Source organism: Microtus pennsylvanicus, chromosome 16, assembly GCF_037038515.1.
Source record: "Microtus pennsylvanicus isolate mMicPen1 chromosome 16, mMicPen1.hap1, whole genome shotgun sequence".
NCBI lineage: Eukaryota > Metazoa > Chordata > Mammalia > Rodentia > Cricetidae > Microtus > Microtus pennsylvanicus.
This window is the reverse complement of record NC_134594.1, coordinates 27,111,659-27,255,837: the sequence shown is the minus strand read 5'-3', so window position 1 is coordinate 27,255,837 and position 144,179 is coordinate 27,111,659. Positions and strand designations below refer to the sequence as shown.

The window sequence follows — 144,179 nt, the reverse complement described above, 5'->3', positions numbered from 1 at the left end:
TTCAAATAAACTATCCACAGCCTGAGCATTGAGTTGAGGACCCTTGAGTGCCACTGTGCCAATATACAAGTCTTTCTGGGACAAACCCTACTCAAAATATTTTATAATCTTAAACACTGGAACTCCAACACAAATCCCAGGTGGATTGTCAGGCCTTGCCTGACTTCCTAGCCATGCAGAGGTTTGAAAAGGAAGATCAAAAGTTGCTTTCTTTGTTTTGCTTCACAATCAAATCAGGACACATTTAGCTGCTTACATATTGAAACCATTGACAGACACAATAGGACCGGTACAAATGCTGCCCTCAAATGTGCAGTGAAAATCTTGCCTCTGCTGTCACTTAAAGTGTAGAATCTTAGACTAGAGAAGTTCTCCCTTTGGGGTGGTTATAGCCATTCTCTGAGTACCATGGGCACATGTATATGTGTAACTATGTACACACAGTGTACACACACACACACACACACACACACGTCTGCACGTATTTCCAGGGAAATGTTGTGTGACCACCATCAGGATTACAGAAATACCTGTAATGTCACTTCGACACTTTTGATTATTCTTGTACTATTTTGGTTCTGAGGTTACTGGGTAAAGAGATCTTAGTAAACACAAAGACAAACATCCCATTTGACAGACAGCCTGGCTAGGTATTGTCCTGTGGAGGTGAAGTTATATTCTTTTCTCCTGGAATAGATTCAAGGACTTTAGACAGGCAAACCACGTGAGTCAAATTCGCTCGCCTCTGCAGGCGTCCTCCCCGGCCACATGATTCTTTCTCCCTGTGGTAACTGGATAATTACCAGCAAGACTCAAAGATGGAAAATAGGTGTCACCACTACACACTGTACAAGCTGAGATGAGTTTGCCTTGTTGAGAAAGTTCAGAGAGACTAGAGAACAGGAATATGAATAAAGAAATGGAGTCTGTTGGAAACCTGGCTTCTTCTTTTGTTCAGCAATTTACTCTCCCTAGAGAAGACACTTCACCTGAGAGTTCTAAGTATGTTTATAGTTACATATTAGCCATGTGCTAAATGCCTATGGGGACGGGAGAGATGGCTCAGTGGATAAAAGGGGTTTGCTGCTTTTCCATAGAACCAGAATTCAAGTCCCAGCACCAGTGTTGTGTGGATCACAACCACCCGTAACTCCAGCTCCAGGAGATTCAGTGCCCTCCTCTGGCCTCAGTCACACACACACACACACACACACACACACACACACACTGCACAGACGAACATTTTATTTAGTGTATCTATGGGATTTATGGACATGTTTATAGGCATATCACCCCTGCTTTTCTCTAAAGGAGGATAAACAATGTTTGACCTAGTGCCGTTCTCTCCTCCTCAGTCCCTCTTGGCAGTGGGGGAGTCTCAGATTGGCCTATTGAGAAGAATCATTTCACAGGAATACATGGAAATTCTATAAGTTCCTAACAAATCAAGCATCTAAAAATCACAGAAGGCCCCAGGTGCAGAGGAGGAGGAAGAGGAGGAGGAGGAGGAGGAGAAAAGGAGGAGGAGGAAAGTGTCCCTCTTCTCCACACGTCCCTGGAGTAAGGCAGTACATAGGGCTCACATACACTTGGGAAGAGAACTTTCCTCTCGGGCACTGCCCACCTGACATCAGTGTCTCCAATTTGAACAGTGACCCCTGCCACCCACTCACAGACCCACTTCAGCCTCCTCTTCTGCTGGAGTGTGGAGTCCAGGCCCTTCCTAAGCATGGGAGGATGCTACTACCGTGATGGGTTTGGAGGAAAAGACAGGTGAGCAAGATCCTATCTCTCTCATCAAATCCCTTTGTTTCTACAACTCTACGTTCACGAAATGAAGCATGTGTAGCAGGCTAGAGGATTGAAGGATTTATATGATGAGGGAAAAAATGTACATTGTATACCAAGACACTCCCACATCCTAAAGGAGAATCACAAAATGACCGGACAGTCAAATCTTCAAAGACAGACCCCAGGTTCGTTGATGCCCTGCCTTGTCACCAATACCAGGTCCCACCTTCCCATTCTCCATTACAATGTCCCTCAGGGATGTATCTCCATCAGTGCACAGCTCCTCATCCTTTAGCTAAGCTGTGTATCCAAGAGAGATTGGTCCATGTTGTTTGTCGAAAGACTAAGGGTAAGACACCACCTCAATTCTTAAAGTCGTCTCAGCTCAATTTAACCCAGCCTTCCATGGCAAACAGAATGTTACTTCCCCCTCATGTATCCTTCCATCTCAAAACCATGCCCAAGTCATTAATACTTTATGAAATGCTCCCTGTTCGTACTGATTTTGATTGTGACTCTGACCATTCTTCTGACAGCAGAGACCACAACAAACCATCCCGAATGTAGGTTTTCCTCTTCTTAGCTGGAGTCCACAGTCTGAAGGAAGTATGCCATCCTGAACACTATAAGAAATGGTTAGCTAGTATTTGCAAAATAGATGAATGCATCCTTTGGTACTGAATAGAACAGACAGATATAGTTCTTGCTCTCCTGAAACATACAATCTAGTGAAGGAAGGACTCAGAAGAATATGAAAAAGAAATATATACAGTTGTAGTGTCCTTGAGTGCAACTGAGAAAAAGCAGTTGTGAAGTGACAGACCCCAAGGGCAATTCACTTAGGAAAATGCTTGAGAGGTGTCAGAAAGAGTGTTCTCTGGAAAGGGAAGAGAATACACAAAATCACGGTAGTAGGAAGAGCCCTGGCTCTTGCAAGCAGAACCGTTAGTGCTGGAGTCTGAGATGTGATGTGGGGAGGTGGGCGGTCCAGATCCAGCAGGGGCTTGTAAGTTTCATGGCTGAAATTTCTTTGTGGGAAAGCGACTAAAGATGGACAAAAAGCGCTAGTCAGATGCATGCTGGGTGGGATACGAGAGTGGGAGGAGCGTTCTGTCTGATACAAATACCTGCTCATCTTCTAGCCATGGAGACAGCCTGAGCTGAGAGGGAGCTTCTCACACAGCCCATTCCGCCCACACTAATTGTTTCCAATCCTACCACCCCCTCTCTCACACAGATAAACACACACACGTGCGTGCACCCACACACATGCACACACGCGCGTACACACGCATGCACACATGCATGCACGCACACACGCGCGCACACACCTTCTTATACTCCCCCCTCCTCTCCTAACTTGTCCCCATTTGGCCCTTATTTAAAGTCTTTCAATCATTTTCAGCGCACACTGGGACTCACTCTTACTCCAGTATTTTTAACATATTGTATGACTAACGCTCTAACAAAACTCTAATGCCACAGTAAAGTTGCAGCATTAAAAGTCTTGCAAAAATCCCATTTCTAAACAAGTTATTGTCCCTTGTACCCTAGAAAGCCCACCCCTTATGATTCCCACCTCCTGTAGCTAGATGATATTTTGAGATGTGCTCTCCTTGGCTATTTAATTACTGCCTGTTAATTACTGCTAACCTTCTTAGAATGTGGGATCAATCTATACAGGTGTTTAAGCCCCTAAGCTCCAGGTGTTCCCTCTGTGACCTCATAAAACATGTTCTGAGGCCCCAGGTCTTGATAAAAATGAAGAAGCAATAATGTCTTTAAATGCTGTGCGGATTCAGAGACAGCCATATGTGAACTAGTACCCCCACTGTTTAGTACATGGTAATATATGCATGTGTGAAGCCAACATCACTTTGAACATTTGGCTTTGGGGGTTCGAATCTTCCCACTGGTTTCTTCTTACCGCCAACTCTCTCTGGTTTTCTCCACCTAATTCCTCTCCCCTTCTTCCTTGGCAACCCTAAACTAACCTTTCACACGCTGAGCCTCCTGCCCTGCTGACATCTTCTGGCTTAGCCTATCACTAGTCTGCGGCCCCAGCATAGGTTTATGGGGAAATACAGGGGGCTTTCTGAAGTCCTTTCTCCCAAGGGATCCGCCCACTTATTCAGCCTATCCCTTCCCACGGACCATAGGTGATATTCATGGGTCTCATGCCAGCAGAATTGGCGAGAAAATATCCAAACTCAGACGTCTGTTGATTGCCCTGCGGTTCAGAAAGCATCACCAATGTGCTGGGCAAGTGGGGGTTGCAACGAACTGGCACTGACTCAGGGAAGGTCATGTGAGGTAAGGTGCTATGCTCTTCAAAATTTTTGTCAGAGAAGCTTGTTTTTGCAGTGGGCAGGGGTTAATGCATACTCAGAACTGCCAAAGCACAAGGAGTCAGTGACCGAATGTTTAGCCCTAATAGATCATTTGTATCAGGCCCCTGCCAAGGCTCAGGCAACACTGTAGGCGAGGAGGCAAGAAGAATGTAAGAGTCATGGGATAGAGAGGAGTGCAGTAAAATGCTGTCTACGTGACATGACCATTGCACTAGTAAACCCATAGAAGTTGTGGTTACCTGTACGAGACCTGTGCAAGATCAAGCCAGCCAAAACTTCTGCATGAGTAAGGGAGGGATTCAGAGGCTCCACACCTGGATGAGGACCTATTGGCAGTTAATGGGTGCTGGGGGTTGGAGAGTCATTTTCTCTTGGGGATATGGCCCCTGGTAGGTTGTCATTCTCCATATGGGTAACATAACTAGACTCAGTAGGTTATAAAAAGTGAATGTTAAGTTGTGAGGTACCCATGTTGGGGGAGTTTTAGAAGGAATTAGAAGAGGGATATATATTTATATATAAACATAAAAAATTTTCAAATAGTAAATGGAATGGTATCTTTAAGTTAGTAGAGGAATGATGATAAACTAAACAATAAGATTTATATTAGATCTAAGACTAGTGTCAGTATATACTTGCTGTAAAATGTTAGGCATTCTTACCCAAATGTGGGTATAGTTCCTGTGAGCCTCCCTACTCACTGACATGCTAGAGGCAAAACTATGCAACGCCCAGTAAGGACTCGTGCTTCTGCCGTGTGCATACTAAACCATCTCAGCCCCCTGGACAACCCAAGGAACACGCCTTTACCAGGTCTTTTCTTTTGGGCCACGATCCAGCCAAATCAGCACATGTTAGCTCTCATGTTCTTTCTGCTGGAAGGAAGCGTCGGGCACGGCACACACGGGGAGAAATCTGTGCTCAAGTTGAGGAGACTTGAGCCAACTGCTGGCCACACGTCTGGTACTGAGGGGAGGTAGTCTGAGACAACACCAAGTTCTCTCAGAAATGCAAGACGGTCAGAGAAGATGCAGTCTGTGCAAGGGTGCTGGGCATTTCCCTGTTGTTAGCCACAGCACTAATGCCATCAGCAGAATGCCCGCAGCCTTCATAGCTAGGACAACATCTAACTCCTTGTGCCTCTGACTCCTGGACACTGATAACTAGACACTCATGCAGCTCGATGACAGTGCAAGGACCTTAGTTCAAGACTGAGGGCAAGTAGCGCTGCACAGGGAGGTTGATCCATCTCACCTCATCCATGTGCCTCTTCCTCTGAGGATCTAAGAAGACCCCAGAATGAATTATAGTTAGCGCTCTTTCAGTAAATAGTGAAGAATGGGCTCAACCAATGAGAACTTCACAGAACAGGCCCGGATGCTGCAATAGATCTGGGTGTCATCCTGTAACTAAGGGAGCTATGGAACCTTCACATGCAATGGAAGCAATGACATATAGAGAAGTGATTTTGCAAACTTTAAAGTCCTGGGGACCCACGCTGGTGCTTAGGATGACTTAGTAACATTCAAAGAATGAACGAGGGATTAAAGGACAAATGTACATTTAGATACACATTCCCTCCACTCCCAGAAGGAAAGCAGCTGGACCACGAGGTGACCTGACTCCCACCACTTCCACTGGCACCTTCATGGAGATCCTTTCTGTTGCACTGAGGTTGCTTCAGAGAATAGTTTGCTTGGACAGGGGAGTGGGCAGAAGTCATCCGGAAGCCAAGAGGTGCCTGGATTACTGGCTTTGGGAGATTTAACTGCTTCAATGATAAAGCAAGGCGGGGTACATGTCCTAAGAATATCCCCCAAAGCTCCAGGGACACAAGAATAAGCTCCAAGAGCAAGTAACACCACTGAAGAGGAAGGGGACCTTTAGTCCTGGAACCGGGCCTTTCTGAGACTTTAACCCTCCTTTGCTGACTCTGGAAATTAAGGTTTTAATCATCTGTTCTGTGTAAATATCACCATATTTCAGGCTCATTTGCACCTTTTGCTTCAGTGACCCTGTAGAAAATTGACCCTGAGCTGTTAGCTAGGTCAAATGAGATCCATGGAGCAGCCTGAATAATTCTCCCCCTTTAGGGGTCCTTTCTTCCCTGTAATTGGCAAAGGTGATCTGGTTCACAACTCTCTCCTCACTTCTGATGCTCTCCTCTGGTAACCCCAAGACTCTTCTTCAGGGTTTCTATGGGCTCCTCAACATTCTTCAGAGCAATCATTTTGTACATTTTTAACTCACCTATACTTTCAAGAAAGCATTTATAATGATCATATGTTCTTCGGTGGCAACATTACCCTTGCTCTACAATCTAAATAAACTGTGTAGCAATCACTCTCTGTGCTCTCTGGAGAATTAACTTTCTTCTTACATGAATGATACATTTGTTACCTCCGTGTGTGTGTGTGTGTGTGTGTGTGTGTGTGTGTGTGTGTGTGTGTGTCAGTACTAGGCTAGAACTCTTGTATTCTTACATGTAAGGTAAGCACTTAACCACTCAACTCTACCCTGAGCCCTGATACCTCATATATGACACAATTTGATCAAAAATTTTTTATGAAGGTTAATATTCATATTCTTATCACACTTGGATGCCACTCTCCTGATTTCACTTATGCTATTATGATGAAAAACAGTCTGACGAAAAGCAGTTTAGAGGAGAAGGGGCTTCTTCAGCTTACAGTTCCAGATTAGAGTCCACCATTGCAGAGAAACTGAGGCAAGAACTGGAGAAGTTAATCACACCATGTGTACAGGAAAGAGCTGAGAGAAACTGATGCACGCTTGCCAGTGCTACCCGACCTTCTGCTTTTCATTCAACCCAGGGCCCAGCACAGGAAATAGTCCTGAGTGTCCAGCTGTCCAGAGTGGGCTGGGGCTTCCCACATCAATCAATGTAATAATTTTTTTAAAAAGTCCCCCATGGACATGCCCACAGGCCAAACTAATCTACATTTACCCTTACAAACTGCCATTTTCCTATGTGCCACATCGGTCTCCTCTCTGTCCAGAGGCAGAACTTTGTCCCTCTGTGACAAAAACCCTTTCCCCCTTTCTCTTGTCGCCTGTCTCCTTTACCACTGCATCCTAGCCCGTTCTAACACAGTCATCCCCTTCTCCTCCTCCTCTTAAAAATTACACCTGCAAGGTGATTTGCTCCTGTTTTTCCGCCCCAGTCAGAAAACAGCCATTTTAACTTTTCTTCCCCCACAAAGTAAAGGATCTCTGTGAAAATAGGCGTTTATGAGTGGTTTGTGCCTAATCCAGGGTCTGGAAGGGACCCCCATTGTGCGGGCAGGAAGGGGAGTCCTCCTGTACTTTCTGATTAGGGTTGTCTCCACCCCACCACTTGCCCTTATTCTACTTCTCCACCAATGGGAAGGCCTTCTTCCCCTTTCAGGTACTCCTAACAGTTTCATCTGTTAAACCTGAGAAACAGAAGAGAAAGACCAGTTCCACAGTTTTTGAGCCAAATTTGAAGTAAGGTTTAACTAAATACTGACCAGGATGACAGACTCTAGCTAGGACCATTCCCAGGTCCCCAGATAATGGTGACAAGGTGCATTTTGCTTAGGCTTATAAAAGCAAACCCCTAAGGCCAACATGTTTCAAGTCAGGCCCAATCAAGGGCAAGCATACATCCTGACATTTCCTTCCCACGTAATTCCCGCCCACATGTGATCAAGCACATCCGGTGCAGGTGAGTCAAACAAACTTTAAACATGTGGTTTGTTATCTTCTATAAACAACAGCCTCCAGCATTTCAAAAAAAATCAGTCCTAGAGTAAGGATTCTTACAGGTTAGAGCCATTTTTGTTTCTTGGATCTCTTAGGCAGTTAAACTAAAAGTCATTAAAACTTAAAACATACCTTTAATCCCAGTACTCAGGCAGAGGCAGGGCAGATCTCTGTGAGTTCAAGGCCAGCCTGATCTACAAGAGCTAGTTCCAGGACAGCTAGGGCTGTTACACAGAGAAACCCTGTCATAAATAAATAAATACCCACAATTTTGGTTCTTACACATCCTATGGATGAAACTTCCCTTTCCAAGGAAGTGTCCAAATCTTTCAGCCTCTGTCAGCCCCTCTCTTTCTGCTTATTGACCATCAACGTTAGATGATAAATCAGTAACTTACTGTCCTGTGAACAAGGGCACTAAATGGAAGAATTCAAATGCTCCCAAAACACAGAAAATATAAATTTTTAAGGAGATGAACATGCTACTTGCCATAATTTTATTACACATCTTATACATGCATTAAATCATCCCATTAATACGTACAAAGTATATGTGGCAATTAAACTAAAGGCCAGCTAGATCATTTGGAGACAAGGGTCTGTGACTTTGCTGTTTTTTATTAAATCTCTCTTGGGAAGGTGTCTTACGTCAATGTCAGTATTCTTCACGCCGTAGTGGAGATGACACTGAAGTCTCCATGGCTGCAGAGTGGCTCCTGAAGTCTCGTGTTCCTCTGGTGACCATCAGATCAAAGTCACATTCCCATTCTCCCCACACCTGTTCTTCACAGCACACCCTCAGCAAATGCAAATCTACACTGTTGCTCCACAAAAAGCCTTCTTCAAACTTGTTCAGTGTTACCCAGAATTTAATATCTGCCTCTGGCAGATTTTCACTACTTTCTCAGATTTGTGCAATTGATTTGTGATCCATGGCCTATTGAAAGTGTGATGAGCTGAAGAGAAGAGTTGATTGATGGGGACAGGTGCTTATGGCTATAGAAGCTTTGAGATTTGGTCATTCCCAGATTCTTTAGGTCCACAGCTAGCCTGAACTAAATTCATGTGCTTGCTTGGCCTGAAAGACCCGCTGTGACATCAGGGGGCATCACGGCAGAACTACGAGCTCTACTGATCATTTGAGGAGAAGCACTACTGAAGTAAACAGAAAGTTGGGGTTCTTGGTTTAACTCTTGAGGCCCCACTCCTCAAAGGCTCGAGGAAAGTTCAGGCCTTTCTTCGATGCTCTGGAGTCTTTCTTCAATCATTCCCAACATTAGAATTAGCTTCTCCCTTGATTTTTATTCTAAATGTTAATTATACATTAACTGAGGAACCAGAAATAAACGGCATTTTTATTTTTGGTTTTCTGTGATTATTTAGGTCTCTTTCTTCAGAATGAAATCATTTCCTTCCTGCCTCATCAGAATATGGCTGTAGACCTCAGCTAGATCTCAAAAGAGAGGCACCACTTCACAGCTGACTGTGTGCTCCCGTTGCTTTTACCCCCACTTCTTCGTGGAGTGCTGTCCCTGGGATTCTTGGAAACCATGTGCCCATTCTTTAAAAGCAAGTTCAACTATCCTTCTCTCTGGTAAGCCTTCCCAAGCACTCCAAGCTTAGTGCCTCCTCTTCCGCTAACAGCACTTGCACGGTTCTTTGAAGTCACAAATATTTATTGAACACCTACTTTTCATAGTAACTATAATGGTAAAAATAAAGTCAAATGTTATGGTAAAAATAAAATGGTGCCATTCCCTGAGGGGCTTGAGGGGCCCCATGGGCCATAGGAACAGTAGGTCCCAGGCAGGGAACCGCACAGCAGGAAAGAGACCTTGGTAGGTCAGCCTATCCCATTGTAAGAGACAGAGATGGATAGGCACACCATGCAGAGAAAGTGGGTATTTATTTAGTGGGTTATAGAGGGAAAAGGGAAAGGGGGAGGGAGGGAGAAGGGGGAAAAGAGAGAGAGGCACAGAAAGAGGGAGAGAGAGAAGAGAAGGGATCGGAGAGAGAAAAGGGAAGCTATCTCTTCAGAGGAGAGAGGGAAAGGAGAGAGCTCAGGCTGGAAGTGGAAGGAAGATCTGCTTGCCTTGCTTGCCTCAGTGGACTTGGGGGGGGAGGGAAGGGTGGGACTTGTCTCTTAAAGGAACAGGACAGACCACTACAGTAACTTCATGCCCTTGACATAATGCAACATGTGGACATCATCCTTTTAACTTCCTGTCTTTCTCAGCTTTAATGTGCCCCTGTTCCATGTCCATCACAGAGTGGGGGCCCAGTAGAATGAGTGACCATCACAGAAAGTTTGCAATTGCTAAGCAATTACTTGAGGGGCAGATTGATTCTGTGCCCATGGTTTTAAAGCAGAAATTCATTTAAGCTTCTAGCCCCTGGCAATTGGAAAAATGAAACTCATGGGAAGATGGGTTAGTGGTCCAGAGTCCAAAGTTTGAACTGAAATAATCTGTGTGACTTCTGCCTGACTTCTCTCCCTTCCCTGTTGTCACTGGCTCATATGATCCACATTTCTTCCTGATAGCATCTAAGTTCGTCTCCCTGACTTTATTATTCAGTCCTTTCTAGCCTACTCTGGTCTGTCTTTAACAGAACCTCCAGCTTGACCTTTCTCTGAGCTTAAAATTTTCCAGTGATCTCTCTCTGTGTCTCTCTGCCCCCCCCCCTCTCTGTCTCCCTGTATGACACACATACAGGGTCCAGCTAAGATTTGCTATAGCAGGCAAAAATCTGGCTAATTGGATATGAGGGTAAACAGAATAAGTCAACTTGTATATGCTACCTCTACATGTTCTTTATTCCTTTGGGCAAAGAAGCAACAAGAATAAGGGGGAAAGGGGGATGATCTCTACCATGTTTTTAGTTTTTACAAACTTGGCTAAAAAAATTCCATGGGCAAAACAACGACAACATGTACATTTTAGAATCACAAAACGGGCAGGTAGAACCTGACAAGGCAGTATTCCAAAACAGGTGACACTACCCAGGAAGGAGCCAGCATCCAAGAGGGAATACCTGACATTCCAAGCCCTTCACCCACACCCAGACCTATCTGTCTGGTAAGGGCCGAGTCTTCCTATCCTTTTGAAATTCCTATGTGGTCTGTTAGCAGGTAATTTTGGAGGACTGACTTTGTAAATTTGACTGTTAAAACAAAGTGAATGTTTTCCCTCTAAGGCCTCTTGGAGTGTGGGAATGTGGAAAGGTCATTCCATTGCCCCTGCAGGAGAAGTTATACTGCTGAGGTATTTGGGGAATGAATCCCATTTTGAGGGAAGAATCATGGCCTCACAAGGTTTTTACAGATTTGACAGTGACTTTTCCAAAAGACAAGTGTTCCACAGCTCTGCTGAATGGGTTACTCTGTGTGGATGTGTACCTATGCACATCCCTTGGATCTGCCCATTGGTCTGTTAGCTGTACATTTACTGTATAGTCTTGTGGGCTCCAACACAGCCCTTCCTTTACCTGTCACTGCCACCCTCTCTCCAGCCATGCCCACCATGGAAGCCCCCTAAATGCTCCACTCCACCGGAGTGTTGTGTCTTGGTGTATGGTGCTCCTTTTACCCACTACAAATGTGTCCGTGCCCTTGGCTTTAAGTTGGTCAGCTTTCCATCACTACAACAAAACACCTGAAATAAACCATTGTACTAATTACTCTTCTTATTGCTATAGCCAAAACACCTGACAAGAAGCAACTCTTTTGGGCTCACAGCTTTAATACAAGTCCAACCAGTCCACTGTGTCAGGGAAGACAGGGCGGCAGGAATGTGGGAAGCAGAAAGAGAGGAATGCTAGGTAAAATTACCTGATGTGAGTGAAAAGGAAACACAGAACATGCAACAAACACATTTAGGAGTTTATTAGAGGGGCCATGCACAGGCCTGGGAAATCAGTATGCAGAGAAAGAGAGGAATGTTGGGGCTCAACTCAACTCCTCCTTTTTCTTCAGTCCAGGATCCCAGTGCATAGATAGAGCTCCCCACATTCAGGAAGATTGCTGCTCTTTGGTTAGAGTTTTTGTCAAACATACCCGGTTTTCCTAATATAATTTACTTGTGGTACATTTTCCCACATTAATGCGTTTCTGTGGTGATTCTAAATCTAATCAACATTACAATGAAAGTTAACCATTTTGCTCACTTGGCTTCAAATATTTTGTCCCTTGGCTGGTTGGCTCCATTGCTTTTGTGCCTGTGGTGAGGCAGTCCATGATTGGGGAAGCACATGGCAGGTACTGCTTACCTAATATGTCTGGGAAGCAGATGAGATGGAGAGAGGGAGGAGTCAAGGTTCTGATATCCAGTTGAAGGCCAGCAAGAAATGTAGTAAGAGCTGCTTGTTGGTTCCCAGTCGCCCAGCTAGCTTAGACAGAAACTGTATTATTTAAGTCACTGCTTGGCCCATTAGCTCTAGCTTTTTATTGGCTAACTCTTACATCTTAATTTAACCCATCTCCATTAATCTGTGTATCGCCACGTGGCAGTGGCTTACCAGCAAAGTTTCAGCATGTCTGACTCTGGCGGCGGCTCCATTGCATCTCTCTGACTCCACCTTTCCTTTTCCCAGCATTCAGTCTAGCTTCCCCTGCCTACTTAAGTTCTGCCTTGCTATAGGTCCAAGGCAGTTTCTTTATTCATTAATGGTAATCACAGCACACAGAGGGGACTCCCACATCAAAGAAAAATCCCTTCTCTGGTCAATACAGAGGCTCAATGAAAAAAAATTGTAATTGTGAGAGAGGTTCTTATCACCCTGTCATAAAGTGCAACCTCACTAAGGCGATGACATCCACCAACTTTTCCAGACACCATTGGATAGAACTCAGTGGGGTTCACTGTGGGGTGTGCTTGGACTGGCACACAGAGCTTTCCATGGGAACCAAGACTGACAGACACAACTCTAATGCATTCTGCTTTGTTTCTTTTCCACTGAAAATAGGACGTATTTGAAAATTTGATACTTACTTTTCCTCCTTTCCACTCAATTTTAAATGCCACTGAAGATAAAACAGAAAAGAAAATTACCACCCTTTCTAGTGGTAAAATTGTCAGTGTTCAACCATCATCGACTATAAGAATAGTACTTTTGCATAATTTAACCCAAAATAGTTCTTTCATGATAAACCATGAGAGGCTTATCACATGCCACAGTCTACTGCCAACTAGTGACCTGTTGTGGTGACTTCATCTAGGAAGCAGAATGAAAATGAACTTCTGCAAAACTGGAAGTACAGAAATTCTACTGCAACTCTATCTCTGCTACAGACACAACAGTTAAATGGTTTTTCAGTTTGATGTGTTGACAGGGATAACACACTGTGAGTTGATGCTACATGAGCAGAAAGTAGAATAATTGGTGAAAAGAAGTTTCTCTATGGTTGGAACAGAAAACATGGAATTAGACAAAGCATTTTCATCAGTGAAGTACTGGGCCACAGCCATTATGAGGGTTCCTCCAGGTTAGGTCAGCTCTCTCATCCCAGGCAAGTCCTGGGTCTGCGCATGGGAAGTCACCCTTGGGGAAGCCAAATTGGAAAATGGTGACTCTGATTTACTTACATGGCAGTGTGCCTGGAGATTTCTATTTAAAGTAATCACCCAGATTCTCTCCCAGGAGAAATGAAAGACGGCTAATTTGATGCTCTTTGGCCTGATTGGAAACTCAGAATCAATGGGGATGTCATGAATTTAACTGGAGAGAGGAGAGGCCCAATTTTGGAAATGTGAATATTTTAGGGTATCATGATGGAGATCTATGGCTGTTTCGCTTGCCTGTTAAAATGAGTAACTTCCTAGTAACAGATTCCAGACTGGTCTACAATGTTCTCACAGAAGGAAACCTGACCTTTGAAAAGTTATGTCACCCGTGTGGCAGAACTGTCTGCACCATGGAAAGTTCTAGTTCTCTCTGCAGAGGTTCTCACTCCTCAGAACACCCTGCACATTTCTTAAACCCACAAGTTCCCTATCACACCACATCCTATCCCCTAACTACATGCAACCTTACTATACCATCCTGGGCACCTAAACTGGAACTAGTCTAAATTGAGGTGTACCAGAAATTTAAGATACACCCCAGATTTCTAAACCCTAATACCAAAATATTTCAATAATAATTTTTATATCAGTTGTATGTTTCATGATAATATTCTGCCATCTGATGATATATTTGGGTTGAACAGCATACAGGGCTAAAGTTAGTTCATCTACTTCTCTTTCAGTGGTCTCTAGAAAATGCAAAAATACATGTGCCCCCAGTCTAGTGCTGCAAGCCAGTGTTCCTCTGGATATGAGAAGTCTGCCCCCCTCTTCCTCTCTTCAGGGGTGGCAGCTTTGAAAGCTTGGGCTAAAATTTGAGGCTCTAGATGCAGAGATAAAAGGTCATTCATAGAAGGATTTCCAGTGCCCCAAACTTGATGACCCATCAATGTTTGCAGTAAACTGGTACCCCATACAGGAATACGTTCTGCACAGACAGCGCTGCCTACGGTACTGAAGGAGAAATTTGGTCTTCAATGTTGGATGCTGTCTTAGCTTATGCTGCTATAACAGGAGAAAACCTTCTCCCACGGTCTTAGAGGCTGGACATCTGAAGTCAGTGTGCCAGCATGCCCAGATTCTGGTAGTGCTCTTTGTCTGTTTCAGACAAGCAACTCCTTCCTGTATCCTTGTGTAGTAGAACAAGTCCTGCCAGCTCTCTCTTTTTCTGATAAGGACAGGGGTGCCATTCAGAACGCCCATCTGAACCTAATTATTTCCCATGTGCGCCATCTACAAATTTATTAGAGGCTGGAGTTTATGGTAGTTGGGGGGATTAAATTTCAATTCATAGTAAATGAGAAAGAACTATGCTTATTCTATTTGCTCAGCAGGGACCAGAGTACTTGACAGTAGCTAATAAAAACACCTGCTTTTGCCTAAAGGGAGCAGTGAGCACCAAGCTGAGTCTGAAATCTGAAGAGTAAGATCTCCTGGGAGAAGAAGGGCCACAAGCATGGGTCACGGGTCACACTGCACAAAGCAAGTGAAGGACCTTCGTCTCCACCTTCCCCATTTGAAGATGAAGTCAGTGACAGGCATTTCTAAGCTTTGGCGGCAAATGAGCTTGAAAAATTGATGTCCAACAAATGTACCTTTGTGTTTGTGGTGCTGAATGTATTTGCAGAGCCTGGAGCGATTTGATAAGCATGGCACGGTTGGCTTTTAACCTCACCTGGAACTTTTATAATTTGTTCCCGGATGAAGGAGATCAAGTGCTCACAGATGGAAACTGGCTGTGTTTTTCAGACTGCAAGTAAATGCTGAACGCTTGTGCCCTCATTAAAGGGGAAATGGGATAGCTGAACTGCACTGGGAAATCTTTAGTGTTTCTTTAATAAGTAATTTCACATTTAGGAAGTTAGGAAGGGATTTAGGGATGCCTCTGTTCTGTTGCTGTTTATTTAATTCTCTGAAGCAATAGACAATGGGAAGTATGTGTTGAATTCTCCAAGTTAACCCTTTAGAAACTTTCCTGTAAAAATTATAAATTATGAAATGACATGTAGATTAAATGGCTTTTCTTCTTCTAACTCGATCAGTTAAACTATATTTTAGTATTCTGTCTTAGAATAATCCTGCCCATTTGTTTATGGCACTGTTCCCTTAGGGGTTACAATCAATGAAGAGACTCACTTTAACTTGATCTTGTGGGTGAGAGGAGGGAGTGTGTGGGCTTCACTGCAGCCCGTGATTCTGCAGAGCACACCTGGGCTGTGTCTCCTGACCAGCTGCGGAGAAGGAAGCCTTTTGACTCTGTCCAGGCTGCCAGTTTTGCAACCGAGAACACATTCTCCCCCTGGTGGTAGAATGTGTAAGCACAGACTATTCGGCCGGCCCTGTTTAGGTAGGTGGAAGAAACGGCTACTGTTTCCCTTCTCTGCAAGGTGAGATTTCACCATCAACATCTCTCTGCCTCTGGGGACTTCTGGGCATTAGCATGCATCTGAAAGTCATGGCAGCTCTCTGAATAACTATCAGGAGCACCAGCACGGGGCTAAGGATTGGATAAGAATGAAGGATATTCTTGCAAGCACTCAGCTACAGCTCGCATTTACTTTGAGGGGACCTTCAGTCACATTGCTAAACTTTAAACAAACCAGTGTCTAAACTAGCTAAAGTTTCCATCTCCACTTTGTCAAACACTCTCCCTTCCTTCTTTAGAGAAACACACGTGCGCGCGCACACACACACCTAGTATTTTGTTTCATACCACAGTCTTCGTTCATTAAATATTTTGCCACTTAACTCATAAGACCATGATTTCCAGAACTATCATGATGAAACATGTTAGTATTCTAGGAGCATGCCCCTCCCCACCATCATTTGACCTCAACTTTTGCTTCTATTCTGTGTAGTAACCCAACCTCATTCCCACTGTGAGCTGCTATATTCTCAAGCTGGGAGACACAGGCTCAAAAATAATTGGTAATTGAAGCCCTCAATACTCCAACTTTCACCCCACTGGGCTCTCTAAACCCTCAAGTGTCCATCCTTCCTTCACCTTCTTCCTTTCCCTTCCCTGGCTGGAGATAGAGGAACAAATCTCCAGAGACCTTCCTGCTGAGCCTTAACCCCCCCCCCAACCCAGTGCTGCCTGAATGGCAAACCCTTATCTTCATTAAGGCAAGTGAAGATAATTTTCCCCCTTTATTAGTGCTGAGTGTTTGAGGGGAGGCCACTGCATACAGTTGGTCCCAGCTAACTCAGACAGGAGGAATTGCTATTAGGGAATGTAATGAGATGTTGCTTTACTAGTAAGGTTTAATGTGTAGTTTGTTCAGTTCTATGAAGTCACTGAATAATAATTCAGAAAAATATAAGCATCGATGATAAGAGGCATTGACACGAGTCCACAGTCACTTACGGGAGTATCCACTCGGGAACTGCCCAGATCAGGTTGGTCTACTGACAATTTATTTCCTTGATTGCTAATTGATACGGGAGGCACAGGCCACTGTGGGCAGTACCAGCCTACACAGGGGGTCTTGAGCTACCAAGGAAGCAAGTTAAGCAAGCCAGTCAGAGAAAATCTAGAGGGACTGCTCCTGTATGGTTCCTGCCATGATGACCCTTAGTGTGGACTGCGACGTTGACCTGTAAATCAAACACATCCTTTCTCCCAGAAGGTGCTTTTGTTCATGGCATTTATTATAGCAATAGAAAGTCAATGAAAACAAATATCCAAATACACAAATTCAGAGATAATTACTAAGAAAGAGCATGGTTGTGTTCACATTCCTCTCAATAAGAGGCGGTTTTTAATGAGAGCAAGGATATCCTTCCCGTCTCCTCCAAAAATCACACTGACTGACATTTTACTAATGCATTATGCCTGAAAAAAAATCAAATTTTGTTTGGTTTAAGCTTCCAGTAGCAATTAAACTTGTTTTGGCCAGGATATCTGTTTTTAACGACTGGTGAGGATGTTCCTTCTACGTCACTTCTCACTCTCTTTCTGATGGTAAAACAAAACTTTCTGCAACACAAACCTGCTAACTTACAAACTGGGAAAAAAAGTCAACTAAGTTTTAAACACTCAAACAGACAGTGTCTGGATACAAAATAACCATGTAAAACACTAGCCGTTAGCGGGCCTTATTTCCTCATCAAATCCATAAGTAAGTATAATATACTCATCAGAAAACTCATCATCTCTGTTTTGAGAGAGAGACTATGGAAGAAGCAGAATTTATGCCCTTTGATTCTCAAAAGCATCACTTAACTTACCCAGATAATAATTAGGTTGATATTGATATATAAGCAAGTAATGACCAGGGATGATCAAGGCTAGAGAGATAATTCCAGAGACATTAAGAGAGAGGTAGAGAATGAGCTGATCTAATCTCACCCCAGTCCTTAGAGCTTGTCCCGTGACCCTGTTTCCTGAGACCTTTCGGTACTTTGCGTTTCTTTTCTTTTTAATATCAGATCCTGGTTCTAACTTTTCCCACTTAGCAATCCCAGAGGGCATTATTCCTGTAGCCTCCACATTGTTCTGAAGACACTGGTCCACAGTCTCTCCTGGCTTCCTCTTTTGATATTCTGTTATCCAGCTCTCTCGACGACATCTTTTGGAAAATAAGATTCAAATACAGGGGTCCCATTTTCCACTTTTATTCAACATAGCCGACCAGAGCTACAGATACACCCCTGCGAGGCTGTCACAGGGACTTGTGGTCCTTGCCCATTTCAAGCACTTCTTTCTCTCCTCCCTTCACTTGCCTGTGTCCTCAGTCCTCTTCCGGTTCGGTGTATGTTTGAACTGCATTGTCCCTGTGCTGAAGAGCTCTGCCTTCCAGTCTTGTCTGTCGGGCTCTAACTCTGATGTCAGTCTGCCTATGCATCCCACACAGGCTCCGGCAACACCAGAGACAGCAACTCCTCAGCGTCTTTTCACATCCTTTTCAACAACGACTTTGTCTATCGCTTATCTATTTGAGTAGAAACTCATTAAAGCCAAGAACAAGACATACAGATCTCTAGTCCCTTTAAAGGCTTCCAATGAGAATTATTCTCTAAGTTCCCTTGACAGACTGCTAAAACACACTACAGAGAAGTAAAGGAAAAAATGACAGTTTTATTCCTTAAGATAAAAAAGCTCTGTAATTTAATATTTTTCAAAAGACTCATTGTACAGAAAATCATTTCTATGGAAGAATATGAAGTATGTTTGATGGGTTCTTAAAAGATAAGTCAGGCTGAGAGGAGCCTATCTTAGCTGGATCATTTAAGATGTAAATCAGAAAGAGAGGGGGGGTGCTATATGAATGCAATGACTGTTTCTAGGCTACTTGTGTTCATAATCATTTACGCTATGGGGGTTGTATGACTAGATTTCAAAAACTTGAGTCACCTTCTTCTATTATAGACTTACTTGAATTATTTTTTTCAGTTTTGTCTTTTAGACAAGAGGTTTTTTGTTATTGTCTGCTTTTTTTGTTTTTTTTTTTTTTTGCACGAAATGTTCTAATCAGAAGAAACATTTCTGACAAACACTTTCAAACATGAACAAAAACCATGTATTCTGGATCCTGGCTTCTCTCTGACTAATGTCTTTTTCCTCTAGTTAAAAGTAGACGGCGAAGGTCTGCTTTAGAGATCTGATTTCACGAAAGGAAGCTCGGCAATTAAGGCGACAATGGGAAGAGAAGTAGAAGTGGAAACTGATCAGAGTGAGTAATAATTCTTCATTTCCTTTGAAAAGAAACTCAGGGGCACTCAGTTTATATAAATTACCCCGGATGCTACCGCTTAATTGCTTTCCAAATAGCCTGATCTCCAGAGAAGGAAATGTGAGCTACATTATTTTGGTTCTGTAAGAAAAACAGGGTTCAGAAGTCCATGAAGCGGGAGTGGGCACAGCAAGGAAGGATGTCTTTATGGCCAAATATCAAAACCTTCCTGGCCCCTCCCATAATGGCCTCTTCCAGAGAGTCTTCCAGGTAGACAAGTCAGGGACTACACGTTCGTCTGAGATTTCTGTACCTTCAATGTTCATCTGTCCCTCTGCCTCTCCAACCCAGCGAGGAACTTCTGTGGCTGAAAGAGGTCCTGCAAGCCTTGACCGCGAGGCCTCACAGGTCACTAACCTCAAGTGAGGATGTCCTCTGTCCACCCTTATGCTGTGGCAGTCGGTATGTCGAATGCCATGGTGGTTTAGCACAGAACACAGAACCTCATCCACCCCTCCCCCCCAAAACTCAAAATTTCATGGAAACCTGCTTCTGCATGAGAGGAGAGTTTTTGTTTTCTCTTTTTCTCATTTCCAATTATAATTGACAAACTTACACCAATGGAAGTGATTCCTTATCTCACAAGTCACTCAGAAAATTTTAACATCTATTTGAAAGGAATATGGAAAAGTTCAGGGAAAATCAAACAAACCCTACAACCAATAATTGCCATTATCAGTTGGCGGGGTTTCATCTCTAATCTAACCTGATCCCTAAACTATGTTTAATAAATAAATCGAAGTACTAGGACACCAATCTGCATAGGTTAAGTGTCAAAACTTGTGAAAAATTTAGAGGCAATAAAGAACTATTGCCAGAAGTCACCGTGGGAGAGTTAAGGGGATGGGGTGCACTGATGTGGTGTGCACTGCAGGTGGGTTCAAAATGTCACGGGGTTAGATGTCTTTGAAGATGTTTAATCTTTTTGCTGCTCTTGACTGCTATATCAAGGACCATGTTTGTGTTATTTCTATTACCTCTTTTCTGGTTGGATAGTTTTGAGTCATATACCAAGCATGGCCATCTTCAAAGTGGTTTTTGTATAGTGTTATAGAAGGTTGCACCAAAAAAAAAACTCTGTCTATTCACAGATTCAAATGGTCCATCTGAGGAGTGTTGGCCAGCATTCAGAACTCTCGCTGTTAAAGAGGATAGTTGACCAAAGCCATCATTTCCGGTGTGGAGGGAGTTTAATCAACGCTAAGCAAAGCAAACCATGAGGGGCAATTTGTACATGTTACAGCCATGATGTCTTTTCTTTGACTTGTTTCTTTACATTCTGCTCCTGCTTTACCTGTTACGGTCTCTTTATAACAGTTTCTATTTGCCTCAGAGATAGAATAAAATTGATTTTATCTTATGTGTGCATTCACTATAAATGCACCGAATGACCTTGCTCATGTTTCAAAAATTATGTCATTTTATGTAAATAATCATTGCCTATGATTCATTAAAGATTTGTTCTTCCTTTATTTTGTCTTCTGTGTTTTTTTAATCTGGATGTCCCTGGCCACTGTCTCATCAAATCTGGCCTTCTCTGCCTATCCTCTGACGACTCTAAAATGTCTATTCCACACATTTTTATTTCCTCATCCTATATTTCTGCTTTAGTTCATTGCAAGACAAGTGTATGTTATGCATCCCAGGTTGGTCTTGAAATTACTAAGCAGCCCAGGTTAGCTTCAAACCCACCACAATTTCGCCTCCATAGCTTCCCCCTGAGTCCCAGAATTATAAGCATATGACATCCTACCCAGATCCCCTTCCTAACATTTTTAATATAGATCAATGTGTAGTAATCTCATTACTATTGTCTTACAGAGAAAAAATAATGTAATATGAATTATGTAATTGGCCATGCCTACAGAAATTTAAGTCAACAAGTATCTACCCCAAAAATGACAGCTAATCAGGAAATTGGGAGAGAACGCTGTACTAACCTACAGCCGTCAGTGCACTGAAGCCTTTCTTTAAACACATCAAAGACAACTGTGCAATGGATCCACTGAGACCCTTTGCAACATGTTCATTTACAGAAAAGTTGCCGTGTGCCGTATTTTCTACCAATATGTGGTAATTTATTTTTTAAATGCCTGTCACGAAAGACATAGATGAGCTGAAAGCATTCTGAAAACCTTTCCCCGACTTTACAATTCTGCCATGTGTTAATCATTGTGCTCATAGACAACCTCCACGACCCAAATCTGTTGCCTGATATTTCAGGGACCTTTCACTGAATTTTGTGATCCAATTATCTTCACAGAAAAAGAAAATGTTAATAAGTTTAGAAAACCGGAAAGATGGGTGCATCAGAATTCTTCAGCGTCGGAGCAGAAACACAATCAGATCCACAACCTCACGGGGAGCATGCTTTTCTGAAGAGGCTGATGGATGAACGAGAAGTCTAAAACGAGTGTTATGAAAGTTAGTGCTTTTAAGACTAATTATCTGTAATGACAATATGTCTGTGCTCTGTGTAAATAAGAACTCAGAATGAGAAGCATCTGTCACGATGAAGTTGACACGGGGGAGCTGAGACTTACAGGGAGACTTACAAGATTTCCTTACAGGGAGTTTTCAGATAAACTTTTTGTCTGGCTAATAAAATATTCAGGTGTTTAAAATGCCTGCACTCCGAGTTGTATGGAAATAAAATCCGACGGTTGCAGATACTTTTTATGGATGAGTTATGCAGATTTAGCCTGATGAGTCTGTACAGCAGGCTCTGCGTGCTTATCTGAGCCCGGCTTTCTTGTTACTCGTGAATCTTGTGAGACCCTCTGGGAGCTGAGTCTAACATCAATATCTTGATTTATTCACACGGAAAAGGAAATTTAAAGAATGCCTCTGCCCTTGCTGCGATGTCCAAACCTAGTGGGCTATGGAGTCCTGTTGCTTGCGGCTGACACCTAGTATCGCTAGATGTCACCTGGAGACATCCAGCTTCTCTTCCTGCTCAGACTCAGACAGAGCAGATGCCACTCTCTCTACACCATGGAATCTAGCTTTCCAGAATGCGTTGGGTGATGTGGTCCAGAAGTATGAAGAAGTCAGCACCTCTGCATAAATTTTGTTCGGTGGTAGATTAAAGAAGGAAGTGGTAGCAGATGAACTCTTTCTCCCTCTACGCTCTGATGTCCTGGACAGCCTTTGGAGATGTCCCACCATGGCTGGAATCAGGCCGCATTTCCCATGAAATGATGGAAAGGTTCAGAAGGTTAGGCCTTAAGTTACCTCCTCACTCCCTTCTACCCGCTCAGCACTCTGAGACTACTGTCCTGGGGTAGGAATCACAGTTGCTTTTTTTCCTTGAAATCTTTTGGCTAAGGTCCACTGTATCTCTGCCTGTCCAAAGATCCACTTGATGTTTCTTCCAGTTCCTGCTGGCAATTCCAGTCCTATCACCCCAAGGTTGTCCGTAATCATCTTATGTTCTACAGAGTTTTGTTTCCTTTGAGATATGGTCTCACTTTGCAGCCCTAGCCGGCCTCAAACCTGCAATCCTCGGTGTTCACAAAATTCATCACAGTAATGAAAATATTATAAAGCCTCTTTGGAGGTCTTTTTAACACTGAAAGATGAAAAAGACAGTCAGACATGATTGGGTACCTGGTAAATACTTACTCTTCCAATAGTGGTGAGGGAAAAAAAAACTATTGAAATTCAAATAAATCAACATGGAGATAAGCTAAATGATCATATATCACCAACTGTAATTAAAAATTCTCTGAAAACACAGTTGAAGCCATACAGAGTGTGAAGAACAGGAACGCTTCCTGCACCAACAAGAGGAAGGGGTAGCCAGCAGGGCCAGGAACAATCCTGCTCTAGCTGGGCTCTAGGAAGTAAAAAATAATTCATTTTGGGCACAACTAAAAGAAAACACACCAAACAAGATATTTCCTCTATGACAGCTTTAAAAAAGTGAGCTTTTTTTTTTTATAATATTCTTAATTTAAAGGCTACTTTAAATGTCATAAAACACATTCTGAGGCAAAATCAAAGAGACTGCTCCACAAATAAACTCTATTTTACATCATTCACAGTCAACATGTTCCGGGAAGGTGCTAAGTGCCAGAAATGGTTTTGAAAAATGTTGCTACTTTCCACAAAAAACAAGAATTCTGGAATATAATGGGCTCTTTTACAACTCTGCAATAGCATGGGACTAGCTCTAGATTTTGAATGACACAGAGGGCTATTTTGACAAAATACCTAGAAAACTTACTTAAAAGGCATTATACCTTTTTATTATACAAAACATTTCCAAATTTGCCGTCTGTCTTTGATGACAAAAATCTGTCAGGATATGAAGATGACTCAAAAAAGCAAATACTTTAATTCTTTCCTTCAGAATAAAGCTGCCGTATTAATAATGAATACAAGATTGTCACTTCTTTATTTTTATTTCATCATTTATTTATGTATTTATTTTTGGTTTTGTGAGACAGGGTTTCTCTGTGCTGCTTTGGAACCTGTCCTGGAACTAGCTCTTATAGGCCAGGCTGACCTCAAACTCACAGAGATCGCTTGCCTCTGCCTCCAGAGTGTTGGGAGTAAAGGGGTACGCCACTGCCTGGCTGAGATTGTCACCTCTTAAAGGAAATGTATATTTGGTATTAACTCCAGCATTATACAAACATGAAGTTGAAACTGATGTATGGCACCTGTGGTGACCCTTCTGTTCACAATTTAAAGTTGAAAAATAAAAATTTCAAATCTATTTTTAAGATTTTTAACTGGTGAAACTTCAGTAAGTTTGGACCAATCTGTAAAAAATTTATAAAATGTAGAGCATTTTGATGACTTAGCACAAATAACGACTGACTGACAGCCATGAGAGACAATGGACTTCTGCAAGTAATTTTCACTAAAAACATTTGCATAATGCATTTAAAGTGGAAATTAAAGACCAGAGTAACCTGTAATAGGCACAACCTAAGATTCATACAGACCAGGAAATAGCACATCCTTGACATGGAAATTAGAACCTTTGCACTGTATGTAAGCATCTTTTCATTGGACACAGGCAACTTCATGTGGGGAAGATGCATCCTTGCACCGGGTACCATTTTCTTTTTATTGGGCATATGCATGCTTGAACTAAACATAGACATCTTCACTCCAGGCATGTCCACCCATCCTTGCTTTAGACTTGAGCTTCCTTGGATTGGATGTAATTATTGCTGAAAGATGACCACCATGGGCAAAATAAAACTATGCAAAGAAACAAAATTTAGAACCAGAACTTAAAACCTAGAAATTTTAAACCAACATAGTTTGCTCAATCAAATAAGTAAAATATCATAATACTTCCTTATTCTTTTAAAATTTGAATTTATTTATATTTAGCATATAATTCAAGTTTATAATTTAGAATATATATGTCAATCATCATACAGAGCTGTTTGACAGCGACTTACCGAATATTACACAGACACCTAAAGAAAATACAGATAAATTGGACTTCATTAGAACTATGAACATTTTGCACTATTAACAGCATGAAAAAGCAGCACACAGAATGATAGAGGACTCTGGCGAGTCAGACAGAGTAAGGGGTTAATAAAATTTAAAACTCCCTATGATTTACAATACAACAGAAGACAGAGCTTCAGCTGAAATATATACCGAGTATTGAATGCTTCTCTAAAGATGTCAATAACTCAGGAAATGATGTTTGATGTTATTACTAGTTGTGGAAACACAAAGCAAAACTACACTGAGATGCTACTTCATACAAATAAGGATGACTATTAGTTAAAAGATATAAACTGATAATGAAAGGTGTGTGTGAAGATGGAGGGAACCAGACCCCTCGTGCATTGCTAGTAGAAACAAAACACTGTGAAGTCACAATGGGCAAGAAAACGTGTGATCTTGAGCACCAGCCCTTGTTCCCTAAAACATTTCCCGTAACACTGAAAATGAAACAGCTTCGTATTAACGGAGCTCTCATGTATGAGAAGGGAATTAAGTAGTAGTAAAAGGACGTACTTGTAAGGAATGAGTCACCAGCTGGAGGAAGGATAATGTGTGTAGGTTTTCAGAGTGAAGGGTGTTTATATGTCTAATAGAGTTAAAAATAAATGTGCAGATTTCTCCTTGCCACAAATGGGTGTGGTTTTGGTCTGTTCCTTGGAGACTCAAATGGGTTGCTAACTGATCTCATAGGGTCTCTGCCCCAGCCCCATTGAATTTATTTGGTGAAAATTCATTCATTCATTCATTCATTCATTCATTTCTTCCATTTATACAGTACTTACAGTGCAGGAAATGCATGAGGGATGGAAGTTTGCAGGCAGGAGGACAGCTGTGGTGGAACACAGACAACAAGAACTGAAACGAATCAGAACGGGCAAGTCCATGAGGCAGAGGATTGAGAGGAAGCTAACCTGGCCCTTCTGACTGACCAGAAAGGCCTTCGCAGGGACATGCAGGCATGTTCTACAGGTTTTAAATGGAAAGAAGACAGACTGGCAACAAGTCTCCTTGCACAGGTTCGTCCGTGGACCTTGTTCAACAGTGGACTGCACGTCTCCTGGTGCAGCTGGAGCAGGAAGGAGCATGGTGGAAAAGCATCTGAGCTTTAGCCTCTTACACCATTCATGCTTTGTAATTGCAGATTTTGTTAGTAGCATCTATTAACATTTTTATAATTCCCTTTGAATCTATGTGTGATTAACACCTTAACTAGGCGCGGCAATACACTTTAGTGTGATACCCCAGGATGCTCATCGATCACTTCCAGCCTCCCTTCATCCAGGTTCCTCCCCACTTACTTCTTCAACCTCTAGTAATTGTTACTCCATGGTTTGGGTTACTTTTTATTTTTAAAACACACACACACACAATCAGTGCTTTTCTCTCTCTATCTGACATATCTTATTTAATCTAATGTCCTCTAGTTAAGTCCATTCATATGACAAGGTTTCATCCTTCTTTTTTTTTTTTTTTTTGATTTTTCGAGACAGGGTTTCTCCGTAGCTTTTGGTTCCTGTCCTGGAACTAGCTCTTGTAGACCAGGCTGGCCTCGAACTCACAGAGATCCGCCTGCCTCTGCCTCCCGAGTGCTGGGATTAAAGGCGTGTGCCACCACCGCCCGGCCGTTTCATCCTTCTTGTGGCTGAGTAATATTCAACTGCATATAGGCCCCACATTTTATCATTCACCCATAACTGGGCACCTACATGGATTCCAGATCTTAACTATTATAAACAGCGTCACACAAAACGGACGCTCAAGTATCTCTTTGATATACCAATTTCATATCTTTAGCATAAGCCCAGAAATGGTATCTGTAGTGTATATACCATATATGATGTGGTACATCTAATCTTAGTTTGTGGAAGAGCCTCCATATGTTTTTTTTCTATAATAACTACTAATTTATATTCCTAGCAGCAGTGTATAGGAATTCCTTCTTCCTCATCATCATTTAACATTCACTCTAATTCCTGAGGGGTAGAATCTGATTACAATTGGCTAGCATCTCTGCCTCTCCTGTAGAAAGAGTACAAGCCATCTGTCACAGTCAAGGAAAGTGCCAGCGTTTGTAGATGTGGGGATGGTGCTTCATTTTCGTCTGAGCAATGATCCAGAATTACTCCGGGAATAACTCAATTTTCACATGAAACCCACCCACCACTAATAAAAATGACAAACTGCAGCCTAAATAGCCTGTGGGAGAGCTCCGGACCCTCCCTGGGGAGGGCTTAGCGCTTGGCAGGCTTCCCTGGAGGTGGAGTCCGGATCAAGGCAACTCACAGGGGGAGGGGCTTAAGATGGAGCTTTCTGCTCCATTGGCGCTCCATTGGCGCCCCAAGGATGAATGCCAGGGCCTGGGATGCCGCCTCCACTGAGCCATCTCTCCAGCCCCATAATGACTTTCTACCGTATGTACTACCAATGCTGAGGGGATGATCTCTTTTTTAAGAAAACAATTGCTTGGACACTAATAAGAAGTTCCCATTTTCTTTAGGATAGAAACACTGTGTGTTCTTATTTGACCTGTTGTCTCTTTTTTCCATGCCTTTGAATAAAATAGAAATTTCTATTTTTTCCCAGCAAACAAAAATTGTTTTGTCTTTTTGAGAAGTGAAATATAACTACATTTTCTTTTGAGAAAGTACATAATTATATTAAAAAACGTAATTATCATTGTCCCTCTGTATCCATCCAAGGATCTCTAAGAAAATTAAAATCAGTAGTAGCTAAAGACTTTTGCCAAAGTGGAGCAATATTCCTTATAATTCCTATAGTTCAGTTATTTCTTCTTACGATATAGTGTAAGGGCTATCTCTATGATAGTTACTATTAAATTTAGAAATAATGAGAAGGTAAATGTCTGTATACATACAGACATGATCTTTTTCAAAATTTCTACATGAGATTGGCCAGATCTGCAAATATTCATGGAGCCCCAGTAACACAGAGGACTGTATGTAGGATATTCTTTGGGGGTTGGTATTTAGCATTGCATCTACTTTGAGCTCAATATTATGATACATGTTTGATATAAAAAGTAGTTCTCGGGTTTTGTTCAGCTTCTGACTTAGTACTAAAGAGAATTGGGAGCTGGCACTAAAAATGAGTACAGAAAACAAATTCTGAGGCAATGGAGCAAGTTGTGAAACCATGGTAAAAGCTTAGGAGACACAGTTGGGTCTCCCTCATGCCTCCCTTCTTTCCTCTTCCAGAAAAATCTGAGTCACCTTTTTAAGACTCAGTGAGTTAAAAATTTTGACACATTCAACTCCAGTTAATTCCACCTGTTTTGGAGAAACTTTTAAATATTGAGAAAATATAACAGGGTGTTTTCCATAGAACACAAGGCTGCTTTCAAGTCCTTCTAGTTTTCTCTTAGTCTGCATGGATATAAAAAGGCCAGAGACAAGACACACTAATGTACAGTTATAATCCCAAATACTGTGGAGAGCAGGGATGGGGACAATTTGGGCTAAGTAGTTATGACATTATCTCTAAACCCATTCAAAACAGGACTAAGTAGCCCTGACAAATAGAAATACAGCCAGGTCGTTGTGGGACATCTCCAGGGTAGGAGAAGGCCGGGGAAGAAGAAACAGCAGGTTTCTGAACACTTGGAGACAGCACTCTCTGCATAAAGTAGGAAGCAATATGTTTTAGAATTTTTTCTCCCAAAGGTCACTGATGTTGTCGCAACAAAACGTAATAAGCATCAGTTAAAACACCTGAGTTAAGTATTCAGATATTCCTGGCTTAGGTAGTTATGACCTTAGTGAAACTATGATTCCAGAAACAGGAAGTCAGTTTCCTGTCATTAGACTGGAGAGGTGACTGAGTGGGTGAAGTGCTTGCTTTGCAAGCATGAAAATCTAAGGTTGGAACTCTAGAACCCACACATAAACCAAGAATACTCAGAAGAATTTTTAAAGAAACTGAAGATCCCATCACAACATCAGAAGAAAGCCGGAATGGTCAGTGTGGATTGCTCAGCCATGAGGAAAAGCTGTCATCTCAGAAATGAATGGGTATTTCCCCTGTATGTACGAACTGGGTGCAAGTGCCCACAAAGCCAGAAGAGGGCTCTGGATTCCCTGAAACTGAAGTGCTCCCACAGTGACACACTTGCTCCAATACCTTCTAACAGTGCCACTCCCTACGGGCCAAGCACTCAAACACATGAGTTTATGGGGGACATTCCTATTCAAGACACCATAGTAGGCTTTACTATATAAAAATTGCAAGTCATTTTCCAAGTGCCTGTGCCACCTTGAGGCCCATTGTTGATTAGTGGATATTCGAGTTGCTTCAGGTCCTCATCAGCACTACTGTTGACCTCCTTAAAACTGATGCCATCGTGATGGACAATATCCCTCAGGTTTTTAATTTGCCTTTTCTGGTGATAAGTGGTGTTGAGCACATGTGCCCGAGTCAATGCATATGTTATACAAGGTGTCTGGTCGAATATTTTGATCACTTTTAATTGCATTGTTAAATCTTATTGCTCAGCTAACATTTCTTCATAAATTCTTTACAAATGTCCTCGGTTAAGTTCTGTGACAATATGTCTGTTGCTTACTGTTATACCCTTAATGCCTACCACAGAGCTGGGCATACTACATATTCCCATATTTGTTCATAAATGAGTTCGTGAATGAATTCCTAAGGACGCCCAGTATCCTACAGATGAACATCAAAGCTAGACACAAGAATAGCAAGAACACACTTGGGGTTATCTCTGCTCTAGAATAAGGTGCTTTTCCTGCCCAGAGGAATGTGCAACAAGCATCCACAGAATATCCAAGCAGACTTTCAGCCCCAAACTCATCTCTTTCGTTTGCTTGTGACCAAGCTGAGGAGCAAGGGACTAACGTGCCTAGCTGTCTCCTGTCTCAGGGCTCCGTCCTGAGTTGGGCTGCCTCAGGAAAAGTGGTGCAGATTACTGGCTCTCAAACCTGGGTATTTATAGCAATTCCCTAGGGAACTCATTAAAACCTACATTGCACGGTCCCCCTCCTGACGCTATTCATTAATTCTACAGAGACTTTGCAGCCTTGGCAGGTTCCCAGGTGATGTAGCTGCTGTTCCCAGGAATCACACTTCAGAAACCATTGCTGAATGTGAATGGATATCACGTAAAACAGAGAACCGCGGCTCTCAGCCTTCCTGATGCTGCCACCCTTTGATACAGTTCATCATGTGTGGTGACCCCAACCAGAGAGTATTTTCACTGCTACTTCATAGATATAATTTTGCTACTGTTTTGAATGGTAGTGTAAATACCTGAGATACAGGATCTCTGATGTGCAACCCTTGCAGGGTCTTAACCCACAGGTTGAGAACCACTGCTCTAGAATGTTCTCCATATGGCGTTCTGGTACAAGGCTACAGACTGTCTCATTTTTTCTTTAAGGAGTTGGGGCTTTAGCTGTGTGTTGGAAGATAGCATGTACAAGCTATGGGTTAGATCTATAGTACAATACTGGAAATGATGTTAAATACAAGTTATTAGGTGAAAAGTATTTCATTAACATTTATGGAGAAAATTATGATGTATACTCCCAACCCAAGATAGCCAAAAGATTAAATTATATTATCTCCACTCAGTAAATTAACTGATCAGTGGAAACATATATCCTTATATCAATAAAGTATATGAACTAAATTATACTTTAAAGTAAAAAATAGTTTATTCATAAACACAAAGGACATTGACTGCTTTTGCTAATGAGAGACTTAATCAAAAGAATGGTGGTAGTGATTAGAGGTGGTCAACAAAGTCACAGTTGAGTCAGTTCTGTCCCATGCTACAGTTTTGCATTTAAAGTTGTTTATATGACATTCTTAGATTGAGTTAAAAAACAAATATGTTTGGTCTAAAGCAGAAATATAAAATATGGTATCTTACATCTATTTAGTGTGCTATTGCAGGAAATAAACATTATAAGAGAGAAAAAAAGAAGCAAAATGGTAAAATTCCTGAAGACTTGTTAAGAGAGGAGTTGTAAATGTCATTATAAGAGGTAGGTGTGTGTTTAAGGGGTGGTGACGTCACTATCCCCTTACATTTGACAGACTACTCTGACTAAAAGCAACTTGTGGAGGAAAAGTTTTATTTAGCTTGCACCAAGTCACACTCCATCGCTGAGGGAAATCAGATGCAGAAACCATGGAGTCACTGCTTACTGCTCTCTCTCTAGCTGCCTCACAGACTCCTCCTGAGCTAGCTTGCTTATACAACCCTTAGGGGACCTCCTCAGGGGACCGTGATGCCCCCAGTGAGCTGGACACTCCTAAATCAATCAATAATCAAGACAATCCCCCACAGGCCAATCTGATCCAGACAATTCTTCAGTGGAGGTTTGCCTCTCAGAGGACTATAGGGCTGTGTCAAGTTGACAGTGTTAACTAGGACTTCTGCAGAGTTAACAGAAGATTAAAACAACAACAACAATAACCCTTAGGTTTAGAAAGCACAATGGTTCTTGGTCAAGAAAATCTGAGACAATTTATATCCATACATTTCATGGGGAAGCCACAGCTCTCCAAAGACAACTTTGGACAAAGTGAGAAAAAAGATGCTTACTCACTAAAGAATAAGCAGATTGACAACGGGGTTCCCAATACCAAGAGCAGAATCCAAATAAAGAGTGAAATCATACCTTCAGTGTTCTGAAAGACACTAACTGGTGATCTAAGATAGACACCTTTGCTCCCAACAAAGTACCAACATCTGTGGATAGCATTTGTTAGGCACAAAATGAAACAAAGATGCTTTTCAGAGAATTAACAAAGGAAAAAGGCAATTCTCAAGGGAATCCTTCAAAAAGAGATGTGAACAGAGCTAACGGGGTGGTAAACATTTGGAGCTTTAATTCACTTTCTATCTCTTCCAGCATGCTCGTGTATATTTGAACTAAGACAAGATTTGTCACCCTTCTTCCCAGTTAGCTGTACACAACACGCTCTCATCTTCCACTTGTTTACTGACTCCTGTTTCCCTCACATTCTAGCCTGGCAGTATGTTCCCGGCAGCGTGAAAAGCTAATGTCACCAGCACTGCTCCAGTCTACAATTGTGCCACATCTGCTACTAGACAGAGTCGCACGCCCAGTGCCAAAACCCACACCAGAGGAGACTGTAGGAGGGAAATAGGACCCGCCGGAATTTGCTGCCGGGCGGGGGGACCCCAGGGATATTTTTTTTTTAAGAACAAGAGGAACAAATGGAGGGTCGTTGCCATAACACTCAAATCATTCATGCAACTCAAATCCTACAGTGTTGTCTCAGTTACACAGGGTTCTGGGAGGTTTAGAGCAAGTCTGTTCTCATAGCTGCCTCTTCTCTCTGTCTCCTTCTAAAGGCAGAGCTATCTCAGCAGTAAGGAAAGCACTGGATCTCCCAATATCAACACCACCATTCTCATCTCAGATTTACCAAGTGGGTGGACTGTGTTGAGCTCTTTAAGCCCTTGGAGTGCTACAGACTGGGCCACACCTTTTAGTAGCAGTTCACAGTTACAGTGGTGATGATGGCAGAGTGAGTCACCTAAAGAGGACCCTAGGGTATGGAGCCCTTTGAAGACAGGAGAGTGGTCAGTGGCTGGAGAACTGACTCAGAAGTTAAGAGCACTTACTTCTTGCAGAGGACCTGGATTTGGTTCCCAGGATGCCCTCCTCAACACACACTGCACAAATGTAATTTAAAAAAATACTTAAAGGTGATAATTTTAAAATACCATTTCTAGGGAACATGCCTTTTCAAAATACCACGGAAACCCTGGAGTGTTTTTGAAAAACATATCAATGTTAATGTCAGAACACAAGCAGAAGCATACTGATAATAAAGAGGCAGAATTAAGCTAGATAACTGTTGATTTTCATAGGACTGAGGTTAAATCTTGGGAAACATACTCAAATTAAATGAAATTAAGAATGCAAAGCCCTTAGACATAACAGGCACAAGAGAATTTTTTTAAAATCTAACTCATTAGTAGGGGGTTTGAATGTTTTGCGTTTAGATGTTACAAGACCAGAAGTGGAGAATCAAGAAATTTCATAATTATTCTAGATTTGGACAGGAAAAAGAGCAGTACATTAAAATAGTGCTCTAGAAGGGCTCAGGTCCAGGGAACCATTAAATAGTGCATTATTCGGGGCATTGTCTAGACTTCCATCCTGAGCCCCTATAATCCACTCCTTTTGTCAAAACTGCTGTGGTATAGGGATTGCTCGTGCTAGGTGAAGAGTCCAAGAATAAGAATACAGAAATGTAGATTCCAAAAATAAGAATGTCTAAATAAGGACAAAATTATAAGCCTAGAAGAATGAGACCAGGCTGTCGGCAGCTTTCTCAGAAGCTTAAGGATTAACTATTAACAGTAGGTTACTTTGCTTTACAACCCATCTATCTGTCTACAAGACCGAAGCATCCCTCTGCAAACTGAGGGTCAGCTCTGCAAACTGAGAATTAGCCCTAAGATACTACCGCAGCCCCCATGATCAACAATGGACAAGAGCTGAGTTAACCTTTAGAGGGTGGGGTGTACCTGACTTTTCTGTTATGCATTGTCCTTGCTAGGTGACACTGGCGGCAACAGGGGAGGGCAGAGCTTAGGTAAACACCATCAGGGAGTTCCAGGGTAAACAAAGACCTAAAATACAAACATTGGCCTAATTAAAAACTCTGTTAATGAAAATTGCAAAGAAGGGCAATTGGTATCTGAGTTTTATCTTGAGATTGTAAAACTTCTTTAATATGGGCTAATGCTTGTTCCTTTTTGCTATAAAAAGGAGTTCAGAAACTGGCCTTTGCCACAGCCTTACAAGCCCATCTCTGGCTGTGGTCTCAGCTAGCTGATAAGCTTTTTGTGCCCCATGGAAATTTATTTTTTACATTTTTAAAATTTTTTTCCTGGAATAAAGTTTGCTTCTGGTTTACTAAACTTTGGGGGTCTGTCCCCATCTTTGTGGCATTTAAGCTACATCTCCAGTCCTTAATTCATTCATTTCTACAACTCAAATCTTGATGTGGTGGTTCCTTATTCAGAAACACACACATACATCATATACGTACACATAGAGAAACACATGTGTATACATACACGTGCATATACACATGTATACACACTCACACCCAATTTCCCAAACCCAGTTTTCCTGTGTAGAGTTTTTAATCTGAGAGGTATCCCGAAGGCAACACCACCTATCAGAGGCTCCATCTTGGGAGGATCCAAACTCATTTGAAGGACAAAAGCCTCAGTAGAGGGTTTCCCAGCTCCTCAAAGGCAACTGCCTTGGAGAATGTGTTCCCAAGCTCAACACACAGAAATGGACACCACTGTGAGCCATATCTCAAGTGGACAGCTGAGCTTCCCAGTACCATCCAAAAGGGACTGGTTTTATATGCATGAAAGCTGCAAAACTGATGGAATAAAGAAAGCAGCTAAGGCCATGGAGTGTGTGTGTCGGCACTGAAGTTCCTGCAAGGAGATGTAAAAGTGAACCTCAAGCTGCAGTGGAGACCTCAGCCTATTAGAGATGATAGACTTATGGGTCTGCTACAGAGGAAAGTTGCAGGCCGGAGTAGAACTGAAATAAAGACTACATGGACTTCAGGTGGCAGACTGGGGAAGCAAGGGATGCTCTGCCTTGGAGGCCAATCACTTCATCACAAGCTTCAGATGCTGGACTCAGAACTGCAGGATTTGGTGTTTCACTGGCTGGATTTAGTCTTAGGTCCAAAAATTTCTTGCTGCACCCAGTCCTTCCATTTTGGAACAAAAGGTGTTGGTTCTCTAACTATTTCATGTTGGAAGTATATAACTTGATTTTTATTTTACAGGTGTCCACAGCTAAGATCCAGCCTTGTATCTCAGATTAATCACAAGGACTTTGAAACTGTTGGAATTGGTAACGACTATGAGGACTTTTGAAACTGGATTGTGTTCTACATTGTAAGAATGCGACACCTTGGGGAGAAGAGACAGAACATTGTGGCTTAAATGGATGTATTTGGATGTCAGGTTGACAATGGACAGAGCTGTGATGGTTAATCTGAAGTGTCAACTCAGTGATATCTCGAGTCAGCTGGGAGATGGCCTCTGGATGTGCCTATCAGAGATCACCTTGATTATGTTATATGTTAACTGGGGCGGGAAGTCCCCCCCTCCCCCGCTCACTGTGAGTGGCACCATTCCCTAGGCCAGTATCCTGGACTGTATGAAAAGTAGCCTGAGCACAAACATTTATTTCTTTTAAAATTTATTTTAAATTTTATTATTCAAAAATGTTGCAGGGGCTAGAGAGATGGCTCAGCAGTTAGGAGCACTGGTTACCCTTCAGAGGACCCAAGTCTGGTTCCCCTCATCTACATAGTGGCTCACAATCGTGTTACTCCAGTCTCAGGGACTCTGGCGCCCTCTTCTGACCTCTATGAATACCAGGCATGTACAAGGTGCACAGACATAACATTCAGCCAAACACTCATGCACATAAAATTAAAAAATAAATCGTTAAGATTAAATAAATAGAAAAGAATTTGGTTTACACTATGAACTTGTATGCTTTTTAAAAATGTAATCAATGAAAAAGAATCAAATTTTAAATATTTAAAGACAATAAAAATATATCTTTCAAGAATAATTGACTAAGTCCTCCTCTTTACATAGTTGTAATTATTTTAATATATGCCTTTATTAATACACATATTTTCAAATGCATTCAAATGTTTTTAAAAACATGGCAATGAGTACCCATACGCCTTGATTCAACATTTGTAAATTCTGTATCGTAACTGCTTGTATGTGTGTGTATGCATTCTTGCATTCTTGTGTGTGTGTTCATGTGTGTGTGTGCATGTGAGCTGAAGCATCTCAGTCAAATGTAGTTATTACATAAACACATCCTCAAGTTGTCAATCATGAGTCTTATAAATTTAAGAACAATTTCTTCCCTAACCAAATATGATTAATACACCTTTGAAAATTCAGGATAATGATCTAATACCATCTGTCATTTATTATTTCCACATATGGGATTTTTTTCTAATTGCTCCCACATCCTGTGGTTTTAATACTTTACTCCCGGTGTCTCTGTAAACAGGAAATGAGTTCTATAGAATTAATGGAATTCATGCTACCGTTTTTGGCACACATCATCATGTATAATGCCCCACTTTGTAAAATTTCACATTTCTCAGTTGGAGTCTGCGTTCTCTCCTCCTGTTAAGGCTATAACGAGGGAGGAGGTAACAGCCCTCCCTCTCCTTTGGAAAAGCACGCTTACTCTGTTTGCATTTAAGGAGACGGGGGTCAATCATACTACAGTAAAAGAAAAATTCATAGCTTTACAAGTGTAATGTTTTAAAAGTAACTTTGTTACCCTGTTTAGGCTGCCATGAGAGAATACCACCGTATAGAGATGGTATAAGTAGGTAATAACCATGTGTTCCTCACAGTTCTAGAGGCTGGCAAGTCTCAGATTAAGCTCCAAGTAGATTATCTACTAGAAGCCTCTTCCCTAGCACATAAAGGGCTGCCTTCCTATTAGATCCACAAGACAGAAGGAGCAAGGAATGTTTCTAGAATCTGTGTCTGTGCATGTTATATGTGTGGGTGGCGTATGTATGTGTGGTGTATGTGCATGCATGTAGCCAGAGGTCTATCACTGAACCTGGAATTCATCAATTCAGCGAGGGAAGCTGACCAATTAAACTCCAGGAATCCATCTGTCTCTGTAGCCCAAGCACTGAGGTGACAGACACACGTCAAACGCAGCTTTTAACAGGAGTGCTGAGGATATGAGCTCAGTCACACATGCAAGTATTGCAAGCCCTTCACCAACTGAGCCATTTCCTCAGGCCCTGGAATATCTTTTCTTAGGACATTAGCCGTGGCCATGAAAACTCCGCCCTTATTTCCTGATCATCACCTATAGGTCTAACTCTTAATACTGTCAGCTTGAAGAGGAGGACATTAAGAATGCTATGAACTGTAGGGGGAAATGCTTGTTCCCAAGTACCTTCAGATTTTTCAGTTTCGTAGCATAATCTAGCTAGCATCTAATAGAAAGCTAGACTGAGCAAAACTGTGGCAGAAGTATACTGCCCCCGTTTGGATGCTACGGTGAACAGTCGACACTAACTGGTGTTGAACAAATGTGAGACAGGCTGGCCAGCATTCTCAACAGAAGCTAATTAAGTCTAAAAAGTTAATTAATCCTGGAAAGAATACTGAGGGGAAAGAAAAATTAATCAGTTTAATTAAGAAGATCTGAGACCCAGCTAAGCTTGTCCCACGCACTTCTTTGACAAAGAGTTCCATGCCACCAGCATCTCTTGACACAAACAGACAAGAACGGACTCTGTGTGTTACTGCCAATGTCATGGAGCACTCCAATGACAAAAATGACTTTTAAACTAATTTTAAAAGTCTTGGTAGCTGAATATTAAATCACCAACACTAAGAAACAGACATCTTACTGAACTTCAAGGAGCTTGTATTTCAATTTATGTGTTATAGAGAACATGCATTATAAAATTTCTGTTTTACAACTGTGTGTTTGTTTTTGGTGACGTATTCTTGTCGTATTTAATTAAGCTATTCACAGTTTGCAGAGGTCTAGCTAAATCTCCTCATAGCCTCTTACCTATGTATCTCCCCAAACTATTCCTTCACTGCCACTTATCCAGAAGTAGTCTTCATGTGCATTTAAGTTATAGAAATATGTATGAATCAATAGTTGTGGGATTTTTAGGAGGATATGTAACTTGAGATATTCTTTTCTGTTGTTCTTTGAGGGGTATATTTTCCTATTTTTTGTTTTGAGGCAAGGGGTTCAGGATGGCCTTGAACTTACCATTTCTTGTTCCACTCCCACATACCATCCGACCCAGCTCCAAGATCCTCTTATCAGAACACTGTGTCATAATTAACCAAAAATGTTATCATTCTTTACATTGTTTCTTTCTCTGTTGCAAAGTTCATGACTGGCACCTCTATAACAAAGCAAAGATTAACAAATTTAAAGAATGTAAGCTATGCTTGACATAGGGAACTTCAGAAATAAAGTTTCAAAGATCCAGGGAAAAACATTTTCTTGAACTGTTTTTTTCACTTTTGTATCATCACAAATTTAAAAACCCTTAAGGCAAACCATTGTGAGTTTGGGATATTCTATTTATATTTAAATCTTAGCTTAGAGGCAATTTAAGCCAACTTTATCAACATATTTTTTCTTTATAATGCAAATTTACAATGAATGAACTTTATGGCCGTGGAAATGAAACTTTAAAAACAACAGGTTGAAACAATAATGACAACTAAGACTGAGTTGGAAAAAATAAGATTTAAAATAGGAGATGAGAGAAGAAGCATTAGAAATGGCATCTCAGAACTACACAGGACTATTATAGAATATTATAAACACCTGCCAATGAACTGATAACCTAGGAGATAACAAATGGACCAATTTCTAGACATATACATCTTCTGAAGATTGAATCATGAAAAACTGGAATATCTATAGAGCAATAAAAAGTGATGAGATTGGCCAGCAACAACAAAATAATTGAATAATAGTGAATACCATAGCCAGGCAGTGGTGGCGCACGCCTTTAATCCCAGCACTTGGGAGGCGGAGGTGGGTGGATCTCTGTGAGTTCGAGGCCAACCTGGTCTACAAGAGCTAGTTCCAGGACAGACTCCAAAGCTACAGAGAAACCCCGTCTCGAAAAACAAACAAAAAAAAATAGTGAATACTGATTATTCTTAAAAATTGAATGACTTAAGACTAGAATTACTCAGATATCAAATCCAAATGAAAATGTTGTGATGTATTGTGATGTTGTGATGTATTCACCACATTCGGACATGGGTTTAAGCCAATAAAATGTCTTTATTAGCCAGCTGGCAAATATGATAGGTGTTTGGAATCCCAGTGCAGCGCTGAGCCTTTCTCAGGGTGGACTTTGAAGCACAGAAGACATATTCTGGGTCCACAGAGTTCCATCAACAAGAAGAGTTAGCCAGAAGCAGAACTACAGAAGCTAAAGAGCAGGTGTGTGTAAAAATATATATGTAACTCATCCCAGTGGGAAGAGTGGTTATTATTAGAGACAAGATCAGCAGCAGAAGTGAGGATGTGGAGAGAAGGGACCCCTCGCACACGGCCGGTGTGCACCCCAATCTGGGCACCCACCATGAAGTCAGCGTGGAGCTTGTGGGAAAAGAAAACTAGAACTGTCACGTGATCCAGCGAGCCCACCACTGGAAATGTGCCAGCAAAGACAGAGGGGTCAGGACCGGATAGGAAGCTGGCTGAACGTGAGCCTGGGAGCAAACTTTCCTCCACGTTCCGAATTTGATTTCAGGACGGGGCTTGACTGGGATGCGTGAACCAAACCGCTTTCTCCTCCAGTTGTTCCCCAACTCCTCTTGGGGTCCCTCGGGAACCTTCTTGATTTACCCGGGGGCGTTCCACTAGAGAAGATCTTTGAGCCCCTTAGCGATAGTGGCTTGGCAGGAAGAGTCTCCCGGCGCCGCCCGGGTACCGGGGGCAGCGCGGCCTTAATCTCCCGCTCCCCAAGCTAGGGGTAGCCCCGGAGGCCAGCTGTCGGCAGCTGCGCAGGCGCCGTCGGTGCTTCTGGCGTCCGCTCAGCCCTGCCTGGCAGCCTAGCGCCCTCTAGCGGACGACCACGCGCAGGCGCAGTCGGTGCCCACCGAGCCACTTAACCCAGCCACCCGAGTACTACGGGTCTCGAGAGGACGCCCTGCGCAGGCGCGATCGGTGTTGTCCGGCAGCTGCTCAGCCCCGCCCACGGAGCCCAGAAGCTCCGGCTCGCTGACTCTCCCCGCGCAGGCGCAGTGGGTTGCCGGAGGTTCCCGGTTCCGGACGTCTCGCCGGTGGCTGGGGAGACACGGTTGTGTTCTTCAAGTGCTGACGGGCCGCGGCGGCGGACCCGGGGCTCTGGCGGCATCACGGAGGCGCAGGCTGTGTCCGAGGGTACGGGGCCGGGCGCCCCCGGTCCCGGGACGGCCCCTCCGGTGACGGTACTAGTGATGCGGCAGGACGAGGCCGCGGCGGATGGCGCGCTAAGGCCGGGCCCGACGGGGATCGAGGCGGCGGTGGATGCCGAGGACGAGGCGGGGGACGACGACGCCGACCTGCTGGACACTTCGGACCCTGCGGGCGGCGGCGAGAGTGCGGCCAGTCCCGAGGAGCTGGAGGACGAGGGTGCCGAGGGCGGCGGCGGCGGGGCGCGCAGGCGGGGCTCCAAGACCTGCACCTACGAGGGCTGCCGCGAGACCACCAGCCAGGTAGCCAAGCAGCGCAAGCCCTGGATGTGCAAGAAGCACCGCAACAAGATGTACAAGGACAAATACAAGAAGAAGAAGAGCGAAGAGGCCCAGGGCTCCGGCGGCGCCTCGGCGGCCAGCGCAGGCAATGTCAAGCTGGAGGTATGCGCCTCGGGTCCCGGGCCAGGGCAGGTGGGTGCAACTCCACTCTCTTCACAAATGCAGGGACTCCCCCACCTGCTCCCAAGGGGGCTAGGCTCATCTTCCACTCCCGGGAGGTAAGGGAGCAGACAGCGAGAACCCCAGCTGATGATGGCACTTTGGAGGTGATCTGCCCCTCTCGTCATTAACCCATTCCTACTCTCTACCGTGTGGCATCCTGCCTTACCCCGTCCTTGGTTGTCAGTAACTTCAGTGCCCCTATCCTTTTCTTAGCCCCGCCCCACCCCCGAAAAGTTGGATTGTTAGGGGGGTGGTAGGTCACGAAACACTTTGGGGTTGCTTGATCTGACTCGCTTGGGAGAGTAAAAGCAAGTGTACACTCAATTGGGGTTCTGCTGCTAGCGGTATGGACTTGGGCCCGTTATTCACCTCGCTCAAGTTTTGGCTATTTTGTTTGTTGGCCTTAAAACAATGCCCAATCAGTGTTTCTTCAGATTTTATTTGGGGTAGGTGAAAATTCTAATTGGCGTGCATTTCAGCTCATACTCGGCAAAATCCACCTAAATGTTTGAGCTATTTAAAACAGACAGACAAACAAAAGAATCCCTAAAAGGTAGGAACACCCCTTATCACAAACATCCCTTTTGAAAGGGGAATTCTACCACTTGTGGAAGCTGGGCCTAGATGAATCAAAAGTATTTCTTCTACAAGCGTCTTTGATTTTGTGGTATTAACATCCTAAACCTACCTACAGCATGCACTTGACTGGGGTCAAGTCAGTCAGTTCATTCTAGCATGTACTGTGCACATAAGCCGAACAGTCCTGTAAATAAGGGTAACTGGAGAGAGTTAGAGGAAGAAGTTGTCTTTGCTCTCTGTGATATTAGAATCCTCTTTTATAGTTTTATGTAAAGCATGTATGTATGTATGGAAGATTTTTATAACCGAAGTTTGCTAAATATCTCATAATGAAGGGGGAAAGGGATATTTTAATAAGGAGCCAGTAGATAAGAGGGCAAGACCAAAACAAAAACAAAATCCCAAATAAAGATAACACTGCTAAATTCATGTTATGTCTGGTCTCGTGGAAAGCATTTTGTTTAAGTACAGCAAGTTCTTCGCATGTGCAAGGCCCTAGGTCCAACTCCTAGCCCATGTCCCCCACTCTTCATTGTCATAGTGTGGTTTTATCAGGGGCAGAGCGGTTCACGTAACTTCAGCAACATTCTCTTACGCAAGGAAAAGCTAAGTATTTAGATTCTTTCATATTGGGAGTAAACAATGCTTGTTTTTTCTGGGATTTGAGGGCTCAGGTAAGGTTGCTGTTGCAGCTTGCCTGTTTACTCCGCACTGGTGGCTTCACACCTGTGATTTCCAGCTCTTTCTAGCTTTACTCAGAAAGCTGTATTGTCTGCTTCTGTAAGCAGTATTCTACTGTCTCCTTCACACCTGAGGGGTGTGAATCAGGTGTGACTCCAGCATCTCCTTAGCAGTAGATTGCCTAACTCATTTATTTTATCCAAAAACAGGCAGACTGTTTTGACTTAGATTGTTCTGTAGAGAGAATTTGGTTTCGCTTGGCATTCTTCTGTTATATTGAAAACAGCTGGCAGGTAAGACCCTCTGCCCAAAATCTTCAATTTGAGACTTCACAGGAGACTACAGAACCCTGTCTGGAAAGCCTTCAGGGAGGGGTTTTTCTCTGAATTAATGGCCAGCACCCTGCCTGTGACTTACCAAGAGGCTTTCTAAAGTTTCACAGAAACTGAACAAAAGGAAGAAAATCAAAGATGTGTTCATTATCACTGCAAGGCCTGCTGTTGTAGATTATAATACCATGTTAAATGTTCTTCATTAACCCCAGGAAAGTGCAGACAACATACTCTCCATTGTCAAGCAAAGAACAGGATCTTTCGGGGATCGCCCTGCAAGGCCTACTCTGTTAGAACAAGTGTTAAATCAGAAAAGACTGGTAAGTGTTTTCTTGTAAAGCAGATGCAGATCTGTTCTCAGTGGAGCTGTTTTCCCTTTCTAAGACGGAAGTGGTTCACTGCCATCAGAAGGCATAGTGCTGTGCCTCTGGACACGCTGGCCATGCCCCTTCCCCAGGACTGTAGCGGAAGGAACACCCTGGGCCCTGTTTCTTCACTGACTAATGTTTGAGCGAGATGAAATTCTAAAACACTCTAAATATATGGAATCATACTGTAATGAAATTGAGATATAATTACTAGAATTTAATAAGGGTCTCTGATGTAAAACTGATAGGAATGATCAGAAGTCATTCAGGAAAGAAGCGACTGTTTGATAAATACTGGAATATTTGGATAGTAATTTTGAAAGAAAGAATTTAACTCATACTACATAAATTTTTTGGTAGACTATTAGAAATTTTTTTAAAAATTGAATTCGGATTTCATCTCAAAATTCCACAATGAGGTGTTATAATATTGAAGAATCGTGAAGCAAAGATTTGAACTTGACAATATAAAAATGTAGACAAAGGCAGTGCTGAAAATTAACACTGCAAAGTGACATAGGAAAAATAGAGGCAATAGATATAAAAGGCTGGTCAGTATGTTTGATATTATTATAACATCCCAGCACTTGAAAGACTCAGGCCAGGGGTGTTGCCTTGAGTTCAAAGCCAGCCTGGCTATGATGTGAGACCTGATCTCAACCAACAAAAATATGCTAATTCTATTAATAATCTCTTTTCCTTATTTTCTCTTTAAGTCATTACTAAGAAGTCCAGAAGTTGTCCAGTTTTTACAGAAACAGCAGCAGCTATTAAATCAACAGGTTTTGGAGCAAAGACAGCAGCAGTTTCCAGGAGCACCAGTGTGAGTGGCTCACAAACTCTGATTTCTCTTACTATAATGGATGGATGGACTTTCATTCTAAAGGTGATATCCTGATAGTCAGGCATTGGTGGTGCACACCTGCAATCCCTGTACTTTGGAGACTGAGCCAAGAGGATCCCAAGTTTGAGCCAGCCTGAGCTACATAGCAAGCTTCTTTCTCAAAAAGAAAAAAAAAAGAGGTAGAGAGAGGCTGTTAGCAAAAATATTTTCCTGTAAATGTGCGTGTGCATTTGGGGATAGATAAGTATTGCATTTTTGCATCTAATCCTTCCAGATTGCTATGGGTTTGAAAAAAAATCACCTTTACAGTTTTTAATGTTTTTCTTCAGTTGTGCGTACTGGAGCTAATGAGGCAGTTACTTTCTGTGGAAGTTATAGTTCAGAGTAATATCAATTCATCCGGCACCATGATTCTCTCTGGAGGCATGGAACGGAGTGTTTTGGGTTGTCGTAGAGACATTAAATATAGCTAGGCTGGGGTGAGGGGCCAGGAATACTGAATGTTTTCAGGGTCTGTGATGTTCCCTTGCCATTAATGCACCTCAGCTGCAGCGATAACGAGGTCAGAGTGCCAAGGTCAGGTTCTCGTAATAACTGTTCTTTACAGTTCAGACAGGCTCTGTGAGAGCTGAGCGTGCTCACACCTGTGAAGAGAGTGGTCGTGTAAACTACAGAGCGCACAAAGCTGGCACCTTGACTGTTGTGTCTCTCTCCTCCAAGGCAGACCATCTCTTGAATTTGTCAACAGTTTAGACATCTCAGCCCACCAAGGCCAGGGCAGAGTTGGTTTTCTTATATTCATTCATTCTTACGTTCTTCATAAAGGAGATCCTGAAAATAGAGGAACACTCCACATTTTGTCAGTGGTTTTCAGAACTACTTTAACTCTTATTCCTAAGTACTATTTATTAAAAGATTCATGAATTATTTTTTTCTTTTACTTGCTCCTAAGAAAACTTTAAAAAGGCAAAACTACCATGAGATGAAGACTCAGATGTCAAGAGTATATCCAGGAGTAGGTTAATAAATGTGTCACAGGCTGAACTCTGCAGAAGTGTGTGGTTGGTTCCTAAGCTCTGAAATGTACATGATGCTCTAAGCTTACAGCTATTATAGTAAGTACTCAAGGGCTGGGGATGAGCTTAGCCTTAGAGCACTTGCCTAGCCTGTGCAAAGGCCCTCGATTCAATTCCCTGCATCACCACAACAAACAAATAGAGGGAAAAGGATGTTTTTCTCCATTTTGTGCTGTACACTTGTGTACCTGAAAAAGACCATTTTGCCAAATTCATTAAAGTCCTGTTGTTGACCTTTGACTTGTCTCTTGTACTTATTTCTTTAGCTTCACACTGGCTATAGAGGAACTCGTTGACTGTCTGGTACTGTTCTTAAGTAAATGGAGCGTTATTGTTCGGTTCAGACAGGCTCTGTGAGAGGACTTGCAGGCCTTGCACTCAGCAAGCCCATGGGCCACACGTCCTAGGGCAGCTGTGACTCTGCCCAGCACATTGTAGTGACTGTGTCATGTCGCAGTGCCGAAAGGGTGAATATCCCTGACAGAACTTGTTAACTTTTGTAGCAAAATAGCCCAGCTTATACTTCAGTTATAAAAATGTGACATCAATAGAGAAAACAAATAGATCCATGTTTTAAAAATCTGGAGGTGGCTTAAATACTTGTTAAGCCCTAGAGTAGAGATCATCAAGGGCTTCAGAGTCTTTCTCTAGGGTGTTAAGAATAAAGTAGATACCCATTCGTGAATTTAGGTAGGAATTAGGATAATTTCCAATACAGCTTAATTATTACCTGTCATATTGGAAATTTTTATCCCTTAAAAAATCCATAAGGATCTTGCTTTAGAGTAGATGCTCTGCAGTTTATCCACACTCCCCCATTCTATATACTCATGAGTTCTTCTGTAGAAGAAAAAGAACTTCTTCGCCAACAGGCTTTTCTTTACCTGTCCCTTAGTTCAGGAAATAATGGCGTGCCAGCCTTAAGATAACCTCTGAGCATTTTGAACATTCACACTTATATATTTAGACTCCCACCTAGTTACCATAGTAACAAGCCCTAGCCTGAACAGTGAGTCTATGGTCTAATCTCTGTTATACTGTCTGATAACCTGACACATGTCACCACTGAGGCTATGTGACATAAGCTATCCATCCCTTGTGAGGTAAGTCTGATGCCAGCCTAAGCCTAAGGTGTACAAACGACCCTGTAGGCCTGTCAGTGCTGAACAGTTACTGAGGGGTTGGGATTGAAGGCCAGAGTTTGGGTGGGGTGGTCAAGTCAATATCTATGCTAGTGAGTAACTGATACACTTAGCTGTTAGGGTTATTTTTCACCGGATAACAAATTTTAAAATTGGTGAACTTCATCTGAGAAGACAGTGAAGACTACATAGTAAGCTCTTACCCTGCAGGAAGTAGATGTGATGGTGGATGGATGGAAGACACTGGAGGTTTCAAGAAAAGGGAAATGTGCCCAGCCTCCATGATTTAAAAATAATGCAATTTCCTCCAGCATCTCCAGAATCAGCCCTGCCAGCACCTTGGCATTGGCACACAGGGACTGATTTCAGACTTGTGGTTTTCAGAATTCTGAAATAATACTGTCTTGTGGTACTTTTTTTTTTTTATCAGCAGCAAGAAGGGAGGGCTTAATTCATTAGGCTCCATGAACAGCTTACCTGGAAATGCTAGGTTTGGGTTTTTTTGTTTCTGAGAGGATATTAGCTTGCATACCAAGCCACTAAACCCACAAGTGAAGATACTTTTAGCTGGAACAGTGTGGATTACCGAGTTTAAAAGGCACCCCAGTGTTCTAAGACAGTACTGATTGTACATTGTGCAGCCTCTGCCCCTTACCAAGGCTTTCTGAACCCCAACCAGCTGACAGTGGTACAACTTAGAACCAATAGGACAATTTGGGCAGGGGAAACAAAAGCAGCTCACAAACGCTTCAAGTCATCCACAATTGTACAAGCTTCTCTTAGAAAACATTTTAATCAATTAGACATATTTCACGGCATATGAAAAATAAATGATTCTGAGTGACAGTTTTCCTTACACGTCCAGGTGTTTGACGCATCACCTGCTAATGCTCTTACTATATACACGTTCCTTGACTAACATGCACGATGCTGAGTCGCTAAGGTAGGATGCTCAACTGACGATGTGTATTAGGTTCACGTTTTACTTCCAATAGTTCATCATGCAAAGGTTTATTTAGTTGTGGCCTGGCGCTAAGCTGGGGAGAGGCAGATTTCTGCAAAGTATCCTTAAAATTACACATAAAATGCTGTTACTTCAAGATTTTAAAAAAAAAAGTGCCGCCAATGTTTTTACAGCATGAAGTCTTAAAATCCCATTCTCCTAGTAGGATAGCTTATGAATAAGCATCTTAAGGAACCACGGATCACATACATAGAATTGTTATCTAAAATCGTAAAGAAAAAAAAAATGAGCCCAAGATGTATTTACAGCATTGTCTACCATGAACCACCACATGTGTATAGCATTTTCAGGACAGAAAGCGAGGCTGCTGGATCAAAGGCATCTCTTGGTGGTCTGTTGTATACTCATTTGAACTTACGTTTAACATATGTGAGGGTTACCCACCCTTGTACAGTTCAGCTGCTGAACCCGAGCAGCTAAGAAGATGTGGAATGTATGGAATATTTTGCTTTACTAAATATATACATGAAATATCTGGAACACATTCAGAATTAAGCAGGAGCTTGACATCCAGTAGGCAATGTTTATAAAATGCTTTTGCTACTGTGCCTTCTGTTGTCATGGGGATAACTCGATCCTTAGAAGACAATGAAAAGAGGATTCTAAATGCTAGTGAGGTTGCCACCTTTGCTGGCTATGCAACAGAATACCCAAATTGTTGCTAAAAAGGCAGCTGTTAACATTATCACCTGGCTGAAACAAACTAACCATGTCTTATTTTTGTTAAGGCTCACACAAATACTGACAAATCACTGAACAGGGTGATAAGCATCCATCCTCTTGTGGGCAGACCAGACTGATGCAGTTCTCCATTGCATGACCCTGCCCAGGACAACTGGACCCAGGTTTGCAGTGGGTAGAGACCTGGCCTGCCCACTGTCCTCTTTATCCTGTAAGACAACACTGCGCAGCATATTTTTGCTTGACTGCGTGTCAAATGGTCAAAGGAGTCTGAAGTCAAGTATTTTACATTATGATATTTTAGATCCCTTAGCAGCCAAAGGAGGGGGGAAATCTATTAAAATGTGACCTTGTTACATAAGCAGAGGGCTAACATCTCTTTAATGCTAAATTCTCTGATGGTACATATGCACCTATGTCACGATTCCTTTCTCAAAGAAATCAGGCACACTTAGATATTTTGTCTGCTTTCTTAATACTGCAAGGAAAACAAGTGGTTTGTTTCATCTTTTAAATTTTGTTTTTAAGCTTCTACTTTTGAGACAGACTGTCCCAAAACCCATTGTGTGGTCCAGGCTGCATTGAATTCACAGAGATCCACCTGCCTCTGCCTCCCCAGTGTGCCTCCACCACATCTGGAAGCTTCTACCTCTGAACAGTGCAGTAAAGCTACATTATCGCCAGAGGATGTTTAACCTCTGCGGAAGGGAGCAGAAGGACTGCTGGAAATCTGGGACAAACACTTTGCGGCCTTGCGTGGCTACTCAGAGAAGATCTGCCATAGCAATGATTTTTCCAAAAAAGAAGCTGGGAGAACTATCAGAAATATAGGGAGGCCAGGAGATGGGGTGGCGAAGACGAAGAGTGGCACTTCCGCAAAGATAAATGACGTAATTGTTGTGAAAAGACATAAAATTCCAATAGAGTAATCATTAAGAACTTGATTACATTTTTTTTTCCAAGTCCAAGAAAATTTGCATGTGTGGGTTTTAAAAGTTCTGAGACCCAGTGCCTGGGCAAATGACTCACTGTTAGATTTGTGGCTCCCTGGAGGCGGGGCCTGCCTCTGATGTACATTTGATTCCGCAGCACCTGACACTGTACCTGATACACACAAATGCACGAGGCAGACTGAATGAATCAATGAGCTTGGGTCTTTCTACACTCTAAGTGGGCTCCCAGGCTATAATGCGAGACATAAATGATATGTATATATCATACGTATTTATGATATATATATATATATATATATGATAGGTTTTATAGATACAGTTAGGCATTGTGAGTATAACTTGTCACATCCTATCTATCTTAAATACACTTGGATGGGAACAACAAATGTATGTGCACTGATGCTAAGTAGAACGGATTAAACGAAGGAAACTCAGATTACAGAAGCTCTGTCCTTCACAAGCACAAACGCCGTCTTAAGGAATGTGCTTCCCAAAGGGCACGGAGTAAACTTACAAGCAATGCGGTGATCATCGAGAGGCACATGCCATGAAATCAGAAGGAACTTTCCCTTTATCATCCAAAGACGGAAATAGCAGACTTTAAGAATACATGCACGGTGCCATATGCATGTATATACACATTTCTAAAGATGCTCTGTTATTCGCTACCGCTGTCTCCTCAAAAATGGAGGCCAGATGAAGCATCCCCACTGCACTTGGGAAGTTATATCCAGGTGTTTCATAGCTGTAGGAGAGGCTGCCAGGTGTAGCCAGCCAACACAGGTGCCAGGCTAAGTACTATAGAAACATGACCCAGAGGTGCTTCTAGATTGCCCCCAAGGCTTTGCTGTTGTTTTAATCACTGTAACTAATTGATATTTGTCACTGGATGCAAGATGTGGCAAAGGGGTGCCCTGCCTTGGAGGCTTCAGTCTGCACATGCTGGAGAGTGTGAGTGGCCACACGATGCTCCTCCCACCTTCTAGTCTACAGCTTTGTCTACAGGATTTGTGCGCAGTGTACACAGGCAGACGCAGCCATCCGCAAGGCTGCCTGGCCGGGAGAACCGGAAGCTGGAGCCTGATTGGAAGCAGGAGTCCTCTGCGCTCCTTGGGACCGAATTCTGTTCTAATACTCAGGGCCCGTGCCTCATCGCAGGCTGATTCCCCTCATCAGCCTCTTTCGTTTTTAAGCAGCGGCGACACGACTCTAAGCTTCACAGTTTCTCCGTTTCCAATCACAGTTTCAATCTGTTTAAACGTACCGCTGGCTGACCTCGGCACAGAAGCCGGCTTTGCCTATTCCAACTTCAGAGATAGAGTTTCTGAGGTTTATCCCACAGATCACTGAGCGAGTTTGATTTTCTTTCTTGCCATTCACATTGAAAGTGAGAGCTTTTAAACTATGTGGATTTGATTGGGTTTTGCTCTAATGCTCCTAAACACTATTCTCCCCCCCCCCCTTTTCTTAATGTAAGCAGCTTTGTGTTTTCACTAGCGGGCCCGACATTGTGTACCATGACAAGCTGACTTAAAGTGGCCAATACCCTTTTCATGTTGTCTCCCCTCTCACTAGAAACATGGCTTCTCATTCTAGCACCGGCCTGGAAAACAGTCTTCTTCAACCACACAGTACTAGCCCTGGGTTAACTAGTAGCACAAAAAAAAAAAAGTGATAAAAATGTGAATAGTATACATTATATGTATTTACATCTGCATCCAAAAGCTTCTGTTGGCTGCAGGCTGCAGGAACCGCTGCCTGCATCTATTCTGTGGAAATGTAGCTGGCGACGTGACTGTTAAGACACTGAAGAAATGGGGTTATGTGGGGAGCCCATCTGAGTTAAAACCTTGTCCAGCCACTGCAGTGGTCCATGAAGATGAATCTCAATCCAGCAGGGGGTGCTTGTGACATCCTGGCGATGATACTCGGCTCCCCAGCCCTGAAAAGCAAGAAAAGAGCCCAGAATGAATTGTGCTTCTTGCCAGGGGTCTCCTAGTTAGAAATGACCCTCAACTCCCACCTGGATTCTGTTAACAGCTCCTTAAAAATATTTTTTAACTTTTTTTTTAAATATTTATTTTATTTATTTATTATGTATACAATATTCTGTCTGTGTGTATGCCTGCAGGCCGGAAGAGGGCACCAGACCTCTTTACAGATGGTTGTGAGCCACCATGTGGTTGTCGGGAATTGAACTCAGGACCTCTGGAAGAGCAGGCAATGCTCTTAACCACTGAGCCATCTCTCCAGCCCCTATTTTTTAACTTTTATGGTTTTATTTTTGTGTATGAGTGTTTTGCTTGTTTGCATAGCTATGCACCACGTATGTGCCGTGCTTGTAAATGTTTACTTGTTTGCATAGCTATGCACTATGTGTGTGCGGTGTCTGCGCAAGTCAGAAGAGGGTGTCAGATCCCCTGGAACTGGAGTTGCAAATGGCTGTGAGCCACCATGTGGGTGCTGGGAACTGAACCCAGGTCTTCTGCAAGAGTAACCAGTGCTCTTAACCCCTGGCCAACCTCTCCAGCTCCCACAGTGGCTTCTAAGCAGCCTCTCTCACTGCAGCCCGGCACATCACCTTTTCTCCACTCAGCAGTCAGAATGGCCCTTTAAAGACAGACCGGAGCTGGGTGTGGTGCTTCCTGCCAGTCACGCCAGCAGAAGAGGGAACGAAGCAGGAAGAGACAGAGCTCAAGGCCAGCTTGGGCAACACAGAATGACCGTGTACCCAAACAAACAAAACAACAAGCTCTCAGGAAATGCTCCAATTTCATTTGCACCCACATCCTCCCTGCACAAGGCTGCAGTCAGACGGTCCGGTTTCCCTCCCAAACCCAGGCTTGTAGCGGCCAGAGGCTTCTGAGCTTGCTTTTTCTCCACCCTTACGGCTTTCCTACACGGGAGCCAGGACCTCGTGGCCTCTGCCGGCACACACTACTCCCGCGATGCCTTCCCGCCTGTAACCTCTCTATTTCCCTTTATCCGATTCATTCCACTCGCGTGTGGCTTGCTGCCTGTCTTTTCCTCCCTGTACACTGGTCCCGCAAGGCAGAGACCTATGAGTAACCAACGCCCAGGCCTGGAAACGTCTCAATGCCAGGGTAGCACCTAGCCCGCCCCTGGCAGCTGCCCAATAAAGAGTTGTTGATTGTCTGACTGACGGAGAGCTATGGCCAGTAAAATCACAGCTGAAAAAAAAAAAACTTTAAAGATGTTCTGCTCGTTCACTTACAATGACTGACACCTGTGTTGAGTCATCTGTAAAATTTTAAACTAATCATTTTATTTTGTTTAAGTCCTTGCAGGGCTAGCAGTGAATCTCAGTGCTAAAGTGATTGCCTAGCCTGTGTGAGGACCTGAGGTTTTTTTGCCTCATCGCAGGGAGGAGGGAGTAGAAAGGGGGTTGGGAAAAAGCATCTCTATGTATGCTTGTATTACCTATGAGATGCCCACAGCTCATCCTCATTAAAAATCATGGACTCAGGAAAAATAACTGTCCCATTCAAGGATGGTTCACTAACGGTGAGCTACTGCCCCCTACTAGCTCCAATGCTACAGTGTACTGGAAATTTTCTTCCCTTGAAAGATGAAAAAAAGCTGGCTTGTCCTCTTAAAAGGTCCCTTTAAGACGTTTTTCCTGGTTTTCAAGACAGAGTCTCTCTGTGTAACAGCTCTTGCTGTTCTAGAACTCGCTTTGTAGGCCAAGCTGTCCTCGAACTCATAGAGAGATCCACCTTCCTCTGCCTCCCAAGTGCAGGGATTAAAGGTGTGTGCCACCATCACTCAGTTTAAGAATTGAAAACTGGGCTGGAGGGATGGTTCAGAGGTAAAGAGCACTGACTGCTCTTCCAGAGGTCCTGAGTTCGATTCCCAGTCAACCACATGGCTCACAACCATCTGTAATGATCTGATGCCCTCTTCTGGCCTGCAGGTGTACATGCATGCAGAACACTGTACACATAATAAATAATAAAGAAAACATTTATTTAAGAAAAGAATAAAAAAAGAATTGAAAACTATATGTGCTGATCCAAAGTAATTACTAAAATTATCAATATGATAAAATATAATTTGGGTATAGAAAAATAAGACAACCATTGGTCATAGTAACTAACTTTTTTTTTCCCCTCAAGACAGGGTTTCTCTGTGTATTCTGGAACTTGTTTATGTAGAACGGGCTGTCTTCAAACTTACCTCTGCCTCTGCCTCCCAAGTGCTGGGATTAAAGGAGTGCACCACCACTGCCTGGCTATCATTTAAATGGCTAGTAAAACTTACTTTAAGGCTAGGAACATAGCTCAGTAGAGGGCACTTACCTAACTCAATCAGGAAGCCCTGGTTTCCACCCCCCAGTGCTGCTATTTAAAAAGGCAAACGGGACCTAGAGATGTGGTTCAGTTAAGAGCACTGGCTGTTCTTGCTGAGGACCTGGGTTCAATTCCCAGTACCCACATGGCAGCTCACACAACCTGTAACTCCAGTTTGGGAGGGTCTGGCGCCCTCTTCTGGCCCTTTTGGGCCAAGAATGTTCATGAATCCCCCACCCCTAACTGAAGACAGTTGATGGCATTTACGGAGGGTAATTTTCTTTAAGGCTGTGACCCCTGGATGGTGGCCTCAGCTATACTATTTCCTTTGGCTGGCCCCACACCCAGGGATATATGAGCAGCTGAAGTTGGACTAGATAATTAAAAAAAAAAGAGGGCAAGAATCAAAATTTTTAGAAGAAAAAAACCAAAGTTGTTATCCTCCTGAGCTGGCTGAGCAAATGCCACGTCCAGTCAGGCGCATTCTGCGCTTCCTGCCCCTTTTCCTCTTTACAACCCCAGAGCCAGCATCCTCACCTTCACAAAGCTCATCCGAATCGTGCACATCTTGGTCAGCTCGTACACAACCTCAAAGCCGTGGTGCACTGACTGCGCGAGCAGCTGGGCGAAGAGCTGGTTGTTGAAGACCTTGAGGCTGCAGCCGCTGGGGATCTTGCAGACAGTGGCGGGGTGGAAGCCGTGCTGATAGTTGCAGTTCCGGCTCTGGACGAAGATGCTGCTGTCACTCACGCACTCCGCATACACCTCTCCCCCAACGTAGTACAGATGCACACCTGTGGACACAAAACCCACACTCCTTCTGCTCTGCAGTCAAGTTAGCTCTTACACCATCGCTGGTCATAGAGGAGAAGGCGTTTGCCCCAAATATCCACTTGTTTCAACTTTTCCTACAAAATCCCCTACAGAGTTCAACCCTGAGGGCTGCAGAGACAGCTCAGCTCTCAGCACCCAAATTGCAGCTCACAGCCATCTGCAATGAACTGGTTCCAGAGGATCTGATGCCCTCTTCTGGCCTCTATGGGCACTGCATACACACGGTACATACACATACATACATACATACATACAGGCAAAATACCCATACACACAAAATAAAAAAACAAATTTAATTTATTTTTATTTGATGTTCATGAGGGTTTTGCCTTCATGTATGTCCCTGTGGGGGTGTCAGAGCCCTGGAACTGGAGTTACAGACAAGTGTGAGCTCCATGGGGGAGCTGGGAATTGAACCCTGATCCTCCAGAAGAGCAGTCAAGTGCTCTTACTCACTGAGCCATCTCTCCAGCCCCAAGGAAAAAAGAAATTTAAGCCCAACCCACATAAATGGACATTCATAAAGATGAGGCTGTAGTCTCTCACTTATTACGGCTCCCATCCTTTCTGATCTCACTTCAGAAAAGCATCCATGAGCCTAGTCTAGACACAAGAGAAACACATCATGCAAAACAAAATCCCACAGTCATCACACCACAGCTAAACAGAAGCCCAGCTAATATCATGTAAATGCTACTGAAACCCACACACTGAACCTACTCCAGAACTTGAGTCTTACTAACAGTTATAAATCTATTTCTTTGAAGCCCAGTGTGGAGGCACACAGCTTCAGCCCCAGCCCTCAGGAGGCAGAGGCAGGTGAGTTTGAGACCATCCTGGCCCACGTAGTGTTCAGGCCAGCCAGGGCTGCCCAGCGAGACCCTGACTCAGCACTAAAATATTTCTGTGAGTAGAAGCTTCAGAGTCGGGATTCCTCTCAGATGCACATCACTCAGCCATAAAGAACACCATGTGCCCCTGAGAACAGGGACGCTCCTACCATACTTCCGCACACAGCCGTGTGAAAACACAGCAACATGCAGCTTGTCTCAGTTTATATAACATTCCTATAATTACATTTCAAAGCGACTTCCTGGATAAACAGAGTGCGGCGCACACGCACAATGGAATTTTATTCAGCTGTAAAGAAAGCATGAGATTATAAAATGATGGAACTGGAGATGATCAGAAATGGGCCAGATTTAAACAAAACCCACCGCCGCCGCAGCCACAACGGCCGCAGTCACATCACCATCATTCACCTTCACCCCCAACCCCACCCAGTCGGTCTCCTCTTTTCTTTTCTCCTCTTGCTTGCCCTCAGATTTCCTCTCTATTTTTTTCATGATGGGCATCAGGCCTGACCCCGACAAGGCAGGCACTAGCGACCATGAGGAAGTGGATGGATGGCTCTGATTGGCTGAACCGCCAGCAAAGCTGCAGTGCCGCCTCCCTTAGCCACGCCCCGTGCACGAGGGGGGTCGATGTGACCGACCCTGACTGACAGTGATAGGGCGTTCAGTTTTGTTCAGCTGAGCTCAAAGCGGTCTGTTCCGCGCTGTCCAGAGCTCCAGGCATCTTGATAATAAGCCAACTTTTAAACGCTCTGCAGAAGGGAAGGCGATGGAGGCCAGGGGAAAGCCAACTGCAAGCTTGGGGGGTGGGGGGGTGCTTTATTAATGGGTGGAGATCATTCCACCTGGCTGCAGACAGCGAGGCAGCAGGGTTCTCTGAGCTTCGCTGTCGTCTTGAGCTCTCCCTTTTGTGGTGGCACCTCCCTGTGTATTCCCTGCACTTGGGAGCACAGGGGCATGCTACCCACCTCTGCCTTTTGACAGCTCCTCTTCAGTGTGGCAGTGCTATCTCTCCGCCACAGCAGAAGAGGACTATAGAGACACACTTGCTCCTTGACCCTACAGACCTGAAAGTTGCTGGGAACAGCCTGGGGGTGGGGTACTACATACAGGCTTAGAGGGTATTTTAACCAAATGACCTTCAAACGAGAAGATTGTTGTCCCCTGAGCCTGGTCTGTGTGTATTTAGAGGGTGCTTTTCAACCATGTTAAAGCCTTATCTGCAAACTCTGCACACGTTAGCAGAGGAGAGAATGGAAAGGTGGGCACCTAGGGGAAGAAGCAGAGCCCAAGGTGGAACATGCGAGCCTGCTCTGAGTATTACGTGAGGGAGAATCCGGAAGCAGGCTGGCCTCTGGTTAGAGAGGGCAGCATCTCCGGAAGGAGCGCTAGCTACGTGGTTTCATTTGGCCCTTGAGTGTCAAGATCACCCCAGGGCAGATCTGTTCTCAGGGTTGAGCTAGCATAGAAGTCACTTGGTGGGATTGAGGGGCATTCAAACATGCTGTGTACTGAGCCACGGCCTAGTAAGGGAGCAATGTACATTTCAGTACAGATTGATGCTGCCCTACGCTTCCTCCTGGGGAGCCAGGGCTGGGATCACAGGCTGTGTCAGCTTTTGGCCCTTTGCTGTGTCATGGCCTTGCAGCACTGACCCCATGCCACCCCTGAAGATGGTCTACTGACTTTAGAAGCGGAGACCCCAAGAGAACAGGTCCCTCCCCATGCCTGGAGATCTTCCCACGGGCTATGGGGCCTATGCTGATGTCTAACCCAGCGTTTAGAAGCAGCGATGGAGACGCTGTGTTGGCTCTCACCCTTTCCAATGTGCCTCCTGGTGTTTTCTATTGTTGAGTTTCTGTTCACATTTGAAAGAAGCCCAAGACAGAACCTATTCCTGTTATTGGAAGGGTCGGTGAAGCCGTCTACGAGCACACTCCGGGAGGACGCCTGGAAAGTCTCTCCCACCCGGTTGTTTAGTTCATAGTAGGCAACTGAGCACCAGTGCTGGGGTTCCTCATAGCAAACTGGCCGGAAGTCTGAAAACAGAAACAAGAGAGAAGGTACGCCATCACTGTCATCTCTCGGCTCTCAAGGTCATGATTCCAAACAGGAAGCAGGGATGAACACTTTAAACCTGAAAGTTGGCTGAAGGACCAAGTCCGCCTTCCTTTGCAATCCTTCAAACGCGCGTGTTTGACGGAAGCTGTTTGGAGCTAGCTCATTCGTTTATTGCACCCGTGAGTCTAAGGCCATGGTCCTTGTTAACTTCCCACAGCTAGGGCATCTGTAAATACTTTTGTTTAGAGATGTGATATAATGCAGGGCCAGGGAAAGGTAGCCATTGTACATGGACAGACCAATGTACAATGCTGCCAGTCCCCGAGTAAACACTGCTAGGAGCTAGGTGGCATCCTATTGTTACAGGACTGAACTGAACCCCTGTGTCAAAAGGTGTAAGTCCACAATAACACGATTACAAACAAACCGATAGTTTGAATATGATAACCAAATCGAAAGTGCTGAATGAATTCTAGTGAAGAAAAAAATCTAAATAGACTGGCTCATATTCTCCTCTATAAAAACATGGATATCTATTGACATATGATCTAAGGATATTTCACAGAGAGCTGACTTCTCAGCATTGCTAGGGTCTGTCCACGGATGGAAGGAGGTCAAAGGGTAACCGGGTAGAATGCAGTCAGTGCAGGTGATCTTTTAGAGCACAAGTGTGTGTTAGGCAACTATGTATCTTATAATTTAATTATCCTGTCTTTTAACCACTGACCCTAATACTAAGTATCAAACACATGCAGGAAATTCTCTATGCAACAAGTAATGAATGACGGAGCGTTTCAGGCTCTCTGTTGGACATTGGACGCAGAGGAGAGTAACAACGTAATACGTAATACGAGGTGATACATGTGAACTGGGTGTGTAAGGATTTGTTAAGGGAAAACATTAAACACACTCTGACGCTTCTTATCTCACATCTTCTATGTTCTTTGAGAGTAAGGATAATTTTTGCTACTCTTTTAATTCTTTCACAGCAACCTAGGGCAAGGCTTTATTTACTTGTTCACTTAGCGAGAGTTAATAAATACATATTAAATAGGGTTTATGACTAAAAGAGCAGGGCAGATTGTAACCATGGGTGCCAGCTGTTTGTGTGCAGCCTCTGTCCACTCCAGTTACTAGTAATCGCACACATTAGAGGCTCCTATATATCTTCCCTTTATGTCTCCTCTTCAACTTCAACATCAGCTTCACAGAGGCGGCAGCACACACACCATGGAGACACACTAGGGCGTCTCTCCCTCTTGCATATGCTTTTCCAATACAACTCGAAGCTCCTAAAACACTACCTTCAGTAGCTGTCTTGGCTTCAGAGGAGAGAGTGTGTACCGGCTGGTGCTGGAGGGCCTAGCTTTGCACACCGTTGAGGTCACGTGCATGGCACTGAAAGCAAAAGACTTTGGGTTGTTCAAAGAGGCGAGCAAACAATAGCCTAACTTTGGTCCCACTGTGGCCTGCTCTCGGGCCAAATCTCATTGATGCCTTTAGTAAGTTAGTTATTACTGTGTATGCACAATGCATGTGTGGAAGTCACAGGACAACTCTGGGGAGTCCATTCTCTCCTTCTACCTTTACGAAAGTTCTGGGGATGTAACTCAGGCTGGCAGGCTTACGTAGCAGTGCCTTGACCTGCTAAGCTATCTCGCCAGCCCTTTCTTTTAGTATCTACATTTTTAATTTTTTTATTCGTCATATATCAATATGTTAATCTTACTTCTACAGTCAGCAAAGTGCCGCAGGCTTGTAACTCCAGCATTGGGGAAGCTGGAGCAAGAGAATGGTGGGTTCGGGACCAGCCTAGGCTAAAAGCATCACGTTTCAAAACAAACAATAATCCCACGTTCTGTAAATTTCCAGGGATGCTGTTAAATTCTATTTAGTTTCTGAAGGAGGATTGGATCCCAAAATGTATGTATCTGCAGATCTGCTCCAAAATGGGCGCTGGTCATCCTGGAGGGTGGTGGGTTAGATGGACCAGGCCCACAGATGGCGCTGTAAGCCTAAAGGCGCCACAGACAGACTCGATGCGACAACCAATCACACTTACGAACATCCACGTGGATCCCCTTTCCCACAGACTGACCTGAGTGTTGAAATGGACTCTCTGACTCGGTAGGGCTTCCCGGGGAGTGTGGGTAGCTGGCGGGGCATGGAGACTGCGGAAACACGTGGCCTGGTGAGGAGGGAGGTGCAGGACAGAGGGGTTGCTGGAAGGAGTCCGGGTAAGTGGCATTGTGCGGCATGAGGGGCTCGCTGTGCAGGGAGGCGCTTCGGAACTTGGCCAGGAGGCTGAGCTGGGGGTTGTACTCGCTGTGTCTTGGTACCAGGACCGGAGGCAGAACTAGGAACAAAGAGAAGGAAAGTGGGCACCCCAAACTTGGCCCAACAGGATGAAGTGGGATAGTGAATGGTTTTCCTTGGCCATTTGTGATGGTTTCCTCGGCCAGACCCCTCTCTACAGATTGGCTCATGGGCAATGCTGCACGGAGGTCCAATTGCTACCCAGGAGCCTATGGGCTACGCTCAGTCACCAGCCCCTCCTTGCCACCTGCGTCTTGAGCAGACAGTCACAATCGGGGACCAAGATCTGGAGGCTCCCGTGCACGCCCACCTTGATAACGGCCTCATAGTGACTTTATGGAGATCCATGTACCTGTGTCTTCCTTCAACTCTGTCAATAAAATCCTCTTTAAAAGAGGCAAAGTTAGGGGCTGGAGAGATGGCTCAGAGGTTAAGAGCACTGACTGCTCTTCCAGAGGTCCTGAGTTCAATTCCCAGCAACCATATGGTGGCTCACAGCCATCTATAATGAGATCTGGTGCCCTCTTCTGGCATTCAAGCATACATGGAAGGAATACATAATAAAAATAAATAAATTTTAAAAAAAAAGAGGCAAAGTTAGTTCCAAATGCTTTCAACCAAACTTTAGGTGAAGTCCAGAATATTTGCTATTAGAGACCACACTGAATTATTCAGATGATCAGCTTCAATTTCAGACTTGTTGCTGTTGATGAAATATTCTATGTCCTTACCACAATGATCTAAAAGCAAGTGATCAAAAGCTATCAAGTTAAATACAAGGGATAAGCGAAGAAACGATCAGAGACAACATGAAAAATCTGCCAGTTAAATTTGTTCAGGTTAGTGGGTCCCTTCTGGCCTCCCTCCATCTCCCCCCAAGTACTGAGATGGAACCCACAGGCCTCACACGGCTAAACAAGTGCTCTACCACTCAGCCACACCCAGCCCCCCCTTTTAACTTTAAGACAGGATCTTCATAAGTTACCCAGGTTGGCCTTCAGCATAGTGAGTAAACTAGGCAGGCACTGCGCTTGCATCCTCTTGCCTCGGCCTTGGAGTAGATGGGCCTGTGGGAGCCTGGGTTCCAATCATCACAATAAACATGAGTGACAGCCGCCTCCGGAGCTGGCCCTCAGCAAAGAGTAACTTTCCTGTTTCCTTTCCCCACTCAATGGGCGTGGCTCTCTCTTCTTGCTTTCCACCTCCCTCCTCTGGACAGCTGTCAAGGCCGACAGACAGGTTACCTGGCCTTGAGATTTCTTCCAAGTCCGCTCCTAAATTATTTTATTAATGAGACTAAGAACCCAAAAGAAGGAACTCCAGTTTTCCCAGTCACATGTGAGGACCAGATGGGATCCTGAAAATGCTGAGGGCAGAGACCATAGCAACCACTTGAGGTTCTAGCGGGCTGTCAAATTAGACCAGTTGTTGGTTACGCTAAGATACAAGTACCACTGTTGTACTCTTGGGGGTATCATGCCAGGCTGCTCATTGTTGGGGTCCATAGGTTTGCGGCCGGGTAGGACCACTTTTCTCCCTGAGAAGCTTGCACAGCGCCTTCAGATACTGAGAAGCAGCCTTCAGGGAGGAAATTTTCAGGTCAGTTCCAGCTCGGTGCCTATAAGGAAAATCACCTCGTTCTATTAAAAAGGTGTTAGGAATGGGTAAAAGAACCCTGTAACAAATATTATTTAAAATTAATATTATAGGTGATTTTTAAATTAATATAATCTTGGCCCATCTTCTTAGAAATTTAAACCTAAAACCAAGGATGTAAAAAGCTATCTACATACATGAAATATTCAGACTGTCATCTTAAGAGAAATCTAAACTGAAATGAGAAATGGAGACTCAAAAAATATTCTTTAAAATTAGGCTTTTGAGTATCTAAAAGGAAAAGCAGGTACTTTTTTCACACGACACTTCTTTTTTTCTTTATCTATATTTTTATTGTTTTTATTGATCTATACATTTTTCTCCACTCCCCTTTTTACCTCCCCTCTCCACTTCTACCCTCTTCCGTGACCCACATGCTCCCAATTTACCCAGGAGATCTTGTCTTTTTCACCGTCCTGTGTAGATTCATGTATGTCTCTCTTAGTGTCCTCTTTGTTGTCTAGTTTCTCTGGGGTTGTGGCCTGTAGGCTGGTTTTTCCTTTGCTCTATACGACACTTCTTTCTAATGGTTACATTTTAGAACCGTGACTCAGAAAGCACTTTTGAAAGATTTATTTTCTAATTATGCGCGTGCTGGGGAGGGTTTGTGCAGATGATCACAGAGGAAGTTAGATCCCCTAGCTCTGGAGTCACACCCAACATAGGTGCTAGGAACCAGACTGGGGTCCTTTGCAAGAGCAGTATATGCTCTTAATAGCTGAGCATCTCTCCAGTCCCAGAAAGAATTTCTTTTTTGTGGGGCGGGGGGAGGTGGACAGGGCCGCTAAGGGGTTGCTGAGTGAAAGAGCATGATCTAGCATATATGAAGCCCTGGGTGCTATCCCAACAATGGCCCACCTTCCTCAAGCCCTTATTTCAGTACTGGAATCCTTCCACAATCCCCCTTGGCTGTTTCAGACTGATGTGGGATGCCTTCCTCCACGTACCAGAGATTAGCAAAGGGAGCCCACACCCACACCCTACATCAACTCTAATAGTTATTGGTTTCAGTCTGCTAGGGGTGGGAGGAGGGAGGATGTTTAATATGTCTTTTTGTTGTTGTTGTTGTTTGTTTGTTTGTTTGCTTTTACAGTTAATCATTATTAAGGCACTACTTAAGAACTAAGACAGATAGCCAGATAGCCCACACCTTTAAGTCCAGCACTTAGGAGACAGAGGCAGTCTAATCTCTATGATTGTGAGTTCAAGTTTGAGGAAGAATAATGAGGAAAAGGGAGGGAGGGAAGGAGGGAGGGAGGGAGGGAGGGAGGGAGGGAGGGAGGGAGAGAGGGAGGGAGGGAGGACGAACTAGGAAGGGCTTAGATCTCCTAAATCTGTCCAAATAAAATTGCATTTTTCAAAATCCTAGCAAGCTGACAAGCCTCTTAGTATAAGACTATCATAATTTTCTGACTGCATGATTTTGGAACATTTCTTCAGTGCCCCACCCCACCCCATACAGAGGTCATTTTGTGTGGATGCTCCAATACTCAGGGAACCTGTGATGATCTCGACCTCCAAGCAAGCAGGGACTGGTGGAAGCACCCACCTGGCGTCTCGACTCGGCGGTAATGGTATGGGTTGATGCAGACCTCCTTCTGCTTGGAGCCGAAGGGGAACTCACAGCATTCCAGGGGCTTCAGCTCATGGTGGGACTGCAGGTCTGGCCAGCGCCACACGCGGCAATAGATGACATGGGGCAGCCCCTTGCGGTGGGACACCTGTAGTCGCCCGTCCAGAGACCTGGGGATGGTGACACACTTGCTCGGCTGGCCCGGGCAGCTCAGCGCCCTCTCCAGCTCGTCCATGGCTCCTTTCTTCTTCTTTAGCTTCTTCACCAAAGAATCCACGGCCTTCTCGGCCCACTTCTCCTCTTCATCTCCCTGCTTCCAGCCCAGCAGCCTCTTGACTGCCGGGCTGGTGAAGGAGAAGAGGGAGCTGATGGGGGTGCTGGGGTGCATAGGAGGCCGACCTCAGGCTGCTGCACACGGAAAGAGGTTGAGGCCTTTCAAGGCTGGCAGGGCCCCAGGAGGATCAGCATCAAGCACTTGTCCATGGATGGCATAGGAACAAGCTTGCCTTTTCTTCTGGAAGCGGTGGGGACAGATTAAAGTTGGAAAGTGGGCTGACTTCCTCCAAAACCCTTGGGTGGGTGGATGGTCCAATTCTGAAAGACAGGACAAGCATTCTTGAGCTATGTGAGTGATTTTCAGAGGTGAGGAAGGATAGAAGGGACAAAGCACCCTCCCAATGTTTTAACCTGGAAACTCCTTCGAGTCTTTGCTGACCCTGCCCTCCTCTTCCTTCTCCCAGCCAGATCTTGGTCACAGCCTTCCAAATCTCTACTGTCATTTCTTTCTCTCCATTAATAGTCCACCCCAGCATGGCTGTCGCTCCAATATGACTTCTCTCCTTCACGCTCTCTCCCACACCAATTTCTTTCTTTCCTAAATACAATCCCCATCAAATCACTTTCCTGGGTAAGAAATGGCGTGGCTCCTTCAGCTACTAAATGTAGGCTGTGCCTGGGTTTCCGGGACTCCCAGCCCCCCCCCCTCTGCATGTGTGCTCTTTCTTTATTTCCAAGTTGCGTAAGTTGTCCACCTGCACTGCAGGAAATGTACACAAGCAATTGCAAGTGAAAAGGAAGACACAGAGGTCTCCAATAACCCCATTGCGCAGATCTCGAGACAGCAGTTCTCAGAGTGCGTTCCCAGGAAGCACTGCAGCTTCCTGAGACCCCTTCCAGGTTTCCTTTCCAAATGCACAGCTCTGGAAACTAAATTCTTTTTACACACATCGGCCGAAACAACAGATCTGTCATGACAGGTGGTATGGGGAGGTGGAAATGAGAACACAGGTACCATCCATTAAACCAGCATTCAAGAGATTTGTATAGATATACAATGCCCTCTTGCCAATCTTTCAGACATGGCATTTAATTTTAAAATGCCTGCCTTGAGACTGGAGAGGTGGCTCAGCAGTTAAGAGCACTTGCGGCTCTTGCATGCGTTTGATTCCCAGCTGCTCGCTCACAAGCAACTTTTAACTCCAAGTCCAAAGATCTGCTGCCCTCTTCTGGCTTCCTTGGGCACTGCATATATGTGCACACTGGCATACACACAGGCAAAACACCCACATACACACAAACATAAAATGAAAAAATAGATTGTCTTCATAAAAGATGTATTTATATTAATAAATCAATAACTTTAAAATCAAATTTATTCTGTGTGTGTGAGACACACACACACACACAGAGAGAGAGAGAGAGAGAGAGAGAGAGAGAGAGAGAGAGAGAGAGAGGGAGGGAGGGAGGGAGGGAGGGAGAGAGAGAGAGAGAGAGAGGGGGGGGGGGTGATACACCATGTGGGATGCTCGACCTAGGTTGAACTCCCATCTTCAAACATTGCGGCAAATGCTCTTTCCCGCTGCACCCCTTTGCTGGCCTGCAAATCAGTAACTTTGCAAAAATTGTTTTACTTTCCAAAATGGAAGAAAATGTAACAGATGTAACCTGCCCCCAACACACACACACACACACACACACACACACACACACACAAAGTTTATCCATAATTTTTAAGTGGAAAGGCACCATGGACCAAGAAGTTTGAGAATTGTCTGACCGTCACAGCCTCATACGCGTAACTGAACACCAAATGACACCGGCATCACTTTTGTTTCTCTGTCCTAAATCGACTCTCCTGATGCTCCCACCAAAGGATACATTCCTTCATTCAAATTGCCTGAGCTACAACTGCATTTGTTCTTCTTAGAAATAGCCGGGGGAGAGGCACACTAACCAAAACCTTCTCCTTCCCTATTTTAGAAGCCCATTACCCCAGTCATGTGTAGTGAGGCCACTGATCACACCTCTGTGGAACAAACTGACTCATTTGAGTCTCCTGGAATCAGCATAGCTCGAAAATCTCCTGCCCGTTTAACTCATTTTTTTTTTAATTTATTTATTTATTAAGGATTTCTACCTCCTCCCCGCAACCGCCTCCCATTTCCCTCCCCCTCCCCCGATCAAGTCACCAACCCCGCAACTGACAAAGGTCTGATCTCCAAAATATATAAAGAAATCAAGAAACTAGACCGTAAAAGGCTAATCAATCCAATTATAAAATGGGGCACTGAGCTGAACAGAGAATTCTCAACAGAAGAACTTCAAATGGCCAAAAGACACTTAAGGTCATGCTCAACTTCCCTAGCGATCAGGGAAATGCAAATCAAGACAACTTTAAGATACCATCTTACACCTGTCAGAATGGCTAAAATAAAAAACACCGTTTAACTCATTTTAAGTGCCATTTTCTCCTTTGCATCCCTGGGAGAAGGTGATGGAGCTTTCTGGGTCTCCTTACATAAATGATCTTATTTTGCAATGCAAGACCACTGCGTGCTAGGCTAGTACACTCCTGCTGCGTTGCACCCTAAACCCTAAAACCCTTTGGAACAAAGGTTCTCTTTGATCCCCTGCTCCTGTGGCCAGGACTAGCACCTCCAAAGAGCACTAAGACAGCCTGGTTAGGCGAAGCTGATGACACCCAGTGCAAGGAACGCGGTGCCGACATGCGCCACTCCTCATGAGGACCTTTTTAGGATGGTCTCGGGCAAACTGTGCTGAAGGGATAGGAAAGTCTCCAAAGCTGTTCTCTTTCACTTGGTAGTTTGACTTACTCTCCATTTTCTTTTGAAAGGTTGACTTTGTGGCTTAATTTATAAAGTGGAGCTAAGCCACCACGTAGGAGTTATGTTTACTCCATCTAGACGGGCTGCCTTGCAGCAGCGGTCGGAGTGGTCAGGGGCTTTAAGGGGGAGATGGAGCATGACAGAGAAGAGCTGAAGATTCTGCTTAGTTTTATGTGGGATTTGTTATTAGTAAGTTGTGGCATAAATCTTTAAGTTCGGTGGTAAAGAAAAGCCTTTCATAAATGTGTTCAGCAGAATTCAACTAAACACACTAAAAAAAAAAAAACAAAGAAAAGAAAAATCCTCTACTTCAAGGACAAATAACAGTTCTCTTCAGTGGAGATGGTTTGCCTTTTTGTTTTTGAACTGTGGATTCCTACCTAATGAAATTAATTTATTGGAGCAAAGTAACTTGTGTGAAACCAAAAGAAGGAAATAAACTATTGTAAGGCGGCAAACACAGAGAAGGCAAGCCCTGTGGTGTGAAGGGTAAGATGATTAAAGCCTCTCATTCTTAGGTATGTGTCTAGGAGCTGCACATATCGACAGTATAAACTTCATATTTTTTTTATTACGCTTTACAATCAAAAAGCTAGAAAAGACCATATGTTTCCCCCAGACTGTCTGAAGTCTCCCTGGAGTGACTCTTGGTGACTGTCATCCTTCATTGATGAACTACGGGTCTGAATCACCTTGATGCTTCAAGTCCGACCTCAGTGCACTTCAATAATCACAGAGATCGCACAGGGCCCCCCAGAAAGATTTTAAGGTTGGGAGGCAGCTTCTATCCCAGTAAGCAGAGACCCTTGCATTATGAGAAACCATGAAGTAGTAAATAAAGAATCTCACACTGATAGACACCAAATTCACGACTGTGACCTCCTGATAGGGAAAAGGGAAAAACAGAAATTATCTGAGTGTTGAAATTTAAATCACAGGATACACAGAGGTTCAAACACTGTCCTCTCTGCTTGTCTGTATGTCCGATGTCTTGCTACTAGGAAACGTGTTAAAATTAATCAAGTTTAGAATCTCTTGGACGCTGAAGTTCTTATCTATCTGATAGTTTGTGTTTGTCCAGGAGGAGCAGTGTGGAGTCTGTGAAGTGACTCCATTCCCTTTCCTAGAGCATAGGAAGAACTAAGGGACCCTTGTTTATCAGGAGCTGGCCATCTCAGGAGCATCCCCTGTGCAGTTCCCTCGGCCTGTGTGAGGTCAACAGCACCAACCCGACTCCCTACAGATTTCCTTTGTTGGAGAAGCTAAATATCACTGATCGTGGCCTCCTACCCACATGACCGTCTGATGGCACCAATGTCCAGCCTGCCATACAACTGAACAGAGCACTCCCCTGGGTCGTGAAGAAACTGCAATGGTCATTTGTACAGACTATAACAGCAAATGGAAGCTAAGTAGTATTGCTCGTCGTTACAGTATCTTTACCGAGTCCAACGAACACAGCAAACGAATGAAGTACCTTTTAGACTTGTTGCTGGAGTAAGCATTCTGACATCGATGAGAAGGAAGAGAGGCGATGTCACTGCTAACCCAAAGCCAGGACAGCTCCGGAAAGGCCTCAGTTCCCGCTCTCACTGTGTGGTTCTGGCTGCCCTGGAACTTGCTATGTAGACAAGGCTGGCATCGACCTCCAAGAGATCTGCCTACCTCTGCTTCCCGAGTGCTGGGGTTAAAGGTGTGCACTACCACGCCTGGTGGGTTACTGATTTTTATTTGCACTAACCTGGCCACCTTGCAAGAGTCTGTCTTTTAACTCTGAAAAGATGAGGTCTCAAAATCCCGAGACGGATCTGCCAGACCACGACTCCAGATCATCCCAAAGGACCACGTAAGTGGAACCCTTGAGAAACCCTTTCTCAAGGACACCGTGCAGAGACTGTCACTTCAGGGCATCATTGTTTCCTTTCAAAAGATGTTTAAACACGCCAGTTTTGATTACTCTACTCATGGCCAGAGCTGAGGATGCGCTAGGAGCTGCTCTCAGAAACAGTTTACTGCGCACATGTAGATCTCTGATCACATCTGCGGTGACACACTGGGGCGGACAGGACAAGAACAAAGCGGGTGTGAGAAAGGCACCAGACAGCGTGCACAGGGAGCATTGTTGTGGGGGACTCTTCATCACACGTGGATTCCTGCTGTGGGACCCAGGCTTTTGCGACAGCAACAGATTTGCACCCCAAAGGTAAGGGGATGAAGCAGCAAAGGGCATTTCCCCCCCCACCCGAGAAGCTGAGACAGAGCGCAAGAGACGGGCATGCAAGTCTTGGCCCGAGCTGGACTGAAACAGAAGTCAAAGGAGAAAGAATTGGGCTGAAGGAAGGAAAAATGGAAGCCCCTCCCCCCCATCCCTGCAGTGGCTCAATGGCTCGGTCAGTCCCCATAAGCTGTGATTCTAGGGGGACACGCAACACAACAGGGGACTGGAAGCAGTGGAGGGAGGGGGAGCGGAGGGTGGGATGGAATGCATGAGAGAATAGTAAACAAACAGACAGACAGACAGACAAATAAATAAGTAAAGGAAGAAGTAACAAGCCAGGGACAGCGAGGCTGTTGTCAGCTCCCACTCAGTCCCCCATTTGTCTCAACGGATCCTCTATTCTGAAAGCCTGCTGAATGCCCAGAAGACACGGCCCTCGGCCTTCTGGAGCTCAGACATTTGCTTGACTATTAATGATATTGTCAAACCATGAAATACGGCGCAGAAAACACAGTGGTGTTGACAAAGGAGCCAGGGACCTGTGTGGACCTACTGACGACACACTGACAGCCAACAAGCCAAAGGCGTGAGCACTGAAGGCAAGAGTGTCAGGATGTGTCACAGTGGGGTGGGGGACTTTCTCAGAAAGCCTGAGGGTGGGTATGGGGGCTGCTGGAGACATCCCAGGCTGGAGCGTGAAAGCAGCTGCAGGAAAAGCTGCCTGATGGCCTTAAAAAGCAAGGGAGATAAATGCCCCGGCTTAAGTTTGAGTGGTCCCACTGGATACCGATGTGCAGGTGGAGAGGATGTGACAGAAGCAGAGAGTGACCAACAGAGCTGCAGAGGAAGACTTGAGGGCCTCACAGGGCAGCAACAGCAGGCAGGCAGGATCCATGCACTGTGCCTTCCTTGTCTTTCTTCAAGAGAGGGGCTTTCATAGGACTTCACACAGACATGGAGGAATGACAAAAAAACAAACAAACAAAAAAACCCCAAGTTCTCGGCCTGATCCCAAGTCTGGGCCCTACATGAGTGACTCCTCCTTTTTATGGCACAAGGTAGGGGAAGGCTGGGGGGAGCTAGGGACTTGGGGGTCTAGGAAGGCTGGGGAAGCTGGGAGCTGGGGAGAACTGAGGGCTGGGGGAATTGGAGAACTGGGGGGCTGAGAAGATTGGAGAACTGGGAAGGCTGGTGGGGGCTTGGCATATAAAGAAATACCACATTCAGGCTGGCACTCAGCACTGATGAGTCTCGCATCCCTGCCACTATCAAATATAAACCAGCCACTCTTTCTCCTAAAACACGCAGGGCTCTCAGGTGGAAAAGAAAAACACAACACTCTTAAATATATTTTTGTGATGAGCCCGCCACTCGGCATTTGCACATGAAGCACCCTAAGAAGTCAGGAAGGGCAATAGGGCACCGTGTCCACAGAACAGCTGGAGAGAGGGGCTAGGACATACAAGAGAATCCAACCGCGTTCCTAGTCTCGGGAAAGAAAAGGAGGCTGGGGAGGAAGGGTGGAAGACCTTACATCCCGCATTTTCTATTAGCTGGAAAATCTCTCCCTGCTTGGAAAAAGGTCCAGTAGAGACTTAGGTGTGCAGAAAGCCAGGGAGTGCTTTGCCCTTGGTTTCTCAAAGCACCAATTGAGCTCCCAAAGAAAATCCATCCTTGGACCTCTTCCTGAATAGACTTTTTATTAATCAATGTTGATTCTTGTCCCGCCCCTCCCATGCACTTCCTGAAGGGGCGTCTGATTAGTTGCACTGGGAGCCCACAGATCTTAATCCAGCTCTTGTTAAGACCAGAGAGAAGAGGGCACAATTCGGCAGATAGGATGCCGACTTAGTTTGGGTATGGCCCTGGATTTGAGCTCCAGCTTGGTTAAGAGGAGTGGGGAGCGGAGAGAGAGTTCAATTAGCAAAGTGCTTGCCTAGCAAGCCAGAGATCCTACCTCAGACCAATCCCCAGCACCTGTACAAAAGCTGGAAGAGTGACATAAACCTGTGATCCCAGGGGCTGGAGAGATGGCTCAGAGGTTAAGAGCATTGCCTGCTCTTCCAAAGGTCCTGAGTTCAATTCCCAGCAACCACATGGTGGTTCACAACCATCTGTAATGAGGTTTGGTGCCCTTTCCTGGCCTGCAGGCATACACACAGACAGAATATTGCATACATAATAAATAAATAAATATTAAAAAAAAAACCTGTGATCCCAATGCTGGGGGAGCAGAAACAGGAAGATCCTTGGAGCCCACTGCACAGACTAGCCGTTCTGTGATGTTCAGGTTAACTGAGAAACCTTGTCTCTTTTTTTGTTTGTTTGTTTTTGTTTATTTTTTTGTTTGTTTGTTCTTGTTTTTTGAGATAGGGTTTCTCTGTATAATAATCCTAGCTGTCCTGGCACTTGCTTTGTGGGCCAGGCTAATTTCGAACTCACAGAAATCTACCTGTCTCTGCCACACAAGTGCTGAGATTAAAGGCATGTGCCATCACCGCCCAGGAGATACCTTGTCTCAAAGAGCAATCGAGGAAGATACCTGATGTCCACCTGAGCTTCCACAAACATATACACACATATACATGCACACTTCCCCACACAGACACACATACACACGGATACATAGGCACACACCCAAAAGAAAACCTGTAAGACTAGATCTCTCAAATCCTTAAAAATATATTCTATTTTCTCAAAAGTGTGGCTTCACGCTTACTTCCTTCCCAAGGTAAGACGTGTGAAGGAGGCTATTGTGGGTAGCAAGCATCTTACACAGAGACAGAGCATGTCTCAAGAATGCTCACCTATGCCGGGCGGTGGTGGCGCACACCTTTAATCCCAGCACTCGGGAGGCAGAGACAGGCGGATCTCTGGGAGTTCGAGGCCAGCCTGGTCTACAAGAGCTAGCCAGGACAGGCACCAAAGTTAACAGAGAAACCCTGTCTCGAAAAACCAAAAAAAAAAAAAAAAATAAGAATGCTCACCTATCCATAACCTAATGAAACATGGCCCAGGCGGAGGCTCAGTGGTAAAGTGCTTGCCTTGAAGGATCTGATCCCCAGAGAGCACATAAAATGTCAGCACGCTGGCGTACTAGTCAGCCCAGCTAAATTAGTGAGCCAGATTCAGTGAGAAGATAAGGGAGCTGGAGAGGTGGGTCAGCAGCTAAAAGCACTTGTTGCTCTTATAGAGACTCCAGGTTCAGTTCCCAACACCTGCATAGAGGCTCACAGCCATCTGTAACTCCAGTTCCAGGGTATCTAATGCCCTCTTTTGGCCTCCATGGAAACTGGCCACTCACAAGGGCACTTACATATATTAAGGCAGAACATTCATACATATAAAATAAAGTGGACACGGTGTCCACATGCATATACACACACACACGTGAAATTTTTAGCGAAATAGCCCAAACTCAACAGAAGAATAACACAATGCCTTTAACTCATAGCAGAACCCAGACAGGGGCTCTTAACACAAACCTGATTCAAAAGTACCACTTGATTTATAATGGAGTGTGTTGATGAAAATTTCACATGCAAGCGAATTTATAGGCTTCACATTCCTGACAATGCAGGTCTTTGTCTCCCCCTGGTATATCCATAACTCTTAGCATGTTTAGGAAACATCCCACATTCTCAAGGGCAGCAAGCAGTCAAGCCAAGTATTTCTACATGAATGATCGATGAATTGCAAATTCGAGGTCCTTAGAAATCTATTTTTACTTCATTGTTTATAAACTCGTGAATAACGATTGCCCTAGAAAAAATTCTGGACCTTAGCAACCCCAAGAAGAATAAACCAGATCTTATGCAACAGAAGGTGTCTTGACTCCAAGCAAATCTAACCCATGAAAATCTGGGTTTACCACAAATATAAACTCGGGAAAGATTATTTATCTTACAAAGTGAGTCATAATGAGTGTAAAAGTATGAGTCCATCTCCCCAAACCAGTTTCCCATTCAGCTTTTTGAGAGATAAAATATCCTTCCATCCAACAAATGCTTACCTAGGTCTTTCTTTCCATACTGCCATTTGAGTTGGCAATAGACTTCCTAGGTCTTTACTGCCCTTTGAGTTGACAATAGACTTCATACTTTAACTGTCAAAGCGGTATTTAATTTTTTGGTTCATATCAATGCAAGCCCGTTAGAAGAATTAGGAGATCTCATTTTACTTTCAAAATATAATTTTAACCTTGAAAATACACAGCGTCCATCTTACCGCCTGGATATTGTCCTTGGGTCCTGAAGGACCATTGTCAGCAGACTGCAGAACAAATCAAATTAGTGCTGAAGACACTTTATATTATAACTGCTTTGCCCATCAAAACACCACCACCCTTACAACTCCGAGAACTTTACAACTGTCCTAGCTTTTGTGTAAGCAGGCAGTATTATTTTACTGCTGGAGTCAATGAGCCCCTTGTAAAAATTGTTGCCAGCATGGCTTCCAGAAACAAGACAAGCTGTATTACTCTAAATATCAGATGATGCCCGTGCAGAGTATCTTAGTTCAAATGTGAAAGCAGATCTCTGTCATTCTTTCAGTAGATACTAAGGCTGGTTTCATGGGCAACTCAACTTTTTCCTCACTGTAGGTGGGCCCAAACAGACTGCATTCTGTTCTACAGTCTTGAATGTTTATGAGCAGCTGAGCTTCCCTCTAATGTAAACATGTACACTTTGCTTTCTCTTCCTACTACCCCACTTCCCTTCTCTCTGTGGTTCAGCCCAAACATGGAGGATGGTTCCACAATACAGAGGACAGAGATTTAACAAAATAAAATAAACAATTTTTTAAAATTCAGGACCTTTTTCTTTTCTTTCTTCTTTTTTTTCCCCGGTCAAAACAGAAGTCACGTAAACATACTAAAAATTTACTTAACTTCATTTCTTTCCCACTTTGGTCTTCTGAGAAAAATAAGTACCTCAAAGAATGAGCGGCTGTTTTGCCTGGCATGGTACCATCAAAGGTGTTGCTGGAGCTGGAAGGATGGTTCAGCCATTCAGAGCACTTGCTTATCTTGCAGAGGGCAGCTTTATTTCCCAGCACCCACATGTCTGCTCACAACCATCTGTAACTTCAGTTCCCTAGGATCTGATGCCCTCTTCTGGTCTCTATGGGCATTACATGTATATGTTACATATACATGCATGTAGGTACACACTAATACACATTTCTTGGGAAGCAAATATATACTATTATTTATTAAAATCCCATAAAAATATCTCTGAAGCCTTTTGAAGTAATTCATAGCACTTCATTCATTAACCCCACTGAGAACTAGGAATCATGTCTGCATTTTCTATACAGTAAAACTCCAAAGCTTTTAATATTACATTACAATATAATCCAGACATCAGGTCCACTTATGGCCCTATTAAGTGGTTCCATGTGGGGAGGAGGAGTCATGTTGTTAGGCTTAACTTTTATTGGTTATTTGAAATATAGGTGGCAGAGAAGAGAATCTGAGATGACTAATCTTGATTCCCAACTTGAATGGACGGAGAAGTGCTCGGGCTATCAATAAAGCACGTGTCTGGGCATGTCTGTGAGGTGGATCCAGAGAGAACTGGCAAAGCAAGGGATGCTCACACGGAGTGGTGGCACCATTCCATGTTGGGGCATAGATGGGATTAAAGAAGAAAAAAGAGGAGCTCTTTAGCTGAGGCTCTGTCTCTCTGCTTCCTGAGAGCCATGATGTGAGCAGCTGTGATGAACCAGCCCTTTCTGCCTCCATGGACCAGAGCCTCAGCCATCACCAGCTCTTTCTGCCTCCATGGACCAGAACCTCAGCCATCAGCAGCTACTAGCCAGTCCTTCTCTATGGTTCTGTAACACATTGAAGAGAATTTGACTAACTCCAGATCTAGACTTCTGTGCCAGCTCAGTAATAATGGTTTTTCCTTACTGTTCTCAGCCTGTGAGTACCCACAGTCTATAACTGGCACCCAAAGGACAGCTTTCCTGACTCCCCAGACCAGAGCTGGGACGGACACCTCCAGGCTGCCAGTTTTCTCAAGTGGATCTCTTTGGAAACAGAGGTAACAGTGTAGCTAAAAGGGCACCAACTGCCACCCTAAGGCTTCTGCCTGTTAAGTTCATCCTTGCCTGCTCTTCCCTGCACCCACCGCATTCCTGCCACGCAGACAACCTGTTCTTGACACTCTCGCCTTCCGTAAAGAATTCAAGAAATTAAAAAGCAAAACAAAACAAAAATGAAGCAATGAGAGTGTGCTCTGTACCTCCTCAAGCCAGTTTAGCACAGCGAGGAGGGCGGGGTGTAAAAGAGGTTTGGTTGAAGATGGTGATAGCAGTAGTGTGTGTGTGTGTACTAAATAATGAGGCTTGATTGTACCACTGACTTGAAAGATTAGGCTTGAAGGGTTTCATTCTTGCCGGAGACATCCAGGGCAAAGAAGGGCCACTACTTTCCAAAATAAGTCATGGCTGACCCATGACCCCTTACCAGGAAGACATCCACGAATCTAGGACATCTAGAAAGTTAGTCAGCATGCGGGAAGAAAAGTTTTCCCTACGTAGATCTGTCACCAAATGAAGCCTGGAGCTTTGCACATTAAGGAGTCCAAAGAACAGCCCTATCAGAAAACATACAAGTACTAGCATGACCTTTTGAAAAAAAACAATTCTGAACGGAATTTTCAGTAAACACTTTTCGTCAGTTTCAGTTGAACTCAATAGCCAGTCAGTGACTGAACCCTGCTGTTGCTCAAAAGAACAGACTCCAGTTAGGAAAGGGCGGCGGCTGCCCGTGGTGAGCTGCAATGCATTCATCTGCAGTCTTTATGCATGTGTTTCTCGGCGCAGAGAATTTCAAATGTAAATAATTTTGGCAGTCTGACACGTGTCATTAATAATTTACATCTTTTATGAAAACTGCCACTGAACAACTGTAGTTTTTTTTCATAACAGCAAACATTGCTGCTGTGACATTAAGCAATCTATTGCCACCCCACAAATGGAGCCATATGGTCCCATCTGTTTCTAGGTTCCATTCCAACACAGCTACTTCAGGGCGATAAAGAAATTGCTGACCAGAGGATGCAAACGTGTCTCTTACTGCACAACTTTGCAAATCATCAATGCGTCGTCTACATAACCAGGCAGGGATCAGACAGTGACGGGAATCCTCTCTGCACCTCATGGCCCTGGTGACGATTTCAAACAATGTATGAAGTGTACACACATTCTCTAAATTGCGTTATTCCGGGATTACCGGCACTAACCACTCTACTTAATCCTCAGGGAAATGTATAATCGTCCCATGCGATCACCTCAGCCAGAGACTCTGAGTCCCTTGTGCACAGAACTTTGCTTCAGGTTTGATCTTCCTCTCAACAACTAAATGTCAGTGAGTGCCTGCGAAACCCACTGCAATGGACACCCTTCCAAGCCAGCTCAGATATCACAAGCCTTTGTGGCATTCCCAGATGCTGTGTATCCTGCACACATTCCGGTGTCAAGCTTTTTATGGGCAGTGATTATCTTACCCACCGGTAGCATTCAACCCATGTACATAATCACTGACGTAATGACAACACCAACTGTTGGTGTCAAGACACAACGGATGCTCAAAAATATTAACGGCTGGTTCTGGCATATTCTTTACACTGGGGCCCCTTGTTTGGACACCTTTGTTGCCAGCTGCTATGATAACCCAGCTCCTCTCACCACACGTGTCTCCGTTCCTAAGGAGGGAAGACAACAGTTTGTTGTTGTTGTTATTGTTGTTTTGGGTTTTGTTTTGCTTCTGAGGGGAAAGCTGGGAGCTGAAGACATCTTAGTTGTCACAACTAGGGAAGGAAGATGTCCCTGAGATCTATCTACTGGCTAGAAGCCAAGGATCCTATTAAATGCTCTATGATGCAGAGGACAGCCCCTAAACAGGAATGATCTGGATCTAACAGTCAACAGAGTCGAGCTGAGGAAGCCCTCATAGAGACTTATTCTTCAATGGCAATTGGTTCAACCTTACTTTTTTGATTTATTTATTTATTATGTATACAATATTCTGTGTGTGCGTATGCCTGCAGGCCGGAAGAGGGCACCAGACCTCATTACAGATGGTTGTGAGCCACCATGTGGTTGCTGGGAATTGAACTCAGGACCTTTGGAAAAGTAGGCAATGCTCTTAACCACTGAGCCATCTCTCCAGCCCCTCAACCTTACTCTTATTACTGCCCCCCCAACCTATTCTTTCCAAAATCTATCACTGCTAATGGTCCTACTTAATTATGTCTGATATTTATTTTTGGCTGTCTTTGGGTTTGGGGGTGTTTTCAATTGGACTTTCAGAAAAACTACCCAATATATCAATACTTCACAAGAAGAAATGAAACCAGGTTTTAAAAATTCTTGCTGCTGCCGGGAAGAGAGGTAGTCTGTGAATTCAAGGCCAGACTGGTCTACAAAGAGCGTTCCAGGACAGTCAGGGCTACACGGTGAGACCTTGTCTAGAAAAACAAAAAACAAAACAAAGCAAAAGTGGAGAAAGCACTTAAACATTTATTTCCCTTCCCTTCTTCCCCTCCCCCTTCCTTCCTTGTTTTCTTTTGAATCAGAGTCTTTTGTTGACTAGGCTGGCCTTGAACCCATAGATTTAAATGACCCTTCAGCCTCTCAGGTAACTGGAACTTGGCAGATCCCTCCGCCCATCACCCCTAGCTCTCAATACACTTTTGTTCAAGGAGGATACAAGGTGACAAATGAGGCCAGGATGCATGAGCATCACTGGGAAGACACAATTAAAACACAGAAAGGGGTGGCTTCCCCCTGTCAGAACTGCCACTACCAACAAAACAGAAAGTGCCCAAGTGAGCTGGGGCTCAGAGGCTTCAGCCCTGTGGGTGGGAATGGAAACCAACTTGGCTATCACAGACAAGCTTAGCCTTGTTCACAGAGTTACCATATGACAACCGATCCTAGGTGTGCACCCTAAGTCAAAAGCAAGCACTTGGAGTTCATGGCAGCTGGATTCACAATGGCTGAGAGGTGGGAACCAATGAACGTCCATCAAGAGACGAACGGGTAAACAGAGGTGGTGCACACCCCGGAGGTATCCATTTTGCGGTCACAAGCAGGGAAGAGGCAAACTGTGCAATGTGGCTGAGCCTTGGAGACTCTGCTTAGCCATGTGAAGCAGACACAAAGGATGCGAAGGAATCAACCCGTGTGGAATATCTACAGAGTCATCAAGACAGTACACAGAAGGGAGGTGACCCGAGGGGGACGGAAGGGGAATGGGAGCCACTGCTCAGCGGGCATCCAAGTTTAGTTTGAGAAGAAACGTTCTGAAGATGGGCAGTGGCGACGGGTTCACTGTATGAGTATGCTTAAGGCCACCAAGTTTCAACTCAAAAGTGGTTAAATAGAAAACGTATATATATATTTTTTTTATCATGAAAAAGAAAGAGTCCATTCCAAGTGTCAAACGATATGCTCTGTTACCCTTCAAGGTCTTTTCTCTCCCTTTCTCTGCCAGAATTAGAAATGGTTTTTAATCAATATGAATTATTGTAAAATAACGTGTCATGGTTTCGTAGAAATCTGAATAGCCGGTGACGTAAAATGCTGAGGAATCTTCTAGATAACCGGTCCTGTGGGCTAATCTCTCTCAAAGCTGCTCTCTGAAGGACGGCCCGGCTCAGGAGCCCTGGCTCTCTGCCTGCCCTTCAGAGCCTTTCCTCCACTAAATGCAGATTCATGTAAACATATCAATTTCCTCTGAGGGCGGTGGTTTGGGGTTTAGAGCAAAGTACCGTTTTAAAAATAACATTTGCTTCAACACCGAGGGAAGGAGGAATTGCGCACTGAACCCCAGAGAGAGTCATTTTTTTTAATGAGACCTGCTTTCTATCTCAGAACCGACTGGCAGCAACTTTATACAGCCTCAGTCAATAATGCTCAGCCTTTTCTTCTCCATATCAGTTTGCCTTATGATGCAAACTCTAGGATTTCAACCAGGGTTGGAAAGATGGCTCTGGCGGAGGACTTAGGCTCTGTTCCCAGCATCCACCTGTCAGCTCAAACTGTCCATAACTCCAGTTCTGGGGGCGCCAGTGCCCTCTTCTTGTCTCCCATAGGAACTGCATGCATGTGGTGCACAGACATACATGTAAGCAAACAGTCATACACATAAAAAGTAAATCTTTTTAAAAATGTTTTCCAGTTAAAATAATATACTAAAAACATCTCTAAGACAACTCTATGTATTCGGGCGGGGGAGAGGGGGGCAGATATACACATTTCTTCTTGGAATAATAGTTTGGTGGTTACGGTTGCCAATAATATTCCAGAACCTCTAAAACATCATGGGAAGATCCACACAGTCTGAACTTCATTCTTTCTTAAAACTGACTCTATATCTCTCCTGAAATAGGACAACAGAGCTGACCACCGGAATATAATTATGGGTTCAACCCAATTTACATTACACTACAATGTTAAGTACAAGAATATATGAAGCTCATTTAAAAACACACTTTAGCCGGGAGGTGGTGACTCATGCCTTTAATTCAGCACTCGGGAGGCAGAGGCATCGGGAACTTTGTGAGTTCAAGACCAGCCCGGTCTACAAGAGCTAGTTCCAGGACAGGCTCCAAAGCTACAGAGAAACCCTGTCCTGAAAAACCTAAATAAATAAATAAATTTTTATTTGTTTTTACTTATATAGGTACTGCGATTATTTTAATGCTCAGTTTAATGAAGTTGTCCGGTGACCCTAAGCCTGCTGAGCAGTAGACTGAGAGAGGAAGCGGAGATTCCCTTGCAGGGGCCGGGTACGAAGTGTGCCGCTGCTGGAAATTGGCCACCCTTTGCCAGGTGCTGAGCTGGAACACGTGCGGAGCCAGTAAGTCCCGGTCACTCATGTGCAAACCACACTGTCTTCCTTTCCCCGACCCCACATTCAGGAGGGCACCAAATCCCGATGTCCCGTGCAACTGTTCCTGCATCCTCCTAATGTTTGGATTCCATTCTCATCCACAGCAGCACTGCCTGCAGACCACGTGACCCTTTGCTGCGCCTTGACAGCACAACGGGATCACCATTGTTTCTTTAGGTTGGGATTGAAAGGGCTACGTTTGCACTGATTGCCTCACCCCCCGCCCCCGATTTTTACTCTGAACTATCTACTTTACGTATTTTCTAACAAACACAGTGAAGCTGAGCGTGCACTGATGTTTTTTAGCTTCGAAAGCTCTTCTGGCCTCCTGGCACCCTCTGCTCCTCCTTCAGGAAGCTGACTTCCTGGAAAGCCTCCCCAGTGGCCTACAGGTGGTGGCTGCGGAGGCTGCGGCGGAAGCAGCAGCAGCAGCGAGCTTCCCTCCTACCCACTGGGTTCCCACAGCATCTTCACCCCTGTCTTTGTTAAAGGCTGGGAGTCTCCTCAAAGTCATCACCATGCCACCTGGCATGCGGGGTGTGAAAATCCAAGTCCAGTTTTATCAATGACACGAACCATTGCTTCATTAAATCTCATGTAATCAGTACAGCGTCCACCCTAAAACTTGTGGCTTTGCTAGTTTCATACAACAAATTTCTTTAAGAGGCAAACTTACATAACATATACAATTACTTTTGGGCATTTGCATTTAATACTTTATCTGTTTCAAGAGGTATTATACAGAATACTAACTTGAGAGTGAATCCTTGTAAAGGCTTAAATGGCTATAAATAGGATTTTTAATGTCTTTAAACAGATGCGTACGTGTGTGTGTTGAGTTTCCTGGCCGCCTGAAGGGTGATGGAATCATTAATAACTCACAGGAGATAGTATGTGCCTAGAATCCTAGCGCTTGGGAGTCTGAAACAGGAAGACAGCGATTTCAAGACCAGCCTGGCATCAGTGTGACGTGTTGACTCAAACAAACGATTCACTAAGAAACCATGTGATGGACGCTATCCTGGGAAGCTCAGAAGCGGTGGCGCTCCACTGTCAGACACCCGCTAGTGTCCGTATGGCCATCAGAAACGTGACATCACCTCAAACGGTCTTCCCTGTCCCCCTAGGTAGCCTTCCTAGTCCAACCCCTTGAATGTTCTAGTTTTTCCCACAGGTTAAATTTAAATAGTTCTTCCTTGTCTGAGGATTAGCCCTGAATCCCTGTACCCTTCTCCCCACTACAGCCCACACCCCAAGCAACTAGGAAAGATGAGGAAGGGAGATGAAGGCAGAACCTAAACTTGGGCGATCAAGGATGACCTGCGCCTCTATTAGGGCTGAGGGGCTCACGATGAGATGTAGTTCCTAAACTCTGCAATCTTTTAGTCGTCCCAAGGAGGCCGACTAGGAGGCATTGATGGGCACAGACGAAAAGACTTTATCCAGCTGTCAGCAGAGACGCCTGGCCAGACGCCTGGAGTGGTTTGTTTCAAACCTCCCTGCAGGATATTCAAACTCACACTTGAGAGAGTAGAGGTCACGGCAACAAACCATAGTGACCTCCAGAAAGAAGCAGTGAACCACACCATCCCCCTGCCTCAGAGAGATTTCTACAAAAATCTCTCTTTTTGTCAGACCTTCTAGTTTACTCGTATTTATATTCTCGAACCTGGAGGAGCTGAGAACTCATATACACAGCGATGAGGTTCTACCCAAGAACAACAGAAAGAAATCAAAACAGACCGCAACTGGACAGGGCATTAATGAATCTCACTGTCTAGGATTATAACAATTTTCGTTTATTTCTACTTACATGTACAAATGTTGGCCTGCTTGTATATCTGTGCACCACATGCCTACAGTGCCCACAGAATCCAGAAGAGGGCATCAGATCCCCTGAAACTGGAGTTACTGATGAGTTTTGAGCTGCCAAGTGGATGCTGGGAATTGAAGCAAGGTCCTTGGTTAAGAGCAGCCAGAGCTCTTAACCACTGAGCCTTCTCTTCAGCCCTGTTACTATCCTTAACATTTTTCTTTATTCTTGTAATTTCACACATAGAGACAAAGGAATAAGACCACGTATGCCCTCCACTTCCCCTCCAACATGCTTCATAACATATCTGCTTTTCAACTCTGGATCTTTTTAACATAACCCACTAAACGCTGCTAGTGCTGCCCACAAGTTCATGGGTGTGGGGTTATTCACTGGAGCATTGGAATCCCAGGAGTGGCCACATTCCCTAAAATGAAAGATTCTCCTTCCCTTAGGAACTATCCACTGCCTGTAGCTCTTTAGTAAGAGCTGGGGCTCTGAGATCATCTACTCTATCCTCGCTGGGATTTCAGTGGGATTGACCTTCTTGTGCACCGCAGACACCATGAGCTCCTGAGTCCAATGCCATTTCTAGAAAACCAGATTTTTACAGCACTCTGCCCCATCCTATGATCTTAGATTCTCTCCATGATGGTCCCTGAGTCTTGGTGCGGTAAGGCAGGGGGTTAAATATGGATGTGCTGCTCAGAGCTGAGCCCTCAGTCCCTTATTCTCAGCACTTTGATAATTCCTACATCTCGACATTGACTGCTGCCCACTGCATAGATAGATAGATAGATAGATAGATAGATAGATAGATAGATAGATAGATAATTGGTAGATAGATAGATAGATAATTGGTAGATAGATAGATAGATAGATAATTGGTAGATAGATAGATAGATGATTTGACTGATAGACAGGCAGACAGATGATTGATTGATTGATTGACTGACTGATTGACAGAAATAAGGCCTCTCTGACCAGGTCCTAGCTCAGGCCTGGTTTCCACTCTGGGTCCCTGGAGTACCATCCTGGCATCTGCCTTTCTGCTCTCCTTTGCTCCTTGTGAACTTGTCTGTAGAGTCCAGCATTTTATTTATTATGTTGTTTCTTATTTTGTGGAATGTCCCCATCCCCTGCCTGGTTGGGGGCGGGGCGGTGTCTCATAAGCAATTTGGATTCAGTAGTTATAGGGTAAATGAAGTTAAAAAGTATCAACACTACCCCCCACCCCACACACTGGCATGCAGAAGCACACTACCTCCCCACCCCACAGGCAGGCATGCGGAAGCTGCATCTACAAAATCCTCACATTTAAAAATCAACACACAAAAAAAAAATCTGTTTTTTTTTTCAAAAACCAGACCCTTTATACAGAATATTTTACCAGTGGCTTAGATATAATCACAATAAAAAGCAACGAGGCAGCCACGTCTCTTGAACACTCAGGCGCCAGCTGTTCACAAACACAGCCAGCACCTGGTGGCCAGTTTGAGCAAACACGCGATTAGTCAATAGGCCATAGGGAAGCATTCACGTCCTCAGAGCTTTGTATATGACCAACGCCTGAGCCAATTCACACTCCTGAGAATGAAGCTCAGCTGCCTCTAGACAACAGAGAAGGGTGACAAAAACAAGTCAAGAGACAGGCTCGTGGGACCAAAAATCTTGCGCACGTGGCACATTCTCTCGTGGTCCTTTTTCACGGCCGCTGGTTTGGGCTCCGCACAGTCTTCCCTGCCATTGCCACTCATCACTCCTGTGATCCCCCTTACAAATACGTTCTGTGACATCCAACAGGCCAGATAGTTAGTGAGGTATTTCCTCGGCCAGTCTAAGACCTTGCTGTGACCCAGGGACCTTGTACTCTGCTAATGCCAAGCCAAACACCTAACAATCTACTTCTAGAGGCTCGCCTCCCTACCCTTTTAAGCCTCACACTGCCCCGACTGTACGAGCGAGCGTCCTAGCTTTAAAATTACCTGCCCTTTCCCTGCTCCCCCTGAATGCCAACTCATTCCTCGCTAAGTCTCAGCAAACAAAAAGATGAACTCATTAATTTATAATGAAGTATGAATGAGAGAGGCCAAATATCCTAGCACAAAGCAGAAGATAGGTAGACTCCGAATCCTCGCCTGGGTCGTCACTGTTTTCTGAAGGATGGCGCTGCAGCAGGCAGACATTAGCTCCCGCGGTGTAAGAAACAAGGCTTCAGTGGAACATGCGTCACACATAAGCATGCGGTAAGAAAGTTCTGCACATCTGCTCTGCACTCTCCACAGCACACGAAACACATATGCAACCTAGCCCAGAACAGGCTTCGGGGGGATTCAAGGCAAAAGCACTAGGCCGTGTAGAGGGAGATAGTCTACGGATGAAGGCTGGGTTTGGAGGCAAAAGACCCCCTCTGACTAGAAAGCCCTTTCTGAATCAGTAAGTTTAAGCCCTTGTTCCGTTAGTGTTCCTACGTCCACCATCTCCAAACCCTCTGTGAACAGTCACCGGAACTTACGGTCTTGTAAGTGATCAGATGCTAACCACACTTCAGCCTTATCTGGTGGCACACACTTGAAAGGCTGAGGCAGGAGGATCGCTGTAAATGTGAGGCCAGCCTGGGACACATGGCAAAACACTATTTAAAAAAAAAATCCCTGTATGGAAAGGAGAAGGGGCATGAAGTCCCATCCCTAGCTGAGGAGATCTTGATTGGCAGCTGATACACAGATTCAGGAGAAGACCAGTGAGTTTTCTTTAAAGGTGTGGCCCTCCATAGGTCCATCCACTCCAGTGGAAGCCACGCATCCAGCACAAACTGGAAATAATGGGCTAAAAAGACAAAGAGGACACAAAGTTGGGTGGGTAGAGGGGGGGATCTGAGCAGGGCTGGGGAGGGATGAATATGATCGAATCACATGTATGAAATTCTCGGGCTGGAGAGATGGCTCAGAGGTTAAGAGCATTGCCTGCTCTTCCAAAGGTCCTGAGTTCAATTCCCAGCAACCACATGGTGGCTCACAACCATCTGTAATGGGGTCTGGTGCCCTCTTCTGGCCTGCAGGCATACACACAGACAGAATATTGTATACATAATAAATAAATAAATATTTAAAAAAAAAAAAAAAAAAGAAATTCTCAAATAACTGAGAGAGGGGGATGTGGGAGAGGGAGGAGGCAGAGGGGGAAGAGAGACAAAAACAGATGAGAGACAGAGAAGAGAAGAAAGCAAGGCAGAGAGAGTGAGGCAGAGAGGGAAACAGACGAAAAGAAAAAAACACAGTGAGTTTGATGGAGAGGGGAGGAGAGGCAAACAGAGAGGAGAGAGAGAGAGAGAAGAGAGAGAAAATTTCATATTTAACATTTTTATTGGCAACTCAAAATGATTAGAAAAACAACAGAGCTATGTAAATCACCTTGGCATTTATCTCATGGGTCACTCGTTCTCTTTAAACTAAATATGGGCTTCAGAACAAGGGCAGAGAAGCGCACGGCTTTCCCTGTCGCGACCTCTGAAGAGCTGCAGCTCTCGTCCTGGGCACATTCACAATTTTAAAATGCACACTCTCTTGGATTCTTGTGAAGTTGACTGGGAGTTAATTGGGGCTTTCCAATTAGAAACGTACAATTAAATGTCTTTTAGTCCCGACATTTAAGCAGATTCTAGTTCTCCTGCCGCCGTGCAGTAACTGTTTGGGTTTGCTGATCAGAACTTGGTGGATATTAAAGGCCCTTTAGCATTCAGTTCTAACAAGGCCAAAGCTCCAATCAAATACACACTAAGACACTGGCAATTTTGATGTGGCTTTGGAGGGAGGGGCCAACAGTGGATTGTGTTGGCAATTTTTCATTAAAATCATATTAGAGTTTTATTATAGTGGTTGCATTGTATTAAAACCTGGATTTTTTTTAAAAAAAATTACTGAATATAATACGGAAAATTGTTAATGCAGTAAGAGTTATTATGGAGTTTTCCTGACTATAACACTCAGCTGCGGCATTCTTGGGGGGGAGGGGAGCACATGGAGGGGGCATCAGGGGTGGGTTGAGCTCAGAATGCTTCCCCGTCTGGGCTGACGCTCACCACTTCAACACCGGCTTCTCGAAAGATCGACCTAGTTTATGGGTGAAGTGCTTTTATAGATTTTATTTCAGAAGGGACCACAGGTTCAATCATGAGAGTTTTTCATTTAATTACTACTTATTGACTGAAGGCTGAGCCTTCAACAACTGCCGTCAACAGTAGAGGAACAAGAAGGGTACAGGAGACAGGGTCCCCTCCTGTAAGGATCACCTGAGGGGGAGAAATAACAGTAAGCAAAGCAGGAGATGCAAAGGGCTCCTAGAAAGACACGCCCACCACCGCAGAGAGGAGAGCCCAGAAAAAGCCCTTGGAGGTAGCACAAGAGCAGAGTCCACAGAGGGGAAGGCATCCTGGGCCCCGGAGCCTAAGCTCAAGATACTGGCAGATGAGAGGGAAGCCTAGGGATGCACGCAGAGCCGTAACTCACTCTTGAATCTGCAGTGAGACAGGAATTCTGGAAGAGGACACCCCGTGTGAGTCAGACAAGGGGTCCCGGGGCTCAGGTGCTACCAGGGTAAAGAGGCATCAAGATGAACACAGTTTTCATAGCCCCCGATGACATCTAATGCTGGCAATTATCTTTACATCCTAACGATCTCAGCTGGCACAGACCTGCTTTAGAGGAACATTTGCCTTTAAGGGCTAGTTCGTTGCCAGGGTGTATTTGTTCATTTTAACTCCGTCCCTATTCTTACACAGACATTCGCCAGGTTCACATAGCACACGCTGCCTGCTCACACCGCCAAAATGCGGGATGTATGCGTGTGCCACCCTGGATTTAGGACGGCGTTCTAATTCACTAGCAACGGTCACAAAGGGAATACAAACCCACCTGTGCAGAATTACAACAATTTGAGGAGATTCATGCTTTCAACCTACAACCAGCTCATTGGTTTACTCTGCCTACGCCCCTGCTCCTGAGTCCCTAAAAGTGCTCAAAAAATAAACAGGAGTCTGCTCTAAGCTTTTGTTGAAAATGTTAGGACTTAACGTCATATGTTTTGAAAAATAAAAACCAAGAACACTTATAACCCTGACCTTCCCACCGCCGGGGCATACCCCTGGATAAGTATGATTTAGAGCGTATTAAAGCAGACCATGATGAAACTGTTTTCTTGTAGTAGAGGGAAGGTCAGATACCATCAGCTGCCTGAATGATGCGGTGGCCGTCTCTCTCCAACTGGGCAAAGTACAGTGTGCTCTCATTCACCAGAATTCAATTTATCTATGAAACTGATATCAAACTGTTTTATTTATGTGAAAAAATAATTTCTTGGGGTTTTCTTGTTTGTTTTTCTCCTCTCCCTCCAATTCGACCACACGATCAGAAAGGATACACAAATTTACCCCTCATTCAGGGCTTCGATATCTATAAAGTTTCCTATAAGACAGAATGGAAACGCTTTTCTTCCTACATCTTAGGTTATTAGAGACACAGTAGCTGATACTGGTGATTTGCTCATTAACTATGAAATATGTAAAATAGGAGGAAAATATTTGATAAAGAAAACACCAAGTGTCTCCTGCTTAAAAGGCCTGGCAAGTGCTTAAGGGGTTAACCTTAATTTGTCATTGATTTTTTAGAACCCACTAATGGTCAGTGAGCTAGCTGGGTCTAGACTTTGCAGGCATTCTCCTAAGCACAGCTCAAACCTGGGGGGGGTGGGGGCACCCTGACAAAGCCAGCCGCTCAAGCTTAAAAGTGGGGACTGGCAGTGTCAGGACAGATCCAGCAAAGGCCGGCTTGCAAGAAGCTGCCTTTCCATGAAGGAGCCTTACCACTAGAAGCTATTTGCAGAAATATTATTTGACGCTTCGGTAGTCTTATCGTATTTTAAATGTTCCTTGTTTATAAACTACCACACCGGTTTCTTATCTGTGATGTCCTTGGATTACCAACCACAGACTTGAAAGTGAGCCAACATCGTGTGCCCCAGACTTCCTACAAGCAGAGCATTGGATCCTGGTCAGTTGCTGTAGAGTGTTTGGGCTGTATTTTTATTTCCCTTTTAAATATAGATGAACAGTTTCTAAATGCAAACCTCCTAGGGCATTCCCTCTCATTGACAGGCATGCTAAGACATGTCACGACCACAAATATTCCCGAGGAACTGCCTAGGAAGAGGCATCATTAAAGGGCCAAAGACCTTACCGCTATCCTCTTCTCTCCCTGCTAGCTAAATTTTTACAGGAAACCAGCAAGCCACCACACCGTCATTGTAAACCGGGTCCACTAAAAGTAATTCCTAGCGTTCCGTGCCGTGCATTCAACCGAATTACATACAATTTGCTTCCAAAACGAGAGCCACATCATTTGTAGGTTATTTCTCAAGATTACCAGTTCTAGCCAAGAAATACCCCAACGGAGGACCTCAAAACTATCATTTTCAATTGCCACGGTCGGAGGGAGAGAGGGAAGAGAAGGAGTAAGAAGACGTGTGGCGATTAGCTACCCATAAGAAGGCTCCCCACGCTCCTCCTCCCCATCACAAGGCCGGCGTCAGTCAGTCGCCTGCATCTGTCCCCACCTCGCCCCCTCCCGTCTGCGCAGCGCTGGCACCCAATGGTAGGCCCGGGAGAAGACAAACACAACCCAAACGCTAGCTTCAGACACTTAACATTCCTAACTTTTTTTTTTCTCGCTCTCACTGTGTGTGCCTCAAAGGTAAGCAGAGAAGAAAAAAAAATTACAGGAGTATGAAATAAGCCTTCGTGACCAAGGGCGCCCTGGAGTTTTAAAACCTCCCCCAGACTACCTTACATACACTCACACTCGCCCCTCTACTGTCCCCACCCCCCAGCAAAGGGCTACTTTCTCGAGCTGGGTTGCAGGACTTCTGTCCCTGGGTGCAGGACAGTGTGCATCCTTCTGCACTCGGCCCACGCGCATCCCGCATCCCTGCCCACGCCCCGGGCCAAGAGTCCCCCGGGATGAGTCCTAGGTGCCCAGACTGCCGCGGAGCCCTCGCACACTACACACGCCACCCGTGCTCCACGGAGAGCCAAGCCCCACGCCCGAGGACCTTAGGGACCTCCCGAGTGCCCACGCTCGCTGCATGGCAGCGCTTACCTTTCCGTGCGGTGCCACGCGTGCCCCCGCGCACCCGGGCTACGCGGTAGCTGCAGGGCCCGGCCGGGCGGCGGCGGGACCGAGACAGCGGCTCCAGAGGCGTCAGTCAGGCTGGAGCCTCCTCCTCGGCCGCCCGCGTGAGTGCGCCGCGCTGGAAGGGCGCCAGGCGGCCGTGCGCGCAGCCCGAGCCAGGAGGGGCCGTGCGCCCTGGCCACGCCGCGCTCCCCGCCCCGCCGAGCTGCGCACCCGCCCGCCCTGCGCATCGCGGTTACAGAGGGCTTTCAGGGCCAGCGGGGTCCCCAGGTCATCCCCGGAAGTGTCCTCCCCACCTGGAAGCCAGGCAGCGGAGGGAGGGGGCCGTCCCTCTGAGAGGCAGACAGGACCACCAACCGTGCTTGCCAGCCGCGCTGAGTCCTAGTCCCTAGAGGCCACATTTACTGGCTGGCTGTTCCTTATCTCTGTATCCGAGGCATGACTTGCCTGGCACCGGCCCAAGAAAATCTGACTGAGCTGAGTGGCGAGTGGAGTTTCAAACCAGTCCTGTAACGGTGTGGGCTGTGATTTCTTACCTAGTGTATAATACATACTATCAAATCTTCTCGAGATATACATCATGGGCACAAGGAGCCTTCCTGTCCAGCGGCCTGGCTGTCCCCTAGATCGACTGCCTCTAAAATGTCACTTGGGAAGCAGCACCGGTGTGCTGAAGGTTTTTGGTTCCCCCACCAAACCGTAAAGGTTTTCAAAGAGACAGAGCATGACATAGGGCCACCTCGGTCAGACCCCCTGCACACATCCTTCAAGAGGCCAAGGCACCTTGGAAATGTAAGGGAAAGTTCTCAGTTGAACTTCTTTTCCTAATCCTAAAACCACCACTTTCTGGAACATGCTGCTTTTGAAACACCATCCAAGGGTAGCCGAAGAGGGCTTTGCTTAAAATATATCGCGGAAGTTTCAATAATGCTGTGACTTCAGACTGAAAGCTGGCCCATATGCCCTGCTGTAGGTGTTAGGTTTGAGATTGCTCTGGGAAAGAAGAAACCTCAGAAGTAATACTGACCAGTGGTGGGGACCAATGAAAGTCATGGGCTGGATGAGGGACGTGTTTTGTGCGCACTTTGAGGCAAGTACTTTGGTTCTCTGAATTGATAATTTGTAGCCCAGCACCACCTAACCCAGAAATGATATTAAAGAAAGAACTGATCCAATCAGTTTCCCCCTTCCACGGGAACACAGAGTGTTGATGGGCTGGCTCATGCTTCTGCCATGGAGGCTGTGAATTCACAGAATTCTCAGGTGGTAGGAGTGGGCCAGACCTCTGAATATATGTACTCTGCCTTTTCTGGACATTACTCTTTTTTTTTTAAAGGTTTTATTTATTATGTATACAGTATTCTGTCTGAATGTATGCCTGCAGGCCAGAAGAGGGCACCAGATCTGATTACAGATGGTTGCTGGGAATTGAACTCAGGACCTTTGGAAGAACAGGCAGTGCTCTTAATCTCTCCAGCCCCCTGGACATTACTCTCTAAAAAGCTAGGGAAACAAAACAGAAAAACCCGGTGAGGTTCAAGAAAGAGCGAATACCAGCTCTGGGAAAGAACACTCATGCTGGCTGATTCTTTTAACTGCCTAGTTATGAGAACTCTCATCTCTAATCTGTCTTCCTCTGTCATTTTTGGATCATTTTAATAGAAACATAATTCTTTTCCACCAAAGCATTCTGGTATGGAAACATAGATGAGACCAGAATGTCAGCAGTTGAGATTTGGTGGCAATTCCCTTATGATTTTTGGTTAGGGATCTAAAAACCACAGCTAAAATCTCCCTTTTCTGGAAGAGTATACCTAGTAGGCAGACTGAGCTCCCTGGATTGTCTGCTCCTCTGCCCGCATCTGTCACGTGTGCGGTGCTCTAGCTGGGACGTGAAACAGCCCCCAGGTTATATATATATATATATATGAAAGGCCGGGCCTCCAGCATGTGGCACTGTTGGGAAGCAGAGTGGTAGAGTTGCAGGGGTTATTGGCAACGTAAAACCAAAGAGGATATAGGTGCCCTGACTCCTTTTCAGACAGTCGTGAAGTGGGCAGCCCTCTTTTGTCACATGCTCTGACCACAGAACCAAACAAGCAGGGCCAACCCCTCAGAAACCACCAGCCCAAGTAAGCCTTAGCGCTGCTCCAGTTGTCATAGGGACGGAAAGCTGGCTTACAGTCAGCATGGTCATCAGCCCAGTCTCGGCTCTGTGTATCTTCACACCTTGCATCTGGCCCGGCTTTGGAGTGGTTTTGCTCACAGCTGTAACTGTGCCCTGCCCACCCCTCCCACTTCTCTGCATGACTTTTATGCATGGTGACCCAAAACTTAAGAGCAGTGACGTCAGGGAGGAAAGATTTCTTTCCCCTCCCGGTCTGAGAAGAGACAGTCTGTGGTGGCAGAAAAGCACTGTTCTGGAAGCAGCTTAGGGTGCTGAGGCTGAAGCCGGAGGCGACTGGTTTCACTGCCTTGGCAGGAAGACGAATGATCTGGAATGCCCAGCCCTCTATGGTCCATCTGACAGCTATATCCCATTTCCCAAAAGTTTCAAAGTCTCCTGTGCTAGGTACTTGTCTGCTGTGAAGATAAAGCACAGACCCAAACCAAACTGGAGACGAAAGGGTTTATTTGATCTCACAGGTTACAGGTTATCACGAAAGGCAGTCAGGGGAGGAACCTGGAAGCAGGAACTGAAGCAGGGGCCAGGGGGAGCTCTGCTTACTGGCTCACTCCTTACTTCCCTGAGCACCTGGTATATGTGGACACAGAGGGCGCCATCTGATAGAAGTACCTATCATTAAACATCAGCACACAAGCATAGGTGTCACAGTCGGGCCAGGACCTGGGGAGGCACCTGTGATAGAGATGGAAACTCCAGCCACCTTGAGAAGTGGGCATGAACGCCTACATCTCAGACTACTGTCTCCACCCTGACTCTTTGGGTGCTGCCCCATAGGGGCTGGTCTGGTGGCAAATGTCACCTTCCAGATGTGGTGACAGAGGTCACAAAGACAGCCCAGGATGCCTCCTGTGTGCAGAACCTACTGGGGTTTTGAGCATAGAAACCCTAACTGTTAAACTGGCTGCTTTGGTAAGAAAAAGAATGCGGCATGGGAGGTCACTGCTGATAAACAGGAAGGGACTGAGCCGAAGAAAGGGCAGATGGTGTTGATTCAGCAATTAGGGTAGATGAGGGCTCACTGTGACAGTTCTCTGACACAGGACTCGGTGAGTGCTGCGCAGGCACCTCTATGTCCCCCCTCATATCTCACACAGTGAGATTATCATTTCTGTCTTACAGCTGAAGATCCGGGGACACAAAGTGACTGACACGCAATTCAAACTCCCGTCAGCCTGAGTAGAGAGCCAAGGCACACGCCTCTGCCTCTCATGGTCCTTCTGGTGTTCACGGGGAACTGTAGTGTGTGGACAAAACATGACACCAGATGTTCCCCTATCAGGCAAGGGAGGCACATGTGTCCTCACTCGCTTACGTGCGACTTGAGGGGAGTATACACTCATGTCCCTTCTACAGGAAGCGGGACAGCCTCAGGCTGCTGTCCTGTGAGAACTGGGGTATGTTTACAAAAGATAACATCTAGAACTTTTTTTTTTTTTTGGTTTTTCGAGACAGGGTCTCTCTGTGGTTTTGGAGCCTGTCCTGGAACTAGCTCTTGTAGACCAGGCTGGTCTCGAACTCACAGAGATCCGCCTGCCTCTGCCTCCCGAGTGCTGGGATTAAAGGCGTGCGCCACCACCGCCCGGCTTAAGAACTTTTTGAAAGATGGCTCAGCCAGGAAAAGTCCTTGCTGTACAGAATTAATGCCTGAGTTTCATCCATTGAACCCACTGGAGAGTTTTTCTCTGACCACTGGATGTGCTGGATGTGAGCTCTCAAAGCCTCCACATCATATACAACGAGCCCCAGACCCAACGGCCAGAGAGAAGTCTGAGGGTGCCAAGTGTGAACCCAACTGCGGCTGTGACCAGTCAGACACCCCTTCCAGGGCAATGCCAGAGAAAGCTATGTACAGACTAAGACTTCTTGTTCTTCATCTTTGTAGGGTAGGGTAGGCTCACACGGACAATCTCAGGTGCCCTCACCTTTCCACCTTGCTTGAGACAGGGTTATTCCAGCCTGTTAGGTTAGCAGGTTCTGGGTATCAACTTGCCCTTGTCTCATAGTGCCTCTGATTATATTCTAATTTTTAGCTTGGATGTTTCTGTATTTATAGAGGTAAATATGGAGCTACACACACACACACACACACACACACATACACACAGCTCTCATTATCCTCTTTAATGGTACACCCCCAGTGCCCTAACTTGTTCTAAGTGCCACCTCCTAAATGTTCCATTCTTTCAGTCAGTCAGTCAGATGTGCTGGGGCCCAAGCCACAAATACATGTGTGTTCTGCATGTATTTCAAACAGAAACTATCACAACTTTTATTATGCTTAGTTTCTCTATGATGTCAGAAATGATTTAATTTTGTTGTTGTTGTTGTTGGAGATTCTTTTTTTTTAATTGCATTGGCCTCTTCAGTATCTTAATTCTGGAATTAAGTAAATATATTTATCATTAGTTAGAAACATTTTTGATAAAAGACTTCCAGGGGTTGAGATACAGTTTAGGATTGCCTGGATTGCCCAAGAATGTTTGAAGCCAGCAATGACATATAAAGGATGAAAAGCAAACAGCATTTCCGCACAAATCCCAGAGGGGAAGGTTATGGGGGTGAGAGACGGCACAGCACAATACAGGCAAAGTTAGGGAGACGAACAGAACAAGGAAGCAGCTACTTTCAGCACAGAGACATTTCACACGATTGTGGCAATCTCCTAGTATTCCTAGTATTAAATAAAGCCACTGCAACACAGGTAAGCCTGCATTTGAACTTATCGCCAACTTCATCTTTAAGTGACTGTTACAGACTGGACAGGCACCTTTAAGACATTTCTTGTCTTCCATCTCAAAGGGTCCATCTCAGAACCTTAATGACAGGAGTCAAAATAAAGACTACGAAATAAAAGAAAATCTAACTTATGACACAAATACATAAAAATTTATTTGTCCCCAAAGACATCTCATGGTTTGCAGATAGTGAGGATGGGTCCATCACAGCTTCATTGAAAAATCCTGATTTCAAGTGAAATTGCATGACACCGTAGGTAAAAGTGCAGTCCAGTCCCGGCAGCAAACTAACTCATCTTCCTCGTTCGCTCGAGCTTCCAGGCGCCCAGCAGATACCGCAGTCGGATGAAGAGCAGATCTCTGCCCATTTGGAGCCAGCTCCAAAACGGAACCAACTTAGAACCTGCAATTAAGAATCAATTAAACTGCAAGAAACATGCAGCACTTCAAAGTTGTATCCTAAAAGTGGCTGGGAGGTAGAGAACCGTTTTCTACATGTGTGAATACCTGGGCACGTGTGTACACACACAACCGCGCGCACACGCACACATGCACACACACGCGCACACATGGAAGGGGGAAGTTAGTGACCTTTGAGAGCACCTAGTATCTTGATTTTATTTAAATACTTTTTTAAGTTATAAAGCTGAAGTGACTCTCCTCCCAAAACAAAGCTACGTCTCTAAGTGCAAGGAAACTCAGGTGACTCTCAAGTATGAATGTTTCAGATACCAAGAGAAGGGTTTGTGCATGGACAGAGTACTAGGAACTGGGTGGCAGCTACTGAAAAGTAATAATTTCACAGAACACTATAAACACACACACAAAAGGCCTGCAAATGAGTCTCTCTCTCTCCCTCCCTCCCTTTCTTTCTCTCTCCCTCTCTCTCTTCTCCCTCTATGTCTATTTCTCTATCTCTCTCTCTCTCTCTCTCTCTCCTGGAGAGAAGCTCAGCTAAGGCAAGTCTTGGACTCACTAGTAGTCCAACCTGGCTCTGAACCTGTGACCTATCCTTGCCTCACCCACCTGAGGCCTGGACCACAGGTGTGCACCCCCACACCAGCAATGCCTAGACTCAACAGTGACAATGACGCCTGTGTCCAGACGGTAGCTGCCTACCGCTCTGCCTCCAGCTACAAGGGAGTAGCAGTCTAAGGGGACGTCTGGTCCCTAAGGACACTGCTGTGGTACCTGCCAGTCAGTGAGCATCTATCAGGAGGAAGGCTCAGTGCTCATCACTTCTAATAAGCTCCACCCCCAAAGCAGACCCTCCTTCCACCCTGAGCACAAACAGCTTTCTTCTGGAAACATGGCCACTAACAAATTCTGGAGACATTCTCTATTGTTAACTGGGGACAAACCAGGAAGAACTCTAACAACTACCTCTGAGACGCAGAGGAGCTAACAGCACACACCTGAAAATGATTTTAACCCTCAGCTCCTTCAAACTATCCACAAGGTTGTCCTCTTTGACTCTAGAATAATGGTGTGGATTTTTCTAAGTTTCTATAAACACACTGTAGTTTGTAGAAGCCAGAGACACCCAAACTCAGGCATGACACATGCTTCTGCATCAGGACTCCCAGAGGGGGGTTGGAAGCCAAGTGCACAGGAGCGGAGACTGCAGAGGACTTCAGCTGGTCACACCACTGCCCCACACAGTGAAGAGTTTGGGTTTGTCCCAAGGTAAATGCAGGAGACAGTGAGAGCTCACCCTGCACACAGACAGCCTGTTGGGAAGGAGCCTGACACACGTTTATAAAGATTTCACGAGGTTGAATTTAAGAGGCCTTTACACTGGGGATTATGTGTAGCTACATCTAACCCTGTGGAGGCTGGGATGAGGACAGCTTAAGTCTGTGAGTTCACGATAAGCCTAAGAAATGCAATGAAACCACACTTAAAACAAGGGCACGTGTTCCGGATGGCTATGACACTCATGGTCCCTCCTTAGCTCCGCACAGGGGTTTGTAGTGCCCAGCTAGTAACACTTGAGCACCAGGACCTTGTCTACTGGGAACCTGGGCCAGGAGGAAGCCCATCAAAGACTCAAAAGAGACTGGAAAAACAGCCGAAAGAAATTTGATGGAACACAGAGAGCTCTGTGGAGAGGTGGGAGGCCCTGGTGAAGGACAGGGGTCGATGGGTGCCAGCAGACTCTCTCAGACAACTGCACTGCCCAGCTAAGGACCAGCTGTAAAGAAACAGTCCACTCACCCTCAATTTCAGTCCAGTTGACGGCGACTTCCGCTATTGGAATTTTAAGAAATTGTGCTATGTATAGCAGTTCTACATCAAATGCCCTGAAATAGAAAATATATTGTTTATTTTAGAAAGGACAAGTGGGGCATCAATCAGATGTCTAGCAGGGCAGTTGTGAAACTTCTACATAAAACTGAAGGCCAGGCCCACAGAGGGTCAAATAAGTGGATCGAAAGCTTCAAGGAGAACAAGATATGTAACATTTAAATGAGAAAAGATGAACCTCAGCCACAGCTCAGAAACCCTCAGATGAAGTCTGCCTTGTGTGCTCAGCAGACACACTTTAACGCTAGGAGTTTGCAAGAAGGACACTTTCTCTCTCAGCCTTCCCCAGCTAGCATACAGAACTGCCAGGCTCCTGTTAGGGCCACTCTGGTCACTTGGAGCTGCTTCTCCATGTTCTCCTCTCAGCCCTGGTTGTCCCTTCCCTGTGCTGTCTTGGATAGAGTGGGTCCTGGCAGCTACTGAAGCCTCCCTAGTCTGGAAGGCTGTAGTGACAGGCACACCCACAGGGTTACGCTGTCCCAATGCACGATTGCAGCCATGTCTAGCTTGAGTACTTCCTTTGACACAGAAGCACATCTTCAGATGCACTATTTTCATTAAGAAAGCAACACTGCAGCTGGGGCAGGAGCTGGGAATGCTGGGTAAGCCTCTGAGAACCAAGAATGATTAGCATGGGATGCTGACCACGGAGCAAACACAGACACCTGGACCTGAAGACCACCTATTTGACACTCCACCCATTTTAATGGAGGAAATTAAAGACTTTAAACACACACACACACACACACAAAATAATTTAAATTTTGACTCTAGTTTAAGAGAATTTTGGGGAGTTTATCTGAAACCTATTTCTAGGGAGGATGACCAATCTTCAGAAACAGATCCACAAACGTGGCAGAGACATCGAACATGGGCTTATCTTAGATAATCATGGCTACCAATCAGGAACAAGTTACAGAGAACCTTCAATTAACGCTCAGCAAGGATGAGCGTTATCAGCAGTATCCCTGGGCAATGAAGAGTGCCAAGCACTCTTTGTAGCAGAGGAGATTAGTGAGTCAAGTCAGAAAGGATTCCTTCCCTTCTAGAACTTTCTTCCTCGCTGGAGATGGAGCCCAGAGCCTCATGCACGCAAGCACTCTTCCAACTAAGTGACATTCATAGCCCCTCAAGAGCCTGTGCTTGGAGGAGAGAGATCAGACTGAAGCAATGGCCCCGGGAGTGAGAACAGGTGTGATGACTGTACCAGCCCACGGCTGGGACAGACGGGACACAGGCGGGGCAGCTTTGCAATTCCTCCACAGGTCGCGGGAAGCCACTGCAGGATTCAAGCAGAAGTGTGACTGTGATTACGAAGATCCCTTGAGCTGCGGGGTGGTGGGGGTGGAGAGAAGCTAACAGGCTGTGGCCGCGGCTGGACACATGCAGGGGCTGAATCAATGTCAGGGCTAGTTCAGGAGACAGGAATGACAAGTATGTCAGGTAGGAGAGGGACAAGATGGGGAGATGAAGGCAGCAAACATAGGGCACTCTTTCAATAAAAGGCTGTGGACGGAGCAAACAGGGCTGCACAGGTCAGTGAATGGGGTTTGAAGGCAGATGAGCCAAGGAAAGGATGAACACACGAGAGAAAAGAAGTGGAAAAGGCTAGGTTTGAAGATGGCAGGAGAGAGCTCAGCAAAGAGCCAGGCTGAGGAGAGAGACCTATCAACTGGAAAGGATCACGAGGGGCAGAGGGAGGCTTAAGGGTGAATTCTAGCCACACGGCTAACACTGCCGGTGTTAGGTGAACATATAACATATGTGCCAATCTGGCTACATCTGGATACTCATCATATCCATACGAGACAACAGGGCTATATCCTATCATCTGGATGCCAGATAGGAAGGCAAGCATGAGACATTCCAGTCACAAACCTACCATCGTTCGATGTGCAGAGATGAGAAGGTCCGGGCTGCTGCTTCTCTGGTCAGTAATTTGAACCCGCACTGCGTGTCCCTGATTCCTTTGACACAAAGGAACCACACCAGGAAGTGGAATCCATACATAAGCAGAGTACGGAAGTAAGAACGCTAAAACAAGGGCAAAAGAGAAATCATTTTTCCATTCTGGGAGACACTGGGGTGGGGAGGGGGGGCCTCCAGTCTAGACAGCAGGTGTTGGAGGCATTGTGAGCAGGGTGCTGCTTCAAGAGCAGAGCATCATGGGAGAAGTTATGTTTCCTGGGGCCTGGGTAAGAGCAGAAGTTCAGGACCCGAGGGGCCAGCTCTGCATTGACCTATCTGCTTTTGTTCTTAACCATCAGTGTAAGAACAAATACAAAAGAAAGGTGTCCTCTGAGCAGAGTTGAGCCCTGCCTCCGAGGCTGAGAGCAAGCTGGTCTTGAGTAAATTAGAGTGGAGTGGCGTCCACTTTACAGAGTTAGCAGGAGAGTAATGTGCTTGGCCTGAGAGTAACAGGAACTCAGTAACGGTTTCATACGGAAGGCTGACAGCTTTCCTCTCAAGCACAGCTCCACTGTGACTGGGCGGGAAGGGATATCAAAGCCCCCGTCTATGAAAACTGTAAAGTCCTCGGTCACCAATCATGTTCTGATGCTGTGGCTCTTACCACTCTGAGCATGTGAGGGCGGGGAAATCTCATCTTAACACACTTTGGGAAGCTCACATCTGCCTGCTCAGTGTCTTCCACATAAAATACTTCCAATAAGTACCAGAAGACTGACTAATCTCCTCAAAGGGCAACTATGCTAAGGAAAGGGACAAACAGAAACTGAAAGATAGGAAAATGAAAATTCAAGGTGGAAAACACACATGTAAACTTCTGCTTGAACAGTTTTCAATGTGATTTGCGTGAGCATGGAAAACATTCCCATGTTTTGCTTGGTGGTAACAGGGCTTTGTCGTATTTTAGAATGCAGCTGTTTATTAAAAAACAGAAGGTGAGGTATTCACAAGAAAAGTCTAATGTGTTTGTTTTGTTTTTTGAGACAGCTTTTCTCTATGTAGCTCTGGCTGTCCTAGAACTCTCTCCGTAGTCCAAGCTGGCTTCAAACTTGGAGATCGGCCTGCCTCTGCCTCCTGAGTGTGGGATGAAAAGTGTGTGCCAGCCTAATTTATCTGATTTCTAACACACGTGAAAGCATAATAGGGACAGAGAGATAACTCAGCAGGCAAGAGCACTGGCTGCTCTTGTGGAAGACCTAAGCTCAGTTTCCAGCAGTTCCAGGGCCTCTGATGCCCTCTTCCGGCCTCCAAAGTTACTTCACATGTATGGTTCATATACATGTAAGCAAAACATACATACATATAAAATAAAAAAATAAAGAAAAAAGCAAAATAATCTAGATAAACCACAAAGGAAATCTTGCTTTAATTTTTCAAACTTAACTTAAAAATTAGAAGATACCTAAAATATATTATAAGACAGACTTCAGTAGATGAAGTTAACAAAGAAATAGAGTTTAAGCTGGGTAATGGTGGCACACGCCTTTAATGCCAGCACTCAGGAGGCAGAAGCAGGCAGATCTCTTTGAGTTTGAGGCCAGCTTGGTCTACAGAGGGAGTTCCAGGACAGCTAGGGCTGTTACACAGAGGGAAAAAAGGGAAAAAGAAAGAAAGAAAGAAAGAAAGAAAGAAAGAAAGAAAGAAAGAAAGAAAGAGTCTAATTTATGAAATGGATATTTAGTATTAGGAACGATACTGCCTCAGAATTAATAACAGTATCCCTAAGGTCTATTCAGTGCAGGAAGAAGGAGAAATATAAAGCTTACTGATAATTTCTTTAAAAACTAAAGGCATCAAACAAATGCCAAAGGATTCCACTCCTGAGTGCTTCTAAATGATAAACTCCAAAGGCACTCACAAAGAACCTAAAGCATTCTATCTGCGCCTCGCCTGCCTTCTGGGGGAGCAGCAACAGATGGAATGATGCTGAGGATGCAGTAAAGCACAGAAAAGCAGCATCCAGATGCTGTTCGTAAGCCACTCAGCACTCGCCCTAATTCTCTGATGATTTTTTTCCACTGTGCTCGGACTGGTCCCCATGGCTTATGTTATGTGTGGTGTAGGAGGAGAAATAGAAGGCCATGCTGTCACTCCTCAACTCGATGCCTCCTGGAAACAGCTTTTCCTAAGGCAGGAGTAGCTGATGATCTGGACAGCAGTCCCACTAGGCGGCAGTCACGAGCAGCAATGCAGCAGGCAACGTCTCCTTGCCAGTGAGTGGATCAGGCGGTCCTCTCTCTGCATGAAGGGCCAGAAGCCCTGAATCAACCACTAGGTTGAGAGGTGAAGAAATGGATGCAGAACAAGTCGCTATAAATATGTAGACCTGGGAGAGTCCTAGTCAGCCTCCAGAGTGCTGGGAGCCCCACTGTGCCAGGCTTCACGAATGGAAGTCTTAAGTCAAGAGAATTTACATCCTTAAAAATAAAACCAAAGGGCTGAGGATACAGCTCAGTGGTGAAGCACTGGCCTAGAGCACACAAGGCCCTGGCTTTGAGCCTCAGTACTGCAGGAAACAAAGGGTTAACCCAAAACACACAGCCCAGCAGCAAGCAGAGGCCACCTCTCTCCTCCTGATGACTCCAGTGGTTCCTGATTCTTCATTTCTCACTCTTTAGTTTCCTTCACCAAACAGATTAGCCCTGGCCTGTAGTGCTTCATATTAAAACAAATAAAAAAAAAAAAAGATTTAATTTTATGTGTATAAGTGCTTTGTCTGCAAGTACGTCTGTACCGCATACGCACATACAGTTCCAGAAAAATGTGCTGGACCTCCTGAAACAGGAGCTGTAGACGGCTGTCAGCCACCATGTGGGGGCTGGGAACTGAACCCAGTGTTCGTAACCACTGAGCCAACTCTAGCCCCAAGCTTCGTAGTTTTAAAAGGGAAAATTCACTCAGATTTCTTTAAATTATTAATGTCAACCTGTTTTCATCTGCAAAGCAACTTTTGCTGTGTTTGCGGAGATAATTCTGCTGTGTTCTCAGCATCATGCTCAGGCCACACAAAGCAAACTCCACACACTCATGACAGTCTGCAGTCAGTCTGCTGGCTGGGGCCAGTGTCCTCCTGGGACACAGTCACATTCCCCTTTGCTGAATTCTGGACCTCACTACCTCAGCAAGGTGCTACCCCTCCTGGACACATTCTTTTTCCTTTCTTTCTCCCAAGTATAAAGATGTCAATCAAGTTCAACTTGCCTCTCTCTCAGCTTTCTGTAATAAATGTCTAGAATAGTGATATTCTCCAAGCTTAACAGATTAACATTTTCAAACACTAATGAGAACTGCATGGGACATAAAATATTAAATAGATATTAAAAATCGATTATTTTGGAGCCGGAGAGATGGCTCAGTGGTTAAGAGCACTGGCTGTTTTTGCAGCAGTCTTGGGTTGGGTTCCCAGCACCACACTGTGGCTCACAGACATCTGTAACTCCAGCTTTAGGAATCCAGTGCCCTCCTTTGTCAGAGCCAGTCATGCATGCAGTACACAGACACACAGCACATGGGCAGAATGCTCATATACATAAAATAAAAATGTAAGTATCTTATAAAAGTTTATTTCTGAAAAAAACGAGTGTTTAGGGAAACTCATGTTCGAGTCCCCTTCCAGCTTCAGGAGCTATCTCTCTGCTTCCCAGAGAATTTGGCTGCCTTACCCATAAACATCTGCAACCCTGCTGCCTGTGTCCTGGTAGAGTTTAAACTCGCCTCCTACCAAATTACAGAATCACGGAGGGGAGATATTTATTTTAATAGTTCTAGAATTAATGTGCACAATGTAACCTGTGACCTGCTGAAAAGGCAGGCCAGGGTCTCATCCTGAGGCTGACTCAGAGAGATGGGCTGTCCTCCTCTTACGTGCTATAAGTCCCTCCCCAGGCCACAGACTGACACTGGCTCTTTATTCTCGGTGATGAACCCCTGCAAACATGGCGGCTACTGGACTTGACACCCAGGATCTCCAATTTTAAGTGGAAAACCCTGACTGTGACTTCTAAAACACACACACACACCTCCTCACTGAAATTCCTAGCCTTTGAGTTGCTCTAGCTTTTTAGGTGTGATCTACAAAAGAGCAGCCTGCAGTCTTTGGTGACATGTAAAAGGAACTGGCGTGAGTCTGACAATTGTCAGTTAAATGACTTTTTTTATAGACATGAAACAAGAAATATTTAAACTCTGAACAAAACTCAAAATATACTTGGAATAGAACTTACTTGGGACTAGCAAAATTTCAGAGTTTGTATGTTTTTTCATACTTTAGAATATTTTGTATACCTACACACACACACACACACACACACAATTTAAAAAAGAAATTTCTGTTTAGAAAAGTCTGCCTTGTCCGAGTGATGCCCTCTGTATCTTAGACACAATCCTAAGAGTGCTTATATCCTGAGGTAGAGCCTCGTCCATCCTGTGTACTAACGCTAATCTTGCATGAATGCCAGTGAGGTTGAAGGGAAGAGAAATTTTGAGAGAAAACACAGTAACCCATTTCTTATTAGATGTGCTTGTGTATGTAAAATGGGGTTAAGGGTTAACAAGCTACTATCTGTGGCAGCTTGGGAAAGCCTCACCTGAGCAATTGATTCTTTCTCCAAATGAGCTCGAGACCCACAGGCGATGGCCATTTGATCCTAAGGTAAAAGCAACACCATAATTTTCTTTAATATTTAAGGATCACATATGAATGCACTCATCTTCAATGCAAAGGTCTCACCTTTAGGAACACTTTGAAAAACAACACTAATATTTGTAAAGTCTATTGAGGGCGAAGCATATGCACAGCCTGGAGACAGCTGGTTGTACTGATTAGGATTCTGTTTGGTATGGTGGCACACACCCTTAATCCCAGCACTTGGGAGGCAGATAGAGGTGGATCTCTGTGAGTTCAAGGCTAGCCTGGTCTACACAGTGAGAACCTGTCTCTAAACAAAAAGAAAGTTGAACTTTAGGTAAATTCTGACTTCGCTTTTGAGCCCTGTGCACCTGATCTTCCCATGCAGTGAATTCTTATACTCACAGGCCACGGCCGGAGATCACTCAGCCCCTTTTCTAGTTTTTCAACATCTGGAAATTTTGTGGCTCCATCAGCATCCGCCATGAGGATCTTCTCTCCTCGAGAACTGAACACACCCTGAATTCACAAATACCAGGAGAAAGAAAGTTGCTTAGAACTAAGTTCAAACTCCATGGCATCTCAGCTCATTCTGAGTGGAGTGTTAGGCATAATACGGCAGAAGGAGGGCAAAGTTCATAGCTATGCAGCCAGGACGGCCCACATGTATCTCCTGCCCATTTCACTGTTGCAAACATTTCACACTCCGCCTCTAACACCCTGGAACTGTCAGTGTGAGTGCAGTCAACTTGGAGGGAACGAGTCCTCAGCACTGGCACAGAAGGCAGGACACACCTCACACGTCTATGTGCCATGTTAGGGGGTCAGTGTCACATGACTTGAGGCAACTCATGCACACGTAAAGAACTGTCCCCAAACAGAAATAACACACATGCTCTGAGTGCATCTGTAATCCCCACTCAGGAGGAGGCAGCAGGAGGATTTCCAGTCTGAAGCCTCATATTCTTGAGAAGGACACGGTGAAAGTGACTTTTCTTTATTATGGTGCCATAAGTATTTTAAATTAGTGGCTGAACAGGGCAAAGGTGGTGTCACTAACTTTTTACTGTTCGTTGGGACAACTGACACTTGGTAAATCAGGTTGGCCATTGGTATAAACCATGACTAGCTGTGATATATTTACAAGGAAATTAATTTCTGCAGTGTGCCGGAGTGACGCAGCACTTGGTCAGCACTCATGCTGACTGCGGACAGAACTCTCATCACTGCCCCTGTGCTAGGGCTGGCCCCCCCTCAGCATGCCTCCGTCTTCCTCAGACTCACCTCCACTGACTGTGGGCATCTGCCGTGTACCCCCCTTTCTCTTGTCAGCACCACTGTGTGAATAATCTAACCCTAGACAACACGACACTGGGTGAGGACGGATGATTTTTCTCAAGTCTGACTCTGGGTTAAGTCTAAAGACACCCAGGGAACACTGTGAGAGGCCAAGAGGGGACACTGTGGGGTGACTGTGATTAATTTACATAATCTCCATGTATGAAAACGTCTGATGAAACATATTGTTTTCCTCAACACGTGCTACTGATCTTTAAAAAGATTTAATTTAATTTATGTGTGTGAGTGCTTTTCCTGCAGGCACTGTATATGCACAGTACACAGACAGTACAGGCAGAGGCCAGAAGGGATACAGGATCCCAGGAACTAGAGTCACAGGTGGCTGTAAACCACTGTGCGAGGACCTGGGACCAAACCCGAGTCCTCTGCAACAACAGCCAGTGCGCTTAACTGCTGAGCCATTTGTTTTAATGTTTTATTTTAAACCACAAAAGGAATAAATAAACAAACAAGTATGTGAATGAAATGAATCAATGTCCAGGAGATAGAATGCCCTAGGAGTCTTTTGTGTTCATGAGGAAAAGGAAGGGAAAGGGGAGAGCCAGGGCCTCTGCTGACAACCGGGAGAGCTATGAGAGTCTGGCCTGCTTGCTCGAGGCTTTTTCTGGGGAAAATATAAAGCACTAGTCACCTCAGAGTGTTATCTGGATTTCCTTTCACATGTACTGGGTTTTGGTCCTTTCTACGGTTTAAATTGTTTTCTACCTGACAGGCCCTGACAAGAAACACCCTGCTCTGGCTTGGGCCTTGAATCTCCTCACAGGAGCCTCTGCTCTTCACTCCACTGTGTGGACGATGGTCTCTCCTGCTGCACAGCACTCCACATCAGCTGACCCAGGAGTCACCTGACTTCACACTACCAGGCTCTGCTGTGCCTTCACAAGGGAAAGTGCAACACACAAGTGTGTGCTGTCCTTGTGTGAGCAGGGACACTCTGGCCTCTGCAAAGACTACAGGACACTCTATACAAACACAAACGTTTTTTTGTATCATCTAGTACATTACAGACAGCATATGAAAGTCAGACTTCATCAAATCAATGGAATTATTAAAGTTCTTGTTATCTTCACTTCAGCTCCTGCTATTTGATATGTGGTATTATATGTTGAAAAGGAGGTTCTCTATCTATGCCTTCTATTTTAAACAAAACCGTAAATTATTACCATCCGTACAGCACCACCTTTCCCACGGTTCTGAACCAGCGTTATCACCCGCACTTTGTCACTTCCGTATTTCTGGCAGTATTTTAAAGCGACCTGTTGATGATATAGAAGTCAGAATACAGTTAACTTGGGGAAGTGATGTCAGGATGTGAGTTACCCTGATGTGATCAGAACATGTCAAATGCATGTACTGAAATCCAGCATTGTGCCCCACAAACAGAAACACTTCCACCTGTCAGTCAGGGCACACATAATTAATAAAACACAAAGAGGAGCAATAACTCAGAGCCCACAAGTCACACAGACACTACCACTGCAGCTCATACTTCCTTAGACAGCTTGGCCTTTGGCGTTTCCGTGGGGGATTGTCTTGAGTGTTAATTGAGAGTGGAACGTGCAGCCCACTGTGGCACCAAACATTGTGTGACTGAACAAAGTTAGCAAGCAAGCAGGCAGTGTGGGTACACTTGCTTCTCTCTGCCCCCGACTGTGGATGGATGTCATGTGACCAGCTGACTCCAGCTCCTGCCTCTGTGACTTCCCTGCAGTGATGAACCCTTCGGTGAACATGGGACAGGAAGTAACGAGCACAGCTCTGGGTTCCCCAGCAAGCTGAAATTAAACGGCTCCAAGTTTCCCACCGACCAGCCGTTCTAAAGCGCACACACTTACCTGTGACGTCTGGTCTTGACTGCCATCATCAACTACTATCACCTCGTAAGTGAACATAGGGTCCTGCTTCTGCACAAACCAAAAATAACAAATCATAATTTGGCAAAACTATGATAGAGATTAATAAAGTTATAACAGTATTTTAAATGTTTTCACATTTGTGTGCGTGTGCATATGTGTGTGGGGGGGGGGGGGAATGACCCCGGTACATATTCAGAGGACACAGGACAACTTGTATGGGTCCACTCTCTTCTACCATGTGAGACGCAGGTAGCAAAATCAGATGGCCAGACTTGGCTGCAGGGTCTTTACCCTATGAACCACCTTGGCAGCCCATAAACTGCAATTTAAAAACCATTTTTATTCAAATTTATTTTGATATTGTATACACAATACACACTCACGCACATGGGCATTTACATGCATGGAGGTCAGAGGACAACGTGCAGTTGGTCCTCTCCTCCTACTGTGGCTTCTCAGGAACTGAACACAGGTCATCAGGCTGGCACAGCAAGAGCCATGACCCACTAAGACATCTTCCCAGTCCTAACGAAGTCGTAATTTAAGCAACAGCTGTGCTTCTGAATACAAAATGTGCAAGCATTTTAAAAAGACATCTCTTAGTGTTGGGGACACAGCCCCTGCAGCATGCCTGCCTAGGATATTTGAGCATCTGCATTCTGCATGCATGTTGAGATGTTAGGAAGCCCAGTATTGGCGACTGTTTCTGAGGAAAGGCTGTACTACAATATTTTCTTTCTGTGTGGTTAGTTATAATTTAAAATTTTAAGGCTGTAATCTCATATCACATAATCAATATGCACTCATTTGAGAAGCAAACTTCTACAGATTGTGTTATAAGGGCCCCAATGGATCTCTGTACATGAATACTGCACATGCATGGACGTCACAGAGGTGAGCCTGGCCGCATTCACTGGTACATAATCTACATCACCAAGCAAGAGACAATTAGGAGGGGGAGCGGACACCGGAGAAATGGCAGCTCCCTGGTTTGCCTCCTTCTGGAGGTAGCATGCTGCATGCTGGGCCTGCCTCCCACAGTGCACCTAGCTGGGGTCTACAACTGCTGACCTGCTTCAGTTCTAACCAGAGATGTGACGTTGAAAGAGAAGTGATACCTGTCTCTTTTCTAGGTAGTTCAGGGCTTCATCCATCATCACGGGCACTAAAGGAAAAAAAAAAATATTTCATACATTGTTTTTGAAAATGAGTTAGCAAACCCAGCATACTTTATTCCCATAGGAAGTCATGCCTGTCATCTACCAAGACCCTCAGAGATGTCACTCAGTCTATCCTCACCCGGAATGTCCCTTGTTCTCACCACAGGACTTCTCTAGAAAGCTTCAGTCCTGCCACCTCTCTTCCCCTCTTCGCAGTCACGGCTGCCAGCCGTGCCCTCCTCTCTGAGGGCAAACACTGCTGGATTTCTTTTCTCCCCAAAGGACCCACTAGGGAATGCACTCAAGTAGAACTTACACCGTTTCTCTTCGTTGTAGGAAGGCACAACAACAGACAGCTGTTTGGTAGGTGAGTCCCAGATGCTGGGTAAAGCTTCCTTCTGGCCTTTGGCATTAAGGAAGAATTTCTCTTCTTCATGTTGGTGATGTGGTGGCATTTTTGTAGCCGTTATAAATGCAATGACAGATACCTATAGGGAGATGTGAAAAGTGGGTTACATTGATCTCTTTTAGTGTTTGCTTTGCTAAAACATCACTATTCGCACAATTTAAAAATTTTTATTACATTTATTTATTTATTTATTTTTGTTGCTGTTTGGGAGACTCTGGAGTCTCAGGTTTGACTCTGGAGGTGATTATGCTGTTCCTTGGCAGCCAGGCCTTAATTAACCCCTTATGAACTGACGACTGTCCTTGACCCCATAGTAATGTGCTAAATGTTTTAGGAGGCCTTGATCCACCTCTCATCCCCCAGGGCCTCTTCTACGCCAGATCCAAAAGTCAATACAGGAAGTCCAGCCCACTACCATATCCTGCGTGGAGCGTGTATGTGGTGGACAAATCCATCTGGCAGCTGACCACGGAAGGACCAAACTGTGTCAGCCTATTGGGCTACACAGCAGGGACTATAGTGCTTAAGAATGCATTCTGACATTTATTCTAAATTCCAACTGAGAACAGCATCTTTTGGAGTAACATATAAGACTTGCAGGCTCCTGGGGTTGAAACAGTTAAGAGTACTGGCTGCTCCTGCAGAGGACCCAGTTCAGTTCCTAGCACCCACCCATGTAGTGACTCACAACTAATTGCTTGTAAGTACAGCTCCGGGGATCCAATGTCTCTGGTTTCTGCATTCATGTGCTTGCACACACACACATGCACACTTAAAACATAAAATACAATCCTTTAAAAAATGAAAGGAGTCTGGCTGTCCACTCTATTGTCTAGGTTGTGAGGTTTTCAAGAAAGCAACCAATGCTCCTAAGAAAACGATTAGCCCAGATCTGGGGCGGGAAGGTTTATGTTAACACAGCAAACAGACAGAAAGCAAAACCGATCTGTACTCAGGAGGGCTTCAGGGAAAGGGGCAGGTGGGCCACTTGAAGTGCTTGCCTCTCAGGCCTGGGAAGAAGGACGGTAGCATCAAGAGTAATCCCTGCAGTGGCTAGAAACATGTACAGACACTGGTCTGTAAAAATACAAGAATAAAAGCTGGCCATCGTTTTCAGACACCAGGGAAAGGTCTCAGTGTCTTAAAGACTTGAGCCTCCGGATGTAAAAGGTGTTTCAGGTGACTGAGAACCTGAGGACTTTTCATAAAAACAAACAAAACCCCCACGGACCCGTCTGAAAAAAAAGACTCACACATGCATTTAATTAAATCCTCAAATCCTACAGGAAATTTGGAAGGCAGACAAAATTAAAGGTGCTTGGGGAGGCAGCCTGTTAAACCCACACTGGCAAACTCGGAGAACTGAAATGGACAGGCTATTGGGAACCACAGAAAAACTAGTTAGGTTTTAAAAGACAGTTCAAATTACCTGACTGCAGCCATGGTTTTTAAAAAGGGATCCCGACAGGAATAAATGCAGATGATTTTGGGCTGAAATGTTATTTGGATTTGTTCTTAAATGATTTTTAAAAACTGGGAGACGGTGGAGAGAAGGAATGACTGCGGGTAGATGGACGATGAGTTTGAAGATCCAGCGCACTGCACCCCAAGCCCAACATGCAGCACGACGCTGTTCTACTACTTCAAGCCAAGGACATCTAATAGTGCACACAACCTCAGCGTGCACACACTCATCTAGATCAGTGACACTGGCACGAGGCAAGGTAGCCTCAACTCAGAACCGTGTCGACAAAATCCAGGTTTGTATCAAGTCTTTAAAGAAGGCGTTTTAGCAAGAAAGGGCTCCTGGCTCACCCTGACACACAGCGACAAAGTCACCAGGCCACACCATTCCTAGACTATGAATGTGCGTGCATAGCAAGGCGACAGAGGCCTTCCTGGCCGACTGTGAAGCCACCTGGTCTCAACACCAAGGAAGCTTTTCAAAATTTCCGTTTACTGAATGAGTGGCAGGCTCTGGAAACTGTGGCAGAGTTGTTGACGAATCTGCCCTTTTCTACTTACATACCAGCAAGGTATGTAAGTTTCTAGAAGAATGGCAAAGAAAATGCTAAGGTACTTGATTCTGGGACAAAACGACCCCTAGCCGAAAACAAGACGAGGTCTGGGCCTGTTTCTCGCTCACCCACCGACCCTAGTCTGCTGGGTCCTCTGCTCTCTTCCTGGCTGCAGCACATGGCACACCAGAAAGCTCCGAACTGCAGCATCTGAAGGCCCAAGATGAAGGCTGAGGGATGATAGGCTGGATAGGAGGGGGTCCGGGAGCAGGGACCAGGAGAAGCTGGGTGGAGACGGGTCACTTAGACAAGGTCCAAAGGGGCAAAAAAGGGTCAAGGATTTCAGGAGATCTTGATTCAAGAGACCCGAAAACGAGTGGGAAGTGCGGAGGGGAAGCCCGGAGCCCGGAACTCCACCACGGTCTCACCAAAATGAGCACGGCGGCCGCAAGCGCCACGCCGAGCCCCGCCAGCTGCAGCAGCAGCGCAGACATCCCGCAGCTCCACAATTGCGGAAGCGCCGAGCGACGCCGCGCCCCGTTCAGCCCCGCCCCACAGGAGAGGCCTTGCTGGCCCAAGGCCGCCGCCCGCAGCGCCACCACACGGCCGCGTCCCGCCACTGCGGGAACCCGGCGACACCCGCAGCGCCCTCGCGCGGCTCCAGTGAGGATTGCAGGCTGGTCCCGGAGTGCAATGCACTGGTCTTGTGCAAACTGACATTGCTGCCAGCCTCACACCCGTGCCCTGCAGCGCAGTCAAGTAAGGGTGCCTGACTGCTTTAGATTCTCCCCGGTTAATTGCGCGAGCGCGTGTGTGCGTGCGTGTGTGCGCACGTGCGCACAGGCCCGACGTGGGACCCCGGGGCTGGCGTCAACGGCGGTTGTGACCGTACCGACCCGGCCTCCCCATCAGGCCTGGTCCTAAGCAGGCGCTCGTGAGATGCCCGGGCTCCCCGGAGCTGCAGTTCACGCCCCGTGCCCAGGAGCACAGCAGCCGCCACGGAAGAAGCAGCTTCTCCACCAGGACTCCTCCCAGTCGCCTGCGCCGGAGCCTCCGGCTGAGGAAAAGGCGCAGGCCCGGCTGTCTGCGCGGCGCGGGCGCGACGACGGCGGCGGCCGGGTTCAAGTGAGTGGCGACGTGCACAGGAGGCGCGGGTGTGGCGCGTGGCGGCGGCGGGGACTCGAGTGCTCGTGGGGCTGCGGGAGGGCACCACGCCGCTCCCCCCTGGAAACAAGCGTTTCGTTGTTGGTATGACGTGGATGGTGGTAAAATGCTGATAACAGAATATCTTAGCCGTTGTCATTATATGATATTGATCCAATAAAAATCAAAATCAACTTAATGGCTTTATTTTCCAACATTCATTACCTCCCAAGCATGTGGCAACATAATTTTCAAATATAAATAATCAGAGAAGATTCATTAACCACTATTCACATTTAAAGTCTTCATTTCGCAACGGCAACTCATTGTTTTTTTTCAAAATCAAGACAAATAGGATACCTTTTAGTAAATTATTCATTAGCAAGAGGGGGACCTCACTTTTTTCATCATCAAGAAAACAGTTCCCTATACTATATTTCATCCAAGTCTTATAACAATTTCATCTTTCTGTGATCAATGAAAATTACCCAATTTAAGTTACAGGAATTTCCAGATATGAGTTTTATGTTAAGAGGGAATGGCATGCCTTTCTCCATTGAAAGAGCCCATCTCCAAAACCTTGTGTACACCTAGACAATCTGCACGTGTATAAGCGGGAATCTACTTTTCAATGACAGTCTTCATAAATGCAGGAATTTATGAAATCTAAGAAAACGGGCCTTTATCAGTCTAATAAAATTAGTTTGTTTTTTTTTTAAGTTTTTCGAGACAGGGTTTCTCTGTGGTTTTGGAGCCTGTCCTGGAACTAGCTCTTGTAGACTAGGCTGGTCTCGAACTCACAGAGATCCGCCTGCCTCTGCCTCCCGAGTGCTGGGATTAAAGGTGTGCGCCACCACTGCCCGGCTAAAATTAGGTTTTATTAGCCAGTTAGTCATGAATTCCATTGCAAGCTTGTATGACTGTGGTGTTCACACATTGTCAGGTGGACTGGAAAAGACCATGTTACTCGGGGTAACTGAGTTATGTGAATGCACTTCATCAGCTGCTTTTACATCAGTACTTTTGTGATCTTGATCAAATGGTGTAACCTCTCTGCTTCTCAATCCATAGCTCTATAGAGAAGATAATGATGACTCTTATGACGATATAATGTAGACTTGTCGGGAAAAAAAATTCTGTTTTGAAGATTTAAATTATTTTGAGATCTCAGCGCAGCAGCTTCTCTTAGTGGATACATGTAGCCAGCATCTCCTCCTAATGAAGCATCTCTTTACAACATATGAAGAGCATCATAGAAAATCACAACTGTGCACAGCGAAGACAGAGACCAGCATTTCATGGGGGACTCAGTCCCAGTAGACACATCTTCATTACAGCTTCTGCATCTATGGCTTGGGAAACATCACTGAAGAGGGGCTGGAAAGACTCGAAGAGTCAGAACACAATGAAGCCTAATCTGAAGGTTTCTTCTACAAAGTGTTGTATAAAGGAGCCCAGAAACATCGGTGGCAATATCATGTTGACGTGGAAGGGGGAAAGTTTCACCCCAAGAAAAAAATCACAGGTAACAGGGCTTCTGGGAGAGTAATTAGAATTTCCCAGGGATGAGGTTCATTTTGACCATCTAATTTTATATGTTATGCCTCGAAACCACATACATACAAACAACAAAACCAGACTCAGCATGTTGAGTATTTGTGGGTTATTTGCTCTCATGTGACACTACAAGGTTCCCATGAGCAGAGGACAAACAGTTGAAGCGAGGCCATTTGTCCTTTCAAAAAAGTGAACAACAGAAAATAGTCCTGTGTGTCTGATTACGTTAGGACACAAGAGTTTGGGGAGGCACATTGCTAATTATTCTATCTATCTATCATCTATCTATCTATCTATCTATCTATCATCTATCATCTATCTATTCATCTATCTGCCTATGGTTATGAAAACCTATGCTAAAACAAGCAATTGTGGTTTAACAATAGTTCAAAAATATTTTTTAAAAGCCAAAATGTTGAAGAAAATAAAATGCCTGTGTCATTTTTTCAGTTATGGCATGAGCCCTAGAATGCTGACATCAGAGTGTCTGTCTCCCTGACTACTACAGAGTCCTCAGACTTCAGTGGTTGGTCTACCAACTGCTGTGGCCATCTTTGGTGCTTAGTGCCAACAAAGGAAAAGATAACTTCACATTCATTAAAAGTTTCTCTATTCGAGGGTCTACTGTAAAGGTATTGTTAATAAGTGGTTATGATTCTTATGTTAGACTAATGGTATCATGAAATAATCCATAACTATACATCTATATTTATCTATCCATCCATCCATCATCTGTCTATCCATCTATCATGTCTGTCTGTCTGTCTATCTATCTATCTATCTATCTATCTATCTATCTATCTATCTATCTACCTAAGTATACCTCTTTGTTTGTCTATCTGTCTAGTTGACAGACTAAAGGTATCATGAAGTATTCTATATCCATCTATGTAGCTATCTGCATCTTTCAATCTATCATCTATCGATCTAGCTATACCTATTTGTATATATAAATCTATCCATCTATCTATGGTTATAAAAATCTAGTGCTCTTTATAAACCCTTGTGGACCAGCTGTTTTTCAAAAATAATATTTCAAGCCAAATCATGGAAGGAAATGCATGTGTCACTTTGTCAGTTATGGCATGAGCCTTAGAATGTTGACATCAGAGTGGTCTGTCTCCACGACTACTACAGGGTCCTCAGACTTCAGTGGTTGGTCTACCAACTGCTGTGGTCATCTTTGGTGCTTGGTGCCAAGGAAGGAAAAATAATTTCACGGTCATTGAGAGGTTCTTCATTCCAGCATCCACTGTAAAGGTGTTTTTAATAATTAGTTTTGATTCTTAATACAGATTAATGATATCATGACGTGTTCTATATCTATCCATCTCTATCTATCTATCTATCTATCTATCTATCTATCTATCTATCTATCTATCTATCTTTTTGTATCTGTCAGTCTATCTGTCTCACTCTATCTATCCATCTATCTATCTATCTATCTATCTATCTATCTATCTATCTATCTATCTATCTATCTATCTAGTTGAAAGACTATTGTATCATGTAGTATCTATCTATCTATATCAATCTATTCATCTGTCTACATATCTATCAATCTATCAGTCTATATTTGTATGTATAAATCTATCCATCTATCTATGGTTTTGAAAATCTGATGCTACTTATAAACCCTTGTGGACCAGCTGTTTTTCAAAAATAATATTTCAAGCCAAATCATGGAAGGAAATGCATGTGTCACTTTGTCAGTTATGGCATGAGCCTTAGAATGTTGACATCAGAGTGGTCTGTCTCCATGACTACTACAGGGTCCTCAGACTTCAGTGGTTGATCTACCAACTGCTGTTCCCATCTTTCGTGTTTAGCCAAGGAAGGAAAAGATAATTTCACGGTCATTGAGAGGTTCTCCATTCCAGGCTCCACTGTGAAGGTATTATTTTAATGAGTAGTTTTGTTTGCCATGATAGACTGATGGTGACAGCAAATGTCTGTCTTGATTACTCCAGACCATTTGAGATAATTCTTGACTCAGTAGTGGCTTTATGAAAAGCGATCCATGTTAGCAATATTCAGTACCAATCCCCTTAACAAATACAATTATGCCAGGGGAGGTATGGTCTTGGATACACAGGAGAATACTGTGTGTTAATCTACAAAATTATCTGCCCAAGTTATGAGATGATGATTATTTTCTGCTCCTTCTCATTGTTTTACCTACTATAACCACAATGATTTCTTGGAAACCTGTCAGATTTCAACCCAAAATATAAGAACTCTCTGGTTTTCAGCATATTGTTATAGTTTCCAACATATATTGTGTTCTTTAGAATCCATTTCCTAATATTTTGCCAATGATTCAGATTAGAGAGGAATGATTCTCAAAAATACTTTTTTACTTTAATTTTTATCATGGAATTGAGTTGGAACTATTTTTAACATGTATGAGGACATATGTTTGACATGTGAGAGGAAACGGTAGGCTGTTGCCCCTTTTGACTCTTTGATCACAGGGATCTTAATGCTAAATAGAAGCTATGGTGTTTCAGTGCATATTCCTTGAAATCTATAACATATGTTTTGGACAGAGTAATATTCACTTAAAGGTGTATGTTTTGAGTGTTCACACAGTATGGGCCTGGCACAGGAAAGAAACCACTGAGGTAGCTGCATTATAATTACCGGGAAAATTTTATTGTGGGTAAGAGAGAATGTTAATGTTCAGAGGCAATTGGAAGAGTTTATAGCAGAAATAAAAAGAAACAGATTTGATGTTGCCAAAACTGTCTGTGAAAGAAGGTAGAACTGTGGAGATACCTGGACAGAGAAAAATTACCCTGTATTATCAATCTGTGAAAGAAGGTAGAATTGTGGAGATACCTGGACAGAGAAAAATGACCCTGTATTATCAATCTGTGAAAGAAGGTAGAATTGTGGAGATACCTGGACAGAGAAAAATCACCCTGTATTATCAATAGAGCAAGGCGAGTTCTAGAACATCTGGGAGTTTGTATAGTGAAGAAGGAGAGGGGGTTGTTGTGGGGAGACAGGAAAGTGGGGGCTGCGAGATAGATAGCAAGCACTTTTGAATAGAGACACAGGGAACTGGAGGGCAACATGGGTGTTGATATCCTGATAGGAGCCAAAGTTTAATGGAGAGCCACATGTCGCTTTGCCAGAGGCGAGGGAAATGACTCCTTTTGCTGTTCAAGGACCATTTCTCAATTTTGCTTTGGTTTGTCTTTGTTTTCTTTGTTTATTCTAGCCATCATAAATCATTCTATAGTCCGTCTTGTGCAGGACCACAAATCTGGAATTTCTCAACATATATGTTCCCTGAGTCCTAATTATTTTTTTAAATATTTATTTATTTATTATGTATACAATATTCTGTCTCTGTGTATGTCTGCAGGCCAGAAGAGGGCAGCAGACCTCATTACAGATGGTTGTGAGCCACCATGTGGTTGCCGGGAATTGAACTCAGGACCTTTGGAAGAGCAGGCAATGCTCTTAACCACTGAGCCATCTCTCCAGCCCCCCTAATTATTTTAAATCATTAGGAAAACCTGCTTTTAGTTATTCATTTTTTGACATTTTTTCACTTTCAGCTACAAAGGAATGGGTTTGATTATAGCATTTTAATACATAGATTACTTTCTGATTTTTTTTATATCACACTCCAACATATCAATCCTTTTAAATCAGATTACACAACAGAAAATCTTTATAAAGAACTTTAAAGTTTGGTAGGGCTTGGCTATCTTAATTAGTACTGTATAGTTACACATATCACTGAAAACAGAGTTTGCAAAAGGTACAATCTACTACTCTCATCAAAGTTCAGTCATTTTAAACACATGGGCATTCTAGTTTGATATGATATTTCTATGATTATTATGTGTCCACGCTATACTACACACTTAACATTCAGGTTTACAGACTCTCTCAGGTTGCTTCAGTCACAATCCTTTGTGGCTCAAGGCTTTATTTCTACTAAGCATGTGTGTCTCCTCCATAGTCTTCAAAGCTTCCCGACTTTCCTGTGCATGAAAATGTCTGACTGTCTCACTGAGTTACATTCGTTTATAAAGTCTCCTGTGACTCTTGCATGTGTTACACTGTAAGATTCACAGTGTTGGTGAAGTCTGGATGCTGCCTTTATCATGTGGATCCTGGTTAGATAAAAAAAAAAATTAAGAATTGAGAATCTTTGAGGATAAATCTGTATGTCACAAGGTTTTACATAAGTATTCCACTGTTATTGCACACATATGATTGCAGTTAGGGTTAGCAATGATATCCGTGTTGATATCCAATGCCATCTTTCAGGAGTCACTTACTTAGGCCTTCACTAATGTTTGGCATTGATCGCTCCCCTCTCTGAATCCCACTAGAGTGTGAGTATATCTTCTTTCCAATAGGACGCCTTGTGATGTGTTTTCTACTTTTATTTTAAATCACAACTGATGTTCATAGATCCCAATACTTTTTTAAAATATGAATTTCTTTATTAGTCAAATTTTAAAAGTGATTTCAAATGAGATAGAGTTACATCACTCACCCCTTTCCTCACTCTAGGCCAGTGGTTCTCACCTGTGGGTGGTGACCTTTTGGTGGTCCCTTATCAGATATTCTGCATGTCTCATGCTTCCATTAGATTCAGAGCAGTAGCAAAACTACAGTTATGAAGTAGCAAGAAAATAATTTTATAGTTGGGGTTCCCCACAACATGAGGAACTGTACTAAAGGGTTGCAGTGTTAGAAAAGCTGAGGACCACTTCCCAAGACCCTACCAGTACACTGTTTAAACTTTTCCCATGACTCTCAAGTAGACAGCTTCTAAAAAAGAGCCCACTCCTGCACTGTGTTCCCAATCCTCCTTTTCCTAAGCAACCTCTTCTTTTCTGTTATATTTTAAAGATGTTGAAAGCTTGACAGAGTTCAGGTGGGGAGTTGAGCCTGTACTTTTAGTCTCTTTTATCCTGTGAAATCCAGCATAACAGCCACTGAATACCTGTTCTTCTAGTTGGAGACCTGCACCAGGAGAAGCCCTTTTTTTCCCCCTAAATGGAAACCCTTGAGGAGAAAGCCGCGGGAGAGAAACATCGAACCTTGCTCTGCCAAGGTCCCGTGGAACTGAGAAGAGGCTGGAGAAGGAAGAAACAACACCTCTCCTTGTTCAGTGATGTGTTGGTTGTGTCTCACAACCTGTGAGTATGTGCATCGTGCCTTCCTTACTATGAGACGCTACACTTTATTAGGCCTTACTGTATAGAACTAGAAAAGGATTTTTATTTCTTTCATTGTTTGAAATTATAAGTACTTCATTAGCATTTCATCCTTCCCTTTCCTCCTGACAAGTCCTCCTATATTCTCCTTCTTGCCATCTTTCAAAATCATGGCTTCTTTTTTATTAATGTTTGCTACATATATATGTTTGTTAAGAAACATGTATATACACATATGCCATATATTCTATGTATACTAACTAAATATAACCTATTCAGTCTGTATGTATACACACACACGTGTGTGCGTTTTCAGGGCTGTCTATATGCTCTCTGTAAGGAGAGAATATTTATTTTACTGTCAGAACTCTTTGTTGGCCTATAAATCTTTGAGTAGGGTTGAGGTTTAATAGACTTTCCCCTAAAATATTTCTCATTCGATTTCAACAAATGTTTAAGTCATATTTTAAAACCATGAATCATTTAATGTGCTGTTTTGCTGTTTGATCCTGTGGAAGGAATAGCAGCAAAACTGGAAAGGAGGCAGATACAGAAGCACGTGAGGATAATGACGACTGCAGGAGAGAGGCTCTGTTCTACAGTGTAAACACACCCTACCGGGTTCATTTTCCTCTCAAAGTTCCCAGCCCGTAGGCCGATGGTTGGTTAGTGTCTGACTGCAGCAAGGGGAAAGAATTGAATGGCCTGACTGTCTGTCTGTCCATTAAGCTGTCCATCTTTCTAGTCATTTCCTGTCAGATCCTCTCAGTCCACAGTTGGAAATGCTCACATTTATTTTAACAAGACAGTAGTAAAGTCATTTGAAATACAAAAGGAAATACTGACAATTTGCTACACGAGCGTAGTTCGTGAAAGTAAGTGGAATTTACCATGTTTTTGAGAATTAATGAAAATAAGATGGTTGACTTTCTTAAAGGTCAAAAGATTTGTTCTCTGCTGTTGTGTTATGACAGCAGGTAAAGTAATTTTGAGATTGTCATATACTTTATGGAATGAGGATTGTCAAGTTTATAGGAGATGATTTTTTTTTTTTTCGAGACAGGGTTTCTCTGTGGTTTTGGAGCCTGTCCTGGAACTAGCTCTGTAGACCAGGCTGGTCTCGAACTCACAAAGATCCGCCTGCCTCTGCCTCCCAAGGGCTGGGATTAAAGGCGTGCGCCACCAACGCCCGGCTTGAGATGATTTTTATTATTACATTTTCTTGGCAGATTATACCTTAAAATATTATAATTAGTGGTTTCCTGTTTAAGCATTTCATATATATAGATATATTATCAAATTGCATATAAATACATATGGGATTAGCTGTCTTGAGGGAAAGGGCAATGGAATTTGAATTTTGCTAAGTCAGGCAATATTTCTCTATTATTTATTATGAAAAGGTCATTAGATGGAGTCATTTAAGTAAAATATAAAATATTATCAGTGAAGTTATGTAAGAAAATAAGCAGAAAAGTTTGGCACTTACCTAAAAAGATGGTAGAATATTATAACACGCGGCTTTCTAAAAATGCCATGTCTTTAAATAACACTGTATGGTCATTCTGAACACTCATCAGTCATAAATAAAGACCATTCTATGACTGACTATTCTTGGCCATGAAAAAGTGTGAACCCTGTAACTTCCTTCAGCACAGACGTTGTGAAGGCACATCTACATGACATGCGCTGTGCCGAGGTGACAGAAAGGGATGAGTCCTCCTCTGCTCTGGAGCAGGAAGAACTAGGTCTGAGCACAAGTGATTCCAACTACAATGAAAAGCAAACTAACACAGTGATGTGACTCTCTTTCAGGCGTAAGAGAAAGTTCAAGACCAAACATATCATCCCCCTGAGTTACCTGTGGATGGGTGACTATGTGGACATAGTCGGGAGAGACAGCAGCTCTGCTTGCAAGTCCATTCTCCTGTCCTGGCCCGTGGGAAATTTTGTGGCCACCTTTCGGTAAGACCTATAGCTTGGAGATGTGTTGACTAGAGGCCGGCTGTGGAAATTGTCAGTCAACTTAATCCTGTTTTATTCACAAGGAAAAAAACCCAAATCAATTAACCGGAATGTTTACACATTGTGAAATCATTTTAGCCTGATTATGCACCAACTCAGGCTTTTCCCTCCCATGATGACCCTGGTTTTCTGTACTTTCCACCACACACATTTCTTCATGTAAGTAGATTCTTTAGATTCTCATCTGTGGTGTTCATCAGGACTCCACACGATCCTTAGGGTGGAAATGAGATGCCTTCTGTCCTTTGAAGGATGTGGAGAGGACAAGGCCTTACTCCATCTCCACATTCTCCTTCCCCAAACAATCTGATACTGTCTGGGTTCTCAAAGTACCTGGAGAGAAATTGATCTCTCCCCAGGAATATTGTATAGTATAATCAAATTTGACAAATACGTACTATACTCCCAAGTGAATTTCTTTATCTTTTTTTTTTTTATTTTGGTTTTTCGAGACAGGGTTTCTCTGTGGCTTTGGAGCCTGTCCTATTCGAGACAGGCTGGTCTCGAACTCACAGAGATCCACCTGCCTCTGCCTCCCGAGTGCTGGGATTAAAGGTGTGCGCCACCATTGCCTGGCTAAAAAATGTTCTCTTTAATTGTACAGATAAACATAATTACTCATTGAAACTCAGTTCTTGAAGGTTTGTACAGTGGGATGTATATCTTTGGTGTCTATAATCAACTCATGAGGACCAGTGTCACTAGACCATCAGAGTCAGGGTTAATTTCTGAGTTCATGTAAATGTCAGATTCACACGCCTGTCTTTCATGAGAGGATGTAATCATGGCATACCGGGTATACCTTGAGTGGCATCTTGGAATCACAGGATTGTGTAGCAAACACCTGCTCTGGGCAGCATACATGTTTCTTTTGAGTCCACATGAAAAACTCATCATATGCAACCCCCAATTAGGATTCTCCTCTTTCCTCTGTCCAAACATCTAACCTCATCACAGAATTGACTCAACTAACACAAGCACTTGCAAGTTTTATAAACTTCCTAGGACCCGTGAGTTTGCTCTTACCCAGGGAAAGAATTTCCTCGGGAATCTTTGAGGAAGAAGATCATCTTTGTGGCTTTCTCTGAACACTTTCTTTTCCCTTGCTAATGTCCCTGAAGAATGTATATAGTTATTGTGTAGTGTTTCCCCCACCTTGAGATTGAGAGGAAGCACTGTATTTTGGAATGTATGAAGAGTTTCATGACGGCATTTCCGTTAAACTTTTCTTTTCATGAAGGAGTAAAAGCAGGAAGTCTTATTTAGACTAGTTCACATTTAATGAAATATACATCAGTTGTTTCCAATCATGCATAGCACTAAGTGCCTCCAATGTCACTTTCTGTAATGGTGAGAACAGATGTGTTGTCTATGTCCATGTGCAGGTTGGGGATCATAGGCACAATCACCCTTCTGATGAAACTGGTTGCAGGCTGATTAAAATGTGGGTGAGCATGAATGGTAGAAACATGAAATGTGCCAGTCTGTGTAAAAATCAGTCCATAGTTCCATAGAAATTAGAGAGCATTTCCATGTGACTGTGCAGCCCAAACATGAATGTAGGACCATGGCAAAGGGAGAAGTAAAGTTTCTGCACGAATGTTCTTCCCAGCATGGACCATTATTTTCATAAAGTGGAAAAAAAATCACATATTAATTTTATGTATAAAATAACAATATGTGGCACAGGTTTGTGAGAAAGGGGAAATAAAAACAGTGAAGTTCACAACCAGCCTCCACACTGTAGTGAACTTCCTGTCATGTGAGGTCAATCAGAGCCCCGCTCCTGTGGAGAATGCCACCCACCCCTGTGCCCTCACTCTTGAAAACTGACACATAGTATCTTTTATGGGTATAGTCTTCAAAATCTTAGTATCAATGTTTCAAGAGTCTAAATGTTTTCCACGTTTTACATTACAGTTCTATGGAACAGAAAGATCGGTGGTATTCTTTTCTCCAAAGGTATATTATTAGCGTTCATACTTTATTCCTTAGTGGCATGCCATGTTCCATTTTAAGTATATATATGCCTGCCTTCTTTCTTTCTTTCTTTTTTCTATCTATCTATCTATCTATCTATCTATCTATCTATCTATCTATCTATTTATCTATCTACACTTATCTGTCTATATATGTGCACATATGTACATATATGTATATATGCATATCTATTTGTGTATATTTATGTGTGGATATCTATATAAAAATATAGATATATGCTATATATCGGTATGTTTATATACTATATGTTATATTTCTATATTTGTATCTACCTATGTATCTATCTATCTATCTATGTATTTATATATCTATACATCTTCCCTTCACCCTCTATGTGTGGTAAACTGTACTCTCCAGACTTGCTTTAAATGGATAGATTTATCTATATATATAAACATATATAGAGAGAAGTTCTCTTGTTGATTTTCACCAATGTCTATTAATATAATGTTTTCTTTGTTGCATAAAAGTAATTTCTAGCCTGTAACATAAATCATGATATTTATCAATATAAATACATATTCCTATATATAGATATATTTATAAAATCTGATAGACTGACTTCAAATGTGCTGTTGATTAGATGGTCCCTGACTACTACTTTAATTTCTCCTATTAATACACAGAGTTGGTTTCACTTTGAGGAATTTCTGGTTGCCATTCTCTTCATTTTCTCCTCTTTATTCTATATATTGGCGTAAACAGTACTCTACAAACTTATTTTAAATTCCCCTCAACACAGATTTCTCTACCATGAGCACTCAATCCATCTGCTGCTTCCCACTGTGAAGTGAAGCAGGTTCCTGCCCTTCTCTTGCAGACAAAATATTTTGAGGACTGGCTATGCTTCTAAAATAATAACTTAGGACAGCAAGCTATTACCTAAACATGTCTTTGTTTCTGAAATACTTTTGAATATTCCCTAATCTGTATGCATATTTCTGAACCTATAGCTTTACATTAATGATATTAATAAAATAAGCTACTAGAAAATTCATTACTGTATTGTATGTTTTTATTGCATTTGAACAGATCCATTAATGACGCCACAAAGGGCTACAGGAAGCATTTTAAACTCCCGATATTCACTGAGGATATCCCAAACTGTGTCAGTGTATGTGAATATAAAACAAAAGATGAAACTGCAAGTCCATCACCAGAGAGTAACAGGCAGTTTGTGGAGCAGTGGGAACTGGGATCATAGGAAGAGAGTGAAGGGGGGGAGAGAGAGTTTGAGAATTTAGATAACATTTTTGTAAGGGGTGTATGTGTATGCCATGCCTATATGTCTTTCATATGTGATATGTAGAAAGCAGCATGAAACAAGATTGATCCATATTAGCTACAGTTCCCCCCAAAAGAAATAATTTTTGTTTAAATGACTGAGTAACCAGTACCTAAGTACTTGAAGTTAAAATAAACATGTTACTGACAGTCTTCTAGGGTTATGATATAGAAAGGGAAAAAAACAAGATATTTATTTATTGTACATTAGAAATGTCATATGGCTTGCAGATTATAAGTGATGGCTAGACAATAACAATGAATAATATGTTCCCAAGTTATTTTATAGCATTTTCTCTGCATTTTTATAGCCTTTATATATAACAACAACAGACTTGGAGACAGTCAATGACATCATCCAGAAGTTACTCCCTATGATAGGAATGCCTGTAAGTTACTATCAAGCTACTTTGAGTTTTGTTTTCTAGATCTACATATGTGAAAATGTGCATATAAATATTTACATAAAAATGTGATCAAGATAAATTTACATGTCATATTTTAAAATAACATTTTGGAACTGAGGCCTCAAAGATAAAATCATAGATTTTAGAGGGTCATTTTTCTTAGATATTTTCTTGGCCATTTAAGATTCATGTGAAATGAAACTCACAGCCCAGTGGTCTTGAGCTATCTGTTTAGTCTCACTATAGAATTAAAAAATTAAAAAATAATGGACAAAATTTAGTCATACACAAACACACACCATATTGAAAGACTGCCAATCTTAGAGGGAAGGCAGCTTTTCTCCCTTTTCCTTTCTAATTCTTTTCCTTTACTAATTGTTATATAGTTCCTTCTCTCTTCAATTCCTTGCTTTTCATTTCTTTCTGTGTAGTTAGTTGTAGGTGTATGTGTTTGGGTGTGTTCTTTTTTCTCTTTTTTGTAATCTTTATGCATATTGTCTGTCTGTTTCTATCTCTGTTCTTTTGCTCTACATACATATCTGTGTATATCTTTGCATTTTTGTGCTTAAATATACATGTATATCTCTGTGTAGTTACATCTCTGCTGTGCGAATGTGTCTCTGTATGTATGTATGTCCCGCTCCATCACCTTCTGTGAGTTTGTATTCTTTCTCTCTCTTTGTCTCTCTCTTTGTCCAGGTCCCTCTCTTTCACTTTGTGTGTGTATGGGGTGTGGTAGTGCTGCGTTTGGCTGTGTGAATGTGTATAACTGCTAGTTTTAATGATTAAGGCTTCTGTAGGACAATGTCTTTTTTTTAAAATCAGGAACGAAAAGTAAAGTACAATTAGTGATAACTCCAGTTGAAGTCTATTTTCCCTTTTTCCACTCCTCTAGAGTGCTAAATATTTCAAAGGATATAATATTTAGATGGTTGATTCAAGGATCCATTGCACCGTGTGCGGTAATTCGATTGTGGAACTTGTTTTCAGCACCTGGCCTATTTTCTAGGTTAGACACATGTCCTTCATCTCCATAGACAGGACATCTCTGAATGAAAGTCAAAGTTGTTTTTACTCAGAGGCATCCCTCAAACCTCCGTGATTTTGTCTATTTTGCCCAATGTTGCCGAAGTTACCACATCTTTCAAGTGATACTTTGCTCAAGAAATCACTTGAGGCACTGAGGGTGTATCGCTCTCTGGATACTAGGCTGTGTGGGCATTTAAAGTCAAACGTCAATATTCCACACTCAGTGTGGACAAACAGATATAACAGATCTCAGAATAGCATTTTTGTTGGTAAGTGTTGATGGGTGAATGCAATTTCTTATCCCATAGTTACTCAGATCCTACTGTGGATCAAAAGATGTAGGTTCCTTCAGACAGGCTGTGCAAGTACCCAGGGTTGTCTGCTGAGATCAGCCCAGATGACTCAAACCTGTAGTCAGAGGACACATCATTAGTACTGCCCTTAATGGTTTTCCTGCTAGAGATCTGGGAATGCTTGCAAAAGGTATTCTCCAGAGTCCGCTTTGAGTGGCTATGTGTGATGGTTGGATCTTTTTGCCTCCCAGAGTGCTCAAGGTTACCAGCTGTGGTTCTGTCGTGGCTCTGAGAAAGCCCCAGGCCTAGTCCAAGGTAAGCAATAGGGGAATCTAAATAGGGACTAACTAAGTTCAATGTTCTCACTCTGAACTCTTAACGTTTTCATCACTCAGTCTTAAAGTTAAATGCACATTAAAATAAATAACTTAAACATTATTTCATTCTTTGATTCATAATTACCAACTACTTAATATAACCATACATTGATACCATCTCTTTTGGCAATAGTTTATGAACTGGTGGGAAAAAAGTCTGGAATTTTCTTACACACTTCTACCTGAGAAACAGAATTTCCCTAAAAAGACAAAGAAACCAAGACTTTGGGTATCTTGTTTCCAAAGAAAAATAATTAAAATTCATTTGTTGAAGATTAAAGACAATCCTAGGGACTACAAGTTGTCTCAGTGATTAACAACACCAGTTACCTTGTTTTTTTCAAAGGTCTGGATTCAGTTCACAGCACTCACAGACATAACATGGTGCACAAATATACATGGGAGCAAAACACAATTACATACATAAATAAGTCTAAAATAAAATTTAAAATTTTTATATGAGGAATGTTTGGTTTGCTCCTAACTACATAGCTTCTGTTTTGGAAAGAATGTGAGAAATCTAGCCATTTCTCTGACCCTGTGTAAATACAGGCAGCTCACATCTCTAGGACCTGTATTTCCCCACTGAATGGGAGGTACGATGTTCAGACTCTTGGAGCCTACCTGACGGCATCACCTGTGATTCCTTATGTTGCATTTTTCTGGAATTTTTCGCAAGCATATTGACACATAGGTAATAGTAATAGAAGATTTATCAGAAGCATTAGGATAAGAATTAAAATTGTGAGATTACCAAGTCTGCTCACGAGCGGGCTTTTCAATTGGTACTGAACAGGTGATGTTCTAAGACATGAAGTGACCCTCAGACAAGTAACAGTGAGGATATCTGTTGGAGACTAGAAAACACTGCCTTGTTCAAACCTTTCTCGTGTACCCTGAGAATAATCTGTGTGCATATTCTTGATTATTCAAAATAAACTGAAATTACACTACTATTTCATTTATAATATTTACTTTCAGGGTCTTAGTACATTGGGCAGTATTAGGGGCTTAATTCACCTCCACACTGGATACTTTGTTTCTTTATAGCACAGGGTATTAATATTGAGTCAGATAGGTAAGGGATTCCTGGTCCACAATGTCACAATCAAATAAATGCTGGGAATACAGGCATGTGTCAAAAATGTCTGGTCCTTCTGCTTTTTATTTTTATCTGTCTATCTATCTATCTGTCTATCTGTTTGTTTGCTTTATGATTCTAGGCAAAGCATTTTTAAAATTTTTAAAAATCTTTTCTCATTTTACATACCAGTTCCCACTCCCTCCCCTTCTTCCACTAACTCCACCTTCTTCCTTCCCCCATGTACTCCTCAGGGAGGGTTAGGTTTTCATTTGAAATCAACAAAGTCTGAAACATCACTTTTTTGAGGCAGGAACAAGGCCCTCCCCTCTATATCTAGGATGAGCAAGGTATCCCTCCAAAAGAGAAGAAAAATGTAAACCATGGTAGACAAATAGCAAAAGCTACTCTGCTGCTTCTGAAAACCATGTCGTCACACTGTGAGTGGAAATAGATTCTTTATATATGTGACAGATATCATAAAAGAAAAATATTGAACAGAGCAGTGCTTGACACGATTAAGAAAATTACTTCAACATTACCTGTCCCCAAACCATAGAAACATCTTTCCTTTCCATGCTGAAGTAAGATTCCAATGATGCAAAAATCTTGATATCAAGGCAGAAACCAGCAGTGCTTAAACCTGTTAAAGGGGAGCACAGCAAAAGTCACCCCTATACAGTGTACTGATGGGCCTATGTTCTTCAAACAAAGTGGCAAGTTCAAAGTTTTCTTCTCTGTTTTTAGAGATCTCAGCTTACACATCCTTCCCTGCTCAGCATATCCCAGGAAGGCCACCGAGGCCCAGTCTGCTTTGACCAGAGCACAGTATAACAGTGTGTGGTAAAGCACATTGGCAGGGTTTGTCTCATTCATTACTATGAGTTACAGCTCATTCTTATTTTCTTCTCATAGAGCATGAGCATCCCTATGACATTATAATGAGGAACAGCCTAAATACCTTCAATCGAAGGGAATCAAGAAATCTCACAGCTTTTCCTGCCCTGCCTGGGCTGTATGTGGAACAACCAGATATACAGGGACGATTCATCCTAAAGCCCAGAGAAGCAGCAAGAAGTCAGAAGCAGAGCAGTGAGTCCATTACCTTCCTTCATGTGTCCTTTCTCAGTTCCAATTTCTATCCTGCAAAAAAAAATCAATACAGTGTGTCATTTCTTGGTTCATTTCTTGTCGAGAACAAAAACAAAGGTTACTATAGGTATATGTGCATAAACACACATGCAAATGAACACACACACTCACTCACACATCCTACTACATCTGTATAAATTTACTTGTAATTTTGGTCTGAGTATTTGGTATTGGATATCCAACCTATATGGTATGCTGAGGAAGACTGCTAATTTTGTATTTTGTTATGTGAGCCCTTTGTTTACATTGAATGCATTTGTCGTAACTAACCTATTTAAGATTTCATTGTGGTCCAATATTATAATAAAAGCAATCTTAGAAGAGAAAAGGGAACTTTGATTTCAGCTTTGAATTAATACTATAGGGGCAAGGACCCAGAGTCTGGCTGACAAACGTAGTCATGCACACTTTCCTATGAGGGCATATGCTAATGACAAAAGAAATTTGACAGTGGGTCTTCCAAAAGTTCAACAAGAAAGCTAAGAATGGGGAGAGACACACTCTGACATTTGAGAATAATGGACACTGTTAGATCTGAACACCAGGAGTGTGGCTATGAATAAGGATGTGACCACGGAAGCATCTGACTGTACGGAACACAGGTGCTTGTTCCACTGGGCACCAAGAATCTCATGGTGTAATACGGGGTCAGACAGCGTTGAGTTGTGAGATTCCCACTAGAGGACACCCAGTTCAAGTCTCTAAGATTAACAACAGCGTAGACTTTAGGGAAGAAGAACATACACAATGACAGAATGGGTAGCCAATTTTAGAATGTGGGGCATTCTATATTACAAATGATTATTACTTTGATTGTATGCATTACACAGGACCATTATACATTTGGAAATCAGTAACAAAGGCTGCATAAATTAAAGTAACCCATATAATGATATCATCTCCTCTTTAGATACAGAGGAGCCAAGAGCTACGAAAAGACGGCCTTTCATATCTCGGTGGTTCCACAGGGGCTCTGTGATTCACCAGGACCAATTGTGCACAGCCCTGCCCGTTGCTAAGACAGGAAAACTCTTTGGAAATGATCTGTCTGCCATTTGTGAGGATGGCAATCTGCCCACAGCAATTCTGGTAGGTCTCACATGGTCCTTCTCTGGCTGTCCTAAGGACAAAATCCTGCTTCTCCAAAATACCAAATACTTCTCCAAAATACTTCGAGTCTTTCCTCAAGTGGAGAAACAAGTGCGCATCAAATCATTGGCTTAAGATTAGGAAGGTAAGAGGGTGCTATTCACCAGGAACTGTGTATTGGATAAGTTGCAGAAATCACTTTTCCGTTGTGGAAAATCTGATATAAGTAAATAAATAATGCCTTAACATTAAGGTGGGTTGGGTACCACAGATGATAGAAGCACCAAATCCAGTTCAAGTCCTCTCCACTCATGCCAGGTCGTGCACTGCACCTGTGCACACCATTGGCCTGGTTCTCAAGAAGAAGGAATTCATGCTCTGTGCTGCGGATAGAGTGACAGGTGCTTCCCTTTCTTCCTCTCAGGACATCCTATCCTTTATTAGTGAAAAAGGGCCAATCACTGAAGGCATCTTCAGAACATCAGGTGATATAAGGGCATTCCGAGCCCTAAAAGAAAGACTGGATTCTGGGACAGAAGTGAACTTGAACAACGAAAGTGTCCCTGTGGTGGCATCTATCTTAAAGGTAGGGAGAGTCCTTGCGTCTGCTGCACTCAAGAATCCTCTGAATCTGTGTGAGTAGTTGCCTTCATTGTGTTTAGTCTTGAAGGACGGTAGACACAAATGATAGAAATCTGGTGGGCAAAAGGTCGCTCTGATGGTCACAACCTCAGGATCCAGCATAAACCAGTTACAGTGGACAGTAATGTAGCTAAACATCTTTAATTTGATGCCTCTGTCTCCCTCAAGGGACACTTGTTTCAAAATAATAATAGTGTATTTAGTGTCATTTTATAGAAGCCCATGAGAGTCACCTTGTTCCAGGCCTAGTCAGGTATGTTTGATTTCTGAAACTTGCATTGATGCATGCAAAAATGAATGATAGAATGAACAAGATAAAAACAAAATTATGTAATTTTTTGAAAGAGAAACATTACAATAGCAAAACAATTCATACGCATGCTTATTAACAGATCCAAAATATTATATGTATATTATATATATACACACATATATGTGTGTGTGTGTGTATATATATATATATATATATATATATATATATATATATATATATATAACATTAATCATCCCCGTTCTATAGTATTTCTATGACCCTTATTATGGTCTGGCCACACAGTGAATATCAACAGTTCAGAAATGGCTTAAAGCAGGCAAAATAACACAGTTTAGGTATATAAAGTAGTCAGGTATTGCCTCTGTGAGGTACACAACTGAAATAGATTTGATGATACAGGAACACATATATTAAAACTCTAAATTTTCCTTTATACTACCATTTCACATCCTAAATAATTAGCCCACCCTGCTACTAAATATGCTGTCAGCACCACGTAGGAATTGACAATGAGTCATGTATGCGCAGTAGCTCAACAGCAATTTCCCTTCGTGCACTTCGGCTCAGGAATCCTCAGAGGATAAGCATGCTCTGAAAAGGGTGCATGTTCAGTGACATCAGGCAGAGATGATGCTGTCTCCTCCCAGACTGTCTGCACCAGCTACGGCGTTTTCTGTTTCTAAGCACGGAGACCCGCTTGTAAGAGCACGGTGAACAATGCAAACTGTCATGGTGGACTTTGTGTATCTGTTATGTACTAATGATAAAAGAGAGGGTAACTGGTCCAGTTTCCTCACTAGCCTATCTCAATTACTTCAGTCCACACGTGGTACATGGGACAGCTCTAAAAATACTTGATAGTTTTAGATAACTGATAACGGAATAATTCCTAATGTGTAATAATAAAAGTAGCTTGGTACATTTCTTGAAAGTTAAATCCATATGACCAGTACAAACAGCAGTGACCGGAAACTGTCAAGGTGGTTTGAAATCTTAATTTTTCAATGACTAACATCAAGGCACCATTCAGTTTTAGCTAACAAGGAATTATGCAGGTTGTTGCATTGCCGTCTAACCTGAGGTTTCCGTTTTCCTCTCCTGAGTGCAGAGATTGCAGGAGCATGGCACTGTGCTTCCCATGTATTCTCACGGTCACATGCCCAGTTTGTGACATTCTCTTGACAGTCACTATACAAAGACACACATTCCATTTCCACCACCACTTACAGGATGGTATTAGAAGCATTTTCTCTCAGGACACACAGCACATGAAAGGAAGTCTATGCTCACTCAGTCCTTCCTCATGAGCACATGGGTCCCTGCAATTAGATCACGTTTTCAGAGCCATTAGGATTAGAAGCATAAAGCCCTTGATTGTGAAGAAATGAACATACTGTGTATTTTGTCATTTAAAAATGGGATTTGAGATGAGATACTGATTTCTTTAGTGTGTGCTAGTTTTCTCTACTCAAAATCTGCTCAAAACTCAGAGGGTCTTCACGTCAGACAAGTCTCTAACTAGGGCAGGCTGGGAACTATGAACAAAGTTGAAACTAAATGGACTTTTACAGTTGAAAGTATTTTGAGTAATTTCTGTGATTTTTTTATTTTCCACATTTTTCCTCTTTGTCTGTAAGGAATTTCTTCAAAATATACCAGGCAGTGTGCTGACGTCTGGACTTTATGATGAATGGCTCGGTGTCCCTGACCAAGAGTGTGAAGAGAAGAAAGTAGCTGCAGCACAGAGGTAATGGTTCACTGATGGCTGGAACAACACTAACACAGTAGAAGTCATGTTTGCTCAGACACATTAGATTTTACAGCACAGAATCATTTACTAAATATATTGACTGAGAACAAATGGTTTCAATTGTTCACAATCACAGAAGAGATTTTGAAAAGAGAAGTATGATTTGGGGAGTCACAGTGGCCCGTATTTAAAAAAACTCATCATTATGTGTATATGTATTGTATATTTATTAATTAAATTTCTCTATTTATTTCTGACTTTGGGGAGATATTCCAAGCAATATTTATAGGACACATTCCGCTTTTCATTTGATTCTCAGAAAATCATGAATAAGATACAGATTATTACTCTGTTCCCTTTCTTCATATTTATAATTTTATGAGTACAATTTATTGTTTTAAAATAACTTATCTCCGTGTTCAGTCTTTTAGAGCAAATACCCCAACCGAATGTCTTTCTTTTGAAAACACTTTTTGGGATATTGTACAAAATTGAGCAAAACTCTGAACTCAACCATATGACATCATCAAATTTAGCTGTTTGCATCGCTCTGAGTATTCTATGCCTGCCTGGTTCCAGCAACTCGGAACTGCTAGATGTCTCCAGAAAGGTAACAAGACAAACATTTTTTGCCTATGGAAAACAAGTCTTCACAATGAGGCAAGAATACAGGAATATCCTGGGAGTCTGGGTTTTGTTCATTTGTTCATTTTTGTTTTGATGTTGTTTTGTTTTTTAAACAAATGCACCCTTGATTTTCATTCTTCTGTGGGAAGAATCATTTGTGTATCTTGAGTCAGGAGAATTTAAATGGGTATGAATATCTCAGTCCTTTGTCAATTGTGATTTAGAATATTGTTAGACTAATCCACTAAGTGCTAGTGTTCTGAAATGATAAAAAAAAAATATGGTGCTGAGTTCAGAAATCAAGGCTAAATCCTTGATGCCATCACTGAGGGGTGTGGGAATTTTTCTTTGTTTTCTTTTTTTTTTTTTTTTTGGTTTTTCGAGACAGGGTTTCTCTGTGGCTTTGGAGCCTGTCCTGGAACTAGCTCTGTAGACCAGGCTGGTCTTGAACTCACAGAGATCTGCCTGCCTCCGCCTCCCAAGTGCTGGGATTAAAGGCATGCGCCACCATCGCCCGGCTTTTCTTTGTTTTCAAGGTGGTTTCCCAAGTAAACAAAGGTAATGTGGATTGCTTTTCTCAGATACAGTTGTTCTAATATCTGGTTAGTGTGATTAAATATATCCTCAGCCTTTTGTTGCTAATTTTGGTTGGCTTAGAGAAATTCTTGAGTACACTTTTCTATTGTAGGCATCTTTCAAATACTATAATAAAATAGCAGGATTTATTCAATATAAAGATCAAATGGTTATTTTGACTCTTGGTATTTGAGTTTCTGATTCACTATTGATTGCTCTTTGGCCTGTAATAAATACATTAAAGAAAGGCCTCATTGATATTGGTTACTTTTACTCTTCGCTCTTTTGCTTTTTGTTCTTTGAGCTTTGAGGGACTTGCCACCCGGCTTCCAAATAATTCCACATGAAGTCCTATTCTTTCTTGTGAGTGCCATGCTTGTTTCTGGTTAACTTTCCTTAACTTAAATTATCCATTTCTCCTTTAGCCTCTGGGCTTTAAACTTTGTCATATATACCTTTTTTTGCTTCTTACTCCCTGGCTTGCTGGGTAGCTGGGTAGCTGGTACTTAGAGTTCTCTTCCCTTACTTGTTCCTAGATATTGCTCCTCTCGTATTTCTCCTTCTATTTATTTTCCTTGACTGCCATTCTCCCAACCCTTCTTCCTCACTGTTGGATGTTCAGTTCTTTAGTAGATCAATCACGTGTTTTAAACAGGGGAAGTAGCACAGCCTCACAGTTTAAAAATGCAATATAAAGGAATGTAACACATCTTTACATTACTAAACAAATATTCCATAATCTAAACAAATGTAACTCATCATAAAATATTAATCTACAACATTTGACTCAGAACATCTTTTCCTCATATTGTATAGCATCAATGAATGGAAAAGAAAGTTAGGATCCAAACAGCTTGTCATTGCAGTTCCACAATTATTCAATATCAACCAAATAGGCCTTCCTCCAAATACCTCCCAATGTAGTAAACCTGCATGTCAAGCTGTTAGTATTGCATCTGCACTGAACAAACAAGAGACCCATGAAATCTGCCCTTCATTTTTAGACACCCAATCGAACGTTCAACACATGATGCCCTCATTCAAGGGTAGTCTTCCTCCTTAACTGTGCCTTTCTGGAAGCATCCTTACAAACATGCTCAGCCATGTCTGTCACAAGTGGAAGGATTTTAGACAAGTTAACAATGTATACTACTCATCACAGTGGGAACACGGGAAATCATCCCCATATGGTATTGCACTATGATGGTCACATTTTAACATCTGGTCATAAAATATTTTCATTTTTCTAACAGAAAACTCCCCTCTATTTTATAGAAGGTGGCTTTTTCTCAGAATTTTGAGGTACCAACTTTTAGCCTCAAGGTTAAAATGAGATTTACAACCATGCAAAAGGTCAGAGATCTCTGTGTTTGCCTCGTTTTGTCACAGATTTCTCTGGTCAGTTTCCTAACTGAGAATTATCCAAAAATATTTGGAGAAGGCATTCCAGTTCATCATGAGAGTCCATCGGTTTGCTCTGATGGGGAGAACACTTACAATGCCCTTAACACTCAAACTGACAAAATTGTGATGGAAGAAAGTGAGCGTGAAGAAGACCCCTGCCCCAGTGGCAGCACGTGCCCCCACAGGCAATGATGTACAGCCCAGAAGTCTGGCTGCTCCTCGTCACAATGAGGAATTAGAGGTAAGTATAGATGTTCTATTATCACAACTTAAAAGTTAGACACATTTATACCTGAAAACACCATTTACAACAAGCATCTCTCTCAGTCTGGCTTTCTCACCTAAATTTCTTCCCAGCTACTGGCCTTTTAGCTTTTTATTAACCAATGAAAGTAATACATATTCATACTTTAGGAAAGAATTGTTCCACAGCATTCCCCTTGTTTGTTTAATTAAAAATGAAGATTTTAACCCTAATATAATACTATATACCACAAAACAGTTAATAAGTAAAAATTATCGTAACAATATCCATTCCACTGGCATCTGACAAAATTAGAGAAAATATTTAATTATCTATCTTGGTAAGTCTAAAGTTTTGTATCTAATTTACTTTCTATTTAATTGGAAATGTCCAATTAAAACTATTTAGTCCTCAACTCCATCAAAGAACCCAGAGGGTATAATGTTACCCAATGAGAGGGACATCAGACTGCCTGGACAGTCACCCAAATTTCCACTGTAATGCTGGGGCATCCAAATCTGCCCTAAAAGCCTAGCATATCTTACAGACGTTCCTGTGAAGCAGGAAATTTTGAAGGACAGTGCAACCTAATCTTGTCAAACTTCATCAGTCGCCTTTCTTGTATCCTGCTAGTTCAGTTTGGAAAGTAACCATCAGCAATTGAGGCAAGGGTAGTTTCTTTTTCACATGGTTAGCTTTTGCCATAAGAAACAAACTCTGTATGGAATTTCTTCAGTGCCCATCATTTTCGCTATATTAATTGGTTCTGTAATAGGAGCGGCGGGGCTGCGTCCCAGGCACCCGGCCGCCCGCACAGCTAGCTTTACCCAAAATAATTACACGGAAACTGTATTCTTTTAAACACCGCTTGGCCCATTATATCTAGCCTTTTCTCGGCTAACTCTCGCACCTGGACTAGCCCATTTCTTATAATGTATGTAGCCCTCGAGCTGGCTTACCAGGAATGATCTTAACCTGCATCTGCCTGGAGTGGGAGAATCATGGCGACTCCCTGACTCAGCATCTTTCTCCCAGCCTTCTGTTCTGTTTACTCCACCCACCTATGTTTTAACCTATGAGGGCCAAGCAGTTTCTTTATTGCTTAACCAATGAAATCAACAGATTGATATATGACACTCCCACATCACTTCCCCTTTTTCTGTTTAAACAAAAAGAAAGGCTTTTAACTTTAACATAGTAAAATTACATATAGCAAAACAGTTATTAAGCAAGAATCACAGTTACAATATTTGTATCTATTTTATCTTTTATCAGAACAATGGAAAACTATAACTACCTATCCATTCTTCAACTCCATCAAAGACTCCAGAAGGATATAATATTACCTAAGTAAACAAGAACTAAGAAACTTCAAACTCTATAAATGACAAAGACATCTCGTTGCCTGGACAGTCACCCAAAGTTCTTTTATACCTTTGGGGCATCCATCTTCAGCCTTCAGGCCCATAGTATCCAGCAGACATTTTCATCAAGTAGGAAATTCCAAAGACAGTTCAGTCACTTTCTGCTGTGTCCTGCAGAATGTCTCACAGACTCTTTCATGAGTCAGGAACCCCAAAAGACCATTTCACCTTTAGGCAAGTTCAGCAGTCCTCTCTCTGCAGGTTCTCTGTGTCCATTTTATGCAACAGTCCAGGTAAGAGCAGTTTCTTGCCCAAATGGCTATCCAACTCCATAAGGATCCTCTTCGATGCCCATCTTCCTCTCGAAGTAGATTGGTGCCGCCAGGAGCAGACATGTCTCATTGTCATAAAAAACCCTAAGTTATTAAAACATTTAAAATGCCATATTCTAAGCCGGGCGGTGGTGGCGCATGCCTTTAATCCCAGCACTCGGGAGGCAGAGGCAGGCGGATCTCTGTGAGTTCCAGGACAGGCTCCAAAGCTACAGAGAAACCCTGTCTCGAAAAACCAAAAAAAAAAAAAAAAAAGCCATATTCTACAGTCTTTGAAAGATATGAAGAATGTCTATCTAACTGAAATGTATCTCTATATATCTAGAAAATCTAACTAACACGACTAAAAGCTTTACTATTATTGATGATTATCCATTAACAACCAATATTTTCTAATTATACATTACATTTTAAATGAACTACACAATCATAATGCCTTAATATCAGAAATACATAATACAAAAAATTGACCTTAAAATCCATACCAATGCAAATTATTCATACCTATATCATTTCCCCCTTTATATGTAAAAGAACATTTATAAACAATATTTTGGGAACATGGGCGCAGTTTTTTCTCTCCAAACTGCTTCCTGCTGAATTAGGTCTTTCATGGTATAACCTGTGTGCTAGTTTCATCTCAGTTGGCAGTTGAGCGAAGCAATTTTCTGAAGATGTTCACAGCAACCCTTCAGGAGGGCGAGGTCTATCATACCACATTGGAATAGAAGAAATCCACAGGGTCTGGTCCTCTGTGAAAACAAAAGAAGACCTGCTCCAAAGCATCATATCCTTAGACCCAAATTTTGAAATCATAATACCCTTATATCCATTCTGGTTTAGCTTGGCAGCCCATGTAATGAAATGTGTCTCTGTACTTAGCCCCTTCACAGTCAAAAATTTTAAAGAAAACACAATGTACATAATCCAGACTCTCTGTGAATTTTCCATTTTTATGTGACTTATTTTTCTTTATTTCTTTTAATCTCTTAACTATCTGTACTCTGTCTCTTTAAAGACTTTACCTTTTTTTTTAAACCATCAACTTTATTCTCTATATTCTTTTTCTTCTCTCTCTCAAGCCTACGTACATTCATCCAACAGTGTGGTCTTTTATGTCTGAATCTGTTTTATTGTGAATCTGTAACATTTTTTTACTATCCAGGAGCATTTCTTAAAATGTTAAGCAGTTCTTAAAAACTTAAGTTGCACCACATAGGGGTAATACATTACGGCCTGTTTTTTGCCCAATCGCAACCTTAACTGCGGCTGTTATTATGGTAATTACGGCAGTTCCTGCCGGAGGTCAGCACAGTTCAGCATGGAGCAGCCACTCCTGCCTCAGATCCATTTGGTGCCCCTGAGCTGAGCACAGTTCCAGGCACACAGCAAGTCCACATTGGAGCTGCACTCAGCCGTTTAATTCTGAGACTGAGCGTGCAGCACAGAAACTCTTTTTATCCAAGTTACAACCAAATCTGACATGCAGAGCACTGTGCAGTGTGAAAACACGCCTCTTCTGCCATGCTCTTCCGCCTGCCTAAGCCTGATTCTGCCCAGGTGCAGGCGGGGAGCGCTGAGCCATTAGCACGGTCTCAGAGCACTCTCCTTCCAATCCCAAGCGGGAACACAAACATCCAGTCCCATAAAATCCATTAAAATGCTTTAAAGCCAGAGTTCACGCTGGCAGTACAGCCCCAGGAAGCCGCGCTTTAAAGTGACGCAGCGTTTTTTTCTGCTGCTGATGCCGAATCAGGAAATCTCTCTACAGCATGCCACCAACTAACAGCCAAAAGCTGTGTTAAACTCTGTTTTTTTTTCTCTGATTAAAATTAAGCTCTCTCAGGTTTTTAAGTGGATTTAGCCCATCACGTCTGGGCGCCACTCTGTTGTAATAGGAGCGGCGGGGCTGCGTCCCAGGCACCCGGCCACCCGCACAGCTAGCTTTACCCAAAATAATTACACGGAAACTATATTCTTTTAAACACCGCTTGGCCCATTATATCTAGCCTTTTCTCGGCTAACTCTCGCACCTGGACTAGCCCATTTCTTATAATGTATGTAGCCCACGAGCTGGCTTACCAAGAATGATCTTAACCTGCATCTGCCTGGAGTGGGAGAATCATGGCGACTCCCTGACTCAGCATCTTTCTCCCAGCCTTCTGTTCTGCTTACTCCACCCACCTATGTTTTAACCTATGAGGGCCAAGCAGTTTCTTTATTGCTTAACCAATGAAATCAACAGATTGATATATGACACTCCCACATCAAATTGGTGCCAGAAGAAGACTATTTCTTACTATTGAGAAAAGTTTTGAAAACTTGTTAAATGTCATATGTCATATTCTGTATGTCTTTGATATGTTTGAAGACTGACTATCTATCTGAAATATATCTATGTCCTTGAAAACCTGCCTGGCATGACTATAAATTTTCTATTATAGACGATTATTAATCCACATTTCTTAGTTATATATTAGTTTTTAATTGAAATTCATAAACATAATACCATAAACCAGATTATAAATATACATACAGTATAACAAAATTTGTATCAATAAACCAAAGTCCATACTAATGTAAAATATGTGAGATTGATAGTAGTATTTTGGATTAAAGGAGATTCTATAATCTACCTTTCATCCTATCATTTCTCTTTTCCCTTTTTTTATTTTGAGAAAAAGATTCCTCAATCTAATCTCCTTTGTTTAACTTTATTCCTGACAATTCTCCATAACAAGTTGTATCGAACCCCTTTAAATGATAACAAACATTCATAATTTATTTTTGGGAATGTGGGAGTATGTCTCTAGAATACTTTTTGCTAGTTGGGGTGCTGAAATTCTGGGGGATCCATAGAAATCTTAGTATTATTGTCTTAGTATTATTGTCAAACCTAAAAAAAGGATATTAGATTCAAGGTTCTTGTTTTGAAATGAAAAAAGGGTGATATAGATATGAATCTTATCTTGAAAAGAAAAAAGGGAGGATCTAGGTATGATAAGAATAAGTGGATTATTGAATCTACTCTACAAGAAAAAGATATGATAAGATAAAAAGGTAGATTATTGAATTTACTTAAAAAAACAACTATTACTTTTAGATGTTTTACATTGGTTTGGACTTTTGTATATTGTACACAAATTTTGTATATTAATACAAATTTGAGATTAATTTTGTTAAAACATACTGCAAATACATTTCTAATCTTGTTCTCAACGCATTGTAGCTATTCATTTCATTTGACAATGTGATGCAAATTTCTAGTCCTTGAAAATTGTTATTACTAACTGTTTAGAATAAGAAGGAAATACTGGTCAGTAGTTAATCACGTAATAATCAAACTTGTAGTCATATTAAGTATGTTTTCAAGGTCAAAAAAGATTGATTTTATATAGCTCATTTATATAATTCTAGAGAATATGGCATTTAAGGATGATTTAATAATCTATGAGCTTCTTTTTATGACAATGAGACATGTCTGCTCCTGGCAGCACCAATCTACTTCAGGGAAGTTAATGGGCATCAAAGAAATTACACATGGAATTTACATTCTTTGTGGGCAAGAAAATGGCTTTGTCTTGACGACTCATATTATGCACATTATGCTGTCAAATCAGACAAGTAGAACACTGAAGAAAGTGACTGCCAAATATTGCCAAGTCAAGGAGGGACAGTCCTTCAAAATGTCCTGCTTCACAGAAAGATCTGTTAGATATGCTAGGCCTGTAGGCCATGGAGAGAGATGGCCCAGTGTTGCAGAGGATGTTTGGGTGACCGTCCAGGCAGCTAGCTGTTTCTGTCATTACTCACAGGTTTTGAAAGTTGTTTGCTTACACTCCCTGCTTACTCAGTCAATATTCTTGGGTCTCTGAGGGCATTGAAGACTTGATAGTTACAGTTTTCCTTTTTACCTGATGCAGAACTCAAGTTATGATAGAAGGTAAATCGGGTATACGATTTTTAAACTCACCAAAATAGAATAGATATGGAGTAATTTCTCTAAATTTGTCAAATGCATGTGTACTAGCTATTGTTGATATATTTATTGCCTGTATGTATTGTATATAGATATTATACTTATCATATATAGTTTTTCTTATATTAGTTATTGCCTTTTTAATTTTAGACAAAAAGAGGTAATGTAGTAGCATTTCATTTGTATTTTAATAAAGAAAGCTTGCCTGAAGTTCAGAGAGTAAAACAATCCCACTGATCAGCCTTACAGACCAGGAAGTGGTAACACACACCATTAGTGCCAGTAGCTACACTAGTTTACCATAAGAACAGGGTGGTATATGCCTTTAATCTCATTGATGAATGATTTTGACCGAGTCTGAGAGACGATTATAAAATTGGGGAAGACAGCTCTCATGTTTTATCTCATTCTGAGATTCTCGGAAGCAGGATCGCCATTTAAGAATGATGTCAAGGTAAGAGCCAGTGGCTACAGGTTTTACTTTTCTGACCTTCAGGTTGAACCCAAATTTCTCTCTATGAGTTTCTTTTAATTTTGCTTCAAGAGGTATTTCAGGGGATATGGCAATTAAACCTGATTTTTCTTACCCAGAGTGAATCCACATCCTGTCATTTCCTGTGGAAGCAAACACATAACCTCTCCCCCAAAGTAACATATCTTTTGGGGTTTTTTTTTTGTTGGTTTTTTTTTTTTTTTTTTTTTTTTTTTTGGTTTTTCGAGACAGGGTTTCTCTGTGGTTTTGGAGCCTGTCCTGGAACTAGCTCTTGTAGACCAGGCTGGTCTCGAACTCACAGAGATCCGCCTGCTTCTGCCTCCCGAGTGCTGGGATTAAAGGCGTGAGCCACCACCGCCCGGCGTAACATATCTTTTGACTTAAATTTTTAAGTCAAGATAATTTTAAAATATATATGTTGGTTTAATATAGCTGTTTTCATAATCCAAGGTCTCTTAGAAGCCAGCCAAGAAACTTAAAGGCAGCAGAATAATTTGCACAATCCAGATTATGTATCTGTGCATTTTCCATCTTCATGTGTGTTATTATATATTTTATTACTCTATTCCATTTTAAGGACTTTCCTTACCCATTTTCTTTTCCCTCCCAGGCCAACATATATTTTTAAACAGACTGTAATCTATGTGTAGAGGGTTTTTCTTTTGCCTGAATGTGTCCTTACAGCTAGCTCATCTGTAACCTTTTCTATCTGCATGAGCAAAAAACAAAACAGAACAAAACAAACATACTATGTAATTTATACCATGTTGATTCCCTGAGAGTCTAGTCTCATGGCAGAGGCTTACTTTTATCCCCAGCTCTGAGAGCCATGTTTCCCGCCCCAACTCTGGAAAGTTTCTAGTTTCATGCCCACAGCAAGAAGAATGCTGCTCAGAAACACCATAAAAGTATTTGGTGGCAGGACCTCTTAAAAGAGCTGCCTGGTTTTGCCGCTAGCATGGAGCCTGAGGCTGCATTTTAAAGGAGCTGTGCCTCTCCTCACTGCCAACAAACAGCGCCCACTGGAGAAAAGGCAGCTACCGAGAGCACACGCTTGACTCCATTCTTGTGTGTGTAGAATCACTTTTTAAACTTTATCAGGTTTTATGTGAAAATACAGAGTACGTGTTGGAACGCCAAATGTATCTGGTTGTTTCCTGTCCCTACTGCCTGTTCCCAAACACCCAGCAACTGCTTCTCAAATTAACACACAGAGGCTTATATTAATTATAAATGCTGTCTGGTGGCTCAGGCTTGTTACTATCAAATTCTTAAAACCTAAATTATCTCGTTTCTATTAATCTACGTATTGCCAAGTGGCTGGTGGCTTTACATATCCTCTATCATGCCGTGCTCCCTCTTCTCTCTCTATCCATCCTCCTTCTTCCCAACATTCTCAGTTTGGTTTTCCACCTAACTGCTTGCCCAGCAGTTTAATTCACCAGAGAGAGTAATACATGTTCATAGTGTAGGAAAGGATTGCTGCACAGTATACACCTGAAAGGAAACTCTGCCACCCCAAATTGCACCAAACGAGGAACACCTCACTGCAAATTCTAACATCCAGTGACCATTCATCAAGAGACAGCTCCTCGGAACATCTCTCCTGAGAGTTTGTGAGGATGGAAATCTGCCTACCCCAATACTGGTGAGTTTGCTGTGGGTTTCTATATATAGCTCTCCATTACCATTGAAAATATACGTTTACATTTACTGCGTGGCATCCATTTTAGCACTATACCTAGTGTCAGGAATTTATGCTGCATGTGAACCAGTTTAGCATGAAAGATACATGATAATTACTGCCTATGCCTTGCTTATTTTACAATATTTTCTGATAACAGTGATCGTAATCATTACAAATATGAACATAGTGAAAATATTCATAAGGTTATGTATGGTAGTCATTTTTATAAAGTGAAATCATCGATGAGGGATTGAAATTCCCTTGGATTCTTGACTGTGGCAGCATCTTATGCCATTTATAGCTGAAAATAAGAAATCAATGACGTGGGCTGGAGAGATGTCTCAGAGGTTAAGAGTACTGACTTCTTCCAGAGGTCCTGAGTTCAATTCCCAGCAACCACATGGTGGCTCACAACCATCTGTAATGGGGTCTGGTGCCCTCTTCTGGCATCCAAGGGTATACATGTAGACAGAACACTGTGCACATAATAAATAGATAAAGATTAAAAAAAATAAAAAAGTAAAAAAATCAAAGACGTAAGAAATAAAAGTCTTTGTTAAAGGAAGTGTTAATGAACTAAAACTTTCTTTAAAACACAGAAATTAAGACTCATAACACGCCAGGTTACACAGATGTGACTAAAAGTGAGAGAGTCTGAGGAATGGATGGCGAGTGGAGTGGGGGAAAAGTTGGGGAAGCGGGAGAAAGAGATGGAGAGGGAACTAGGATTGGTATGTAAAATAAAAAAGACTGTTTTAAAATAAAATAATTAAAAGGACTCATCCCATTGTTTCCCACCCCCCTTTTCAGACCAGCAGTGTCTGGTTTTGCCCTAGGTCACCCAAGCAGTGCTGGGAATGAGTTCCGTCCTGTGCTGTGGCCCTCAGGTCCAATCAGTGTCTGCTTGGGTTCTCTCACACACTTTGTGTCACTGCTGCTCTAACGTACCGTGCAGGCAGGACAGATTGTAGGTCAAAGGTTGTGTGGCTGGGTTGGTGTTTCTATTATTTTTCTTGATAGCATGCTGAGTGCCTTCCTGTACCAAAGATGCTGGGACATAGGGATGAAGGCTCGAAGTAGACGCCAGCTCCATATCTCCATTTGGTATCAGCTTGTGGAGCTCAACCTACTGTTTTAGCCACTTCCTGAGTTGTTTGTGGATTCCCATGGATCCCTTTAGCCAACATCTCAATGAGATGTAACCCAATCCTGGTATTGGATGCTGCCATGGGTGACAAGAGATGGGCAGCTGGCGCTCCATCTCCCCCATTGTTTGGTAGTTTCAATTAGATTGCTCTCATGTATGTATATATTTTGTAAACTTTCTACTGTATTAGCTTTTCATACTACCCCTAAAATGCCCCTTCATCTTAGCTGTTTCTCCCTGTATTCTCTCTCACAACCCATCCCTCTCCCCTCTTAACCCTCCCAATCTAGCCATAGCTATCTTTTCTGTTTCCCTTTTCCTAAGGAAATCTATTTGTTCCCTCTACTCTGCACCTACCCTCTGTGCTTCTATGGATTGTAGCCTGCTTATAATGGGTTTAACAGTTAATATCCACATATAAGTGAATGTATTCTATATTTGTATTTTGGGGTCTTGGTTTACCTCACTCAGGATGATTTTTTTCTAGTTCTAGCCATTTACCTGCAAATTGTAAAAATGGCTGAGCAATACTCTGTTGTGTAAATGTACCATATTTTCATTATCCATTCTTCTGTTGAGGAGCATCTAGGTTGTTTCTGGTTTCTGGCTATTATGAATAGAGCAGGAATGAGCACAGTTGAGTAAATGTCATTGTGGTAGAATGGAATGTCTCTCGGGTATATGCCCTAGAGTGGTATAGCTGGGTCTTGTAGTTTTCCTTCTACCCAAGGAACCGCCACACTGATTCCCATAGTGGCTGTATGAATTTGTACTTCCTCCAGCAATGGATGAAGGCTCCTCTCACTCCACATCCTCAACAGCATGAGCTGTCATTTGTTCTGTTGATCTTAACCACAGGTGTAAAATGTTATAAAATGAAATCTCAAAATAGTTTGGATTTGCATTTTCTTGATGACTAAGGATGTTGAACATTTTTTAATTGTTTCTCTGCCATTTGAGTTTCCGCTGCTGAGAATTCTCTGTTTAGCTCTCTACCCCCTTTTTATTGGGTTGTTTTCTTGATACCTAGTTGCATGAGTTCCTTATATGTTTTGGATATTGTCCTCTAACAGATGTGGAGTTGGTGAAACTCTTTTCCCATTCTGTAGGCTGCCACTTTGTCTGATTGATGGTGTCCTTTACCTTACAGATGTTCTTTTTGTTTCATTTGTTGTTGATTGTAGTGGCATTTCAATTGTATTTTAGTAAAGTTTGCATGGGGATCGGGAAAGTAAAACAGCTACACTGGTCAGCCTTACAGGAACAAAGTGGTAATAGACACACGTTTAATCCCAGTAGCCAAACTAGTTGCCATAGAAACCGGGAGGTGCATCCCTTTAATCTCAGCCCTAGAGAGAATATAAAACAGGAGGAAACAGCTCTCAAACACAGTCTCATTTTGAGATTCCTGGAGGCAGGATCGCCATTTTCATACTAAGGTCAAGGTAAGAGGCGGTGGCTGGCTGCTTTGCTTTTTAGATCCTCAGGTTGAACCCCAATACCCATCTATGAGTTTTTATCACTCACAGATCATTTGATCTTAGTTCCTGTGCTAACCGTGTTCTCTTCAGGAAGTTGTCTCCTGTGCTACTGCATTCAAGGTAACCCCTACTTTCTCTTCTATCAGCTTCAGTGTGTCTGGTTTTATGTTGAGGCTTTTGATCTATTTAGAGTTGAATTTTGTTCACAGTGATTGATGTGGATCTATTTGCATTCTTCTACATGCAGACATCCAATTTGACCAGCACCATTTGTTGAAGATGCTTTCTTTTCTCCAGGATGTATTCTGGCCTATTTATCAAAAACCAGGAGTTCAATTCCATTCATCAGTGCATCTTTTTTGTGCCAATACCATTCGGTTTTTATTACTGTAGCTCTGTAAGAAAACTTGAAATTGGGAATAGTGATACCTTTAGTAGCTCTTTCATTGTTCATGACTGTTTTAACTATCTTGTTTTTTGTTTATTTATTCTTTTGCGTGTGTGTGTGCACTTCCACATGAGGTTGAACATTGCCCTTTCTGAATCTGTAGATTGCTTTTGGTAGGACAGGAGATATTTCCATCTTTTGATATTTTCTTCAATCTTTCTTCAAAGACTTGCAGTTTGATCATACAAATCTTTCACCTGCTTAGTTAGACATACTCCAAGATATTTTATATTATTTGAGACTGTTGTGAAAGGTATTATTTCCTCGATTTCTTTCTTAGACAGTTTGTCATTTGTATATGGGAGGGCAGCTGATTTTGTGAGTTAATTTTGTACCTAGCAATTTTTCTGAAAGTGTTTATCAGCTGTAGGAGTTCCCCAATGGAAATTTTAGGGTCACTGATATATACTATGATATCATCTACTAATAGAGATATTTTGACTTCTTCCTTTCTGATTTAAAATGGCTACATCACTTGCTTCTTAGGTTCATTTGCTTGGAATGTCTTTTTCCCAACCCTTTATCCTGAAGTGATGTTTATCCCTGATGTTAAGGTGTGTTAACATCGGATGCAGCAGAAGGATGGATCCTGAATTTGCATTCATTCTGTTAGTCTGTGTCCTTTGTTTGGGGAATTGAATCTGTTGAGATTGAGAGATATCAATGACCAATGATTACTGTTATTTTGTTGTTGCTGTGGTGGTGATGGTGGTTATGGTGATGTGTGTGGGTGCATGCATATGTACACACACACATCTATATATATGAATGATGTATGTGTGCTTCCTCTCTTTTGACTTTGTTGGGTTGTCATTTTTTTTTCTCAGTGTTTTCTTGGATGAAGTTAACATCTTATTTATATTTTTTAAGGGATTTATTTGGTTCCTCTTTAAGTACCTCTATCATATACACAAGAGATGTTTTAAGGTCTTTTTTAGTATTACTTTTAAAATTAATTTACTAATTTATTTTACATATTGACCACATTTCCCCCTACCTCTTCTTCCCTTCCTTCTACCCACCAAACTCTCTGCCCCACCCCAATCCATTCCTCCTTTGCTTCTGTACAGAAAGGGGCCGGCCTTTCTGGGTAACAGCAAAACATGGCATATCAAGTTGAGGTAGGACTAAGCACCTCCCCTTGTTTTAAGACTGGGCAAAGCAATTCAGCATCTTCCCCACAAATAATGCTGGCATAACTGGATGTCGTCATGCGAAAGAATACCAATAGATTCCTATTTATTGCCCTGCACAAAACTCAAGTCCAATCCAAAGAACTCTACAAAATTCCAGATACACTGACGCTGACAGAAGAGAAAGTAGGAACTAACTTGAACGCATTGGCACAGGAGACAACTTCCTGAATAGAACACCAGTAGCACAGACACTAAGGTCTAATATTTGTGCGCCGATCATGTTGGAATATTCACGATCTGTTGTGGTAATGTCCCTGGGATCATGTAGAGGCCTTGGCCATTATCAGCTGTGGATTTTGTGCTGGTGTCTAGGCCTCTGGGCTTGGGAAGATTGGAATTTGAGGTGCTGATATCTGATCTTGTCTTTGTATGGTGGGTGTTTTGTTCCTTGGTTTCTGTTTTCTCTCTAGATCTTAGAGCAGTGTGGTAGCTGTATGTTTCCTATCAGGAAATCTTTTGGGTACCTGAAAGGCATTCAGGTGGGGGGTCCCCAGGTAAAATGTGTTTCTGGGTATTGGGATCTGAGATTTAGGAATGGGAATGGGCTTGGGCTTCACAAAAG

The 144,179-nt window shown here is 43.3% G+C and overlaps 5 protein-coding genes across 11 annotated transcripts in view; 3 read left to right on the top strand and 2 right to left on the bottom strand.

Annotated features, from left to right (window-relative positions):
* Positions 1-936, top strand: part of Sertm1 (serine rich and transmembrane domain containing 1) — a 2,605-nt gene extending 1,669 nt beyond the window's left edge. The window contains exon 1 of the mRNA XM_075950753.1: positions 1-936. This exon is cut by the window's left edge and continues 1,669 nt beyond it. The gene's annotated coding sequence lies outside the window, so the exon portion shown is untranslated.
* A 38,572-nt stretch (positions 937-39,508) lies between these two features.
* On the top strand, positions 39,509-44,306 carry Rfxap (regulatory factor X associated protein). Its single transcript, XM_075950712.1, has 3 exons — positions 39,509-40,126; positions 41,991-42,098; positions 42,863-44,306. The coding sequence occupies exons 1-3, from the start codon at positions 39,728-39,730 to the stop codon at positions 42,971-42,973; spliced, it is 618 nt and encodes a 205-aa protein (XP_075806827.1). The 5' UTR covers positions 39,509-39,727; the 3' UTR covers positions 42,974-44,306.
* A 1,676-nt stretch (positions 44,307-45,982) lies between these two features.
* Smad9 (SMAD family member 9) lies at positions 45,983-86,828 on the bottom strand. Its single transcript, XM_075950430.1, has 6 exons — positions 86,687-86,828; positions 61,447-62,064; positions 58,024-58,281; positions 55,682-55,903; positions 52,714-52,970; positions 45,983-49,808 (listed from the first exon to the last, which is right to left on the bottom strand). The coding sequence occupies exons 2-6, from the start codon at positions 61,856-61,858 to the stop codon at positions 49,665-49,667; spliced, it is 1,293 nt and encodes a 430-aa protein (XP_075806545.1). The 5' UTR covers positions 61,859-62,064; positions 86,687-86,828; the 3' UTR covers positions 45,983-49,664.
* A 4,939-nt stretch (positions 86,829-91,767) lies between these two features.
* On the bottom strand, positions 91,768-108,316 carry Alg5 (ALG5 dolichyl-phosphate beta-glucosyltransferase). Of its 3 annotated transcripts, none has more exons than XM_075950680.1 (10): positions 108,243-108,316; positions 105,236-105,407; positions 104,878-104,924; positions 103,739-103,807; positions 103,067-103,159; positions 100,950-101,063; positions 100,504-100,563; positions 95,832-95,983; positions 93,860-93,945; positions 91,768-92,045 (listed from the first exon to the last, which is right to left on the bottom strand). In XM_075950680.1, the coding sequence occupies exons 2-10, from the start codon at positions 105,372-105,374 to the stop codon at positions 91,930-91,932; spliced, it is 876 nt and encodes a 291-aa protein (XP_075806795.1). In that variant the 5' UTR covers positions 105,375-105,407; positions 108,243-108,316; the 3' UTR covers positions 91,768-91,929. The 3 variants fall into 3 exon arrangements, with proteins under 3 accessions (XP_075806795.1, XP_075806792.1, XP_075806794.1); XM_075950677.1 differs by lacking the exon at positions 108,243-108,316 and adding an exon at positions 107,775-107,912; XM_075950679.1 differs by lacking the exon at positions 108,243-108,316 and adding an exon at positions 106,758-107,853.
* A 68-nt stretch (positions 108,317-108,384) lies between these two features.
* Positions 108,385-137,794, top strand: LOC142836409 (rho GTPase-activating protein 20-like). 5 transcript variants are annotated; one of them, XR_012908080.1, is made up of 7 exons: positions 108,385-108,471; positions 109,561-110,014; positions 115,034-115,217; positions 117,051-117,200; positions 119,181-119,222; positions 120,857-120,934; positions 122,526-122,539. XR_012908080.1 is itself a non-coding variant. In XM_075950674.1 (7 exons), the coding sequence occupies exons 3-6, from the start codon at positions 115,075-115,077 to the stop codon at positions 122,581-122,583; spliced, it is 393 nt and encodes a 130-aa protein (XP_075806789.1). In that variant the 5' UTR covers positions 108,385-108,471; positions 109,561-110,014; positions 115,034-115,074; the 3' UTR covers positions 122,584-122,589; positions 124,648-124,733. The 5 variants fall into 5 exon arrangements, 4 of the variants coding, with proteins under 4 accessions (XP_075806789.1, XP_075806790.1, XP_075806791.1 ...); XM_075950674.1 differs by lacking the exon at positions 120,857-120,934 and adding an exon at positions 124,648-124,733 and having other exon boundaries at positions 122,526-122,589; XM_075950672.1 differs by lacking the exons at positions 108,385-108,471; positions 109,561-110,014; positions 115,034-115,217; ... (1 more) ...; positions 120,857-120,934; positions 122,526-122,539 and adding exons at positions 124,648-124,824; positions 125,795-125,973; positions 126,398-126,559; ... (1 more) ...; positions 129,063-129,249; positions 131,232-137,794 and having other exon boundaries at positions 117,116-117,200.
* The last annotated feature ends 6,385 nt before the right edge of the window (positions 137,795-144,179 follow it).

Coding starts and splice junctions, on each gene's coding strand:
- LOC142836409 (XM_075950672.1), top strand. CDS start 124,674: ATGAGGAACAGCCTAAATACCTTCAATCGAAGGGAATCAAGAAATCTC. Junction 128,637..129,062: donor AAAGTAGCTGCAGCACAGAG/GTAATGGTTCAC, acceptor CTCCGTGTTCAG/TCTTTTAGAGCAAATACCCC. Junction 129,250..131,231: donor TGCTAGATGTCTCCAGAAAG/GTAACAAGACAA, acceptor GTTTTGTCACAG/ATTTCTCTGGTCAGTTTCCT.
- Rfxap (XM_075950712.1), top strand. CDS start 39,728: ATGCGGCAGGACGAGGCCGCGGCGGATGGCGCGCTAAGGCCGGGCCCG. Junction 40,127..41,990: donor CAGGCAATGTCAAGCTGGAG/GTATGCGCCTCG, acceptor CATTAACCCCAG/GAAAGTGCAGACAACATACT. Junction 42,099..42,862: donor TGTTAAATCAGAAAAGACTG/GTAAGTGTTTTC, acceptor TTTCTCTTTAAG/TCATTACTAAGAAGTCCAGA.
- Smad9 (XM_075950430.1), bottom strand. CDS start 61,858: ATGCACCCCAGCACCCCCATCAGCTCCCTCTTCTCCTTCACCAGCCCG. Junction 55,904..58,023: donor GAGTCCATTTCAACACTCAG/GTCAGTCTGTGG, acceptor TTCTGTTTTCAG/ACTTCCGGCCAGTTTGCTAT. Junction 52,971..55,681: donor CAGGAGGCACATTGGAAAGG/GTGAGAGCCAAC, acceptor TTGTGTCCACAG/GTGTGCATCTGTACTACGTT.
- Alg5 (XM_075950677.1), bottom strand. CDS start 107,840: ATGTCTGCGCTGCTGCTGCAGCTGGCGGGGCTCGGCGTGGCGCTTGCG. Junction 100,564..100,949: donor GTGATCTCCGGCCGTGGCCT/GTGAGTATAAGA, acceptor CTTTTACCTTAG/GATCAAATGGCCATCGCCTG. Junction 92,046..93,859: donor CAACTGGACTGAAATTGAGG/GTGAGTGGACTG, acceptor TCTTAATTGCAG/GTTCTAAGTTGGTTCCGTTT.